Source organism: Populus alba, chromosome 6, assembly GCF_005239225.2.
Source record: "Populus alba chromosome 6, ASM523922v2, whole genome shotgun sequence".
Lineage (NCBI taxonomy): Eukaryota > Viridiplantae > Streptophyta > Magnoliopsida > Malpighiales > Salicaceae > Populus > Populus alba.
The window spans coordinates 10,484,250-10,628,428 of NC_133289.1; the positions used below are offsets into that span (position 1 = coordinate 10,484,250).

The window sequence follows — 144,179 nt, forward strand, 5'->3', positions numbered from 1 at the left end:
TTTATTTTTTTTATTTACTTTAAATTATTATTTTATATTTTTAAATTATTTTATGTACTATATTTTTGATGATTTGTCACGAATGCCGTCGTTTCTAGACAAATTGCTTTGTCCCCCAAGTCGGCTCAAACCATAAAACTCATTTCTCTCTCCCTTCGCCCACCAGTGTTGACCTCATTCTAAAAGTCCCATCATCATCCATCATTCATCAAAATACCATCATCACCGTCCATAAATATACATAACCCATCCTCTTATTTCGCGTACGTTCCACGTACCCCTTTTCTCCTCTATATATATATGTTTGCCTCACATCTTCAAAAACAATTCCAATAACCAACAACGAGTAGCAAGTGAAAAAGATAAAAAAACCTTGATGGGTGCCGAGGTTAGTTAAAACCCACTAGCTCACTCACTCTCCGTTCTTCAATTTTAATATATTCCTTTGCTTAATTTGGCTTAATTTGTTGTTTCCAGCAGAAAGAGGGTGCGAAAGCTGAAGCCGAGAAGAAGCCCGCTGCTGATGCTGGTGAAAAGAAAGATGAGGCCAAAGTTATTTCCGTTTACAAGCTGGGCATGTATTGTGAAGGCTGTGCCAAGGAAATTAGACACGCCGTTAAACATTTAGAAGGTGATTTTTATTTATTTATAGCAACTAACATTTAGCAATCTAAGAATTAATGTATCTGAGTTTGATTTTCCGGTTGCTAAGACGATGTTTTTGTGGGTTTATTCAGGCGTGGAAGGTTTGAAGACAGATTGTGCCGGCAACAAACTAACGGTGACGGGGAAAGTGGACCCAGCAAAAATCAAAGCCACGCTTGAAGAGAAGACCAAGAGGAAAGTCGAGATTCTCTCTCCCCAACCTAAGAAAGACGATGGTGCCGCTGCTGGTGGCGGCGATAAAAAGGCCGATGAGAAACCGGAGGGGAAGAAGGAAGAAGCGAAAAAAACCACCTCCAGAGGTAAATAAAAGAAAATAAATTACTGCTACTAAGATTTAATCGTGAATATAGACGTTGATTATCCTCTTGTTTTCTATTGTTATTATTTTTTAACTAATTTTTAATAACTCCTGGTGGTTGCAGAGTACCGTCGTTTTGAAAATCAGGCTACACTGTGAAAACTGTGAAGGTTGCATTTCAAAAGTAGAGAAAATCATCTCCAAAATCGAAGGTAATTAGTTAATTATACATTTGATTATTAGATCAAACTAACATATTAAATCTAAATATTCAAAGTCGGTGGCAAAATAGTAAACAATAGATGGCTGACGTGGCTAATTAAAAACAGGTGTGGGCAGCGTGACTGTGGACGCGGCGAAGTATCTGGTCACTGTGAAGGGAACAATGGACGTGAAGGACTTGGCACCGTACCTCAAAGAGGAACTAAGGATAGCGGTGGAGGTGGTTCCTCCGAAAAAAGAGGAAGAGAACCCAGCAAAAATCAAAGCCAGGCTTAAAGAGAAGACCAAGAGGAAAGTCGAGAGTCTCTCTCCCCAACCTAAGAAAGACGATGGTGCCTCTGCTGGTGGCGGCGATAAAAAGGCCGATGAGAAGAAAGACAAAGCAGGCGGCGGAGTCTGCGCGGTCATGATTGCCATCCTTGTATTATTAATTGCAAATGCTGTGGTGAATTTCCGCCTTCCTTGGTGGTAGTGTGTCTGCCTGTCTGGAAAAAAAGGAGGTAGCTTGAAGAATAAAAATTTAATAAAATTTTTCAAAAACGTTTTTAAAATATAAAAACAAACGGGTTTCAAGTGTTTAAAAGAGTGATAAAAATTGTTTTTCAGTTTTTTACTTAAAAATACATTAAAAAAACATGCAGATAAAATTCTGCATCCGTACCTGGATACAAAATCATAAGAAAATAAATAAATGAACCTAAAGGTTTTTGTCAAGGACAATCAAATTGGGATAAAGAAACGCATAAAAAGGGATACGCGCTATTCAAATGCAAAAACAGCAGGACTCTGCTGCATCAGAAATTTCAAGTACCCTTTCTGTATTACTAACCTTGCCAAAGAGGGAGTAAGCTCAGGCCTTAGTGCAACACGACGATTTCCACGATCTTCAAAACAATATAACTGCACAAAGAAGTGAAAACGTAGTGGAGTTGCATTACTCATTGTCAATAAGAAAAACAGTTAGATGTGCACTTTTTAATTAGTGTTTATGGTGGTCAATTAATTTATTCTGATACATTGGTCGAGTTTTAATCATCATTTAAAAACATTTCATTGTCTAATGGGCACACATAACACCGTTTATATTTTGTAATGTATTTTTTATCCAATTTGCAACGAAACGTGGATCCAAGGCCTCGTAATATACTAAAACCCCTCGAGAACAATGAAATGCCAAGGCATTTTACATTATAGTCCTCAAAAGATTACGGAGAGTAACATTTATAAACAGTGCCCCTAAGTCCTCTTCTGGAAAGATTTAAAGAAGAGAAATGATTGAAAAGGTCCGATCCAAGATGTAAAATACCAAGATGAAACACTCCCGCATTCCATTGTTGCCGCTTTCCGATGGCTGCTGCAGTTAATGTTGTTGGGCCTTTAAATATGGAGCTTGTTGCCTCTTTCCTGTGGCTACTGCATTTATTGTTGTTGGGCCTTTAAATATGGGGCTTTCGCTCCTTTCTCTTTCACACGTAGCTTATTGCAGGTGGTCTCTACCATCTTCAATAAATGGCTGAAAGTTGCTATGAAAACTCATGAAGCTTCACGATCAGAAATGAACTGGTCCAATAGGAGAAAAACTGATGCATCACATTGAAAAATAGCTCATTTAACTGTATAAAGGCATCAATATACAAAACCAATACAAATTTAATTTGTAAAGTGCAATCAATGTCTGCTATGAGTTAAAATTATGACAATATATCAGCCATGATGACTAACAATACAGTGAAAGGGGATAAATCGCACCACACAATATGAAACCTCAAGCAATCGACCTTTATGCATATAAATCCAAGCAAAAAGAAAATAAGGTAACCAACCTTGTCTATGATAACGCAGACCTTGGCAAACAAATTTTCTGATAAGGAATAGGACCTTAATATTTCCTGCAAAACCTGCAATGAAGAAGAAAACACTCAAAATATTAACAATGGTGCTACAAATTGCATGCAGATAATGATATTGGAAGTCAAAGAATGACATTCATATACCTGTTATGCACGATAAACAATCACATTGAAGCATCATGATAAACTTATTCCTTTCAAGATATGCACAATGTAATGATTAATTATATACTTCCCGCGGTGCTGGAATCAATGCAGCATACAATGACTTTCTGTCTAAAGTAACAACAAAAGGACAAACTGTCATTGTCATTAAGCAATATCATTAGTTGCTTATTATGTCTCTAGATATTTTCTCATTTAGTATCAAGGATTAACAGACTCTGAATTTGTCTAATTCACGGATTAATAACACCATTAAACACACTGATGTATGTGTCCTTGCATGCAGTTGAATGAATCAATCATAACTTCCAGAACAATTCATAAAGCAGCCAGCAAAAAAAAATCAATTAATGAAAGAAATGCGCAGAATTATTGGATTAAAAGCACTCGATAAGAATAATTCCTAAAGCAGAAAGTGAAGATCTCAACTGATGAACACTTGCAGAATTAAAAGCACTCAATAAGTGCAATTCATAAAGCACAAAATTACTGTGTAATTTGTTAATCACAAAAGAACTCCAGTGGTAGTCCATGTTCACCCAAAAAAAGTTATAATAACTACCTTTCGACTATTAACCTTGAATCCCACATCTGATGCTGAGATTCCAATTTGCTTAAAACACGTAACAATGGAGGAAGTGAGCTCTGCTTCAGCCTGCACGATACACAGATAAAAATAGAACAATTGAGCACAAAATTAACTTGCCTTGAAGACTAACTGAAAACAACTGTTTGAAGTAAACCTTATCACTAAAGATAGAGCAGGCTATAAAGCTTATACCTCGTGTCATCCATCTTTTGAAAGCTTTATAAAAGCTGTGTCTCAACTATAATAAATGAGGATGTTTCAAAACCATGTGTCTATGTGCTTAAACATGTATACATTTGTTTGAGATAGAGAGGGGGAGGAAAGGATTCAGAATTACAAAAACTCTAAATTCTGGAAACATTTTTTGGATGTCAAGCTAATTCAGAAGCACTTACTGTGACTTCAGGGACGCCAATGATATCCATATTCCATTGATAGTGCTCACGACGCCACCCCCTAGTCATTCTCTCATATCGCCAGCACTGTCCAATGGCAAACCATTTCAACGGGAGGGATAGCGATTTTCTGGACCAAAAAAAACATGGAGATCAAATCTGCATCCGTACCTGGATACAAAATCATAAGAAAATAAATAAATGAACCTAAAGGTTTTTGTCAAGGACAATCAAATTGGGATAAAGAAACGCATAAAAAGGGATACGCGCTATTCAAATGCAAAAACAGCAGGACTCTGCTGCATCAGAAATTTCAAGTACCCTTTCTGTATTACTAGCCTTGCCAAAGAGGGAGTCAGCTCAGGCCTTAGAGCAACACAACGATTTCCACGATCTTCAAAACAATATAACTGCACAAAGAAAGTGAAAAAAAAGTGATGGGATTTAAAAATAAAACCGTAGGTGGAGTTGCATTACTCATTGTCAAATAAGAAAGAACAATCCCACACCAGAAAATAAACATATCGCACCACAAAAAAATGTATGGCATATTCCTGTTGAGAGACCTGTGAGTTTTAATTTTGGCACAAAGAGAAACTCTAGAAGACCCACAGTTAAGTACTCAAAAAGAAAAAGGCAATGTAGTGCAAGAATGATAGGATTGAAATCTGTACATATTCATCATCAATGATCTTCTTTTTTGGCCAGTCCACTGTATTGCATTAGATACCCACATTTCCAAATTAAGTTAATGCCTAACCATGAAAACATTTATTGATTGCATTTGACAAGGAATCCATAAATTTAATAAAAGTTAATAAGTTGACAGCATTATCATCACACCAAGTACTACAATTTAAAATACCAGAACCTGCCACTTAATTAAGCACTTGATAGCTTCTTTAAGTTAAGTTGCAGTATATTAAACAATGCAGTTGTTAAAACACACACACACACACACCTGGTCTCTGATTTCCTCTCCAGCTTTCCTTATAAACAGTGCCTCCGATTCTAACACCGGATAATCAACCTCCTCGAGCCCAAACAGTCGCGACACCTAAAAACCAACAAAAGCATGTTAAATTAGTAGGTATTACATGGAGATAGATATGTTTTATTTATAATATAGACAGAGGTCTGACCTCTCTGAAATTGTGAAAGAGCCAGCTGCGGAGGCGCATTTCTTCTGGAGGGAAATCTGTGGTACCTTTAGGAGGATTGACATCAATTTTCTGCACTGAATTTTCGAGTACCGGCGGACCAGCCAGCGAGGCCGACCTTTCTCCTTCGCCGCCACTGCCATTTTCCGATGGGGAAAGTGCAGTTGCTACAGAAGAGAGAGTTCCAGGGTTAAACGGAATCAATTGGTTGGAGAGAGGAAATTTTGGGGCTGGAATAGAGAAGTAACTGAGAGAAAAGAAGTTAGGTTTTAGGTAATGGTTCAGGCTCGGGTGGAATATATGAAGAGAAGATGGAAATGGAGGCATTGCGAAAACAAGGGAAGGGAAGGGAACGCTTTGCTTGGCCACTCTACTCTGCTTGTTTTACTATGCTGGAGCCTGGAGGGGGAGAAGATAGTGTTTTTCTTTTTCTTTTTCTTTTTAAATGGGCCGGTCCTTAAAGGAATAGGCTAACTAACTTAGAATAGTTGATGGGCTGGGAGTTATCGAGATTGTCATGGACTGGCTGCATCCTGAGGATTAGACCTACAATCCTCCATCACATATGCTCATGGGCCCATTTGGTATTTTCTTCTTCTTTTCTATTCAAATTTTTTGAAAACGGCTATATATATAATATAAACAGAAAATAGTGGCAGAACAAAAGGTTCTATGAACATGAAGAAAATTATAAAAAACCTAGTATGACCGGAGAAAGTTTAGAATACAGACAATTATTTCGAGCTACATTGGGGATCAAATAATTATTTTTAATGTATAAAAAATATTTTAGTATTGTTGAGTTTTTTTTATAGTAAAAAAAAAAATTAAATTATATAAGAATTAATTTAATACGACTCGTTTTGGCTAGTTAAAAGACAATACTTCTCGAAGGGTCTATCATGCTAGGGTATGAGTACACATCATCATTAACGTTGTTTGTGAAAACATTAGTCATGTGTGATTACCCAAACTCCGCTATAATAATGTTATTATCTCATATTAAGCTCAAAAACACATCTATCTTTGTAGGTGTCTTTTAACATAGTAAAACTCACCATATAATTCCAATAGAGCATATATAATGTCTATGTATTTTCATTATTGTTTGTTACCCTGCTTGGCATGAATGAAGGCTAAAAAATGCCAATATTATACAAGTCATGTAAATACATTAACTGACAAAATTATTTTCAATGCAAATTATTAATTACTGTGATTTGTTATAATTAATTATTATTATATTAGCTCGTGCTCCACAACATATCAATAATGATTTTGTTAAAATATTAAAAAGATATAGAAAATATAGAAAATATATTAAATGTCCTAATGTAGTTGTAATTTCAGGTGGAATACTACTGGATCTTGAAATCAGTAGGGCCCGCCTCTAAAAGAAAAAAAAAATCCAATCAATCTAATCTGAAATAAAAAAAAAATCACTATATAATTTTTACACAGTATAAAAAAAATCCATCCATTTATTTTCTCATCGCCGTATGAACATGAATATTGGAGCAGGACTTTCGAATATGTCCAAGAGGGGAGCAAGAGATGCAACGCAGAAGTAAAAAAAAAAAAAAAAAACCTCTCGAGAAACTTGATGGAAGGTTCTTGAAAGTTTGTCAAGTTTAAAGACAGAAACAGTAGCAGCCTCTGGGAATTCTCTCATGGTTTGTGGTCGGCATTGTTAGGTCCTCACAAAGGTGGTAGCTGTTATTGGCTCGTGGGCCCCCCAGTGGTTACACGACAGTTCCTGGAGAAAAAATCCGGAAAATGCGATGGAAATCTGGTCACATGCAGCATCGTACTGGTTGGTGATGATTTAGATGGTGCGTAGAAGAGGGGGGGAGTGGGAGGAAAGAAAGTGGAAAAAATGAAATTCCAATACATTTAATGACTTTTTTGTTTCTCGGAAAGTAGTTTCCGGGAAATCATTTTCCAAACTTTCCTGTGTTTGTTTGTCATTAGAAAAGTTGGTCAACGGAAAACAATTTCCGGTCAGCGGAAAACACTTTCTAGTCAACAGAAAACACTTTCCGGTCAATTTTAGTAAAAAAAAAATTGACTTGGTTTTCAGGAAAGTGTTTTCCTTTTAGCAGTGTTTGTTTTCCGGAAAGTGGTTTCCGGGAAAGCAGTTTCCAAACTTTCTTGTGTTTGTTTGCCAGTAGGAAAGTTGGTCAATGGAAAACACTTTCCAGTAAAAGGAAAATTTGGCTTGATTTTCAGGAAAGTGTTTTCCTGAAAATTTTGAGGGGAAAACACTTTCCGGAAGTTGTGAAAAATTTAGAAATGTCATTATTTGCTGATTATATCAAATTTGATCCTCAAACTTTTGATTACTATATATATTTTGTTTTGAATATTTATTTTTTCAATTTCATCTCTTAAAATTTTATTTTTATATTAACTTTGGTCCTTATTTTTATAATTGCTATTTGCTTTTTTCTTATCATTTTTTTATTGAAATTTTTTATTTATCAAATTTGATCCTCATTCTTTTGACTGTTACTTATTTTATTTGAAATAATTTATGAAATGTTGATTATTATTATTTTAATTTCTTCATTTTTCATTTTTTTTTAATTTTTTACATTTGATCCCTATTATTTTGATTATTATTTGTTTTATTTGAGATAATTTATTAAATTATATATTTTTTTCAATTTCATTATCATTCAACTTTTTAATTTGTAAGATTTGTTCCTCATTATTTTAATAAACTTGAGAAAAATAAAATATTAATAAGTTATTTTCCAGCTCATTTTCCATGACATAACCAAACACTGGAAAGTGTTTTCCAGTTTATTTTCCATAACACTACCAAACATCGGAAAATACTTTCCCGGAATTCACTTTCCAGGAATTCACTTTTCCCGGAATTCACTTTCCAAAAGGAATTCACTTTCCTGCAAACAAACGGAGGAGCCAAATCTCAACTCTTCATCTTCTCGCCGTATAAACAATAAATAAAATATTATTGATGCATGGGGTATATAGGGTTTTGGGCTTTTCACTTTTGAGGTTTTATAAAAAAAATATGTTAATTAATAGTTTTTTTTTGAATAATTTTATTTTAATCATGTTTATATTTTATATCAAGTGATGAATAATAATTTTTTTAAAATGAAAATACTTTTCCTTGTTCCTCATTTTCTTTCCTCCCTTTTGTGTTCATCAAACATGATTTAAGATTCCAATCTTGACAAGATTTCAAGAAAATATATTTTTCTTGCAGACATGCAAAATCCGTTCAAGACTTGAACTTTATTAAAAAGATATAATTTCCAGCATAAAAGTATTCTAACTCCAAACTCATCATACTGTTTATTGGAACAATTTAATAATTTTTTCACGTTTTCTTTCAAGAACTTACATGTTATCAAGTGTAATAAATTTTTTTCATATGACCTATTTGTTATTATAAAATTTATGGAGAAAAAATAAGTTTTTTTCATATTAATTACACAACGAAACGGCTAAAATATATTTAGAAGGAAAAAAAAAAAAAACATAACATCAAGGGGCATTTTAGTATTTTCATAATACCTTTTCATTATTATAATATAAAAATAATAAATAATTAAAATACTTATTGAAACGATGAAAATACTTTTATAGGAAGAAAAAAAACTTGGAGACAAAGGGCTTCTCGGTCTTTTCACAATGAATTTTTTTTTGTTAATTATAAACCTAGCTCAATGACACTTTGGTATATGACTAAATAGAAAGAAAGACAAAAAGGACGGGCATGTTTGGAAGCGCCCCAAGCTTTCGAGCAACACGTGCGACGCCTTTTGATGTTTAAAAATACCCTTCTTTTCTTTCTCAACCCCTAAAACTTATAACTTTGCCCTTGTGGTTATTGATATTTCAACTTCAGTTTTTATTTTTTTATCTCAGCTCTTTTGTAAAAGTTTTATATGTTTTCAATTTCATCATTTCAGTCCTAATTTATTAAATATTATATTTTTCAATTTTTTCTTTATTCTTTGGATTTGTTTTTCCTTGAATCTTTTGTAAATGTTCTATTAGTTTTTAATTTCATCATTCAATTCAAATTGATGATACTATGTTTTTCATTTTGGTCCTTATTGTTTTGATTTCTATTTTTTTTTTCTTGGCTCTCTGTAAAAGTTATAATTATTTTCAATTTCACCCTTCAATCAAAATTTTTTTATATTTTTTAATGTTAATTTTGACCCTCATTCTTTTATTTTTTATCCTTTTACTAAATTGATTTTTCTTTTCAATTTCACCATTTAATCAAATATAAATTTTTTTTTTTATTTTAATTTTAATCCTCTTTTTTTTAAGTGTTATTTTTAAAATCTTTTTATATAATTGAAATTCTTTTTTCAATTTTACCCTTTAATAATTTATTAATTGAGAATTGAACTTCATGATTTGTCTAGATTAGATGTCTTAGGTCTAGTGACGTGAGTCACGAGTTTTAAAAAGTTAATATGACTTTTTTTATATATAAAAGGGCTTTATAATCTACTTTATTTTTTTATACCGTTATTCCAATAATATGAACTAGGCTGCGAGTTTGGTGAGATATCTTGGGCTGACTAGGACCTGATTAGTTTGGTTATAGGTTTGTCATGATTGGTTTTTTATGTAATTGTTTTACCCCATTTCGGCATCTGAACATCATTTTTTATATTAAAAAAAATAGCATGACCTTGCAACGAAACACTAGCATCTAGGCTAGTTTATCCTATTTTGTCTTATCTTACAAAAACAATAGCATGACCTTGGGGTGAAACACAACCATCAAGGCTGGTTTATCTTTTTTTTTTTTTTTTATCATGTATCATGTCGTAACCGGTTTATATCTCATGTTTGAAACAAAAAAATAAGAGTGCACGGCTAGTAAGCAGAGAAACAAGGATAAAAAAAGGTGTAAGAGTTCGAATCTCTTTCTATAACAATTGTGATATAAATTGATAGAAGGATAATGAGATAGAAAGATAAGAAAATGTGGAGATGAGTAATCAAAATAGGTGAAAAGATAAGTGAGAATGACATGTAAATAGACCAGGCAATCAAGAAAAAAAAAAGATACTAGAGAAATTCAATAAGAGAAAAGCTAGATAAAATTCACTAAGATACCAAAGACAAAAAAACAAAAGACAAAAAATATTTTTTTGTATAATTTGCTTGATATGATTTATATTGAACTAAAGGGTTGTATGATCTTTAAATGAGGTTCTATTCTTTGAAAGTATAAAAACAATTGTCGTCCTTTTAAAAGTTATATATGCATATTGCTTTCTAAATTGCAAGTTTAGCTGGTGAGTTGATGGGTGTTTTTGACAAATATTATTTTTGTTTGCTTTTTTAACATATAGTAAATCATTATCCTATTAGTGGAGTCTCTTTCAAGGTGGCAATATTTTTTTTTTTTTTAAAAAAAAATATACCATATGAATTATGTTTTTGCATCTCTTTGTATTTTTTTTTTCCGTATTAACATGTGCAAATTTTTTTTTATAATTTTTCATGCATTAAGATGTTACTCCATCATTGCAAGTAAACATAGGTTAGTTCGATGTAACATCACCAAAGTCCTTTGAGTGTGAGCGAGGATCTTTAGGCTTATTTTAGATTCAATAAAATATAATGGATTTGAAGTCTAATTTATAATTTTTTCGGGTCTGATGCTTGTATTTTAAAAATAAAAATTGACTTTTATTGTCAAACTCGTATCTCATATCACTGTCTTAGGATTAACAATCTCTATACACATTTACTATTTTAGGTAAACTTGACAAGCACTACAAATATTTTTATAATGAAAAAACAAACATAATGTAGCGTATCTTATATAAAATATATATAACTATCTTTCATCTCATTTATTTATAACTCTAAAGGCTAATTAAGATTTATAACTACTATAAAATTAGGTAACGATTATTATTTTCAATTTCATCCTATAAATTCTAAAATGATTATAATTATCGAGATGTCTTTCACGACATATCCAATAGACTTTTATACAAAACGAATCTAAGAATGTATTTACCCCCCCCCTCTCTCTCTCTATATATATATATATAAAAATTTCAGGTGGCGGGTATTGTGAAAGAACCTCAAAATCACTAAGTATATGTTTGGTATTGCAGTGTAAAGTACTTTTTAATTGAAAATAAATTAAAATAAATATATTTTTTATTTTTGATATCAACACATCAAATCTATACAAAAATATTTAAAAAACATAAATTTAATATTTTTCATGTTAAAATCAATTGAAAAAGTAGAATGTTATAAATAAAAAACAAGCGTTTTCTATGAGCTTGTTTGAAATTAGTTAATAATAATGATTTAATGTGTTTTTTCATTTAAAACATGATCTGGACTGCATTTCCAAATATTCTTTTGTATTATCACATGCACCTTTCATACAAACGTGTGTATACAATTTCCAAAGACTGATAAGTGCATTGTATGCATGCATGATGTTTGGAATTTGTTAGTCAGCCCACGATATTTCTTGGAAATTTCTTCCCTCGACATGTAAATTGAGATCTGGGCATGAGATCCTCGTTCCTTCTTTATTTTTCCTCATAATCCATGAGATACTCATTCTTGTTTTTTATTTGATAGCATAAAGTATTAAATATGCATGGTCCAATTGAAATGTCATTTTTGTATAAATAAGAAGGTATTTTTATTTCAAAAAAAAAAATATATATATATATATATATATATATATATATTGTAAATATTTTTAACCTAACATATTAAAATAATAAAAAAATTAAATCAATAAAAAAATACAATTTCAATTAAGTTTCGACTTCTAAAGCTTTATTTCTGCGTTTAAAAAATATTTTTAAAAAAATTTAATTTTTTAAATTAATATTTTTTTTAAATTATTTTAACATATTAATATCAAAATTATTTTAAAAACAATAACAAGTAAAATAATTTATAAATAAGAGTCCGAGGAAGGCATCGCACGAGGATTGATGTTGACTCATGTACAGTGGCCAACGATATTTCTTGCAATGGAATCAGAGGTCTAAAACCATGGGAGGCCATTTCGATTTACCCTTAGCAAAGTCAAATGCAGTGCCCTTGAAGATTTGACAGTGGCTCGATAAAGGGTTTGAAATTGAAAGCCACTTTGGATAAGAAAGAGTTTCTGCCTTTCTTTCGTCGATGTAATAATAATTTTGGCATTCTTTTGTCCTTAAACAATTATTGTTGCCTCAAGGCGCGCTGCCACCTTGCAAGCCTTGCGGCATGGCCTCGAAGATGCTGATATGTCTAGGGCCAAAATCAAAAGCTCCACGCCTTTTCCAAGCTTTGCTTGTATTTTAACAAATCAGTTGGATCTCGTGCCCCTTAAAATTAGAGCTGATCACTTAGATTAAGAGACGTGTAGTCTTGTGATAGCATTATTTTTAAGAGTATTTTTTTATTAAAATAATATAAAAATTATTTTTTACGTTAATATATCATAACAATTTAAAAATATAAAAAATTAAATTAATGAAAATATATTAATTTTTTTTAAAAATATTTTTAAAACGTAAAAACAAACAAACTTTTTAAAATGTATTTGGAGCAATAATAAATGTTTTTTTTCAGAATATTTTTTATTTAAAAATATATTAAAATAATATATTTTTTTATTTTTTAAAATTTATTTTTAATATCATCACATTAAAATTCCGGTTTAATCACCGGCTGAACTCGACATGAGCATGAAGAAAAGATAATTGGGAGAGGGTCAAGTTTTGAACAGGCAGTAACATGACATTTGTACCAAATCCAACTTATTTCAAGAAAAAAAAAATTAAAAGTTTTACGATATCAAATTATTTACCTGTTACTAGGTTTTTTAATCATATAATTATTATTTAAACCAAGGAAGAATTTCAAGACTTGTACATCAGTATTTGTATTTGACTGTTATTAAGAAGCTGTTTGGCACTGCGGTTCAAATAACTTTTTGCAAAAATTCAATTTTTTTTTTTTTGCTAAAATTGAGTTCGGTTTGTACTTTCTGGATCATTTTGATGTGCTGATATTAAAAATGATTTTTAAAAAATAAAAAAATATTATTGGCATGCTTTTCAACACGAAAAGCTCTTTGAAAATCAACCGCTACCACACTCCCAAACACCCTCCAATCCACTAAAATTACACAGACAGCTCAGGTCATTAATTCAAATTCCACAACAAGGTGACTTGGTATTCACAGCGTCAAGAAAAATTTAAAGACGTATTTATATTTGGAGTATGATTTTAGTTGTTTTTTAAAAATATTTTTTATTTAGTAATAAATTAAAATTTATTTTTTAAAAATTATTTTTGTTATCAGCACATCAAAATAATATAAAATATTAAAAAATATTGATTTGAAAAAAAAATAAAAAAAATTAAATTCTTTTAAAAATATTTTGAAAATGCAAAAAGAAAAGAAAAAAATTGATTGTGCCAACCACTGCAAACGCACAACTTTTCTGGCACTGTAACAACCAGCAATTCCCATTTTCCTCTCACACAACTTACCAACACCACCACCACCTGTCCGACGATAATCGAGTCGTTTTAAATGACCCGTCATGGTCAAGTAAAAAGCCAGATGATTCGTCACGAATGCCGTCGTTTCTAGACAATTGTTTTGTCCACCAAGTCGGCACAAACCATAAAACTCATTTCTCTCTCTCCTCGCCCACCAGTGCGGACCTCATTCTAAAAGTCCCATCATCATCCATCATTCATCAAAATACCATCATCACCATCCATAAATATACATAACCCATCCTCTTGTTTCGCATCCGTTCACCAACCTACCCCTTTTCTCCGCTCTATATATTCGCCGTGTTTGCCTCCAATTTACATCTTCAAAAACAATTCCAATAACCAACAACGAGTTGCCAGTGAAAAAGAGAAAAAAACCTTGATGGGTGCCGAGGTTAGTTAAAACCCACTAGCTCACTCACTCTCCGTTCTTCAATTTTAATATATTCCTTTGCTTAATTTGGCTTAATTTGTTGTTTCGAGCAGAAAGAGGGTGCGAAAGCTGAAGCCGAGAAGAAGCCCGCTGCTGATGCTGGTGAAAAGAAAGATGAGGCCAAAGTTATTTCCGTTTACAAGCTGGACATGCATTGTGAAGGCTGTGCCAAGAAAATTAGACACGCCGTTAAATATTTAGAAGGTGATTTTTATTTATTTATAGCAACTAACATTTAGGAATCTAAGAATTCATTTATCTGAGTTTGATTTTCCGGTTGCTAAGACGATGTTTTTGTGGGTTTATTCAGGCGTGGAAGGTTTGAAGACAGATTGTGCCGGCAACAAACTAACGGTGACGGGGAAAGTGGACCCAGCAAAAATCAAAGCCAGGCTTGAAGAGAAGACCAAGAGGAAAGTCGAGATTATCTCTCCCCAACCTAAGAAGGACGATGGTGCCGCTGCTGGTGGCGGCGATAAAAAGGCCGATGAGAAACCCGAAAAGAAACCGGAGGGTAAGAAGGAAGAAGCGAAAAAACCACCTCCAGAGGTAAATAAATAAGTAAATTACTGCTACTAAGATTTAATCGTGAATATAGAAGTTGATTATCCTTTTGTTTTCTATTGTTATTATTTTTTAACTAATTTTTAATAACTCTTGGTGGTTGCAGAGTACCGTCGTTTTGAAAATCAGGCTACACTGTGAAGGTTGCATTTCAAAAATAAAGAAAATCATCTCCAAAATCAAAGGTAATTAGTTAATTATACGTTTGATTATTAGATCTAACTAACATATTAAATCTGAATATTAAAAGTCGGTGGCAAAATAGTAAAGAATAGATGGCTGACGTGGCTAATTAAAAACAGGTGTGGGCAGCGTTACTGTGGACGCGGCGAAGGATCTGGTCACGGTGAAGGGAACAATGGACGTGAAGGACTTGGCACCGTACCTAAAAGAGAAACTAAGGAGAGCAGTGGAGGTGGTTCCTCCGAAAAAGGAGGAAGAGAAGAAAGACAAAGCGGCCCCCGCTGATGGTGGCGGCGAGAAGAAGGAGAAAGGGGGGGAAGCGAAAGGTGAAGATAAGAAGAAAGAAGGGGATGGAGGGAAGAAGGAGGAGGCTGCTGGTGCTAAGGTGGAGGTGAGCAAGATGGAGTATTCTGGATATCCAGCTCCAGCACCTACTTACTGGTTTGATGGGGTGTTCGGTCAAAATCATGTGGTGGAAAGTTACAATAATCATTATGATCATCAGTACAACTCCAACCAACAAGGTTACTATGCGATGAATCAACCAGGGATGGGAGGAAATCAACCAGGGATGGGAGGAAATTACGGTTATCTGCTGGACCATCACGATCCCCATGCACCTCAGATATTCAGTGACGAGAATCCCAATGCATGTTCTATCATGTGATTGGTTGATCGGTCAGGGGGGGGTGGATGCAACATATGCCATAAGAGAAGTACGAAAATGTACATGAGCTTTAGGAAGGGAAAAGTAAATACAAGAAATACTTATAGAGGATTAGTAGAGTTAATTTTGGAATTATCCATGTGGTTGGCTTAGCTTAGGAGAAACTAATTAGAGATGATGAACAGGAGGCCGGCTGGACCTGTAAAGCCGGTTAAGTTGCTAGTTTTTTTGTCTTTTTATTTGTTATTTCCTTTATCCATCCAATCGATGTAAGCATTTGTTATTGCAACCCCTAAATAAATAATAAATATTATGTGCAATAATCATTTTGGCTTTTTTTCCTTCTTGCAAAGACTCGTTACTCTTTGGGAGGCCCGAGTCTCAATTTTTTTTTCTCGATATTTTTTTTACTTTTTTAAATGATAAAATTAGTTTAATTCTGGTTTGTTACTACAAATATATATTTTTTAAAATTAACCTCAACAAAAGACGATATGCAGCCTTCCTGAGGTTAACGTCATGCAGTAAATACGCCTTCGTTTCTGCGATAGCACGAACAAAATTCGAAAAGTACAGTGCTTAGCTGGTGTAGTATGGTCACCTGAGATGGCAGTCCAAACGGGAATTGTTCTCTTAAAGGGAAGAGCTGTTGGGGTGTCAATTTCTTATATCTAGGTCAGGTAACGAGAATTTTATTTCATTTTTAAGTAAGAAAATTGAAGGATGACCCATGGTACCTTTCAGGTCGAGCCAAAAAAAAAACCAAAACATGTGCGTCCTTTTTTGGTTTTTTTTTTACACAATTTTTTTTTTCTAACGGGTAAAAATAAAATCTCTACCGCAATTCTCTTTCTAAGTCCTAATTTTTTTAATTAATAATTAAAGTTGATTGAGTAAAAGTAAGTCCTAATATCTCTCCTATATTAGTACATAGCATCTTGAGAAGTTCTGCCACTTTATTGCAAAATGCAAAACTTAATTTTGTTCCGTACTGTTTGATAATAAAATTTTATTCTTGTGTAAATATTTTAAAACCTTTCTAAAAATAAATGATTGAAAACAATTAAAATTCCTTTCTTCTCACCCTCTAAATTATTTTGTTTTAAAATCTGTATCTTTAATGAGATAGTATATAAAAAACAAGCATATCAATTTAATTAATTAAATTCAAATCAAGTAACTAATACAACATTAACAAAGTAATTAGTGACATATCTTTTATTAGAGGCAAGGAGCCGGTCATATTTACGGTACAATTAAAATTATATTATTTTTTATTGAATAAACATGTTTTAAGTAGGAATTGTTGTTTTAAAAAAACACAAAGATTCCAATTAATAAAGGAAAAGGCAATCATAGTAAGGAAAAATAAATTTCCTAACGAATTCCTTAACTAAAGGATCCCTTTTCTCTTATATATATAAAAAAATTAAACCGTGAAAAAATCAAATTTGCTAAATATTGAAAGCATGAATTGAACCCACGCCTTGTCAAAATTTAAAGTCAGCTCTAACCACTCAGCACAATAATAATAATAAAAAAACAGTTGTTATAAAAAATAAAAAAAGCATAACCAAAAGAATTGTTTTTAAAATAAAACATAAGATAATTTAAAAAATATATAGTTTTTATCTTTGGTCTCTTATGGTTTTTTATTTTTTTTATACTTAACAAATTCTAAAAAATTGGACATTAATTAGGACATATAAGGATATAATTAGAAAAAAAAAATTAAGGATAAAAATATTGCTACAATAAATATCCTAGATGTTTTGGTATATGTTACTAGATATGGGACCACTCCGTGTTGTGGATGGAAAAAACAATGTCTAGGCACTAAAAGCATGTTTTAAATTAAAAATAAAATAAAATTTACTCGAGTTATAATCGTGACTACACTTAATAAGTTGGTTTTATTTTAATTAACTGATAAAAAAAAAGTTGATAATAATAATTTATACATAAAATAAAATTTTAAAAAAACCACGATAACTTGGAAAAAAAAAAAAAATTGGGCATTACCTTTGCTATCCTTTTTATCCCTTTTTGTGCCAACTAGATTGTTTTTTATTAAATTCACTTGCCCTCTAGTTTTTACATGGTTCATTTATACTATTATAAATTTTTATTTGAATCTTAATAATTTTATTTTGAATTATCATGTATTTGATATAAAAATAATAATACTATGAATAAATTATTCATGAGAATATGATTCAAATCGTTTTTCTATTCTTAAAATTTTTAAATAGATTTTCAACATGATTTATTACATTTATGAATTTTTTTTGCTTTCAACCGCACATAAAATAAAGACATACTAATTTAATATTTTATTTATTTTGCTTTGATAGTAATAAAATATTTTTTTTAAATGATAAATCATTTAAAAATATTGTGTTTCCTAAGATGAACAATAGATATGTTAATATTTAAAAATTTTGATATTTTTTAAATAACTATATTTGAAGTTTAATACAAATTCTAAGTAATTCTCTAAGTCTTTGCTTTAAAAATATTGGTCCCTACGTGTAGCGAAAGTGCAAATTAACTAATATATGACCACATTGCATATAGTTAATGAGCTTCATGCATAATCTTCAACTGCTCAATTATTTCACGCAAGTTGACGTTTAAGTCATCCAATAGGCGAGAAGTTTAGCATATGCCTTTTCCACCGCGATAAAGGCTACACCACCAAGAGAATTAAGCCACCCGCTTGCATAGTTATTTGTTTTTTAATGTCTTCAACTTCAATTTATGTACCAAACTACATTATCCTGAGAGAGAGAGATTATGTGGATCTCGTTTTCAAAGTTTTTGGCAGCCTATATTTATAGTTGTATAACATTCTTATACAACCTTTGTAGGGGGTGATTTAGAGTGATATAATGATTGTTTTTTAGAATATTTTTTATTAAAAATATATTAAAATAATATATTTTTTATTTTTTAAAATTATCTTTCAAATCAATATTGCTAAACGATAAAAAAAAAAAAATGAAAAAAGAGGCAATATACAATAGTAATGGTGGCGATTACAACACAAAAGCATGACTATAATTATAAATAGCTAAAAGGGATCAGGGTTTTACCATGGACTGCACAATGTAGTCCACAGTAAAACACTATCTCTTTTGCTTAATGTTTTTTTTTTTAGCTGTTTTCTTATGCCTTCTGAGAATTTTATTTTTTTTGCTTCTTTCTTTGTTTTTTTTCTTTTAACAAAATTTTTTTGTTTAATTTAATTTATTAATGTTGATTTTTTTATTTAGTTATCGAACTTTCATTACACGTTTTCCGAATTTAACGGGTTAACCTATATTTTTTTTCTTTTTAATTATTTTTTTTTTTGCTTTTTATTCTTTTCAATTAACTTTTTTTGTTTAGTTTAGTTTGTTAATGTTAAATTTCTTTCTATTTAGTTATTAGACTTTCAAGACACATATCCCGAGTTTCACGGGTTCACCTGTTTCACGGGTTAACCTAGTTTCACAGGTGAACCCAGTTAATTGTGGGTTGACCCGTCAATTTTTTTATTTATTTTTATTTTCATAATTTTTTTGTTTAATTTAGTTTGTTAATGTTAAATTTTATTTAGTTATCAGACTTTCATGACACAGATCCTAGATTTAACGGGTTAATATGATTTGACGAGTTAACTCGGATTTTTTTTTTTTAATTAATTTTTTCATTTAGTTCAGTTTGTTAATGTTCATTTTTTTTTTTTAGTTAACAGACATTTATGACACGGATCCAGGGTTTAACGGGTTAACTTGGTTTGAGGAGTTAACCTGTAATTTTTTTTTTGCCTTTTTTTTCTTTTAAATTAATTTTTTTCGTTTAATTTAAATTGTTGATGTTAAATTTTTTTTCTATTTAGTTATCAAACTTTCATGACATGGATTCCGAGTTTGACATGTTAACCTGATTTGACGAGTTAGCCCAGTTAATTCTAGGTTAACCCATTAATTTGTTTTTTTTTTCTTTTTAATTATCAAACTTTCACGATGTGAATTCAAGGTATGATGGGTTAACCTGATTTGAAGGGTTAACCCAATTAATTCATTTTTTTTTCCTTTTCTTCATTAGTGTTTTTTCTTCATGTTGGTTTTTTTCTTTTTAATTAATCTATTTAATTATCACACTTTTATGACACGACTTTACAGTCAGATCCACGTCCAATACTATTGGGTCTGGTATTGCAGTCCAGACACTTTTATGTTAAGAGTTAACCCAAGTTTAATGTTATTATTAATATTATAAATATTACTCTTGGGTTAGGCGTTGCAACCAAACCTAAGACTTTTGGGTATAACTTTGCAAAAAAACCTAACACTTTTAGATCTTGATTATTTTTTAAATGCAAAAAATAATTGATCCGCGGCATCGCGCGGGGCATGTAACTAGTATTTTCTATATAGCGTACATTCTATAATATGTCCTCTCAAGTTGAGGGTGAAGAATTGATATGAAACTTGAATCGAAAAGCAGTAAACAAAATAATAGAAAGCGACTTAATAAGAACATCGACAAATTGATTGTAAGAAGAAATAATAAAAAAATAAATAAATTTAAAATTTATTGAAATGTAGTTTCAAAGAACCTTTTAATTTTATCTATGCTGGTAAATATTTTTGCTATTGTATATGTAAGTGGAATCTGTTATGCATATATTTTTTTTCCACCTACATATTAATCGAGGTTTAATTCTCTTTTGGTATAATTTTAAGAGTGCATATCCCATATCACTTGATTTCAAGGATTGAATTAAGAAGTTAAGAAAAGAAATACGCTTTGCCCTCTAAAATTGCTTTATTATTTTTTAGAATATCTGTTCAAGGGTCTCTATATGATGATGGAAAGAAGTAAGATTTGATTTCAAGGAAAACGTTTTCAGCTAGCGTACTCCCTCCTCTTTTCAGAGACTATATATTAAAAAACAAATCGTCCCTCGTGTCACAAGCGTGCAAGTCTCCGATTCTTTGCGTCTCTTCACACGGTGCACGTATCTAGCTATAGGTATAACTGAGTCCAAGAGATTAACCATTGACTCTGCATTACTATATTGTTTGATAGACACACTCGTGCAAGTTCGAGGCCGAAAGCAACCGAGGCATAAAAAAAAGGAGAGATTTTAGGGCATTTATTCATAAGAAAATGAAATCATGTTTAGAGTTTGCTCCGGAGAGCTTTAACTTTTTTTAAAATTATTTTTTAATTGTTTTAACGGCGTTAATATTAAAAATAAAAAAATATTATTTTATTACATTATAAAAAACAACTTCTTAACTATAGAAGATAATTCATGACTTCACGGGTTTTCTTTTTTATCTATTTGACAGGAACATATACGATTGACAGATTACAGTCACTAATTAAATAATTGCAGGGGGGAATTTCCTAGTGGCTATAAATACGTATGTCTTCCACCTTTTTTAATGATTATAGTTGAAAGGAGACAATGAATTAGCCAATCGTTGAGACGATAAGAAAGGCACCCCCTTTTCTTCAACAAAAAGCTGGATGTGATTGGAGAGGGGGCCAGGGGGGGCTTTCACAAAATGGCTTCATCGGCACTCAAATAAATTATATAATTCAATTTAATCGAATAAAAAAAATACAATTGATAGAGTAAAGTACGTATAAAAATCACCAAAGGCTAAGATACCTTCTGGGAGAGCTCACTGCTAATTAAAATGACATCATTAGTTGAAAACAAAATCAATAGTCGCCCTCAAGAAACTCCTGGAGCCTAAAACCATATATTATGACAAAATATCTTATTCAATAAGGCTATATTACGTTTTAAGGATAAGAGTAATTAAATAATAATAAAATAGTTTAATGATACATACAGGGTGACAAATGAAGCCAACGACAGTTAAATAATTAATGAACAACAAGTAACCCATCTTAATTTACAAATTGAAGTTATTATGAAATTATTTTTTCTCATTGTATTTTTTCCCTGATTTTTAGCTTCTTTAGTAATAGTCTGTATTTTCAGGAAGCCCGCGTCTGGAAAAAATTATTTTCGGCTCTCACAATATCGTCTGATATAGATGATACTTCCACAGTGCAAATGCACCAGTCGTGTAAATTAAATGTGACATGGTTTTCTTCGCCGTCGATGGCAATATTGCATGCGCTGTAATAATAATAAATCAAGCCCCGACCACCTCCAGGTACGTTTTGAAACCAAGACTGAGCTCTGTTACATTTGGATTCCACGTCAGGGCTTTGGTCAGTGGTCACGAGTGGGAGGGACACTTGGAAAGTATCTAGAAGGCCAACAGACGCGGGCTTCTTGTCGCATTGCAAAATGAGGTCACACTTCGGTCCAAATATTACACGAATACTACGCTGCTACAGCACTGGGAAGGAAAATGCGGCCATCGGAAAAGATAATTAATGTCACCGGCTATCATTTTCTTAATAACCTTGTTAGGCTAATAAAAAATAGATTAAAAGCCTCCATATTCATCACACACACACTTCTCTTACTTGCGGGGCCAACGGGGGTGAGGTGAAAGCTCTCCAACCGTGAGCCACCACTAATTTGATCATTGATCTTTTATTGACAATCTCTACCATGGGCTCCGTAGTGCATCTTGAATACTATTAATATAACATAATTCATTATAAAACAACAGAGCCACCACTAGCCTTGGATCATATATATAAAAGAGGGCGAACCGAAGCCATGAGCATATATTATATTATACTCTAAAATCATGTGGGAAAAAAACTGTTTTGACACTGTGGGCTCGCTAGATTTAGCTTCACGGCTGTTCGTCTCTGATCCTCAGGGATAGTGCTTTGGTCTTGGCCTATATATATATATATATAAAACAAGGGGCAAGGGGAAACCGCCACATGAATAGATCAGGGGAGTATTCGAGAAACCTCGAACAAATCATGGTGCCATAAATTAAGGTTTAATTTGTAATAGTAACTTGCTGGTCATGGAAGCAACTATCAGTGCAGGTAAACCAGTGTATGTTCTATTGCACCGACGGAAAATAATTACAATACCCTTGTGTGACAAGTAACTTAATTTGCGTCTGCTCATAATTAATCAATTAATTAAATAATATAATCTCACACCGACCTCTCGGTAACAATATTAAATGTTGTAGTTACGCTACCATTCTTCTAAGCTAAATTACCGAGGTGATGCCAAATGGGATGAACAGCAAACGACCAACTTACCAGCAGAGTTTCAGAATGCAACATTAATCTGAACCAGCAAACGACCAGACAATGAATAACCAGTTCATCTGCAGAGAGTAGTTATAAATCAAGAACACGGCAAAAAAAATCAGAAAACATTGCTTTGATCCACACAGATAGCCTGGTTAGGGTTAGAGAGAAGATTGTATCCAAATATTTCTTGAACAAGATATATGATGGCATGCTTCCCGAACAACAGCAAGAAAAACCCCACCAATCTATAAACTTAGCCCAGATTCATGCTTCAATGTTTTTTTACAATGAATGAGGAGGAGGTGCATGATCATATTGCACACATTGCATCATCATCAACTTCAATAATGCCTTTTTCTACTCAACACGCCTTTTATTAAATATAGCCACCCAACAAAATACTTCAACTCGAAGGGACCGGTCCTTTCCATGCAGCACTAAAAGAAATGCATGCATTTTTAGCCGGATCTTCAAATTAAAGAAATGCATGTATGGATCATGTTTTAACTAGAATTGACCAGGTTGATCTAGTGATGAATCAACCTATTAAATCAATTAGGTTTGTATAAAATCATGTCTTTTTCTATTTAAATTAAAGCATGGCTTGCATTAAACTCTAAATCAAGAATTTTTTAAGTGAATCAACCAAGCTAGATTATACCACATTTAATAACTATAATTTATATCACATAAATATTTGATGCGATGTGAGTTGAGATCACCATTACTCTTTTTGCTTTTTAATTTTCGGTTCATAACAAGAAAAAAAGGACAGCACTCTATGGGAAAATCAAGGTTAATATATATTTTTTAAAAAATCTCAATTTAGTCTTAAACCTATATATATTATCAATTAAACCCTAAATGTTTCATAGAAATTCACAATCATGTCTTCTTGTAAATGTTTCTTATTGTATTAGAGAAGAAAGTTTGCACTTCATACTAAAATCTTATTGATTATTAGTTTTTTTTTTATCTTTTTTTAATTTACATTTTAGTAAATAAAATATGTGCCATGAGCTTAAATAAATAAAAGAAATTGACAAAACCAAAATTTAGAAATTTAAAAAAATTTGAGACTTAATTAATAAAATTTAGAGGTTCCGGGGTACAATTGATAAGCAATAAATATATGGGCAAGAAACTAAAGTAAGGTTTTTCTCATTCTTTATTATCGGATATTGATCTCCCTGTTCTCTTATAACTAATTAAATTAATATATCCTTATTGATTACTACTTCCTCGAAATTTCATTTACTCTCGTAGAGTAATTAACTAACCACCGATCACAATCTAATCTATTTTCAATATATATATACACATTGAAAATTTTACCTACATGCGTGTGTTCAATTATATAATCATACGTTTTAAATTCCTATATGGAATCAAAGTGCCCATGCATGGTATTCTTGGATGAGTCAAGGGAGACAGAGCTCCCACGATTCCCGAAAGTATAAATGTCATGGCATCTAGTGCCCATACCATATGTTGTATTTGTTGGGTTCTCAAATGCCATGCATGCGGTAAAAATAAAAAAAATAAAATTATTTAAAAAAGTTTAATATCTTTTTAGATAGATCTATATATAATTGTTTATAAATTTATTATTTGAAAATCTAATCTTCTTCAGCTTTGAATATTTATTTAAAAGATATATTGTCACAAACCACAAGTCGTTCATTTATCCGATCTTTAACAGTAATTCACAAGAACTACCAATAAAAAATCTCTTAAATCCTTATTTAGAAGAGAGGGATGGATATGTCTAAAGTGTTAGCTCTCTATTTTGTGACTTACATAGTGTTTATGTTTGACAGATAATCACAAAAATAAAATGCATAACTTGCTATTTATAGAAAAATATCAGGTGTATCGTTTAACAATGTGTCATGATCCCCTGAATATTAAAAAAGTCATTAGTGATTTGACTTAACCTTTAAAGCATGTAGTAAGTCTGACATGTTAAATCATTTTTGTTTTCTATATAATAATCATTGATTGTTCAAATAAGATTTGAAATTTTTTTTCAAATCTCATTCCATATTGGCCAAGAATCTCCCAATTAATACTATTTGAGAATTGATAGAATATTTTTTCTAATTTACTTAGGATGATAAATCATCTCTTGATCACTTAAATACTTTCATATTATATCAAATGTCTGCCTTCTCATTACCTCAATTAAGATAATATATAACAAAATCAAAGTATAATATTTTTTTATATAAGATAATTTAGTGATTTTAAATCCAAGAACCACTTAGAAAATCGTCGCGCGAGCTTTTGTATAGACATATGTAATCTCTCCATATGAAATTTTCATGCGTGTTAATTCAATGTACTTGTTTTATGATAAACACCTATATATTAGTTTTTATATCCCTTATATCTCAGCTTATAAGAACAATTGTTTCTTTTCATATATATATAAAAAAAAAAAAAACAGAATATGTACTATTCTTTACTACTCTAATAAATGTTTAGTATTTAAGAGAGCATCAACCAAGAATATCTTAGAACCAATACTTTGATACAATAGAAATCTCATAATTATAACAACTTTATAAGTTTTTTTTGCAAAATATTTTTGTCTCAAGGATTTTAACTTTACTTTAGATTCATAAAATCAAATATTAGATATTAATCTAATATTACATGAATTAATATTGAAAATAAATTAAATTTTTATCAATAATAAAATATAATATAACTTATAACGAATCAATTTTGCTACTAAGACTGGTATCTCATCTTTGTCAAGTGAGGCAAAGCACGTGTTTGACGTGCATAAGCATGCCCGGGGGGATTCAAGGCGGAAACGAGGCAGGATTACTGATACGGTCCAACTCAGCCGCTAACAAAGTAGATAGCCACCTCGGGGATCTGTATGTTGTTACTTCTCGCCTTTTAATTAGTAGGAATGGCTTCTTAGGAGTAGAAGATAATATAATTTAATGGAGAATTGGATTGGTCAGCACCGTTTATTCATCATGAAAACAAAAAAGCCAAATTGCAAGAGGAAGGTGAGTCATGAATAAGGTCTCGATTTCTGACTCAGCCATGACTATGACTCTCATCATCAACTCTCGTCTTTTGTCAAACATGTAGGCCTCTTCTTCTAGGTTCAGCTAGATGATACATGTGACCCATGGCATGGATGCTAATGGTGGGTCATGTCATGCATGGACCATGGATGGATGGATGGATGGATGCCCATGGATACAGCTGAAATATTGGGTTTGAAAAGGGTTTGGTATTGGAATATACTTTGCCTTCTGATAGCCCACCAGACAGAAATGAAAAGTACCCTTCCACCTCTGTGTTTATGGGACCCACTCCACGTCATCCACACATGGCGCCGTGTTGGAGTTTGAATTTGCACGCTACTTCTTTAGACCCACTCTCTTCAATTACGTCAATGCCATCCATGTCCTCTATCCTCTTGACAAAAACAATTTTCCCTAGAAAAAATTTATTCCTATGTTTTAAATAAAATATATTTTAAAAATTAATTATTACTACATTTTTAAACATCTTTCCACGATGAAGCGAGAAAAACGCCACCTCTGGTTTTAACTTTTCAACTTCACAAGAAACAAGGATTTCTTTAAATTCTCTGAATTATTGTCCACTTTTGACAATTCAATTATGGTAATAGTGTCGATCAACAAATATTTCAAAGTTTCGTGGCTGTCACTTTCAATCTATCGTGTGCTTTTAGAAGGAATTCTTTGCCCGTTTTCTTCACATGAGTACACGTTTTTAAAAACGACAATAGGATGTGAAATATGTTTGTACAAATAAGTGTGTGGTGCATCCTTGATTTTGTTATTTACCAGGAAAAAAAGGTGATACGACAAATGTATTAAATATTAATTTTAAAAGTGTGTTTGTATCTGTGGTTAAAACTTATTTTTTTATTTTTTAAAAATTAATTTTTTTAATTTTTTAAAATATTTTAATGTAATAATATCAAAAAAAATATTTAAAAAAACTTATTTGATATATTTTTAAATAAAAATTATTTTAAAAACAATACGGTACTATCTTATATTTGAAAGTTCAATATTCAAATTTGATAAGGGCATTGTTAAACAAAAAAATAGAACATCATTATCCTAGAATTTATGTGAGAATCCACGGTGAATTTAGTTGATTTTATTCTTCTTCTTTGAAAAATTAATATTCCCAGACTTTGGCAATGCAATGTGCTAGCTGTATGATTTTTTTAACATGAGTATTCAGATTAATTTAAATGTATTTTAATTAATTTTATAAGTTTTAAAATTAATAATTATATAAATTTTTAGTAACTTTAAAATTTATAAAACTTCAACTAATCATTAAATATAAAAATTTTCATAAATATGAATAACAAAAAACATAATACTACACCCATCGTGGCTGTATTTTGGCTCATATATATCACCATTAATTAACAAAAATATAACAATTATTATTTTTTAAATTTATTTATAAGTTCTCCTATTAAACTATTGTTATTAACAACATCCTTTAAATATTTTAAAAGAGTCCTCACCTGGGTTGTGTGAATGGACCGTTAGATTTAATATGTTGCCTTAATATTTTTTTTTTAAATATTGTTTTGAAGATTTTTTTTAAAATAAATTATATTTCTTCTGGTCATTAATATTACATTTAGACTTATAAAATTAATTAATTTAAATCGAGTTAGCTCATGCATGCTTTAATTAAAAACTTAAGTTAACAAATTAAATATTTCAAAATTAATTTATTTCTTCAAATTAATAATATTATCAAAAAAAAATCATGTTACTAATTTTTTTTGTATTTAAAAAGTTAATCTGATCTGCCCCTGGAATGCATGGCAATTAACTAGTTGATTTTAATTGACGTAAAGAAATGGATTAAAAAGTCCAAGACTGACCTGTTCTTAGTAGCGGCCATGCCTGATGTATGGTTTCAACCTGGTCTTATGTTCAACATCTGTTTTACAAAAACACAATTAAACTTTAGCTTTGAAAGTTGAAATATTGACTGTAGAAGAGGAAATATATTTTGATTTTGTTTTGACTTTTACTAACGTTGGATAAGATTTGCATTTGATTACTTTTAATTTAGATGCTTTTCCTTCAAAGATACATTTTCAAAGTTTCGATACTTTTTCAAGCTTTTCCTCCAAAGACATGCATTTTCAAAGTTTCAAGTTGTTCTTTGATCGGTTAGGTGGAGAAAAATTAAAAAATTAATTTTATTATGGTGTTTTTAAACATGTTTTTAATTTAAAATATATCAGAATAATTTTTTTATTTTTAATATTAATATATAAAAATCATTAAAAATAATAAAAAATATTAATTTAATATTTTTTTATCACATCCAAAAACAGTTCATAAATATTAAGTAAATACCAAGTTGATCTAGCGGTTAAGACACTATTATATTTTTACATGGATAAAAATGCAAGTTTGATTTCCAGAAAACATACGTATTAAAAGAAATAATCACGAACCTCGAACAGGATTAGTTTCACCATTTAAAAAGATGTTAGGATAAAAGAAAAAAAAAAAATTAAGCACATGTGACAATGATAGGTGGCCGTCTAAATTCAAAATGGGCCTTGATACACACAGGCCCATATCATTACACCGTCTATACCCTGCTCCAAAGTTCCGAAATGAGCTTAGTATCTTCATATAATACTTGGCAGCCTCTCTTTAGCGGAGTAGCATAGTGCATCGGAAAATAGCTCCCCCCCCCAGGCCCCAGTTCACTGGTAAGGCCCATAACCAAAACCCATTGAAGCCCATTTTCTATTACAACATCACGCCCGACTACTGTTCCGGTTCTTACCTAGATTTGATTGGGATGCAGGTAAAATCCAACTTTATTTATATGGGCCACTCGCATGGACGAATGAGGGTTCACCTTATCTAACTCAATAACTATTTGATACATGCTCCGTAACGAATTATATATATTTTTTATATAAAACAATTAAAAATGTAGATTAAAAAACTTATGTATTATTTAATTAAATAAATTGAGAATTATATATGTTATAAATGAGAAAAATGTCATAAATTATAACAAAAAACAAAACTGAAAAAAATTAAAAGTTGCATATAGATCGAGATATTTAATCTTATAACATAAGTTATTTGGTTAGTTATGTTTAATGATTTTATTTGTTAAAATTTTTATTGTTATTTAATTAAGTGATAATAAAAAAAGACACATGAAATCGATTGAATAAAATCAAATGAAAAGAATATTATAAAAGGTTATATGTATTATAAATATTATTCATGAATAAATATTTTTTATTTTTTAAATAAATTTTATCTATATATAACATAGAAAAAATTAAAGATGAATTAGAATAATCTCTTCAAAACATTAAATATATACAAAATAAATTTTAAAAGTAATTTTTGTTTTAAAAAAGGCTAGATAAACAATAAAAAAAATAGAGAGAAAAAGTATTAATTTGAATATAATTAAAAAATCTTATCTAAAAACAAATGAGGCCAAGCGTTGTGAACCTTGCAAGTCATGCCTACATGCATGACCCCTTATCTTTCTATGATTTTTTGATGGGGTGGATAATATCTCACCTACCTAATTTTATTTTCAAAATAAAAGTAAGTGATTTGTCATTTGTTTTTCTTTAGATTCTAGCCACTATGATGGTAAAAAAAATAATCAAGATTGATGCTTTTTTTATCTAAAAATCTATTTTTAACCCATTTATTTTTTAATCCAAAAACACTTATAAAATATCATAAATACTTTGATAAATTTGTAAATAATCTCAAACAACCTAAAAAATTTACCTAGAAATCCAAAACCAACTTAAAACCAAAAATATTATGGAGCTCATACCTGTCATCTCAGAAAAAGAGAAGGTAAAGGAACACCTAGGATAAACTCTCCTCGTCAAATGAAAATCATTAATACCAAAATTGATTTTTTTTCATGGTTAAAATTGGAGTTGACTATGTTTTTTTTTTTTTTTTTTTAATCATTGGAATCCAACTACTTTCTCTCTTCTTTCTCGTACCATAAACTACAAAATAATAAGTAGAGTAAGTTTTTGGAGAAAATATATAATTTTTTAAAAATTCTAGGGACCAAAAGTTTACAATATAAAAAAGGAAGAGGACTACAATGAACTTTTTGATAAAATTTTTAAATGATCACCTGTTTTCTCTATCTTTTTCACCCTGGGCTTACTTCTTTTAATCTTGTCATTGGTCAAGAAATTTGAAGCAACTGGTCTTTAATTTTGCCCTAAAAAATACATTGATAAAAAAAGAATTTTGAGAACAGAAAAAAAAAAAATTACTACAGTAAGTTCATAGTAAAACACAATGATTTTCTTGTAGCATTTAGATTTTCTTATAATATATATTTTTTTATATCCTGATTTTCATGTTAGATTTTATTTTATAGTTTAAATATTTTTAAGATTTTTCAGGGATTTTTTTTTATTATTCTTGGATGAGAAGATTTTGATTTTTTTTAAGATGTGATTTTAATAATTATTTTCTTAAAACTATATAAAGTTAGGCGTCCAATCAGTTTTTCTAAATTGAGAAATTAGGTATTTGTTAAACCTAATGTGGTAAGATAAATTTATTCAAAAACCTGCCAATCAAGTCCCGAGTTGAGATTGAAATCAAATAAATAAGGTATGAATTTGCTCAAAACCGACTGATCTAATCACTGACTCAATCAAAACTCAATCTAGGAAAGAAATCACTTTTGTCAATCTAATTTTAAAAAATCCTATTAGGTAAATTGATGGTCTATGTTTTGAACATTTGAATGGTTGCATTTTGGATTGGGTTTAACAAGGACATAAATTTTTTTATTCAACTTTATTCTTTAATATTTGATTCGTTAGAAATTAAATTTCATGGTTTTTTTACATGGAATGTTTCCAATCTGATAACATATATTATAAGTTTAAAAAATTAACACAAGTTGACATTAATTTTTTAGATTTATTTTTTTATTTCATTATTCAACTTTTTTTTTTTTATAAAAAAAGCTTTGTGATTTCTTTTTTTTTTCTACGAGTTATCTTAATCTCATGACTTGGGCTGTGAGGTTGGGGAGTTAACCCGTGTTGGCTTCTTTTTATAGGGTATTTTTTAAAAACAATTAATATTTTTTCGATTATATCTTTCAAAATTTGGTTATTTTCTGGAATTAACATCATTTGTCCTGTTTTGACTTTTATTGAGCTATTCTATTAGGATAATCAAAGTCACGGAGTTTAGTCGTCTTACCTGGTTTTGATTGCCTTTTTAGGTCCTTTTTGTTTGTTGGTTTTTTTTTTTTATCGATTTCATCCATCTATAATTGATTTATTTGGAATTAAGTTTTGTTATGTTTTTTTTCCATTTGTTTTGCATTGGGTTATCATTCTCTTATTATTCCGGCTATAAGTTTATCATGATAACTCAGATTGAATGAATACAATTTTATTTTTTTTGACCCAATCTCATCATTTCATATTTAATTGGTTATGAATCTAGCTATATTATTTTTATTCTTTTGAATTTTTTTTTTCAAGATTATCACAATTATTTTTCTTATTTGATCTATTTATTATTGTTATTATTTTTTTTATCTTTTAATTAAAATAAAATCAAATTACTTTACCCGGTTGACAAATTTGCACCTGTAGAGCCTAAAAATCTTTTTTTTTTACACAAAAAATCAATTCAGCCATGGGGCATGTATTTAGTCCTTATCTAAAAAGTGAAATTAAGTTTTTTAGGGGGTAACTATAGAAATAGCCTTCACAGAAAATAAAAGGAACTATTTCGGGGCCCATAACACTAACAATGGTGTAAGCCCAAAACTTAAACCCAGTAGCCTCCTCTTCTCCACTCTCTAGACTGCAGCCACTGCTGCACACAAAAACAAAAATGAAGAAGCACACCATTTTGCAGAAGCCTTTCACCCATCTCGAAATGCACCACTAAAACCCTTGGTTGAATGGAGGACTCATGTCCAGCGTCATGAGAAAATCATCGTCCATTATTCCATCATCATCATCATCATCAGGTGAGTCCTCATCTCCAATCTTTCACCATCTCAAAAAACCCATCTCTTCCTCTTCCTCTCCTTCTTCTTCAATCGCTTCTCTTCCAGTAGAACCTGAACCACCTGATGATCTCTCCTCGCATCACCTTCTCTCCATCCTCTCCCATCCTAAATGGCAAAAACACCCTTCTTTCCAGAAGCTAATCCCAAATCTGTCCCCTTTCCATGTTTCCTCCCTCTTCAACAACCACCCTGATCTCAACCCCAATATTGCCCTCCAATTCTTCAACTCCTTACCCCTTATAAAACCCGGCTTTAAACACACTGTCAAATCCCATTCTTTTCTTTTAAAAATTTTGATTCCCAATAATTTATTTGGTGTTGGTGAGAAAATCCGCATTTCCATGATTAAAGCTTGCGTTTCTGTCGATGATATTCGCTTTCTGTTAGATTTTTTGAGGCAAATGAATAGAGATGACAACGATATTAAGTTTAAGTTGAGTGTTAGAAGCTATAATGAGTTGTTAATGATGTTGGCGAGGTTTTTGATGATTGATGAAATGAAGAGGGTTTATACTGAAATGTTGAATGATATGATCTTGCCCAATATTTATACATTGAATACGATGGTTAATGCGTATTCCAAGATGGGTAATATAGTAGAGGCTAATTTGTACGTGAGTAAGATTTTCCAGGCGGGTCTGAGCCCAGATAGTTTTACTTATACTTCGTTGATACTGGGGTATTGTAGGAATAATGATGTAAACAGTGCATATAAGGTTTTTAATATGATGCCCAATAAGGGCTGCCGAAGAAATGAGGTTTCATATACCACTATTATTCATGGCCTTTGCGAGGCTGGAAGGATTGATGAGGGTATTAGTTTGTTTAAGAAGATGAGGGAGGATGATTGCTATCCCACTGTACGTACGTATACAGTGATTATTCATGCATTATTTGGAAATGATAGGAATTTAGAAGGGATGGATTTGTTTAATGAAATGAGGGAGAGAAGTTGTGAGCCTAATGTTCATACTTATACTGTGATGGTTGATGCTATGTGTAAAGAAAGAAAGCTTGATGAGAGCAGAAGAATGCTAAATGAGATGATGGAGAAAGGGTTGGTTCCTAGTGTGGTTACCTATAATGCATTGATTAGAGGGTACTGCGAGGAGGGGAGGATAGAGGCTGCACTGGAAATCTTGGGTTTGATGGAATCAAATAATTGTAGGCCAAATGAACGTACATACAATGAGCTGATATGTGGGTTTAGTAAAAGGAAACATGTCCACAAGGCAATGACGTTGCTCAGTAAGATGCATGAGAGTAAGCTAACACCGAGCCTGGTTACATATAATTCATTAATTCATGTGCAGTGTAAAGCAGGTCATTTTGATAGTGCTTATAAATTGCTAGATTTGTTAAAGGAAAATGGTTTGGTTCCTGACCAGTGGACTTATGGTGTTTTTATAGACACCCTTTGTAAATCAAAAAGGATGGAAGAAGCTTGTGATTTATTCAATTCACTCAAGGAGAAAGGCATAAAGGCAAATGAGGTCATGTACACTGCATTGATTGATGGACATTGCAAAGCTGGGAAAATAGATGAAGCCATTTCTTTGCTAGAGAGAATGCGCAGTGAGGACTGCTTGCCAAACTCATCCACCTATAATTCTCTGATATATGGGGTTTGCAAAGAGGGAAAAGTCCAAGAAGGACTGTCAATGGTTGAAAATATGTCAAAGATGGGAGTGAAACCCACAGTTGCTACTTATACCATTGTGATTGAAGAAATGTTGAAAGAAGGTGATTTTGATCATGCTAATAGGGTTTTCAACCAAATGGTTTCCTTTGGACATAAGCCTGATGTATATACTTACACTGCATTTATTCACACATACTGTACCTCAGGGAACTTAAAAGAGGCAGAGGGCATGATGGCCAGGATGATTGAAGCAGGAGTTATGCCTGACTCATTGACTTATACATTGTTAATCAGCGCATATGAACGTTTGGGATTGACATATGATGCATTCAATGTTCTCAAGCGCATGTTGGATGCTGGTTGTGATCCTTCCCACCGTACGTATTCTTTTTTAATCAGGCATCTGTCGAAGATAAAACTGATGAATGAAAACAGCCATGTGGAACAACTTGATCTGGTCCAAAATGTCACCTTTTTTAATGCTGCTGATGTGTGGAAGATAATGCAATTTGAAACGGCTCTAGAGCTTTTTGAGAAAATGATGGAGCATGGTTGTACTCCTGGTGTCAATACTTATGCCAAGCTCATCATAGGAGTTTGCAAAGTGGGGCGCTGGGGAGTGGCCAACAGTTTATTCAACCATATGATTGAAAGAGGATTGGTTCCTAATGAAGATATTTATAATGCTCTTCTCAGTTGTTGTTGTGAATTGAGAATGCTTTCATCTGCTGCAAGACTAGTGGAGGCCATGACGGAACATCGTCATTTACCACTTTTAGAGTCTTGCAAGCTGCTTCTATGCGGCCTATATGATGAAGGGGAAAATGAGAAGGCGGAAGCAGTTTTTGTCAATTTGCTTCTCTGTGGGTATAATTATGATGAAGTAGCTTGGAAGATTCTCATTGATGGCCTGCTCAAGAGTGGTCTTGCTGATAGATGTTCTGAACTACTGTCTGTCATGGAAAAAAGGGGTTGCCAAATTGATCCCCTAACATATACGAAGCTAATTGAGGGACTTGATGGGAGTCATGGGACATAAAACTCTGAAATTGCTTCTTGGCTAATAGTTCTTCTCTGGGAAGAAGTCCCTTTCCATTTTGAACATAGAGAATAATGCAAATAGATGCACACCAGATTCGTTTGCCATGCAATCTTCAAATAGTGGACTGAGGGATTAAGGCTTGAATCGACGAATCTGCAGCAGCCTGTCAATGAAGGAACTGTTGTTTCATGAGAAACACTAACTATTAGATGCAGCAGCTGCACTATGTAAAGAGAGCAAATCTTAGTGACAATAACGAGGCAAGTGACTATTAATCTTCTCTGGTTCTATCTTGACATTTCTTTATGCGGTAATCTTTATTTTGCTGTATTCTAGTTATTTTGTTGTAAATAATTATTCTCAAGCTTTTTTTTTAGGAAAAACAGTTACTTTATAACAAGGTTAACAGGTGCACCATGGCAGTGGTTCATATCTTGCTCAATCTATTGTTAGATTTCTTCTGACCTTTCTGATGCTTCTGTTAGGTTTCGCACTCAAAGCAAATTGGGGAAAGAAACATCCACAATTTGTCGTGTACTCCTGCATGCTCGTATCAGATCTCTCATACGCATACAAAACCTTCATCACAGGTCAAGCTTGTTCAATTAGCATATTGTATATCCCTCTCTTCAATTGCATGTATATTAAGGAATTCGTTTGGGTTGAAACAGCACCAATGCTTTTTGCCTGTTCCCTTTAAAATGAGAAAAAGAAATCAAAACCAAAGTTTTAACTTTCGTTTTCACTTTCACATCGTACCTCTGTTTAGGCAATGATAATTTTTCTTTGTCTGTTCAGGAAAAATTCATTCCAAGTACAGATAGAACAAGAGTTGATTGTCTCTTCCCATTGGCCTCATGTTAAATAAAAAAGGCCGAGCATTTAAGCCTTAAATGTTGCTGCCCTGAATGTCTCAAGAAATAACACCCAGCCCAGAAACTGGTTCCTGGAGCATAGGTAAGTTTAGAAGTTCGGCGATGGATATTTATTATTGTCAAATTGGTGCACTTTTTTTTTCTTCATTTTGTAATACTTGAAAACTTTTTGCCATGCATGTAGCTTTTTGGCAGCAAGAACTACATAGTATCACAAAGAAATGTAAAATAGGCGGGGAACTACTGTAGCTAAGAACATGAATTGCCACAATGTTTTTTTGGGTCCTTGAGCATTTTTTATACTGATCATTGATTTTTTTAAAAAACTTTTATATTTCAACATTGTATTAACTAGAATCCATATTAATAATTTGTTTTGATTTGCTTGTAATGAGAATTTTGTGATTTTAAAAAAAGCTCTTGACTTTAAGTTTATGCTTTATTTTAGAAAATAAAATTTAATTTTATTGCTTATAAAATATTGAAACTGCGAGGATCAAATTTGACATTAGAGCAAAAATGATGACTTTTATTCTTTTTTTTTTTAATGAGGCATCTTTAAATAATTTGGCCTCCAATGTTTTTTTGTTTTTCAATTTTGAGCTTTGTTTATTGAGGTTTGGGTCCTATACTTCATTTATTTTGCTTTTCATTTCTTGGGTTTTGCGAGTAAAGAGATGCTAGAAAATGAAGGAGAGAGCCATTGGTTGGACATATTCCAGAAACAAAAAGCCGAAATTGATGCCAATATATATTTTTTTTTTGATGAGAGAAGTGCAATTGATATGTTTTTTTAGCTTTTATATCAGTGAAAAAAATAGATCGGGATTGAGAATTTTTTTTTTGGTATGATTGTGTTTTGAACCAATTTAAAGGTTTTTTAAGTTGAGAAATTGATTTATTGAGATTTTAAAAGTGCATGGTTATGAAATTTGGCTTGGCTTGACAAGTTAACTTAGGAATTGAGTAGGCTTTGATCGAGTTTCAAATAGGCAAAATCCAAGCGACCCACTAATCAACTTGAAACCCGGGTGGCGTAGTGAAACTTGACTTTTTTCTTTTATGACATTTTTTAATAATTTTAAAAAAAATAAAATTAATTTATGAATATTTAGCTTCACATAATTGTTTTTTAGTCTAAACTCACTTATATTGCTTCTTAACTTTTTGATATGAGATAGCTATGTATAATCTATATTTACATGAATTGTTTTTTAACTTTTTAATATGAGATAACTATATTGCACTTCACATTTCTTTTTTATATCTTGCATTCACATGAATTGTATCTTAATTTTTCAATATAAGATAATTATACTATAACTTATGCTTTATATTTTTTAATAGTATATATTCATATGCATTGTTTTATAATTTTTCGATGTGAAATAATATATATAGGTCCATCCATATGAATTGTTTATTAAATTTTTGAAATGAGATAAGTATATTACACTTCATATTTCTTTTTTTATAGTTTATTTTCATAAATTGTATCTTAACTTTTTAATATGAGATAACTATATTACACTTTATGCTTTACATTTTTTTTTATAGCTTATATTTACATATATTATTTCAAAACATTTTCATACGGGATATTAAAACCCCAGACATATATTTTTATAATTTTTCCTAATTGACCCGGACTTGGTCCCTTGATCAGGTCAATTTTCGAGTTAAGTTTAATAACAATGTAAGAGTGTTTATTAGATGTTTTTAGATGAAAATAGTTTGAATAATGTTTTTTTTTGTATAAAAAAATCTAGTTTGGTTTTTTAAGTTTTTTAGTGGCCAAAATCTAGACAAGTAAATGATGCAATTTTTCTTTTAAAAAATAAAAAGGTGGATAATATTTTTATGCCTTTAAGCATAAAAAAATTGTAAAAAAAGTTAGGTGCATGAGCTTGGTCTTGCTAGTCCATGAGCCTTGAGCTTGTTTTTGGTTGTGCTAGAAGTGAGAGCTCATTTTTCTTTGATCTAGGTGACTGGAGCCTATTTTCTGTTAGGCCAGGAGCATAAGCTCCTTTCTCTTTGGCCATACACCTGGTCCTTTTCCATATATTTTTATTCTTAATTTTTTTTTTGTATGTTTTGATTGAAATGCATTTTTGTAAAAAAAATATTTAACATGATATTTAAATTATTACTTAGTTTTATCTTGATTGTTAAATAATATTATAGGTTTTAATAGGAATATTAACAATTTCCTTTTCAATTATTATGAACCTAATATGTAAAAAAAAAAAAAGGCTCACGGGTATTCAATGAAAATAATGTTTAATTACTATTATAGTTTTATTTTTTAAAGAAATACATCTTTTCCTTTATGTCTCAAATCATCATAGTTTTTTTCAATTTTGTTTTCCTGGTTGTTGTTATTATTTATTTAATGAACTCTATAATGCTAATAAAAAAATAATTTTTGTAAAAAAAAATACATGGATTAGAAGAGATAATTTCAAGGAAAAAAATAATTCTCTCTAGATAATTTTATTTTTTATATATAATTGTTTAATTAAATCAAAATAAATTCTAGAAAACACGATTGTGGTAAATGAATCATATAAATAATGGGTTGTGATGGTCAAGAGACCACTGCTCTGTAAGAAATTATCACTTGCTCTGTTGGTGATATCGAGGAAAACACGCACCAAATTGGATAGGCCTAAGTCCATGCAGTGGATGATGGCCTTGTCATGTTTCCCTCCTCTTGTGTGCTACAGAATCAATGAATTAACTCCAGCATATTATTTTCCAACTGGATTCTCTGGAAGTTCTTGAACACTTCTCCATGCCCCTCTCTTTTTCTTTTTCTTTTTTCTTTAAATTTCTATTTCTGACGTCAAAGGGATGAGAGTCAGGTTTCTTTCAGCTTCTGGATTCGATTCATCTGCCAGATAATGATGCACTATGCCATATCTTGTCTTGTCATGAAGGATGGAGTGGGCGAAGGATAACTAGGGCATGTCGGGGGAAAACGATGTAAATAAGAATGTAAGGTAACTTATAAAAAAAAAAAAAAAAAAAATCATGAAGCTTGATTTTATTAAAAAAAAAAAATTCAATGGTAAGGGATTAAATTGAAAAGGAAAATCAGTGAAAAAAATCTACCTTAAAAAAAAAAACTAATATCAACTCAAGTTAACTTTTCAAACCCATGATTCAAGTCTTGAGACCAGGACCAAACCATCAGAAGAAACATTAGAGTTCAATTCCCAAGTAACCCGTTGGTGAATGATTAAATTGAAAAAAAATTAGTTTTACTAAAAAACCAAAAACTATTAATAAAAAAAATAAGAATTTGAAATAAAATAAATTTGATGGGAAAACTTAACATTTTGGATTGAAGGAAGATATTAAAAAACAGATTCAATTTTAAAATAGACCTTAAACAAAAAAAATAACAAACAAAAAAATAAAGACCAAGTTTTTTTCTTTTTAAAGAAAGGACAACTGGGCAAAATTAAAAAATATTTCACCAAAAGAGTTGAAAGAAAAATTATTAATAAAAAAGATAAGGATCAATTTGAAATAATAATAAAATAAGAGGTCAACTTTTAATTTTAGATAGCTTACAGAAAATCTCAAGGAAAGATGAAAATGAGGGAAAGAAGAAAAAAAGTGCTGCTGATGACAAACCAATGTGTTTTTTGTTACAAGCATCAATTTATACAAAAAAAACATATCGAGACTCTTCCAATGTCACCACAAAATACAATGTTTAGCCACCGAAAGAAGACACACACACCAACATAACATTATAGCTTTCTTTACCTACTTGCACATGTATTGCACGCCCCCACTAATCTGTACTTGCCTGTTAGCGTTAGTCTCTCATATTTAATTTAATGTAAAATCTGATCCCTCATGCTTTAACTACTTTGAATCAACAAAAGTTAGTTTTATTATGACAAACTGAGCATGAAACAATTGCCTAAACTTTTTATCGATATTCTGAGATCCATATATCTAAAAAATCAAAATAAATCATGAAGTTAATTCTCAAAAATACTAAATTTGGAAGGGGCAAATTGAAAAAAATAATTAGAAACTGAAAAAAAATGATTTGCATTTTTCCCTTGCTAGTGCAACCACATCCCTAATATGAGAAAATTAAAGGGCATAATATTTTCCTAAGATTAAAGTCAGTCCCTAAACCTTTAATTGCTTTAAGCCAATCAAATCAAATTTTATTTAGCCAAATCAAGTATCAACCTAGCAACAAAATATTTTCTTGATACCTCAACATCCTTATTCATAAGCAGAAAAAACAATTCGCCAAGTAAAAATCCACATTATCATATTATTGTAATTTTAAAGGATCAAATAAATAAAATTAAAGGACTAAAACATAAAATACCATAGGACCAAAAAAAGAACAAAATCATTGTAAAATCATTGTGAGTACATGTAACACACTATGATCTCTCTTTTGGTGTACAGTAATTTCAAGAGAAGATTTAGGCTTTTTATAATGTAATGTTTTTTCGGGTGTATTCGGGAAAGTCAAGAATTGATTTGGTTAGAAATGAGATAATTTCTTCACTTTTATCCAATTATATTGTTGGGAAATTAGAACCAAATTTGATTCTGGTGAATTTATAATTTTTATAATCCACGTCAAATAACATAACTATTATATCCTCAAAATGATGAATATTTATGGTTGAAAGATATAATTTTAAAATCCAATCCGAAACAAGGTTCCAATCATAATTTTTATAACTGTAATTTTTATTTAAATATTAAAATACATTATTTTGATTATTATTTTTAAACATAAACACAATTTTTATTGGGTTTTATTTAAGTCAATTTAGTCACAGATTAACTCAGGTTATTTTCCGAGTCAACTTTTTTTGTTTTACATATATTTATTTTGGTATAGAGATATATTCAAAATTAAATTATAAATTAGTTTCTTTAATTTTAACGACTTGATTTTTTTTTAAAACTAATTATTTAATTTTTCTATATTTTCTTTTTAATTTATTTTTTAATAATAAAAAGAAAATATAAATGTAAATCGTGGAAAGATTACAAGAAAAAAAGATATTTTCTGAATAAAATAATATGAAAGTAAACGTTACTTATTTTGGTACAATTCAAATAATTAATTAATTGATTTTCAAAGTTAAAAGGATTAATTTATAATTTATTCATACGATCTTGAATATGAGGATTTTGAAAGGGGGCATGGAAAAGCTCCTGGTAAAGAAAAAAAAGCGGGTAACGTAAAGTTCCTCCATTATTGTGGCTGCGGGCTTCTTTCCTTGTATTATGCAAACAAATAAAGGTGAAAAAAAATTTATTTTATTTTATTTATTTTATATTATAGTAGTGGTTGTTTTTTTTAAAATATATTAAAATAATATATATATATATATATTTATTTATTTTTATAATTTATTTTTGATATCAACACATCAAAACAATTTGAAAACAAAACAAAACAAATTAATTTGAAGTAAAAAAATATTATTTTTTTTAAAATACTTTTAAAATATAAAAATAAACATATCTTATTATATTTATCTTTTCTAAATCAATCTCTGAGATAAATATGTCGATAACTATGCTTATCAGTATAATCAAACTTTATTATCCGTGAATGATGAAACGAAAATGTGATTACATAATAACGTATCAAAGGTTTTTCAAAGTTTTTTATTTGAAATATATTAAAATAATTTTTTTTTAATATCACCATATTAAAATAATAAAAAATATAAAAAATATAAAATAATACTATTTTTTAAATATTTTTTAAACATAAAAATAATCATGCTATTAGTCACGGTGTGACTTGATTAATAGGATAAGAATGAGGAAAAAGAGATAAGAAGATCTTGAATAATTCCAAATTGCTCATTTTCGAGCAATCTTTTCCTGTTGGTTTTTCTTCTCTTCCTTTCCTTATTTTCTCATTTGTAATCGAGAAGCTGATAGTGAAATGAGTTGACAGATTGACATCATGTTATTTTCCCCTTCTCATATTTTAAATAAATTGTAGGGAAACTTATAGTATGTCAATGATGTATAAAGTCTTAAATCAATATTAAATTAATTGTAAATCAGTTTTTATATTTTTATTATATATTAAAATAAAATAATAATAATTCAATATAATAAATTCTATAACCTAGATTATGGGTTTAATGGGCTGATTATGATTAATTAATTTTTTTTATTTAACTTTTTTCTTTAAACTTGTCCCGTTGATAAGTTCATGTTAGAAAAATTTTAATATAATTTAATTTAAAATTTAAATTAAATAAAATTTCAGATAAAAAGTTTTTAAATTTAAACTGTTTAACCAAGTGTAATGATAATGATGAAATGTTTTTTTTTTCTTTCAATTTAGATATTTTTCTAAGTTACAATATGTTTTTGGTCCAAGCCAAAAAAAGAAAAACACGTAGCTGTTCTCAATATGGCCATGTGGTACTCTTAATAAAAACTTTTAAAATTAGATAAACAGTGTTCAATGGCTGAAATAGAGATCCTCAGCGTAGCACGAAAAATTAAGCAAGTTTCAAACTAAAACAGTTATCTCTAGACTATTTGAGAATTTAAACTTTGAGTAGACTTAAATGAATCTCACAGTTTTAAAACCTATTTTAAACAAAAAAAAAAAAATGAATTAGCAAAATTTAACAAAATATAAAAACCTACTCTTACTCTTAATTCTTACTCTTAAAATTTAACAAAATATAAAAAAATAAACTAATAATGAACTATAAGAAATTTGAGTTTATTTTTTGTGCTCTTATATATATATATATATATATATATTTCAATTTCAACTTTTAATATTTGATTTTTTTTTATTATTTTTATCATTTAATATTGATTTGAGTTCATTATAAATCAATTTATATATTTTTATTATATAATAAAATAAAAAAAATTAATTTAATTCAATAGAGTTCATAATTTAAATTGTGGGTTTAGTGAGTTGATCAATATTAATTTAAATTATTATTTTTATTTTTTTTCTTTAAATTTATCTAGTTGACAAATTCAAGCTGGAAAAATTTTCAAGTTTGAGCCATTATATTGAATTTTTTACGGTGTAGATAATGCCCTATAATTGTAATGCCACTTCCTACACCATACTTCTAAGAAACACAGTCAACCGAAGAGCCACAATGGGCGTACAAATACAGATAAAAATACAAGCAAGAACGTCCAAGTCAACCGAAGAGCCAATGCCATGCACCACCACCACTCCTATGACGATTCCCAGGCGGCAGACAACTGCTGATCAGATGAGGCCACAAAGACCAACCAGATTCTTTCTTCTTTTTGAGCAGTGTTCAGGATGTGGTAGCGATTTATCAAATCATGCCACAAACACAGTCCCGAATAGGGTCTTCAATAATATCTGACCGCAACTTTTCCATAAAAAATGGACGACCAAGAACAACAACAAATACAAAAACTATTACAATGTTAGAACGTTTCCTAGATTCCCCATTCCCCATTCTCATAGCAATTGTTCTCTTCATTCTTTACTTTCGCTATGCTCTCGTTCTCTTCTTTCTTATCCTTCTCGTTGCTTTCGGTTCCCATCTCATTCTCATTCTCTTCGATCCCGTTTCTCGTCCATGACTATGGCTATTACTAATCATCCCTCACCTCCTCAATCACCCTCTACCAAAACGGTAATGAAAGATGATAAGAAAGAAGTGGGCTTTTTTGTGAGTTAGCTGATGGGATTTGATTCTTATTCATTTTCCAGTAGAATTGACTAGCTCAATGCATAAATTAGAGGTTTTCTAGTGATGGGTTGAGAATGAATAGTATGAGTTGAACGGAATAAAAATGCTACCTTCTTTGTGAATCCAATAATGGGTTTTGATTGTTAACTATGAGTGAATAATGGTTTTCTCTAAATTGACTGTTTGAATGTGGAAATTTGAGGTTTTTGAGTGATGGGTTTTCTGGATGTGCAGGTGAGGGTAATGATTAAAGGGAGGGTGCAGGGAGTGTTTTTTAGGAACTGGACAGTGGAGAATGCAACCCGGTTGGGGTTAAAAGGTTGGGTGAAGAACAGAAGGGATGGCTCTGTGGAGGCTCTATTCTCTGGTGATTCTGATAATGTACAGGAAATGGAGCAGAGGTGCCGCCGTGGCCCACCTGATGCTATGGTTACTGGCTTCCAGGTTTTCCCTTCCACTGATGACCCCGGAACTGGATTTCAGCGCAAAGCAACAGTTTGACGGGTCTTAGCGAAAATTGCCAATAGAAGATTTCTGCTTCAGTTTGTATAGTTCCTGCTCAACATAAATTACAGTTTTATATCCTGTTTAGAAATTCACACGATGCAGTTCTGAATAATCAATTGTCTTGCTGAATACACAATGAAATTTCAAGTTTATGATATATCAGTCTTTTAATATTCTGTTTCCATTGGATGCTCCTCCGCCTCTTCTTCTTTTCTTTAATAAACATTTCATAAACCGTCAGAGGTGGTGGGGAAACGATATGCTTGGTATATCACAGCAGGGGCGGAGCTGAAACGACATAACAGGGAGGGCCAAAACTCAAAATATAATTTATTATTAGAAATTTTATCGCCTCCCCCTAGTTCCGCCCCTGTATCACAGCACTTCAAACCTGAACCAGTTGTATTCTTAACAAAATCAGTTGCCAATGGAAATCATGTTCTTGCTAGTAGATATACTTGTTTGCTGTTCGACTGTTTCATTGGTCACACTAAACCAGTTGAAACTATAAGGCTTTGATTGGTCTGTAGATTTTATGTCTTGGAGAGGGTCCTACTAAGACCAATGAGCTCAACTGGCAATAAGGTCCCTCTCCTCTCAAGAGTCTCGAGTTCGAGCCTCTCCCTTGTAAAAAAAAAAAAAAAAAACTATAACGTAGTTGATATTAGATCCCAGAGGGGACACAAAAGTTTTCAACTCGATTTAATGGATACCTATGTAAATAGCACAATTGAGCACTACAATATAATGACTCCACTTCTTAGCATAACCAATATCATGGCAAACAGATGAAGACTATTATATGCACACATAATTACCTTAAGGCTGGCATTTTCCCAAACGTCGTTTCCAAGAAATTTTAATTTATTTTTTTAATTTTTTTAAATCGTTTTAATATATTAATATTAAAAATAACTTTTAAAAATAAAAAAAATTATTTTAATATATTTTTTAATAAAAAATACTTTAAAAAATAACCACTACTATATTTTTAAACACCCTTTAAAATCTACTCTAGAAATAATTATGGTTTACAAGTCGAATTCATTCACCATTCATTCATGATTAATTTCCATATGTTACCCAAGCTCTTTTTTTCTTACCTCCTGTTTTAATGTATATCTACATTTTCCTGTTACGCTGTTGTGTTTTAAACTGCTGAATGCATTAGCTGGAATCATTAACTAGGACAGCTGAATGTTAAGATTTTGTATTTCAAATATGTAAACTTTTTCTGATTTTCGAGGGGTTTATCACCTCTCTTTTGGTTGGATCAATCCCACTATCTTATGCCTGCCGACCAGGGATAAGCCTAGGTGGTTAGCTAACCGATAACTAGACAACAGATGTTGCTCAAGAGATGCTATGATATTTGTTAATGATGATTCCTTTTGCATAACTGTTCAAGATTTGTATCGTAGCCTTGGAGTTGTTTGGAGTACAAAGGATAGGTGTAAACTGGATATGTTTCTGTTTCCTTGTTTCTAGCCATTGCATTGCTCTCATTATCTTGTCGAGGCAAGATATACTGTAGATTTGGTTCCTCTATATAATGCGAGTACAAGCCAAGTGCAGTATACTAGCAGAGCTGCAGAGAATCAAATTATACATCTTAATGAACTCCGCTAAAAATACCAATGTATATCATATATGTTTGGTTCTTCGCACTGAGAGCATTTGGTTCAAAATATCAACTCCTGGATCTTTCAAGGGAAACATTGGCATTTGATACTTTTCAACTCATTGCATATCCAGCTATTCTGATGAGCACATCATTTTGGTTTTTACCAATATTATAAACTCCTGGAACTTTACTTCCTTTTGTTTTGAAAACCACAGCTTTATACTTCAGTTCCTCCCATATCCCATGCCATTGGGCTTCAGCTGATATCATTAGGGTAATTCTGGCGAGTATATATGCTTGCATACCATTTGTTCTGTCCACATGCATAAGTTTCAACTCAGAAAGCCCGGTTTTCATGTCTTTGTTTGGTGTCACCTTTCATTTCATATTTGAACCTATTTCAGGGCTCCATTTTACTCTCTTATCACTGGTTTTGGCATGATTGTTTCTATACGGACAGTGCACAAGTATGCTCATCACTTCATGATCTTGGACCTTCACGTGTAGGAAAAACATTTCTGGTTATTCATGCGAAGTGAGTTATGTTTCCATTTTCAAGTGAGTTGAAGGTGTCACGGTTGTGATCTTTGGTGAATATCATAACCTGAAACTTATTATGTGCTGCCCAACTGTGTAAAAACATTCAAATGAGTGTGTAAATAAATAAAAAGAGGAAAATGTATCCTGAGCATTTCTCAACATGTCTTAGTAATTGGCCTGTGAGATCTCTATCATCTGTGTCCAAATCTCTCTTGGTTGATTGCATGCGAGAAAATGTTTTGACGCATGTGAACCTTCATCGTCAAAAATGGTTAGCACAGAAGGGGGTCGGTTGATGTTTAAGCTTGCTAATAAGAAATTCACATCATGCCACCAGTTCTGTTGGTCCTCTCTCATCTATGATGATTTGGGTCCATCATTAGAGGTGCCAGAGGATGTCGAGGAGGTAGATTTTGTGGGTGAATTGGGATGCGGATCAAGAACTAAAAGAATTAAGCAGGAAAGAAAAAGTTTGTAGAGAAAGAAATTTAAGGATTATCCAGTAAAGAAATAAACTTTTAGAGAAAAAAAATTAAGAATTAAAAGAAAATAAAAAACTCAAAAAAGAAGAATGGAGATTGAAAAAGTCTTCAATTATGTAATTTTTATTCAATTCATCAAAAACTTCTTAACATTTTAAAAAATAGGATATAATACTAAAATCTTAACTAGAATGAGCAATTGAACTTATATATAACCCACTAAATAAAATATCCTACAACAATTAAATTAAACTCATCAAATAAAATCTAATTAATAAATCTAAACTAAAAATTCAAAAAAATTAAACATTATAATGGTGATATGGCGTCTCGATTAATTTTCTTTTGCTTCTTTCACTTTTCTTTTTTTTATGTTTATTTTTTCTAACTGTTCCTTTTTTTTGTTTTGTTTTTTTCTGAATTTTTTATTTTTTTAATAATTCAATATAATATAAAATATAAATTTAACTAAAGAAAGTAAAAACATAAAAATAAAAGCAAAAGCTACAGTGAATTAATATTATAACAATAACTAAAAAGGGTTAGTGTCTATCTCATTGTTTAGTTAAACACAAATTACCGTGGATTGAAGCAGTGTAATAACAAAATTGTTCTTAGCAAAAAAACATGCAGTTGGGGGTAGGATTGTCTTTTTCATGATATACATTTGCATTGAAAGAATGATTGGAGATAAAATAGTTCGTTCAAGTTTTTTGGGCTACAATATAGATATTGATTTTCCTTTCAGGGAACAAAGTTTTGACCTTTGGGTTGGGGGTTTATTTTATTTTTTTAAAAAAAAAAAACAGTGAAGATATAATCATGTTCCTGAGAGGGGAAAGATGCATGTGTTGAGGGGTTACACCGTCTTTTTCTTTTATTGAAACAATTCAAATACAAAATTACCACTGGGTTTCAATAAAAACAAGGTTTCATGTAAGTGTGTTTTCGTCGTTTCCATATGGTTACCAGACCCAAGTACCTTGGATTTGACATGGTTTCAAGATCCATGTCACTTGGATCTGACATGCTTATCAGACCCATTCTTTGAGGTTTATGTTAAGCAACCCTTTCATCTCGTAGCCCAACCTAAAAGATTCTAAGTAAATCTCTTACCTTTTTTCTTTTACTTTTAAATTTAAAAAAAGGTAAATTTCTTGCCCAGAGCAAAGAATGAGGTGAAGGAAGTTTCATGATATGATTTTTTTCCCCTTATTCTTTTTGGCTCCATAATAAAGACATTAATTTTTTTTGGATAAAAATTATAAATACCATGGATAATTTTATATCAAAATTATTTTTATATCAATCTTACCATTATGATGTGCATGTGAGATTTTTCATCGTCTTGGCTGACTCACAACAAAAAGGCTAACATGGTTGCTAGATCCAGAGCACTTGAGTTGGCATGGTTGCCAGACCTAGTCACGGGTCTGATGGTTACTGACCTAGGTGTGTGGGTCTAGCATGAATACCAGGTTCATATATATGCCTAGTTTTAGAATTATTACAAGGATCAAGCGCGCAAATTTGATGCATTAATGTGAGTCTAATATAATTACCAAACTCAAGCTACCTAGGCTTAGGCTTGATGGTTACCCGAGTTTACAAATAATATGGATATGATAGTTCTAACTACTATTATATATAATAACTATTTATATTATTTATTAATCAGCTTGCAGCAACACGTGGGCCGTTTGTCTATTTACAAATTAATATAGATTTGCAATCCCATATGGAGCTGCCGTGATTGACTTCTACGAGGGACTCCTGTGACTGGAGCATGACGTTGATCCAACGTCTGATTTGGCTGGTCTGGCTGCCCAGGCTCGTTGGACTACTGAGTTGGAGTTGCCGTGGTCTGAAGTTGGTAGTCGAGTTTGAGACTTTGTCTTCCGTGTGGTTGATGACAGTGGTTGGCTGGTCGGGGCAGAGGCTGTGGTGGCGTGGGCTGGTGCTTGGGGCATCTGTGGTGTTCGGATTGGGTAGTAGACTGATCTGCTGTGACTGATGGGTGAGTAGTGGTGGCTGGTGGATGTGGACTGGGCTAGGAATTTGTTTGGGGAAAATGTATTTAAGGGCATGTTTGGCTTGGAAAGATGCTCTTACTATATATTATTTTGGCTTTCCATTTCGAGGAAGACGCTCTTACCAGCACACACTGTTTGCCGACACATGATGAAGTTTTGTCGAAGTTCCTACATTATTTCAAACCATGACATGCTACCCACTTTTCCTGTTCGCATGTCAATTATATGGACAGGAGAAAAGTGCGAAACTGATTAAGCAAGAAGAGCTTCCAGGTTGTTTCACTAACAGCTTTGTGCTTCAGGAATCTGGAACAATATTTACAGTGCTTGATGCTTATCAAATGCTGAAGCTGCAGATGATGGAAAATGTATCAAAATCAATGGCTCTAATGTAATGGATATAATCAATGGCTCTAATGCAATGGATATAATGTAAGGGAAAAAAAAACATTTTGATTAGCATGCGTGTGATTTGCCATATCCGTACCCTGCTAGCTCATTTTGTTGCGGGAGTCGTAGCAATGCAGTACAATCTTGAAGGTACTGCTCTCAGCAAACAAAACTTTAAAATTTAATTTGATACTTTTCAAAGTCGATTGCATATCCAGCTAATGAGGTACTTCCTTTTGTTTTGAAAACCACGTCCCATGCCATTGGGCTTCAGCTCATTAGGGTAATTCTGGCTATGCTTGCATACCATTTGTTCTGTCCACATGCACAAGTTTCAACTCAGAAAGCCAATGTCTTTGTTGGTGTCACACATATTTTAATCACTGGTTTGAGCATGATTGTTTCTATTCTGGACCTTCAGGTGGGAAAAACATTTCTGGTTATTCATGCAGCGAATTATGTTTCCATTTTCAAGTGAGTTGAAGGTGTCACGGTTGTTATCCATGGTGCATAACCTGAAACTTATTATGCGCTGCCCAACTGTGTAAAAACTCAGAGGAAAATGTATCCTGAGCATTTCTCAACATGTCTTAGTAATTGGCCGGTGAGATCTCTATCGTCTGTGTCCAAATCTCTCCTGGCTGATTGCATTGTTTTGACGCATGTGAACCTTCATCGTCTTAGCACAATTGTCACATCATATCTCCTAAAATGCAAATTTGAATAGCTTTAGTTAATACACACTGCCAAACACGCTCCGGATCAAGAACTAAAAGAATTAAGCAAGCTTTTAGAGAGAATTAAAAGAAAATAAAAAAAACTCAAGAAAATTTTGAAAAGTCTCAATTTTGCAATTTTTATTCAATTCATCAAAAATTTCTTAACATTTAAAAAAGTAGAAATAAACACTAAAATTCTAACTAGAATAAGCAATTGAGCTTATAGCCCACTAAATAAAATACCCAGTAACCATTAAATTAAATTAAACTCAACAAATAAAATCTAATTAATAAACTTTAACTGGAAGTTCAAATAAATTAAACCAAAACATAAGCTAAAACCCAATTTTTCAATGATCTGTACCACCTTCAATCGTCTATTATCCTACGAAAGCAAATAATGTCCCAGGTTCAATGTCCCTACTAATTTTTCCAGGGTTGGAAGAACTCGACCTTATGGAGTATATGTCAAGGTAGCTCCAATAACGCTCCTAAAGATAAGGATCAAGCTACTGTAATGTCTATATAATAATCGAAATATAGTCTTGCATTACAATATAAGCTTGGTTAATAATGAAAGCACGTATGAGTTTGATCTCTTTCCTAAAATCATCATTCATACCTTTGCAAAATCTAAGCAAAGTCATGACTTTATTTTTGTTTATGGAACATCTCATTCTGTAATCATTAAATTGTGTTATAAATTCATGGACAAATTTGTTCCATTGTCTAAGATTATTCCATTGATCTAAAAGCTTTTCTCTATAAGATCAAGGTAGGCGATTCTCCTGTAGTTTTTGTTTCATTTTAGTCCAATTAGTTATGGGAGGTGTACCTCTCCTCTCTAAACAATTCTCAACATCTCTAAAAAACATTTAGGCTTAACCAACGAGCATCATCTTAACAAATCTAACTCTCCTATTATCAAACAAATTGTGTCACTGAAAGAACTAATCCATGTCATAAATCCACATATAAAATATTCAAGGGTCATGACTTGCTTATCAAAGTTACCATGTTTTGAGTAACCTAAATGATAGTCATATTAGTGGCGCTTAGGGTGAATTTTTCTACAATGGTTATTCTTATGATATTTATTGGTCTTTCGATGTCTTATTTGAGAACTATCTTGGGGTTCAATTCTTCTAAACATGTTGGTCACCTGGGTTGACAATTCCCTGAAATGGCCCTAAGAGTATCACTAAGAGTCAAGTTGACGATAATTGTAAACTTAAACTCGGACATTAGATGATTATGACACAAATGCATGCAACACTAACTTTGAAATGAAATTGAGATCACAAATGGTTCTTGCAAGTGACATTATAATACAAAAATAAGGCTAATTTTTTTTTTAATGTAGAGATTAATCAAGAGTAAAAAATAGTAAGAAAACTTTAAGCATGCAATGTTAAACCCTTAAGTATAAATAATTAATCAAATACAATGTCACATGCAAAACTCACAATTATCAAAGATGACAAAATGCAAGATATCAATAATGAAAATGGTTAATAAACAAAAATCAATACATAAAAAGGCATGATTTGTTTTTAAAAAATTTACGCATAAAAAATAATATTAACGACAACTTTAAATGACAAGTGTAAAAAAAAAAACTCAACAAATCAAAAAATAAAATAATTTATTGACTAAATTACTTATTGGGAAGATGTTGGAAGTTGCTAGTTTTGACATGGTGTTGTGTTGTGATGTGGTAGTTCGTTGGTGACATGACACTTCATCGATGACATGGCAGTGTGCTATTGACATGTCTCTGACATGACATTGTACTGGTGACATGGCGTCCTAATTAATTTTCTTTTGCTGCTTTCACTTTTTTTTTATGTTTATTTTTTTATTGTTCTTTTTTTTGTTTTGTTTTTTTTTTTAATTTTTATTTTTTTAATAATTCAATATAATATAAAATATAAATTGAACTAAAGAAAGTAAAAGCATAAAAATAAAAGCAAAAGCTACAGTGAATCAATATTATAATAATAACTAAAAGGGGTTAGTGTCCCTCTCATTCTTTAGTTAGACACAAATTATTGTAGATTGAAGCAGTATAATAATGAAATTGTCCTTAGCAAAAAACCATGCAGTTGGAGGTAGGATTGTTTTTTCATGAGATACATTTGCATTGAAAGAATGATTGGAGACAAAAGAGTTCTTTCAAGTTTTTTGGGCTATAATATAGATATTGATTTGTTATTCAGGGAACAAAATTTTGACCTTTAGGTTGGGGGCTTTTTTTATCTTTTTTTTTTTTAAAAAAAAAACAGTGAAGATACAACTATGCTCCTGAGGGGGGAAATATGCATGTGTTGAGGGATTTCACCGTCTTTTCCTTTTATTGAAACAGTTCAAATACAAAATTACCCTTGGATTTCAATAAAAACAAGGCTTCATGTAAGGGTGTTCTTGTCGTTTCTATATGGTTGCTAGACCCAAGTGCTTTGGATTTAGCATGGTTTCCAGATCCATGTCACTTGGGTGTGACATGCTTGCCAGACCCATTCTTTGAGGTTTATCTTAGGCAACCCATTCATCTCGTAGCCCCACCTAAACGATTCTAAGTAAATCTCTTGCCTATTTTCCTTTACTTTTGAACTAAAAAAAAGGTAAATTTCTTGCCAGAGCAAACAATGGGATGAAGGAAGTTTCAGGACATGATTTTTTTCCCTTATTCTTTTTGGCTCCACAATATAGACATTGATTTTTTTAGAATAAATATTATATATAACACTGATAATTTTATATCAAAATTATTTTTATATCAATCTTACCATTAAGTTGTGCATTTGAGATTTTTCATCGCCTTGCTAGACCCAAGGCGCCTGAGATGGCATGGTTGCCAGACCTAGTCGCAGGTCTGGCGTGATTCTCGATCCAGGTGCACGGGTTTAGCATGGATAACAGACTCATATGCCTAGTTCTAAAATGGTTAGAAGGCTCAGACGCGCGGGTTTAATATAGTAATATGAGTCTAATATGGTTACTAAATTCAAGATACCTAGACATAGAGTTGATGGTTACCCAAGTCTAGAATAATGTACTTCTAACTACTATTATAATAACTATTTATATTATTTAGTAATCAGCTTGCAGCAACATGTGGGTTGTTTGTCTAGTTACAAATAAAGAAATATGTGTTTGGTATTGCGGTAGCTGTTATGGTCGTGGTTTGAAAAAAGTTGTTTTATAAAAAGTACTTTTAGTTGAGGTTGGTTTGAAAAAATAGGTGTTTGGTTAAAACTGTGGTTGAAATTGAGGTTGAATAAAAAGTAGTTTAATATGTTTGGTTAAGAGTACTTTTTAAATTGAGGTTATAAAATAATTTTAAAAATATATATTAATACTGATGGTTTTTAATTTAAATGTTATGGATTTAACTATTGCTATTACTTCATAAAATAAATAATACTTTATATAAAATTAGATAAAATATTATCAGAAATAAAATTGATTTGATATTACAGTGCAAGTGAATTTAATTCACTCTACACTAGTTTTTTAAGAAAAAAAATATTGTTTACATGACAATGTGAGTAAATTTAATTCACTCTAAACTAGTTTTTTTTTTTTTTTTTTTTTAAAAATATATACAAAAAATAAACACACTTAAAAAAAAAAAACTAGCATGTGAACAGTGCAAATAAATTGCATTGTTGGCGTGCACAGTGCAAGTGAATTACATTGTGCACATAAATTAAATTTCAAAAAGCAGCCATGAACTGCTTCTCAAAATTCACGTGCAGAACGTGAATTTATATGGACTCCACCAATATTTATTTGTATTTTTAATATAACCAAATGGATTGTTTGTTGTGGTTGGTTAAAACGCAGAAGCAACCACGCAAACAAACAAACGGGCTCATTTGAATTATAGATTTGCAATCCAATGTGGAGCTGCCGCGATTGACTTCTATGAGAGACTCATGTGACTGGAGCATGACGTTGATCCAACGTCTGATTTGGCTGGTCTGGCTGCCAAGGCTCGTTGGACTACTGAGTTGGAGTTGCCGTGGTCTGAAGTTGGTAGTCGAGCTTGAGACTTTTGTCTTCCGTGTGGTTGGCTGGTCGGGGCAGAGGCTGTGGTGGCGTGGGCTGGTGCTTGGGGAAGCTGTGGTGTTGGGATTGGGTAGTGGACCGATCTGCTGTGACTGATGGGTGAGTAGTGGTGGCTGGTGGATGTGGACTGGGCTGGAATTTGTTTGGGGAAAATATATTTAAAGGCATGTTTGGCTGAGTGTATTTTTTTTTCCAGATCTGCTGCTGCCATCCCGGGAAAGAATCTTACCAGCACACAATGTTTGCCGACACATGATAAAGTTTTGTCGAAGTTCCTACATTATTTCAAACCATGACATACTAGTATACTACCCACTTTTCCTGTTCGCATGTCAACTATATGGACAGGAGAAAAGCACGGAACTGATTAAGCAAGAAGAGCTTCCAGGTTGTTTCACTAACAGCTTTGTGCTTCAGGAATCTGGAACAATATTTACAGTACTTGATGCTTATCAAATGCTGAAGCTGCAGATGATGGAAAATGTATCAAAATCAATGGCTCTAATGTAATGGATATAATGTAAGGGCAAAAAAAAAAAAAACATTTTGATTAGCATGCTTGTGATTTGCCATATCCGTACCATGCTAGCTCATTTTGTTGCGGGAGTCGTAGCAATGCAGTACAATCTTGAAGGTACGTCCTCTCAGCAAACAGAGACGTTTAAAATAATGCGCATTTTGAATGTTGTAATGGGTACCTAACGTATCTTGCCAGCTCAGAAACAAGATTCTAAAAACATTAAATCAAATTCATGAGGGGCACTTGTTCAGTGTAAAAGCATTTCTCAAGAACTGGAAAATCGTACCTGCATTTTCTAGTTCATCTTCCAAAATTGTTTATTTTCTCCTAAAATATAGCTTTAGTTTTAATTATTTTACCTCTTAACAAGCTTTCCTAGAAGAGACACCGTCGAAACCAAGGATGAAGAAGGAGGTATTATCAGTAAAAGGAAGGTAAAAGCAGATCCTTGCACAGAATACCGGTTCTTACAGGCATTCTACCTGCAAGAGATCGAAATATAGGGCAAGCCTGTCAAGACGAGTGATTTTATCCTTTTGTATAGTGAAGGAGTGGCAAGTCTCGTCAATACTACACCTTGGATGTTAAATATCGAGGAAGCATCTAGATGTTGACATAAAGCAACCTAGACCGAACCCAGCATCAGCATGCTTCCATCACCCCCACCCTGAATACGACATATCCTCAGTAATCAAACGACAACCCAGATTGTCTTCTTTTTCAATCATTAGTGACTCGTCAAGTCTCATCAATTAAAATTATTTGTGATTATCCGAATTTTTTTGTTTGAAAAATGACATGGTAAGAATAAATTTTCAAAAGAATACCACCGTTAGATAAAGTTTTAGAGAAATAACATGATTTTAATACAAATCATGATTCATAATCATGATTTTAATATAAATCGTGATTTAGAATCACAAGTTTAATAAAAACCATGATATTGATTAGTGGTTACATAATACAATTGCTTTGCAAAATCATGTTTTTGAAAACAACCGCTATTTAGAATCATGTTTTTAATACAAATTGTGATTCATAATCATAATTTTAATATAAAATACGATTTAGAATCATAAGTTTAATAAAAATCACGATCTTGAATAGCATTTGTATAATACAATTGCGATTTTGAATCGCGGTTATGATGGGTATACAATCCCTTCTTTGTTCTCAATGGTCGCCGCTCCTTTAGAAGAAAAACCTTAAAACCCAGAACAAAACTAACCTCCAATCGCCCAAAACAACCTGTAATCCTTCACCAAAACACTAGAATCATCTTTTCTTTGTCCCAACTAGTCTTTTAACTATTTGTTTTTTTGTTGCAAATCATTGTCCCAAACTTATATTGATAACCTCCCCACTGCTACAACCGGTGGAATCGCCACCTAGACATAAAAAAATTAAGGTAAAACAACTACATTGTCTCTTACTTTTATGGGTTTTATTATTGAATTGATAAATTTTAAGTTTTGATTTATGACTATTTGTGTTGTCTTTGATAATTAGGTATTTTGTTTATCTTGAGATAATGTTAGGTTTAGAGTGTTGCAATTATGTATTTTTAATATAATTGATGTTATTTATGGAATCAATTAGGTTTGAATTAGAGAAATTAGGGTTTAAATTAATTATTAGGTTACTTGCCAAATTTAATAATATTTTTTGAATTGAGATAAATTTTGTTTTAATGGATGAAAGTAGATAGACATTTAATCAACTAGTATTATTAATAAAGTTATGGTCAAAATCTTAGCAACTAGAGTCTGCATTGAATTTTGGTAAAAACATCATAATTGAGGATTTTGTTCAATTAAGATCATTTAGTTTTTAATTGATGCAATTAGATATATTTTCATTTATATTATTAAAGTTAAGTAATATCAATTAGGGTTTGCATTGAATTATGATATAATTGTTTTTTGATGAAATGTGTATTATTATTTTACATAATATGTCATCAAACTTCTTTATGTTGTATCATTATGGTTGATGTTAGTAAATGATGAAAAATAATTGTATTATTGATGTTTTAATAGGTTGTTTAGAATTCTTTTTTAGAAGATGATATACATTAGTTACTCCTGTTATATGCATATTGGCCATAGATTTATGGACAACAATTGTCCCTCTCAAATTTTTTAGCTTGTTGAGATGCATTGCCCGAATCGTGTAATGCAACAATTTAGATTTAAGCAACACATCTTGTCTAATATAGATACAAGCAATCAATTGCATTTTATTAGTTGTTTAGGTAGACACGCTGGTTATAATTGAATGATTCACAATCTTTAGCATATATTGACATGGAATGCATAATTTTTATTTTATTTTTAGAGAGGTGCATCCTTAATTTTCAATGAGGAATACATGAACTGGTACTTGAGTATAACATGTCAAACTATTGGACAAAACCCTGTGCATGTGTCTTTATGCAAGGAGATGTAGCATGAGCCATATGCATGTTAGATTCAAAATGTTATAACTATTTGTTACTTTTTATAGGCTTAGACAAAACCATTGCATTTTTTATGAATTAATAATTTTTATTTGCTTAATATTAAGTTGGAAAGTTTTTACGTGATTGTCAATGTGCTACAATTGATCTTCATGATCTTGATGATAATAGACTTGCTCATTATTATATATGCATTCTTTTGGTTCGAGACATATCGTACTATATTTGACATGTTAAGAGAGATAATAAGCCTAAATGATGTTGTCTATAAGGATATAACCACATAGACAAGTGGAAGTCGTGTTATTCATGAAAGTCTAATATAAGAAGACATACTAAACATAAGAAAGTTTTCAAGGAAAGCTTGAAGTTCATACAAATTTAAATCTATAAGCATGCAAAAACATAACTAATGGCAAACATGCTTTCAACACAAAAATAATAATAGAAAACAAGTATGCATACTAAGCATATATTCAAATTTACAATTAATATAAAATAAAAAAACCTAGCATGTATATTAATAATAGAATAACAATGCTTAAACTAAAACAATAAGTGTATACTGGCTTGTTGAAACACTTTAAAGTAATAAATCTTTTGCTATTGTCAATGATGAATCATTTATCCTTAAAGTTTTATTACTCTTCACTTGTGCAAATTAGGATGTTTACAATATATTTCTCAAGATTCCAACACCACCACTTTAGTTTAGATGCACTTCTAAACAATGTCTCTGAATAAAAAATTCTGTAACTCAAATATTTCTCAATAAAATGAACCTAAGCTCTAGATTTTAAAGAAAAATCAAGGCATAAAAGGGAGAATAAGAAACACTATAAATGAGGTGAGGAATAGTGTTTAATATCTGAAAAATTCAAGATGAAAACTCTTCATTCATTGTCATTTTTATAGGGAATTTTGAAAGTTAAAAGGTTGTAGAATTAATAAGAATTAATTCCCATCATTATCAACATTTAATTAGTCACCATAAATCAAGAATTAAATATAGAAAAACCAATGGATCTTTAAGTAGAAAAATCAAGAATTTTTAGATTAATTTCTCATTCATCTATTATTTATTTAATTAAAACAAAATTTCCAACAAAATATTATTGTATCAGTGAATTTTATATAGTCATTAATGCAATCTACACACACCCTATTATAATAATACCAAATAAGACACATTTCTATGCATTGGACTACTTTCAACATATTAAATACATCATGCTAGGTGACACTATAGAAACTATCCTAACTAAAGTTATTCTCAAAGTAAATGCTTATGAACTAATTTATATCGACCCCCTGTAATTGAACACGAAGCTGACAAAGGAATATCACAAAGCCTCAAAAATTCTATTTCACATATATAAGATCGATTGAACGTAACGTAATGTAATAATCTAATATTCAATTTAGTCAGCTTCTCATCCATTCATCAATTGCTAGATATATGAAAGCATAAATTAAAAAAAAAAAAAAGCCAAATGGCATGGGGATTTCACTGTAGCTCTAGAGACATATTATTGTGGATTGCAATAATGAAATTACCCTTTTGCCCTTTAATTGCTTAAACTTAAGCCTTTGATTTAGGGGTATTTAGGTTTTTTCATCTGCTTAGTGGTCATAGAAGATTGTTAGGTGTATGCGTCTTTTCTTATTTTTTAACACAACAAAACTACTTTTTTACCTCTAAAGTCAATAAAATTTAGAACTGTTGATAAATGGTTTTCTTGGCTTTTCACAATATTTGTAACAATAAAAAACTTCTTTGCTCCCAAGATAAAAAAAAAAAAAAAAAAGGATAGACTGCTTGATAAGAGTATTTCTATTTTTTCCAATTTTTATGTATAATAAAATAACATTTTTAGTCTCAGAAAAGACAAAAAATAAGCTTTGTTTTTTGGTGTATTTTGGTATTTTACATGGATATTTTGTGTAATTAAAAGGATCATGAGGGTGTTTTAGTATTTTTTACAATTTATTTTTTATTTTTTAATCAAAAAGTTGTTAGTGCGTGTTCCACATGCTCCAGTAAATGGGTGGCACCCGTGTTTTAAGATCCCACATTGGCGGGTGAGGGGTGTGTTGCTGGCCTTATAAGTGGTGCTGGTTGCCAAATTGTCATACGCGTTTTGGGACGTCAGGCTCAGAAGTGAGCTCGCGTCACCAGAAACAAAACCGTAAGGGCAGTAAGGCCCAAAGCGGACAATATATGGCTAGTTGGGCCGGGTCGTTACATTTGGTATCAGAGCCGACCTCACTAGCTGTCCGGTTGTGCCGACGGGGTCGTCGGACTCCTTAAGAGGGGTGGATTGTAAGATCCCACATCGGCGAGTGAGGGGTGTATTGCTGCCTTATAAGTGGTGCTGGTTGCCAACTTGTCATACGTGTTTTGGGACGTCAGGCTCAGAAGTGGGCTCGCGTCACCAAGAACAAAACCGTGAGGGTGGTAAGGCCCAAAGCGGACAATATATGGCAAATTGGGCCGGGCCATTACACGTGTTATTAAGGAGGTGCATATGACACTTCCCGGTAGCCAAATCTAGTCAATCGCCATCTAACTAGATGCACAGTTGTGCCCTCTTCAACATGGTATGGTCTATATAGACAAATAATAGTTTGATTGCCATCAATGATTGATTATTTATATTTTTTTTTCTTTTCTCTGTCCTCTCAATTAAAGTATACAATTGTCATCTTTGTTTGTCAAATCAGAAATGTTTATCATACCAAAGTAAATGGAGTCTGGCATGATTGCTAGATCCAAGTACCTTGGGTTTATAATGATTGCGAGACCCAAGGCACTTAGGTCTGGTATGATTGTTTATATGTGCAGCCTTACATTGTTTTGTTTTAATTATTGCTTTATAAATTTTATGTATGTGTCAGTTTCTAGTACAAAATTGTATGTTTTTTTATATTATTAATTTATTTTGATAGAAGAGTTTATTAAACATGAGCAGGTAAATTACATGTGTTGTGATGTTAGATATCTTGATCTTTATTTTTTTTTTCTTGGTTTTTTCAATTTTATTTTTGTTTGTTATTGATGCTTTTTTTTTTCATTACTTTACACAATGGTTATTGGGTTGTTTAATTAAATGCATACAAAAGTTTTTTGATTTACACGTAGGAGTTTTTGTGATATATGTGTGTGTGTGTGTGTGTGTGTGTGTGTGTGAAGAATCTGGTGGAGGAAACTATTTGGCCAATGCTTGCCCAAGAAAGTTTAAAGGTTTTAGGTGCTTTTAGGTTGCTTTCTCTTGAGAGAAAAAAATTACCTTCTAAGATAAGTGTTTGAGGTATGTACCATACTCATTTTATATATTGGGTTCGAATACATAAATAAATACATAAAATATTTTTATAGACATTTAACTAAGTTGTTCAAGTTCTTACAGTAACAAGGAGTTGATAAATATTTGTTACTCTTTACTTGCTAACAATTGTTGTGACTTTACTTCTCACTTAAAATTTGAGCTTTTATACTCTTTTTGTTTATCATGTCGCCTTTTTTTCCTTTACATTTTACAATTTAATTTTTATATGAAATTTCAAACAATTTAAGCAAGTTTTTTACATGCTACTTATTTGTTGCTTGAAAGCCAAATATATATATTTTAATGCTACATACCAACTCTTGATTGCTTGCTTAGAAAGTTCTTTTTTTCTTTTCATTATCACACAATTAAAAGCAGGGCGTGGACAATCTATCTAATTAGTTATAATCAGTGTGCTCTCACGAAAACACAAAAGTATATTATCTACTTCTAGCTTACAAGGTCATGTCTGTATGGATTTGAGATTAAACCTGTTTGTTAAATTTTTTTTTTTTTTTAATTTCTTTTCTATGGGGAGCTCTACGGCTCTACCTACTCTAAAACACCATGAAAAAAAGACGCGATACTAGGAAAACTACAGTATAAACCGTGTTTCAAGACCCCACTAGTTACAGAGAGCTTGGGAACAATCAAATGTTGCATTAATTTAAATGTTGTAGGTTTGAGTACATATGGTCCCGTTCTGTCCTCCAGAAAATTCAGCTAAGCTTCCAATGCCCTTGCCCTAGACCACCTAGCTAGCATATATTTCCTCCTAGGTAGCCTAGATTCTCCATATTCCAGAAAATTGAGAGAACATAAAATATCGGTTCTACGCCAAGTCTCCACCACTCTTTGAGAAATCCATAACCATGAAAAACATGGAAGAAAGCCTTAAAAGAGCAATGATGCTGAAGCTTTTCATAAGAAAGCTGAAGCGGGTTCTCTTACTCTCAGCTTCTAGAGGAGCGCCCAATGTGCGTGAAACCGGGTTTGATGAGGTGATGGAAGCTGCAAAAATAGTTCCAGCTGTTGATGTAAAGAAGGGACATTTTGCAGTAACTGCGATCAAGGGTGAAGAACCAAAAAGGTTTGTTGTGAATTTGGATTGCCTCTCAAATCCAGATTTCTTGAGCTTACTGGAGCAGGCTAAAGAGGAATATGGATTTCAACAGGAGGGAGTTCTTGCAGTCCCTTGTCGACCAGAAGAATTGCAGATGATTCTAGAAAAAAGAAGAAGGAGAAGGGCAAGCACCGAATGGTAGATTATATTTTGCTTGTAATGCTACCACCAAATTAATTTGCTCTTGAGGAAGAAATATATGGCTTTAATAATTTTCAGTTTAAGATTCTCCAACGCAGTTGTTCTTGCTTTCTTAGAGTAGAGAGACAGCACTGTTGATTCTTTTAACTGTACATTCGTTTATATGTTATAATGTTTGTTCTCCTTGATCTGCCTTCTACGTAAACATATAAACCCATATGAATCATGATGTACAAAAGAAATCAACTTACAAATCTGTTCATAAAATATGAATTTTAAGATTTCTTTAGTCTTGAAACAATTTATTATTTATCCTTTAGTGTTTACAATGTGATTGCCACATACTATTTCTCGGATCTACAAAATCTCTCTTATTCTAGATATCACAAATAATAATAAACAATAAACCAAATTTATAAATGGTAACTTTCTCATAACAATTATAAGAAGGAACATAAGATTTCACAAAAGAAAAATAAAAGAATAGAGTTGTTCTACATATTAAAAACTTTTTGGAATTTTTTATTTATATAGACAATTATGTAATTAATCTAATATTTTTTATTTAAAACTAAAATTTTATTTTATTTAAAAAGATATTTTTTTTCTAATGAAAGCTATTAGATTTATTCGGTTAAGTAGACATGTGAAAAAGAGAATTAAAATTAAATGGTAAGGGGTAAAATTGAAAAATAAAATAATTCAAAATAAATAAAGAGCAAAAAAAAAAAATGAAACTACAGTTGAAATAAAAACAAATAAGAAGACTTTTTATTTTTGATAGGCTAGCGTGAATCCCAAGAAAAAAGAGAGAAAAGAGAGGGAAGGATAAAAAATTGCATTCACTATAAGATTTAATGGTTTTACCAACAATAAATTATGTCGGTGTTTACACTAATATTCTGTCGATAATTATTTTATCGATGGATTTACGAATGGAAATTGTTCATAAAAAAAAACCTTGTCAATAATTTCTGATATGTCAGTAAGTCTGTCATTAATTAAAAAAAAATTACCAATGACTTTACAGATGGACAATATATGCCAAAAAAATTTACCCACTTCATCTTGTTGGTAATTCCATTGGTGAGTTGCAGTGACATTTACAGTAATTCTTCCAACTCTTTGGCATATACTGATGGAATAATTTCGTCGGTGATTTAACAGTTGTAGTTGTATTTGCAGTAATTATTTTTCCAAAAAATAAGTTTGTCGATAATTATTTTTCCAACTATTTGGAATATATCGACAAAATAAGTTTGTCGGTAACCCCGTCAATAATAATTTAAAAATATATTTTTAAAAAAAATCTATTGAACATAAACAGAAAATAATTTTAAAAAATAAATTTGTATAAAATTCAAGTATTTAAAGATCAATTATCTTAATATAAAAATCAAATATTTATTATAAATTTATACATTGAAATACAATGAAATTAGAACAAAGACGTTCGTTGGAGGAGGAGGAGGTTGGTCACTCTTGCACTCCTTGATCTAACAAGGTTGTCAACTCTAGAGATTGAGTGCTTGGGATTGATTGGAAGCACCTAACAGTTGAAACATTACAGGTTGTTTGCAAGTTCTCTGTTGTAGTGTTAGAGAGTCTGTACGCCCAATTTCTATCGAGTCCATCTAACGATCATGCCTCCAATCATAAATTTGAATTGAAATCCAAGTGGGTCAAAGAATTCTCCTCGTATCTCTCATTCAATTAGTTGTTATATATCTCTTGAAAATAAAAAATAAAAAAAAATAATCAAATTCAAGAAAATAATAACTAAGGAAAAAAATGGTTGAAAACCAACGTACCACAAAGTGTTGAGCTTGGATGTTGACGAATTGTTGCATTCTTTTTTGGCAATCATCACTCCACACGTGCATTTCCATAAAAAACTCTATTAGGCTTGGCTCACATCTAAGAGTTGTAGCTTATAAGATAAAAATGTTGTGAGTTAAATATATTTATAAATAACAACAAATTTAAAAAATAGATTTGATTAAAATAAATCTTACCATCTGCTTCGCATGCAAAATGAATAGAACAGAGTCGTCGGTGTACATGGTAATGAAAACGTGAATTTGTTGGCTTTGTTACCCCGCATCAAACTATGACTATCGTATGAAATGCTCAAACGTCACATGATGAATGTATTCCACCCATATATTCTTTAGGATATATGGCGGCTTGAAATCTTTTCGAACTACCACGTCATTTCAGCCTAGTAGAGCGCTTTCTTTAGCATATTTTTTAGATTTATTTTGCACCTTGTATTAAAAATCATGCAGCCTATATGGTACAAACATATTATCAATCAGTAAATGAAAAATGAAATTTTAATATTTGGAACTAAAAAAAATTATTCTAATTTCAATGTTACCTAGTTGCAGCGTGATTCTCTCGAACTCTACTCGCAACATTATCATTTGCTTTATCCCACTCATATTTAGCCTTGCAATAAAAATTTATTAAAAAAATTAATAATTTCAATAAAGTAAACAAATTAACATAATAAATAATAAAATTTTTAAGTTAATACTAACCTTAAATCTTGTAAGTCATGTATCGACTTGCGGTTTCTATTCAGAATGTTTAGAAACTTAACTCTATTGAAATAATGAAATTTTCATCAATAATTTAAATGCCGATGTTATTATTTGAACAAACCTCAATGTTTATGAATCTAGAAACAGATAAATTTAATGAAATATTATTTGTTCATAAATTCTTAAAAAAAACCAACTCAAAGCAAAACAAACTTACAAATTGATATATTTTGGTGTAAAAATATAAAAAGCATGTAGGAAAACATTTAATAATTTATAATGTTTTAAATAAAAAAAACTATAGAATTAAATTTTCAATCAGTTCAATATTAAAAAAAATCGATAAATATAATTTTTTTAAAAAAGAAGAAGACAATCTTAGGAAAAAGAAAAAAAACATGTAAAACCAAAAACAAATGTGTCGAAAAACACAATAAAGAAAAAAAGAAGAACAAAACACAAAAAAATAAATAAAAAAAAAAACATGTAAAAAAACTACAATACTTTCCGGCACGTTTTAGAATATTAGTTAATTAGTTATAATGTTAGCATGCATTAAGGGTATCACTCAAAAGCTTTTAGGGATTCGTGTGTGTGTGTATAGTTATGGATTATAAACAGTAGAGTATTACTCATTATTATTTATTGATAGTGATAAAAGTTATTTTTATTTAAAAATATATTAAAATAATATTTTTTATTTTTAAAATTTTAATTTTAATATTAATATATCAAAATAATCTAAAAATATTAAAAAATTAATTTAAATTTTAAATTTTTTTTTAAAAAAATATAATGGATCTTAATACTTAAACTTGGCTTAGATTCATATATTTAGAATTTAGCTATTTAAATTTAATCAATTAATATTTTCAATTTAGAAGGGCAGGCCTTGCTTTCTCGTTAAACCCAGAAGGCCATTTAATTTGAAACCTAGGCGAGTAATAAGCCAACCATACTCGAGCGGCTGTGCAGCAAAGCAGAGAAGTTGTTCTCTGATCTGATTGGCTAAACCAAAATAGCAATGGAGAGAGTGGTATTCTATAAATAAACCCAAACCATACTCGCATCCTTTAACCTCTCGAAGCATCATCTCTCTCTCTCTCTCTCGATCCCAAACTTCCTTTCAACCTGTTTTTCAATCCTCCAATTTCCCTCCAAAATTTATGGAAAATTCCCTTACTTTCTCTACAATTACCCTAAACCCACTAAAACCCTAATCTTCTTTCTTTCTTTCTTTTAGATACTTCCTCTAGGGTATATCAAATTAATCAACTACCTACTCACAATTACTCTTGCTTTATTTTCCTATTTTTCTTTGTCAATTGTCTAATTTATTTGTGGGTTTTCTTTTCTCTCTTGCCTATTGAAGAATTATCATTCCTTTGTTCAAATCGTTGCTTGGTTTTTAGATTAGGGTTTTTTTTTTTTCCTTTCTGCTTGTTTTCCTGAGAAAACTAGGGCAGAAAGAAAGAAAACAAGATTCTCTTTTCTTATGATTCTTCCACGTCGTATAATCTATGGTTATCTTCAAGAATCACTGGTGAAATGGTGGTTGATTTGAAAAAGCCTTGATTTTTATTGACATGAGGGTTCAAATATGAGCAATGGAGGTGAAGACAATACACCGGGAAGACCCAAATCCGATGACTTTGGTCGTGCTGTTTCAAGAATGGCAGTGGCTCAGATATGTGAGAGTGTGGGCTTTCATGGGTTTAAGGAATCTGCTTTGGATTCTCTCAATGATATCACAATCCGATACCTCTGTGACCTAGGCAAGATCGCAAGCTTCTATGCCAATTTATCAGGTAGAACCCAATGTAATTTCTTTGATATAGTTAGAAGTTTTGAAGATATAGTAGGAGCTTCACAAGGGTTTTTAGGTGCGTCCATTTCTGGTAATTGTCTTGTTAATTCTGGTACGATTAAAGAAATTATTGACTTTGTTGGTTCTAATGATGAGATTCCGTTTGCGCAACCGGTGCCAAGGTTTCCTGTTACTAGGGTTAGAAAGTTAATTCCTAGTTTTGAAAGTATGAGTGAAGCGCCACCTGGGAAGCATATTCCGGCATGGTTGCCTGCTTTGCCTGATCCTCACACGTATTTGCATACACCCATGTGGAATGAGAGGGCTGTGGATCCCCGTGCAGAAAAGATTGAGCAAGCTAGGCAGAGGAGAAAGGCAGAAAGGGCTTTGTTGAGTTTGCAGCAGAGGTTGTTGAGTAATGGCTCAGCAGGGGCTTCATCTTTGGGGGTCAGTAATAATGTGAAAGAATTGGGAGTAGTTGAGAGTAATCAATTTCTTGCCACTCCGTTGGAGTCTGGGAAGAAGGATGTCTCTCCAGTTGTGTTGCCAGATAAGCTAAAAAACCATGTTTCTGTGATGGAGGCATTTGCACCTGTCATTGAAGCAGCAAAAGAAGGCGGGATTTGTGATGATGTAGATGTTGAGAGGAAGAGTCTTCCTGAAAAGAGGCTTGCTGTGGCGTTTAAGTTTAAGACTGGGAAGAAGTTGTTAGGAGAGTCTTTGGATCTGAGTCTTTTGAAGAAGGGTGAGGGGAGAACGGGGTTTTGGTTAGGGCGCGATGATGAGAGGGATGACAAGAAGAGGAGAGCAGAGTATATACTTAGGCAGTCAATGGAAAACCCACAAGAGCTTACACAGTTGTAAACTATTTTCTTGTCTGACTGGCTCATTCAGAAGTTGCTTTTAGTAGGGGCTATTGGTTCTCCAATTATTTCAGGGGCATATTTATTGTTCCTGCGTGGATTTTATGAGATTCTGTTGTGAGTGTCCCATGCGATCCTACTAACAATTTTTGAGGTATGTGAATGCTTATGTTTATGTTACTTTAGCTTTAGTCTCAACTGATTCTTTGACGGTGAAGTTTGTGCTTCTTTGTTCCGTCATTAGATGTTGTATCATCACATTGAATTTTATTGTGGGATGGACCAAGTGTGCTCTTTGATTCTGGCTCTTATCGTCAATATTCTGTTTTTGTACATGCAACAAAATATTCTGTTTAGGGTACAATGCATTTCCACATAAGCTCGTTAATGCCATTACAAAATTTTCTTGTACTGGACATTTTATTCTTAAGTTTTTATGAAGGGAAGATATTGGGTTTATGATGAAGGTCTTATCACCACCATTGTGTGCGTGTAAAGAAAGTTTCTAATAGAAACAATTTTAGAAGGACCATTGTAACTCAAGAAGGAATAAACATAATAAATATTGCTCAAAAGTTGGTGACGTGAAAATTTAGAAGTCTTGTAAGATTGAATTTAAGTGGATGATGTTGTGTTAGATGAGGCTGTAATAAGTGCAGACTTATGCTATATATCATGGGTGAATTTCCATTCATTTCCGTTCTACATAGCAAACCCAATTTCAAAAGTTAACTACATATAGTTTGCTAGCAAGAAAATTGGTCTTCAACATGAATTTTTGCCCCTGCCCACAGTATTGTTTTTATGCATGTATATTAATTTTTGGCTTTTATTGTATTCTGGAGGAGCATGTTGATTACTACTAGTTATATGCCATTTTGCCAAGATGTCATAGAAAGCAATATCTTTTTTTATCGTTCACCCCTGCATGGTTTCTGTATCACCCACCAGTATAATTTTGCACCTGACCTGATAACACATGAAAACCAGATGTTGATACTGTTGCATTCCTGAATTGCTCAACCTTTCTTTGTATCTAAAGGGCTTCAATAACAGACAAGAACAAACCAGAGATTAAGAGTTCGGTAAAATATTAATGCAAAAAGCTTGTAGCGCAGGGATAATGATAAAAGGAATTGGAAATGTGTAGCAGATTCAATAAAGCAGTTTCCATACCTAATTCAAGTCACTGACTTTAGGCCTTGATGTTCTTAGTACATACAGTTTGGAACCTAGGAGATGTAGAAGGTAAACTCTCTGCTTTCACACTGTGTGAAGAAGTTTGACTTATGTCATCTTTCATGTCCTCCATTTATCAAATTAGATGCAGCAGGAGAGGAATTTGGATAGAATCACATGGCGACATGGTCATCCCCTGCTTTTATCCACAGTTAGACAACCCAGCTGGGAAATAAAAGCTGATTAGTGCTGCCAAGTGCTATGTCACATTATTTGTGCTATGAGATGTCTGGATTGAAGGGACATCCCATCAATCCAGACCATGCTTGTCAGTCTAATGTTGTGCTGCGGAGAACAATTTGTTTGATTTAGTGTCAAATAACTCAGGGATGGTAAGTTTATTGCTATTCACAACAATGCGTGCATCTGGGCCAAATTATATTCTTTTTGTTATAGAATTAAGAAGTAATTGCTTGTGTGTATGTTGAAACAGTTATACTCTTCCATTCTGTTCTATTCGGATTGCAGAGTGTCCTCTGATCAGTAATGTCCTTATAAGCAATGAAGTAGTTATTTATTTGAATTCAATTCGCTGTAGATTTGGTCCATTTTGGATGTTGATTCTTTTCAGGCCAGCTGCTTTATAATAACATTCAGGAAGTCGATTTATTTACGGTGAAAATAAGTAAGAGAAACCTCAAGTGCGCAAGCAATGTTGATAAATTGTAGCTTATGCTTTTACATATAGCATTGGTTATTTGACTTCAATGCCAGCATCAAGTTGCTAAAGTTGAAAAACTACCAGTTCTCGCGACGAAGGACGAAGATATCAGAATCAAGAAACAATAATTTATATGAATAAAAATTCGTCCATGAGAGTTGAGAAAGCCATTAATGTTTTCGAGCAGGACATCTCAATTCCTCCAGTTAATCAAACCAAAGAGGACCCTTCGACGAGTGCTTTTGAGAACAGAGGGGGCAGGTAAAGCAAAACGTGCAAAATGAATCTTCTTTCTCGCATATTGAATACATTCCTTCTCTTCCCTCCAATCCAAACAATCCGGTTGCGGTGAGAAGAGAGTATTGTCCTATCCTGGTAGGAGAGGATAAAGTTACCCACTAAAACGGTATCCCCATGAAATCTTTTTGATTTCTCTGCGTATCATCCTGGTGAAATTTCCTGAGTGCGTGGATTGATCATAAAAAAAATAGAAGCAGTCAAGACAAGGTTACCCCTTCGTCATAATTCATCATTCAGGTTCCACAAGCATGCCCTGCCTGGATTCAAATAGAAAACTCTAATGCAACTGGTGAAAACAACACATCAACTGAATTCTAGTTAAATGACTGTGATGAGAAATATAAGACCATTACAAATCCAAAGAAAAAATCATAATTATATAATCCCAATAACTTGACAGTAGCATTATTGAGTTGACGAAGTTCTCTCAGAGTGTTAATTTGATTGAGAAACATTGGTCTTCTTAAAAATGTCGGACGTGAACCTTCCATTTCTTCAATGACCTTAATGCTTTAATTTCATGTCGATTTCTGGAACAAATACTTTTCCACGATGGTTGAAGATCATGAAATCCAGGTTGTCTGGCAAAGAAACCATCCTGCATTGAAGAATATATGAATAATGTCAATGGCCAATTATTTTGAAAAAATAACATTACAAGCAGTCACATTAGGTGTAATTAACATCTCTAATGCACGAGAATCAAGTAACAAATTTGACAGAGTATTTGGCCATGTTCAGCCTATTCCTAGTCTAGGCTAGACATATGTGGAGTTGATTGCCATTGTAAGTAGTAGCCAACAAAAAAGAATTGTGCAAGTAGTCAGATTTTTACGAGGCAATAAGGAGCTGACTTGGGTCTTAATTGTTCTCTGTATTTCATGAATCACTGTTCAATGTGTTCATCTTATACTTTGCTAATTAAGCTAGCAACAACTGAAAACAATCTTCAAGCAATAATTGCAATCTAAACACAATCAACTACAATGCAACACAATAACAAAGCATGCGTCCAAGCAGAGAACACAAGCAATTAAAATAAAACCATCTAAGATGGAAACCTATGGGGACACTAATCAATGAGAACAAGATTGCTATTTCCATAAGGAATTTCCAAATAACACAATAAACCCAATTGACAAGATATCCACCAATGGCTCCATGACTAACAGAGTTTTGGAACACACCCAAGTGTGTACAACCATGAAAACAACCGCTGTGCCTTGATCTAGAACTACCCAAACCCAAGAATGAGGACATCTCTTTTTTATGGCTTGAGGGAAAACACAAGCCAAATACAAGGCTGACATGTTCTGGTCCTTAAACTGACTTCGTGTCTCTATGCTCTATATTTTTTTAAGGGTTAACGTTGTCATCTATCACTTGCAACACCAAGCCTACATCTAAGTTAATCCAGCCCAATAACACAAGTAGTAAGCCAAGAGGCCATTGCCACTGTCAAGGCTTCATAAAAATCAAAAGCCCTCTTGCATATCAAGCAAATTTTAGTTTGATTTAGTCCCTTGTAGTTTGAAATCTTCACTCAAACAAGCTTAACATTTACATGTACATGATTATGCTCCCCAAGGCACACCGTAGAGTAAACATATAAATGACGATGATGAAATGGTAAGCTACAGTACCATGTAAAATTCCTAAGATATTTAATCATCAATCAGAATGTATTCATGCTATATGAAGGTACAACAACCCAATTAAAGGATCCTTAAGGATTTCAATTTGTTCCTTAACTATCAAGTTATGATCTATAAGATACAGCGACCCTGTCCAGAAGACCATATCATGTGGCATGAATTAACAGGAATTGCACTTGAGACAATTGTTACTGGACAGCGATGGCAAATTTAAACAACAATTTGAGGTTCAGAAGATGAAAAGTCAGAAGAGATAAAACAATTCCATGGTTTTCTTCCACTCCATGTAGGAAAATTCAGGACCATCTCATGACTTAAAAAAGGATATTTTCCTTATATCTGCCAGAAACCATGCAACAGGTAGCTAAATTATATCTAAGTTTGCCATTTTCAATATAAAGTGAAAATAACAACACTACATCATTTGTTTCAAAGAACAGCATCCTGTATGGGTTTTTCAAAATGGAATGAGAATAGCATTGTATGGCACCCAAAGGAAAGAAACCTCCGGAAATAAGTGTAACAACTAGCAAGAGTATGCAAGCAAACATGCTCTTGATGAACCAAATCACTTAAAGTTCTGTAGTGTGGGTTCATTGCTTAATAAGCATGTTAATCCAGATACCATGCATCAACCAACTCAAGGAAGCTAGAAATAGTTCAAACTCATTTCAACCAGAAAGAAGACTTTCAATAGGAGTTTACAACAGAAGGACAACACCCATCTCTATGGAAACCAATTTCAGTGGCTGTTTATTTTCAATCTAAAACATAAAAATAACAGACTCCTTCATGGGAACTGATTACCTCAATAAATGACGCTCAAATACAAGCAAACCAGTCTTTTTTACTACTACTACTACTACTCTCAATTTCTTAAAGAGTAATCTGACTGCTTGACACTGAATTACCCACATCGACACTTTTAAAAACAAAAATATTTTCAAAATCATTGCTTCTTTTCTTTCTTTTTTCAACTAGAAAGAAATCCAAATAGACAAAAATAAGAGCGAAAAATTAAAAAAGAAAAAAGAAGAGAGAGAAACAGTAACCTATTCTCATCAGAATGTGGATGAATAGAGAGGAAGTTGCCAGGCACAGTTAATGCTGCCCACATACACAAAACCAGCCCCACAATCAATTCCACCACCACCTGCATAAACACCCAACCCAACCAAAACAGCATAAATATATGTGTACATATAAAAGGAAAAGATGAGTATAGAGATTGGTATGATACACTGAAAGGAGGTCCAGAAAACTCATCCTCTGTAATCTTCAGCAAACCCCGATCTGCACCATCATCATCCATCACGATTAAACAGGATTATAATTGAAAAAAAAAAAAAAAAAGCAAAAACGATTCAAGAGAGAGAGGATGGTGGACAAACATTGACTGGTAGAATAAGCGGCATGAGAGAGAATCAAGACTCCAGCCAATCCCATCACAAATCCTACAGAAAAACCCATTTTTATTAACTATCTAATCTATCTGATCGGCACTGTAAAGTATACTAAGCTACGCTGAGCTAAGCTATTCCGAGGGCGAGAGGTTCCCTTCAGATTTGTGTTTTTCTGTTTTTTTTTTTTTTTTTTGGTTGTTTTATAAAGCAAACGACACGACGTTGTTTTCTGTCACACGTTACCTAAAAAGCACCGTTTTTCGAAAATATCCACCCTGCCTCTCCCCGAGTATACGCATCGTATTACACTATTACTATTTAGTTTACTACTCCAAATTCTAATACAATTGCAATTTCGATTACAATTACGGTCCGATTGTTTGTTTGCATAGTGATTTTTTTTATTTAATAATATTATGAAAAATAGATTGAAAAATATTTTTTAGTATTTGACTATATCATAAAAAATAAGTTGAAAATAAATTTTTAATATTTTTTTTCAAGTTTATTAAAATAATAAGAAAAAAGTCTTACAAATTGAAAAAAAATCTAATTTCATAAATTATCTCAAATTAATAAATAATAATTAAAATAATATAGATCGAATCTAATAATAAAAAAGTTAAAAGATGATGAAATAAAAAAAATTATAATTTTATAAATTATTTCAAATAAAATAAATAACAATAAAAAAAATGAGGTCAAATCTAATAGATAAAAAATTTCAATTAAAAAAATAATAAGAGAAAAACAAATAACAATCATAAAAATAAAAGCCAAAGTTGATGTAGAAATCAAATTCTAAGGGATGAAATTGAAGAAAAAAAGATTCGAAACAAAATATATAGCAAATAACATGACATTTTTAAATTTTTCACAACTCCTGTAAAGTATTTTCCTGTCCAAAATAAAAAGAAAACACTTTTCTGGAAACCAAGTCAAATTTTCCTTTAACTGAAAAGTGTTTTCTATTGACTAATTTTTCTAATAACAAATAAAAGCATGAAAGATTGGAAAGTGGTGTCCAGGAAACCACTTTCCGTAAAACAAACGGGGCCTACATAACACATTTTTATTGTTGCTTTTATCTTAAATCACCATGCATAGGCTTTTTTATATCCATTTTTCAAACTTTTTATTTTAGTTTTTTCATACTAATACTTAATGTTTGTATCAATTTATACATTATAAGAAATTTCAAATTTTTACGCATTCAATCCTTATTGTTTGAGAATTTTATGTTTAGATCATAAACTTTATTTCATTTGTATTTTGGTCCCTGTCAAGGGTAAGAGAGGAAGTTACCACAAAAAAAAAGAGGAGAGAGAAAATATTTGATCGATCACCTTGCAACAACAAAAAAGATCAATCTTTATATCAATGAGTTTGTCTTAAAAAATGGAGTTTCATGAAGGTAGTTTTGAACTTTCATCTTGTTGGAAAAAGTAGATCAAAGCTTTGGAAAGTTTTTTAAATCAGTCTAATTTTTTTTGGACTAATCTTACAGTATTTTGGGGTTAAAAATAGGTTTAATTGGAATTGGCAACAATAATTTTTAGGTGTTTTCAAGTAAAAGTAAGTTAAAGTAGAGTTTTTAGGTCTTAGAACCCAAAAAACTAACATTTCAACCTTCGAATGTGGCCGAGATTTGAACTAGATGATGACCCATTTCCTATTTTATTTTGTATTTTAAAAAGAGTATTGCACGGGTTTGACATTATAAGCCCAAGCATACACGGGCCTTTTTTTTTTTACTAAGCACTTAAGCCAATCCTCTTAGCCCTAGCGACTATCTTTTTTATATCACCCTTTTGCATTGAATACATGAACAAGAATACATGTACAAGAACACACACATTCAATGATTATTACAATTATTTTCTTGAATATTATTTACTGCAAATACTTGTTTTTGAACAAAAATACATGCGTACATAAACTACGCTCCTCCTCTGAACATTTGACTACTTTGCATCTGGATTTTCTTCAACCTTACTTGTTAGTTAAGTGCTATAAAATCAATCTTCCTATTATGGACGATGATATTTTTTAGTTGGATCAGCCAATGAACTTTTTTCTCTACTGTTATTATAGGTGAGTTGTTGTTCTTGCTACTTGACTAGTTGTACCAACTTGTTATAGGTCTCATATCATTTAAAGAGGACAACACACTCATGCAGAAAAAGAAACAAGATATATATATATATATATATATATATATATATATATATATATATATATATATATATATATATTGGGATGACAATCTTTATTTTAGTTGCAGTAATAAAGCCAAAAAGGAGAAAGAAAAAACATAATTATCAAACCTAGTTCAACCCGGAAGGTTGACTTGGAACTTGGGCAACCCAGGCCTTGGCCAGGTTTGAAGTAGATAAAACCGGGCCTGTAATTGGCTCAATGAAACCCGGATGACCCATCAAGTCAACCTGAAAATCAGGTGACCTTGCATAACTTGGGTGAAACCTTTTATTATTATTATTATTATTATTATTATTATTATTATTATTATGCTTACATATTTTTAATATTCCAAGAAAAATAATTTATGAAATCTAGCCTAACATTTTTTTTTTGTAGCATGTTTATGAACTTTTCAATGTGGAACAAATGTATATTTATGGGTTGTGTCATGTGTTCTCAAAGTACATGAGCATTTAATAGAACAAAAAAATTATTATTGAAGACAAAATATACAAAAAGCATAGACATTACCTCATGTATAGGGGGGACAATCAGAGATTTTTCTCTTGGTTAACCTAACTTCATGCACGTGAGCATACTATCCCTTTTCTTATTGGTTATTGGCCTATGAAAAAATTCACTATATAAACACTAGAAGAATGTTTTATTTTTTTAATGTGGGATCGGAACCCCATTAATATATATACTATATATTCATAAGAAAAAAAAATGTTTTTTCAATATAGAATAAGAAACCTTTTTTGGTTTAAAAACTTCAACTTAAAATAAAAAAAATAGTATATTTTTAATATGGGATTAAAAAAAAAACATTTTTAAACAATCTTTTAAACTTCATTATTTACAACATATATAACCTACATCCACATGGAATATTTTTTTAACTTTTTCACGTGGGATATTAAAACCTCAAATATTTTTTTAATTATCATGGGTTGACCCGGGTCAACTCATGTGACCGAGACTTGTCCTTTTGGTTGGGTCAACTCATGTTCTAGGTTTTAGTGTAGAAACATTGGAAGCTTGAGTGAAGCCAATTTCAATCTTTGATTATTAACTCTTTCACTATTGGATCGAGCTGATATTTTAACACCAAGTTCTAGAAATAACTCTTCATTTTTTATTTTTTTATGGTTGGATTAAATATTAAAGGTTTCCAAGTTGGTTGTTTTGTCATAAAATAGAGCTATTAGTTTTGTGAGGATTTCTCTCAACTCTCTTTTTAATCTTATTGTATTCTAAGAATATGTTGTTTTGATGATTTATATGTTATAACCCTTAGTTTTAGCTAAGGAAGAACACGTTGTGATCTCATCATTTTGTAGATAGTGGAAGTTTTTAGGTGGATTATGGTACCATGGTTTTTCTCGCATCGAGTTTTTCACGTAAAATTTTTGGTGTTGATTTATGTGATTGATTGCTTAATTTTGTTGAATGTTTGATCATATTTTAATCGCATAAAGAGGGAAAAGAATATGGACTTATAGATTATGAATTTAGTATATTGATGTATTTTCCCAATAGAGTGGTTTTAGTGCATTGGTTATGTGGATTGATTTTCTTGTATAGGTAAAAAGAAAATTTAAGGGTTATGGAATCCAAAAAAAAAAATTGTTAGAAGTATAGATGTAATCTTTTATGAAGATAAACCATTGAATACTTTGAATATAAAGAGAAAATAAAATCTAATAATTTTATTCCTGATAATTCAAATTTAAGACCTACTACATAAGTTTCCTTTTATGTCTTTTAATAATTAGGGTGATATGTAAAATGATGATAATGATGGTTTGTTTTTTAAGTTATTAATTTGATGATCATATGTCAACTAATGATGATGATGATGATGATGTTATTCCTAAACGTATTATTTAAGAAACTCTAGATGAGGCAAAGTTAAGGAGCTCCATTAGACCCACCAAGCTTCCTACCAAATATTCTCTTTATGAGTATCTGTTAGTTACTAATACGAGAGAGCTAGAATGTTTTAATAAAGTTATGTCACATGAGAAAAAAAAATTAAACGACTAAAATCTATCTAAGAAGAGATGAAATCCTTGTATATGGATCATACTTTCGAGTTAGTGAAGCTTCTTAAAGGAAAGAAAACACTCAAGAACAAATGGGTGTATAGGTTAGAAATGATGATAATAGGGGAGAGCTAAAATGTTTTGATAAAGCTATGTCGTATGAGAAAAACAATAAGTAATTGAAATCCATCCAAGAAAAGATAAAATCCTTGCATGCAGGTTATGCTTTCGAGTTAGTGAAGCTTCCGAAAGGAAAGAAAGCACTCAAGAACAAATGAGTGTTTAGGTTAGAAATTAAAGATCTTTTTACTTGTTGTCATGATGTCTTCAATTTGAATTGTACTTGGTTTAACTGTTAGTTTGAATTTTAAAGTTGAATAACTTGATGTGAAAACTATTTTCCTCCATGATGACTTAGATGAGGAGATTTATATAAAGCATTCTAAAGGGTTTGAAGTGAAAGGTAAAAAAATAGCTTGTTTACAAATTAAAAAAGAGTTTGTATGGGCTAAAACAAGCTTCAAGACAATGGCATAAAAAGTTTGATTCTTTCATGATGGAGCATTGTTATGGTAAGGCCACTTCTGATTATTATATGTTTATAAAAAGGTTTTCAAATGATAACTTTAATATTCTCTTGTTATATGTGGATATGTTGGTTCTTAGCTGTGAAACTAAAAATATCAAGAGTTTTGAGGGAAAGTTTTAGCATAAAAATTACTCGTGATATGAAGAATATAAAACTTTGGCTATCTTAGGTAGGGCGTATTTAAGGTGTTAATACTTTTCCTTTACACATCCAGTTCATGTATCCGATCTTTGAGACCAGTTAGGGTTTTTAGTAACCAAAAACTATGTGGTGACTCTAATTTTATTTTTCCACTGATAAAAGACAAGAATTCCTTGTCTTTCTATATTTTCCAGATAAAGACACGACACCTGAAAGGGGATGATCGCCACGACATCACACACGTGTGACAATGTAAATCATCTTGTTTGTTTTTAAGTTAAGTTATATTTTTATTAGTTGTCTAAGTTGTCTTTAAATTTGTCAAGTGGATCAAATTATATCAAATCAATCTCCATATAATAATAATATCTAAATATTTTTTTTACATAAAAAAAATTAATTAATGCACCGTAACATAGAAAATAATGTAGTGTGATTGCTATAAGACTACACTCTGATGTTCATCATTGTGGGAATGTGTCCGTGTGATGTTCATGACTTTTGATTAAAAGTGGTAGGTAGCGGAATATTTATTTTGGGGATGGCTAGAAGAAGAAAGGATTTGAATTTTCTTGGTGTAGAAATTTATACAAAGGTTATTTGGTCTTCTCGACTCATTTTCTCTTTTTTTTTTACCTATCTTTTTTTTCCCCTGTCTTTCCTCTTAGATTCAATTTCTTACTTCTGTTCTTACCTTTTTCTTTTAAAAAACGAATATCTTGTAAGATGCTGGATGGATTTGTTGCTTAGTTTTCTGATTGAACTTTCAAAAGATTTCTCTACATTTTGAAGATGACTGATTGGAAATCACATGGAGACTTGCCACATTGTTCTTGTTCATTGCTATTAACTTTCTATTGCTAGGTACCCGAAACTTTATTAGCTCATGTGGAGAAAAGCTTATGTTCAAATATTGCTAATTTTGAGGAAATAAAATTGTGCAGTACAACTTTGAGGGGTGTAGTTCAACTGGTTAGGTTTTAAATTTGCTTCCTAGAGATCATCAGTTCGAGTCTCACAAACCTCAGGGCCTCTGGAGGCTTATATGGTCGTTAATTTTAAGGTCCGTGAGATTAGTTGAGATGCACGCAAGCTGGGCGGATATCCATGATAATAAAAAATATATATAAAAATTATGAAGGTACTACATCTACATTTCAATCGGTCCATAGTTCTAGCTACCCAGGAGAGTTGGTCCTTGTTTTGATACAGGTGAAGGATACAATATTCTATCTACTATCAATATGTGAGATTCATTTCTTTTTGTGCATTTTGTCATTACCTCATCTCGTTCCACTCCTTTGAGGCATGAATTTAGATATTTAGATGAACTTTTAAACCATTTAGGTGATGTATTCTAACTTGTTGTATAAAGAAATTTAAAACTTCTATATGAATGGAATCGTTGCTTGACCTCCTTATTTCACAACAATATTACTAATGATCACTGTGTTGGTTTTCTGAAACATATACATGCATTAAAAATGATACATTTATTAATTTTTTAGGAGTATTGAGGAACTCATTAAACATATTTAGAGTAGTTTAGTGTTTATGCAAAGATTACCTAAAAATCATATGTTATTTTTTACTTTGAATAATTTCTTTAAAATTGGGTTGTCATAAATCACAAGTCGTCCAAGTATCTGATTTTATAACGTAATTCAAACGAACTATAAGTGATAAATTTCCTAAACTCTTTTAGGAGAGAGTAATTGTTATACTTTAGAGTACTAACTCTTTTTTCTTTGTGTTTTTAGATGTTTTTATAGTATACTCATCCCACATTAGAAAATAAAAGGCTTAATATTTTATTTATAAAAAAAATCTGAAAAATTATATATATATATATATATATATATAAAAATACTAATGTTCATGACTTGCAGCCAACACTAATAATATTTCATGCACCCCCTTAGATATTTATGTAGTGCACTCTACTTGCATTAAAAAATAAAATAAAAATAATATTCTATTTATAAAAAATTCTTGATGCATGCAACCAACACTAATATTCATGCCCCCGTTGCAGCCTTGCCCCGCCGCAAGCAAGAAACAATTGATGGATTTCTCGTGGCTGAGGGGCTAATATCATCTTTCTAGAAGTTTGTTTACACCATAATATGAATAACTAGATATTTGACCGTACTTTACTACGAGTTAAATATATTTTTTTTCAATAAAAAATTTATACATAGACTTTTTTAATATATTTTTGTATTTAAAAATATTCTAAATAAAAAATAAAAATTTATATATACATGTAATTAAATAAATCAATAACTATATATGTTAATAAGTGAAAAAAACCATAAACAATGACTAAAAATAAAAACTAAAAAAATTAAGAGATAAATATAGATCAAGATATTTAATTTTATAAGACGTGATATTTATATGGCTGTGTTTTCTAGATTTATTAATAAAAATAATTTTTTACTCAATCAAACAATAATAAAAATAAACACAAATATTGAATTGATTGAATATAATAATAATAAAAAAATATAGGACTGTACATATTATAAATATTATTTAAAAATAATTTTTTATTTATTTTAAAAATAAAATTCATCTATACAAAAGATTAAAAAAATATAGATTAATTAAAAAACCTACTAAAAAAAATTAAATTGTTTTTTTTTTAAATTATCATTTCAAATATGCTTTCTAAATAACATAAAAAAGAGAATAAATATTAATCTAAATAAAAATAAAATTAATTTTAAGAAATAAAAATTAAAACATGATATTTTTTTTATATAAAAAAAAGTGAAATACGCCGTCCACACAGTATTCACACCCCCACATTTTTTTTAGAGTCGGGACGGCATTAGCTTCCTCGTTGACCTGCAACTCGGCGTTCAAAGGGAGGCTGGCCCTTAAAGCAAAAGGGCTTCGGAAGCTGTTAATAATTGCTGCGCATGTGAAAAATAGGAAAAGCAAGAGCGGCATCTTCTTTTCCCTTTGCTGTTTATCTTTTAGTCATATAGAAGCTCGAACATGAAACAAAGAATCAGTTCCTTTCACCTGATGACCTGTGTAACTTGTTCAATACCAGCTGTAGTAATGTCAAAAAACACAACCACTGCACTAATAATAAAAATTAATAATATATAATTTTTTTTAATTAATATAGATATTTGAGTTAGCTTGCGCATATTTTATATAATTTCATGAATTTTAAAATTTATAATCATGTAAATTTTTAATAATTTTGAAATTTACAAGACTTGAATGAATAATTTTTAAAAAATAAATTTAAGTAAAACTAGAAGTAACAATCAATAATATTTCTTGATGCACCAATTATGGGTGGCCAAGCAAAATGCCATAAAAACCTGAATGAATGTTCCCTTTGAACAACATCGTTTTGCAAACATGAAAGTGGTTCGTGCGCCTTCCCTGAAAGGACGATGCTTTTTAACCTTTTTCTTCTAGGAATGTGACAAGGATAGCCTTTTCATATTTCAGGACAGAAAATATTCAAATTAAAGACGTAAATCCCGGTCACATACAGTTTTTTTAAACATTAGAAACAAGGACAGGTGTCCTTGACTATGAATTCCTTGCTACACTCTATGTGTAATAATTATATAATGTATATTTAATTTTATCAAATAATAATTTTTTAATAAATACTAGGTGATCATAGATCTGGTTTAAGAAATTGAGTGCTACGTATAGAATTAATCCATGCCACGTAAAAAATAAGGTGGCAGGGTAATCTTAGGTCAACTTTTTTTAAAAGATAAAAATACTAATATTAATTTTGAGGTCAAGTTGACAGTTTTGTTTTTTAAATTTTCCTTGCCTATAGCTGAAGACCAAAATCTTCTGCTTAGAATTTTTTATATATATATATATATATATATATATATATCATAAAAATTATCTATTTGCTAAAAAAACTTTATCTTTAAAATATTTTTATTTTTTATTATTTTCTTTTCTCCAAAGTAACAAAGAAAAAAAGAAAGAAAAGAAAAGAAAAAAAGACAAAAAATCCCTTCTCTTCTCTTTCTTGCAGCCTTCTCTGCGTTTCGATTTCTTTGTCCAAGAATTTCTATGAGCTCGGGCTTTCCGTTCTAGAGTTTGTTCTACTCTCTCTCATGTATTGCAAAATTAACTTCAGCTCCTCAGTTTCATTACGTTGATTCTGATATTTTAAGGTCAAAATTGATCACTATTGTTCAAAACCCTAGTTTTGTTTCGATGCTTGAAATTGGGGAAAAGCATAAAGGTGGAAAATTTCGTTAATTTTATGAGGTTTCTTATGTGGGTTTTTAGTGATTGATAGATTTAACTTCTTTGATTAGTCGGGTTCAGTGTTGTTAGCTTGAAATCTGGTAATTTGGATCTAAAAAAACTGGTGAAGTTGAGATTTGAATTTCTAATGTGTTTTATTTTCCTGCATTTTCAATGGGTTATCTGTTATTGGAGTTCATAAGCTTAAATACTCGCTTTAGTTTGCTTAATTTGATCGATTATTAGTTTTGTTTAAGCGAAATTATTGTTCTATAACCGGAGGGGGTGGAATTTCTAGTCCATTTGGGTGTGCTTGTAAAATTCTGAACTTGGGAAATAGCCTAATGCTACCAATTTTAACGGAATGGCAGCTTATTTTAACATTGATTATGTGGGGAATCCAAGTTCTTATTCGTGGGTTCGATGAAAACAAGTCCCATGTTCTGTTTATGGAAAACATAAGATTAAAAAAGATTGTGTGGTTGTCTTTCCCTACATTTTATATGCGGAGTTTAATGCTGAGTTATTGTTCAATTTCACAAATAGGGTTACAGCATTCATTGAGTTCAAAGGGAGAGCAAAAAAAACTTTGAAGTGCATGAGTGTTTCTTCTTCTTTTTGAGGCCCTTAATATAGAGATGGAGCCACAAGTCTCCTTGGACTCTGAGCGACATCTTCATCGAAACAGTTCAATTCAGGTCGGAGATCCTGGTGTAACATCATCTACTCCAGATCGTGTTGAGCCACGGCAGCCAGGTATGTTATGTGCTTTTAATATATATATTTTTTGTTTTTGTTAATTTAGGTGCTGCAGGAACATACCACGATTTGGGAGTGGTAGTTTTATCTGTAATTGTTAATATTATGCTTAACACAGAGAAAAGACCAACACGGCAATGGGCTGCTTGGACACATCAAGAAGAGGAAAGTTTCTTCAATGCACTACGACAAGTTGGCAAGGCATGTTATTGCTGGAATGTGCTTCGGATTTAAAAAATTTCAGTTCTGTTTTACTCCTTAAGTAACCATCTTGAGCTTTCATTGCAGAACTTTGAGAAAATTACTCGCCATGTTCAAAGTAAAAACAAGGATCAGGTAAATTGCAACAAGATTTAGATCCAGCTGTTTCGTCTAGTTTTGTTGATGTATTCATCATATTCATTACCACCTATTTATTTTTATTTCCAGGTCAGGCATTATTACTATCGTCTTGTGAGGCGTATGAACAAATTGCTGGGCCCAGGATTGTGCCTAGATGCAAAAAACTCAAAAGATACAAACGCTGCAATGCTTCGATGGTAATATTTCTTATATACTGTTCGAATTGTTTTTCTTTTTCTTAATATGTATTATAAATTAGGGAAGTGATAAATGAAAAAATAGTCAGAAAAAGGAAGCTTGTGATACTATCAACAAATACGTGTCATTATTTTTCTGGTTCTGCATTGGAGCTGATGTAAAGCATTCTGAATCTCTGATACATTAAGTGAATGGTTTTTCTACTTTCTTAATTTCCCATCTTTGTTCAGTGCATCTGGCTTAAAAATCCTTGGGGAATTTGATATAGTGTATAGACCATAATGCCATCATGGATCAAGGATTTGTATCATATCTTGGTAATGATGAGGATTTGGTGTTATGGCTTGTCAAAATTGATATTTTTCTCTTGGACTGCTTCAACTGACAGTCTTGGATTGTTTTGCTTTCCTGGTTCAAATTTTGATTTTTTTATACAGGTGGTCATTATTGGCAAAGTATAGTTGCAAAGCTTCAAAGCTCCATCTAAAACCGCGAAGGTTTAAGATATTTGTAGAAGCACTGGTTAGTGAATTTTGTCTATATTTGCAAAAGTTTATGCTTTCTTTTTCACAAACTTGATTGATCTACTGGATATGTTCAACTGATTGGTATATGTTTTCCTTGAAGGAAAACCAACTCTTGAAAGATCGAAGGAAGAATGTAAGGAAAAGGTCTTCACAAGGGGAAAATGGCTCTCCAACAATTACTAGCATTATCACAAATCAGAATAGAGCATCTGGGCATGATACTCGAACTGTTAAACTTGTTCTTGTTGATAGTCAAAACATACAAAAATTAGGTGGTGGAAAGGGATCATTGAAGCGCAATGTTAATTTGGGGGTTATCCGTAACAACAATAAAGGAGACTCAACTGCAATGAAACCTGCAAGGCAAAGGCGGAAACCAGGTGATTATTTGTTGGAGGTTATCCTCAGTTTTGAAGATGTTATATTAGGATTTTACATCAATTCTATACTTTACTTTCCCCCATTTACCATACATACTTTTTATGTCATTCATGAATTTGCTTTAATGTTATTCTAGGCATGATCCTTGAGGTATCTGTACAAAAAGAACAACTTGTAATTCTCATTTTTTAACTTTAAATGGGATATGCATTTGGGGTTTGTTCGAAACAATCAGTGCCCCATAAAAGGCAGTGACTTTCTGCAAAATTGCTGAAGAATAGGACTGCCCCTAAATCCTTGCTTTCAAAACCCAACTCAAGTGGGTATATGACTGAGTAACGGCCATGCTATTGTAACCATTATTCCTAGCTAAAAGCTATGTTTCTCTGGTTTCTTGATTTTATTATTACCCTGATTTTTCAAATGATGGATGAATATTGTTTCACTTCATTTGGTTTGAAATCATGAATATTTGTGCTGGTCACATTGTTAATTGATTCTCATTGGGTCTAGCCTCATCAGCTGCATACAAAAAATGGGAAAAGGCTGCAATTGCTGGGGTTTCTTTGGTTGCTGATGCTGCCGAGCATTTGGAACGGACAGCCCCTGATAAAGAGTTTGAACATGACCAAGGTATGGCTGGTGGGGCTGATCCTCACCAATTCCTAATCCAAAAATCTGAAAGAACCACCATTTGAAGCGCCATAAGTGATTCTTCTTTCATTTCCAGGGCAAAAGGGTCTTGATTCTGTTGAAAACGTTCTGCCCCATTTGCCTGCTTCCTTGCTTCATTATGTTGAAAGCAGTGCACACAATAATATGAAGCTTAAGCTCCAGTTGTTCCCAATTGATGATGGTACTCGTAGAGCCTTAGAAATGGTGAGCACAAAGAGAAACAACGTTGATGATTTTGATGTAGAAGTTTTAGTTATCGAGCAGTATTCCAAAAATGTGATTGTATTTTCATTTGGGTGCAGGATAAGCATAATCCACACCTGGAACTCACTCTTAGTACTCGGAAAAAGATATCCTCAGTACTGGAACATCTAAATCGGAAATGGGGCAATTCTACTGTTGCATCTGGAGAGCTAATGCTTTTCCCTTACGTAGTTAATAGAGAAAACCTGGTGGGTTATCAGAGATGGACACAGGACTCACTTGTCAGTGCAGCCGATGTATACCTTTCAATTGGCAGCCCTCCAGTGTTTCGCTTGAGGTTTCTTCTATTTCTCTTTCTACTTAAATGCAAATCTTTTGTTAGATCGTACTTTAACTGACATCTGCATTTCAACAAAGGTATGGCTGGTTTTCCAACGCCAACTTTGCTTCTATGACATTGCGAGCACCTTCAACGTATAGTTGCCTTACAGATGGAGGAAATGAGAAAGGGAAGGCTATGGATTCTGTATCCACAACTGAGCCATCAACTGGTGATCAGTTTCTTGAGGATCCCAGTAGGGATTGCCCGACTTCCATGAACAGTAATCATTCTTCTTCTGCAGGAGTGAGCAATGAGACAAATGATTTTATTGCCACAGGACCCATAAATAATCTTGTCAAGTCCTTTGATCCTGCAGCAAACATATCCTGGCATAGAACGGAGACTGATGATAGGACTAGCACGCAACAATTGGAAGATGTGGTAATTGCAACTTCTCGTGATTTTAATCCAATTGAATGCTGTCTCAGTTCATGCAACTTCATACCACTTTTTTATTCTGCTATATATACTTGCCGATGCAGCATTCGTGTCTCATTCATAAATTGAGGTTTGGTCATTTAGTTTTTAATACAATCTGTCCGTTGTTTCATGTATCTATCACCTATTATTGACTTTTGGAATACTTCAGCCATAACAAATGTCCATACACTATTCCATTTGTGACGTGTACTTTGATTTGTATATATGTAGGATGGCTTTCGATTGAGCAATGTAAATGTGCTTTCTGCTGGGGAGTGGGCTGATAGCCTTACTGATGTTAGCATTGGAGATCTACTATCAGAGTTGCCTCATGAAGCAGATTTTAACTGCGTTGAACCACCTATTGTTCAAAGCAATCAATGCCTTCAGCAGATCCCATTCAGCTGTGATTCATTTGATGCGGCAATTGCTGCACATATCTCAAGGCATCAAAGCAAAATGGGATTTGTTTCCTCAGTGACATCCCATGCATCTTCAATCTGGGATGGTGAAGAAACATGTGATGCCTTTGCTTTTCAAAGGAATCATTCTCTCCGCAAGGAAGTTACTACATCTGCTGTTGCTTCTCCACAGGTTGGCAAACAGATGGACAGGACAAGCTCAATCGCATCCGGTGCCTTTCTTGAGGTATCCTTAACACTTGTATCATTTCAATCGATTCCATTGTCTGGTGGAAGCAAGGGTTGATTAAAGGTAATATATTATACTTCTATTGCAGGAGTTACCTGATTTTGTGGGTCCTATGGATTATCCTACTGGTGAAGACCGAATGTGTCTGTCTGATTCGCAAGTCGTGAACAACCAAGCAAAGAATTTCAATGGGCTAACAGATATCTATTGGGTATGTTTTTTGTTCTTCATTCTTTCTTTTCCCTGTTGTTTTATGCTCTATATCCCCTTTAAGTTGACCGGGTTAGCATTCTGGCACCAGAAGAAGGTAAAGAAATTTGTTAGCCCCCGGGAAAATGTAGTTAGATTTTTATAGCTGACATGATTCATGCTATCCACTCTGCAGCCTGACTCGTTAGGGCTATTAGATCTGGATATACCATCCTCCAAATACCATGCTGAAGATTTGATTTTAAGTGACAGCCTTGGTGGTTTGAACCATCTGATAGCCAGCAGCTTGGATGCATTTCAAAATTGCTCATTTTTTGGGCTGAACAAGAAAGATTCGACTTCAACAGTTGAAGCTCGAGAAACAACCTCATTTTCAGATTTTAAAATCGGCAGCGGGATTTGAATTTCACCATAGAGGATGTCAAGAGATGCTGCCCTTAGAAAACATGAACTTTGCTAGATTATAACAATTAATTGTTTATGCTCGGCTGACATTGGGAGGAGTGTGTCGAGGACCGGTGCAAGCTAAGAAAATTCTGGTTATTCGCCGATCAGCCATTCCCCTGCATCTGTACAAAAATAGGCATGGAATACTTGTTCCTTCTCTCTTTCTTGACTTGTTTTCTTACTATTCCTGTAAAGCGTTTTCCAGAACTGTTGTAAGTGAACAACCTCGGTACATCAAATAACCTCTTTTTATCTCATCACTTCACATTGCTCATGTATTCTTTTCTCTTTCGGTTTTCTTGGATGTTAAGGTCTGATGTAATTCTTTCTTCAGATTGCCGTATGGTGATTTTTTTTTCAATAAAAAATGAATATACTTTCCGACATGTTTTTTTATGTAAAATTTTTTTAATTACAAATTAAAATATTTATACATATATCTAATTAAATAAATCAATATTTGATTAATAAATAATTACAATTAAGATATTTGATTATGCAATACGGCTTATAAGTTTAGTTATATCTAATAACTTTGTTTTTTAAAATAATTTTTTTGTTCAATCAAATGATTGTCTGTGCCAATATAAAAAAGTTGTTAGGGAAAACAAATTAAATTATTATGCCTAATTATCAAATTATTTAATATTAAATAATGAAACTAAAAAAAATAATTAAAAAAACAATAGAAAAAAAAAAGATATGAATCAATCTAGATTACCTCGCTAACTATGTGATCATGGGTACATGATTATGATAGACTCGTAAAGAAGAAAGTAAAGAAAAAAAAACATATAAATCAATTTTAAAAGAAAATTTATATTAAAAAAAATTAATTTTTTTTTTTAAAAGAAGAAAGGTATAGAAAGAACTGATTGACCATAAATTTTCTTAGATTGTTAACTCTTTCACCGGTTGTTAATGACGTGGTGGCAACCGACCAGATTATATTTATTAAAAAACCAAGGTGTCCCTAGCCCTCATCAGAATAACAAAACAAATCCAAGATTAAAAGAAAAAAACTCCTTTATTGAAGCTTTATTATTTTTTTTTTAATCTTTGAGGGTAGTTAAATAATTTTAACTATATATAAAAAATTAAAAATTCAATAAAGCCCCCACAACCTATTATTACAAAAACATTTGTTATGAAATACCAAAATGCCCATGACTATTATTGAATAATACTCAACTTTTTAGGGGTAATTTATATATTTTACTTTGTATATCAAATCAAAAAGATGAAAATACCTTTTAACACTGCCTTTAAAAATCCTAGTTTCAATGGTAATGAAGTCGTTTTACTATGCATACACATACATAAAAAGACTTATATATCCTTTATAAATGCAGTAATGACAAATAGATCTTGTGAAATGATAAAAAATACCAACATGTCATTTTGCTAGTAACTCGGGTAATAAGATTATGATAACATCATAAAAAGTAAATAAAAACAATTATGAAGATCAATTCCCAATCAATTTGGTGTTAAAAAAAAATTACAAAAAAAATAATTTAAGAGAATACAACTAACATGCAAAACTCGTGAATTGAAAAAATCCACTATTATCAAATTCTTTTTATCAAATGAAATCCATTGACATAAAGAACAATAAGTTAGCTAAACTAAACACTCTTTCTCCTCGATAGTTTTTAATGACTCTCTTTCCTTTCTCTAATTTAATAACTGAAATGTTTAAAAATAAATTTTTGAAGAAAAATTAAAATTACAAAAACTATAAATTTTGATTGTTGATGAGTTTTTGTTTTCTTTTACACTTTGGTTATTTATTGTTGATTTTTTTTCTTTCATTAATAAATTTTGACAAATTGATCATGAAAGTAGGCATAGAAGACTGAAAAAAAAAAGAGATTTCATGATGAAAATAAAAAATAATTGGCTATTGTGGGATGTTATAAAATCAATTTTAATATATTTTATAATGTAATTATAATTATAATTATAATTGTAATTTCAACTTTCGGCTGAGTACACGGATAATAGAACATTCTAGATTATCAATACCCTCTCATTCTACGCTTGCACATACCTCCTTATTTATTGGCCCCACTCTTCATATAGCTGCAATTGTTTTATATTTAATGATATGAAGACTTTTTGTTTCTAAACAATGAAGTTTTAAATTTTAAATTAAATTGTCATTGAAAACTTTGTGCAATTAGAAACAAATAGATTATAAAAATAAAAATAAAATACATATATCTTCACTTATATTAATCTCTTAATTTTTTTAGTTATTATTAATGATTTTTTTAAAATTTATTTATATAAATAATTATTAATTTATTTTATTAGATATTTATATAAAAATTTTTATTTATATTTTAAGTTTTTTTTATGTGAAAATAAATATCAAAATAGCCTAAGTACTCCTTGTTTTTTTTTTTTTTTTTTTTTTTTTTTTACAATCAACAACAGCGGATTGCAAGTCAAATAGCAGGATAGTATTGTTGTGCGTGATTGAACTACCACGTGAGACAAAAGGAGTAGTTGTATCGCCCTAGCAAATACTACAAGTCTCTCTTTCTCTCTCTCCGAACTATAAAAATAAAACTTAAATTTAAAATCATAAATCTCACAAACATAAAAAATTTATATAATTATTAATTTTAAAATTTGTATTATGGAATTATTTGAGGAATGTACAAACTAACCTAAACACTTATATTAATTAAAAAAAAATTTAAATCTAAAATTAAATATATATTTCAATTTTTTTTGTCAGAAAAACGAAAAAGCCAATTTAATAAATGAATAAAACATGTTCAATTTTTGATATACAGTAAGGCAGTGCTATTTTTTCTTTTACCTCAGCTATTTTTTTTCCTGTTTATTTATCGTATTTCCTAACAATTTTTATTTTTTTATTCAATTATAAATTCACAATATTCAAATATCCGTCCAAAGTCCGAATTAAAAAGGAATAAAAGAAATTAGATTTCGGTGGAGCGAATCGAAACTTTTCTTTCCAAACAAGAAACGAAGACTCTCTATAAATACCAAACACCCATCTCTTTAGATCCCAGAATTAATTTTCGAAAAAAGAGATATCTGAGTTCGTTCTGTTTAGTCTCTCAACAAAAACTCCGGACCATGTCTAACCAAGCTGAATCCTCCGACTCGTAAGTACATCATTGCTTTGACAGATCTGCTTTCTCTCTCTTTCTCTTCCTCTATCTTTCGATTTCGATTTTAACGTTTAAACCTTTAATTTTCGGGGAATTGTTTTGTGTTTGCAGTAAGGGAACAAAGAGGGATTTTAGTACTGCGATTCTGGAGAGAAAGAAGGCTCCGAATCGGCTTGTTGTTGATGAGGCTGTAAACGATGATAACTCTGTCGTTTCGCTTCATCCCGAGACCATGGAGAAGCTCCAGCTCTTTCGGGGTGACACCATCTTAATCAAGGTTTGATTTTCCGATCTAAGATTATTGTTTTAGTTTTTTTTTTCGTTGGGGCTGGGTACTTTGTTAATTATGTTCGTGATCTATTTGAAATTTGGGGTTATTTGAGATTGAAATTTGTGTTTCATGCTTATATTTGTATACGAGCATGTGATGTTTTATGCTGGGTTTTTAGAATCTGTGAGCTGGGTGTTTCTTTTACTTCGGTTATATCGATGTGTTGTTGGGGTTGTTTTAGATGAAGTCGTGTTTTAGTGTATTGGGGGTTTAATAGATTTTTAATGAGCAAATACCTGTGAAAATTCTTTATTCTTGGTCTGTTTTATTACTAAAAATTCAAGAAGTTTGAACGGAGGCTGTATATGTATGTCGAAATTAATTTCTTGTTTTTTGCATGTATAAAGATTTCAAATTTAGTTTATCAGATGTATCAGGAGTACACCTACTACTCTTCACCATGAGCGATGTTTGGAAATATGATTCTTCTTGGGTTTCTCTCTGTGCTTGTGTTTGTTATGCAATAATACTCAATAATGCTATTTTGCTTGGATTGTTTTGACAGATTGTGCTAATGGTGTTCTTTGTGACCTTGTTGCTTGTGGTGTTTAGGGAAAGAAAAGGAAAGATACTATTTGTATTGCCCTCGCTGATGACTCATGCGATGAACCAAAGATCAGGATGAACAAGGTTGTGAGGTCGAACCTGAGGGTTAGGCTTGGAGATGTGGTGTCTGTGCACCAGTGTCCTGATGTCAAGTATGGAAAACGTGTGCACATCCTGCCCATAGATGACACAATTGAAGGGGTTACTGGAAATCTCTTTGATGCCTACTTGAAGCGTGAGCTTATTCTAAACCTATTATTCTAATCCAATATCAGAAGTTAACCTGTCATAGTACTAATACTACAGTTAGTCCGTAGTGATGATTTTTACATAAAGACTTATAAGTTCTTCATTTTGAATTAGATAGGGAAAGTGTCATGTTTACAAAACAAATTCTCACCCTATTAATTTTGAGTTGGTCCCGGACGTTGCTACCTTCCTTCCTTCTTAGGTTTTAATTGCTATGCAAAATCTGTACACTATACTTAAAAGAAACTATCTCATTGACTTGTCTCTGCTTTATTTTTGGAATTCGCCTATCCCATTGGTGCTAAGAATCCTCTTTTGTGTTCCTGTGTCAACATACCTTTATTGTCAACATACCTTTATTATTTCTATTTTGCATTTGTGAGATGATAGCTATAACTCATGAAAGAAGTTGGGGGTTGCCTTGTTCTGCCAATTTATTTATGAAAAATGTGCTGCTATCTTAGCAATAGTGTGAAGCAGTACTGCTTAATATATGCGTGTGGACATCTAGTAGTTAATGATTTATGCAGCTGGCTCTTACTGGTCAATTGTGAGACATGATTGTTAACGTGGAACTTCTTAGATTTTTTTGAAGCACAGCAATATCGTTGTCGATTTTCTTATGATTACTCTATCCTTGTAACATAATTTTTTATGCAAGAAAAGAACCCTTGTTGGTTTTTTGGTGGAAACTCTAAACATGGTTCTTGCAATTCCCTGTCTTTTGTTTTATAGTTATGATATCCTACATTTGATTTCTTGTTAATTTCTTTTTGTGCGCACAATGCAGCTTATTTCCTGGAGGCATATCGCCCAGTGAGGAAGGGTGATCTCTTCCTTGTAAGAGGGGGAATGAGGAGTGTGGAGTTCAAAGTTATTGAAACTGATCCACCGGAGTACTGTGTGGTTGCTCCAGACACTGAGATCTTCTGTGAGGGAGAGCCTGTGAGAAGGGAGGATGAGAATAGATTAGATGAAGTTGGTTATGATGATGTTGGTGGTGTTAGAAAACAAATGGCTCAGATTCGGGAGTTAGTGGAGCTTCCATTGAGACACCCACAACTATTCAAATCAATTGGTGTGAAACCACCGAAAGGTATTCTGCTGTATGGACCTCCTGGTTCTGGGAAGACTCTTATTGCCCGAGCAGTTGCTAATGAAACTGGTGCTTTCTTCTTCTGTATTAATGGACCTGAAATCATGTCAAAATTGGCTGGAGAGAGTGAGAGCAATCTCAGAAAAGCATTCGAGGAAGCAGAGAAGAATGCACCTTCGATTATATTTATCGACGAAATTGATTCGATTGCTCCAAAGCGAGAGAAGACAAACGGAGAGGTTGAGAGGAGGATTGTATCCCAGCTCTTGACACTCATGGATGGACTAAAATCCCGGGCACATGTTATTGTCATGGGGGCTACAAATCGACCCAATAGCATTGACCCTGCTCTGAGGAGGTTTGGAAGATTTGATAGGGAAATCGATATCGGTGTTCCAGATGAAGTTGGGCGCCTTGAGGTTCTTCGTATTCATACTAAGAACATGAGGCTTGCTGAAGATGTAAGTAACAAACACAGTAACTGAATTTCACACATTTCTTTTCTGTTTTGCTGCTCCTTTTATTTAATTTAAATTCTTTGTTTGTATGCAGGTTGATTTGGAAAGAATTGCCAAGGATACCCATGGTTATGTTGGTGCTGATTTAGCAGCCCTTTGCACTGAGGCTGCACTTCAATGCATCAGAGAAAAGATGGATGTGATTGATTTGGAAGATGAGACAATAGATGCTGAGATACTCAACTCCATGGCAGTGACTGACGAACACTTCAAGACTGCTCTTGGAACAAGCAACCCATCTGCTTTGCGTGAAACAGTAAGTCTTGACCCTTAGTTGTTTGTTGTGGGCGTCTTTTGTTTTTATGACTCTGACTAACAATTTATGATCAGGTTGTTGAAGTTCCTAATGTTAGTTGGGAAGATATTGGTGGTCTCGAGACTGTTAAGAGAGAGCTGCAGGAGGTAATTGCTGTTTTTCTAAAGTGTTTTATTTGTATTTGTAAATGTTATCTGTTTTCTATTTGAATCTTAATGTAACCATTGCACTGTCTTATTTAGACTGTTCAATATCCAGTGGAGCACCCAGAGAAATTTGAGAAGTTTGGAATGTCACCATCAAAGGGAGTTCTGTTCTACGGTCCTCCTGGATGTGGGAAAACCCTTCTGGCTAAAGCTATTGCCAATGAATGCCAGGCAAACTTCATCAGTGTCAAGGGTCCTGAATTGCTTACAATGTGGTTTGGTGAGAGTGAAGCCAATGTACGAGAAATTTTTGACAAAGCTCGCCAATCTGCTCCTTGTGTCTTGTTCTTTGATGAACTTGACTCAATTGCAACTCAGGTTCATTCACTTCTCTAGAGTGTGTATGAATTTTTCCCTTTTCTAGATCAAGGTGCTCATATGGCGAGTTACAACTATTCAGTGATTCTAGTCGTTAGAGATGTCAATCATTATGGATGTGTTGTTTCATTAGGGATGTGTGTATGATTCAAGGTTAATCCAACAAGTCAGATGTATATTTTTTCGCTTCTTGCTTACGCTGTGCCATGTCACGCTTGCAGAGAGGAAGCAGTGTGGGAGATGCGGGGGGTGCTGCTGATAGAGTTTTGAACCAGCTTCTGACAGAGATGGATGGCATGTCTGCAAAGAAAACTGTTTTCATAATTGGGGCAACTAACAGACCTGACATCATAGACCCTGCCCTATTGCGTCCAGGGCGTCTTGATCAGTTGATCTATATCCCTCTTCCCGATGAGGAGTCTCGATTTCAAATTTACAAATCTTGCTTGAGGAAATCACCAGTCTCTAAAGATGTTGACCTCAGAGCACTTGCCAAGTATACACAGGGTTTCAGTGGTGCTGATATTACAGAAATATGCCAGCGTGCCTGCAAATATGCCATAAGAGAGAACATTGAGAAAGTATGCTTCAGATTTGTTTACTACTACTACTACTATTCTCTTATCATGTTTTAGCTACCTGTCCTGTTACACTGAGATATTTTTGGGATCTGTATCTTGTAGGATATCGAGAGGGAGAGGAGGCGAAGCGAGAACCCTGAGGCTATGGAGGAAGATGTTGAGGATGAGGTGGCAGAGATCACGGCATCACATTTTGAGGAATCCATGAAATATGCCCGTCGGAGTGTCAGTGATGCTGACATCCGCAAGTATCAGGCGTTTGCTCAAACACTGCAACAGTCAAGAGGGTTTGGATCTGAATTCAGGTTTGCTGAAGCTAGCGCCGGGGCAACTGGATCCGATCCGTTTGCAGCTTCTGCTGGCGGGGCTGATGAAGATGACCTATATAGCTAAGTTATCTTAAAATTGTATGTCTTGTAGATTTGGGCCCTAATATGTGTATTAGGTTAAATCGATGTATGTTTACTTAAAGTTCGTTCGGATTTTTTTATTGGGTCCAAGTTGGCCTTGTGCCTCGGTCAATTGAAGATTTCTTTTCGGCCCTTTCAAGTAAAATGAACTTTTTATCTTGTTTTGTAAGATTATAATTGGCAAGCATCTGAAATTAAATTTACATCTCAATGGCAAATTAATTTTCCAATTTATCTTAAAGATTATCGTGCTATTTACAGCTCGGAAGTTTATGAACATTGAACCATGTTATCTACTCGTAAGCTCCTAAGTTATGCGATTTGTCTTTAGAAGTAATGTCTATTGTGTACTAAACTTCAAATTTTCAATTTTCTGATCAAAATATTTCTCTACTTTTTAAATACTAAATTATGTAAAATAATGTTTAGGGCAGGTCCTCACCAATTCGCAACCCAATAATTTGAAAGAGTAACCATTTGAAATATGCCACCAGTGACTGTTCTTTCATTTCCAGGGCCGAAGGGTCTTGATCCCGTTGAAAATGTTCCTCCATTTGCCAGCTTCTTCGCTTCACAATTTACCGCCCAAACTTTTCTTCTGTAACATTTATGTTTGTTGGGTTTATCTAGTACAAATAAATAAAGAAAATATCCATGTATGTAGTTTATATTAAAGTTTGAAGTTGTTACATCCTTCGTTCTTTGCACTTTAATTATAGAGGAGAGAAAAAAAAAAATGAGTTTTGGGTTACTATAAGATTTTTGATGAATGTGACACCTTGTAAAATATTATTTTCTCATAATGAATTTCTTTAATTGTTTGTTTGTGAAGTAGACTTAAGTTGCTGAACCACATAAATTTCGTGTGTGCTTTTGTTTGATTGATTGCGCTTGTTCTTTTATATTTCTCTACTTGCTAAATGGTTTGAGATTTAGAGCTATTTCCGCTAAAGTGTTACATTGCTAATTATATACGAGATTCCTATTATATTTTTATGGTCTGCTTAGTTGTAGATGACAAATATTTATAGACATCACATTACATGAAATACTATCAAATTATTTTTTGTTTGTAAAAAACAAATGAGGATAATGTTTGTCAATAATTACCTTGATGTCTCAATTAAGCCAACTCATATTGTATAGTTTAGAGTGTTTTTCTATCATGAGCTTATGTCTCAACTAAGCCAACTTTTTTACTGCCTTAGTCGACACCACATTCTTATAATTATCACTGTCAATGATCAAATTACATATCTTGTCTTTGATGGTACAAGGTGAATGGAAAATATTGGTGCATAGCCATTCGAATCAACCGTAAGAGCAAGTAAGGTCTTTTGGATTACTAAAGTAACACCGCCATTACCTTGCAAAACCTCTTTACTACCACTTGAATCATCATAAGCTGGATCACTTACCTTCTCATTAGTTTTTTCCACTACTATATATTTACTTGGACGACTTTAACTTATGACACTTAAAAATTTTATGCCTCATTCACTACATCCGAAACATCAATATTTAAAAACAAATCCATAACAAGAACCCTAACTTGTGGTTTGTTCAGTTATTGATTTAAGTTGAATAAATAATTTTTATTAGGTAAGTGTGTGCCCCTCTATTATCCTAGTTGGATTAAAATTCGCTTTTGTTAGTTACCATAAAAACCTCTTGTTTCTTCATAATTAAAGCCCTCTGATAGGCTTTTAAAATTGTCCACAAAGATTGTAAGCATTGCATGTCCTGGATAGATTGCTATAATCCACATAGGTACTTGGAAATCCATTGCTCTTCCATTCTTGATAAATCATTTCTAGCCATTAGTTTGTAGAAATTATCAGTGTACTCATTAATTCCACCTTATCTCAATATATAGAGTTGCTAGTACAAAGTCTAAGTATACTTCAACATAAATTTTTTTTCATCTTCTTTCCAACTTTTTTAATCACTTTATCTACCTTGTCCTTCCCGAGACCTCTTCAATTGCTCTTACCAAGCAAAAGCTCACCCCTTCAATTGCTTCTACCAAGCAGAAGCTCGCCCCTTCAATGTGATGATGATTAGCTTCACCCTCATTTGCTCTAGAAATTCCATGTACTTGAAAACCCTCTCTACATGAAAACCCTCTCTACTTCATTCAATTAATCAATAAAATCCTCTTCTTACAAGGTTTTTATAAACTTAATGAGCTTTATCCAAAACCCTAAATCTCCATGATATTTATCCCGATTAAGAGGATATTCCTTCTACTCTTACATATGAAACATTTTTTTAAAGATGACCATAGATCCATGATCACACTTATCATGATCCTTAAGGTTCCTCATTGTCGCAATTTGAAGGGTTAATTATGTAATGTTTCTTTGTATACCTTTTATCACTGGTTTTTAAACATTTATCTTTTAAGGAATAAGCTCTTCCTCCCCTCATACATGAATAAATTTTGTTATGCTATCTCTTCTAACCATGATTATTTAACAATGTATAACAATTAACCATCACAACTCGTTGAGTTTTGATATCAATTGACATATATAGAAACCACACAAGAAAGACAATAAGAACAAGCAACACATAGTTTTGCTAAATAAAACCACCACACAAAAACTTTAATTCAAAATTTTATTACTAGATATTTTATCTTCAAGTACTATTTCTCTTTAAGAGTTTTGCAAATTTTTAAGAATAAATCATCCGATTAGAACCTTCTTTGTGTGTGGTTTCCAGTTGATTAATAAAAAGAGTTTATGCTATACTTATTTCTAATACTATTAGTGGATCCTCTAACCTTGACAATTGCCTTTATTTTTGATTAATACTCACATCAATATCACATCTCAAAAGTTCTCTTCAACTCCTTTTCATTTGTTGTTTATAATTTTATATAGTTCACCTTCCTGTGGTTCGACTCTAGTCTTGCCGGGTTATTTATTACTTCGACACTCCCGCACCTAGGATAAGACATCAATATTTTGATCGTGTCAACATACAAAAATTTTAGGCACATCTCAATTTTTTGATATCCAAGGCCAAGAGGTTTCATCATGGGTTTTACAACATAAAAGTTCTCTTTCAGCCTATTTTCTTAAGATAAAATGTTTTTTTTTCCCATTTGATTATGTTATCATAACCGCCTCACTCATACCATTATTAGACTTGATGTTAAACACATGTGCAATGTTTTTTGTATATTTGATTATGTTATCAAACAATAATGTTTTTTTTTTCATAAAAAGAAAATATCAAGAAAAAAAAAAACATATCTTTAAGTAAAATGTTTTTTTTTTCTATTTGATTATGCTATCATAACCAACATCACTCATACCATAATCAGATTTGATGTTAAACCCTCATGCAATGATTGTCATAATTTCCCATAATGGTTTATCAAAAATTTTAGAAGTTTTAAAAAACTTATTTGCATCTATATTTGGTTCTTGATTTACACATGAAACTTCACTTGACTAACAATGATTAATTATCATTGCATCCATTACCATACTCTTATGATGATTATTTTTGCCATCTACAACTTCATGTTTGTTGCTAAAACTAGATGTTGAGCCAACATTTCTTTCTAACATGGTCTTATAAGAAATAAAAAGTTTTTCGTGTGCAAAAATTAACACAAGTCTTTCTCAATGAACCATTTTCTTAGGAGATGCATCATCATAATATCTGATTGGTGGAACTTTTTGTTTTTACACTTCAAACATGGAGATCTAATTGTGCCCCCACTAATATTATTTGGATTTAAAAGAGAAAGATTAATAAAACCCTAAACTCCTTTACAATAACCTTCCCTATACAACCTTTGATAAGAATCTTGTTACATTAAAAAAAGATAATCCAATACTTAGGAAACCTATATAGAATAATGATGAAAATATTTCATAATTATGTAACAATCAATTCAAAATTCAATTTCGGTAATTAAAAGTGAATTCACAATATAATAACCAATTATTTTTGTTGCAAAAAAAAATGTAATGATATGTAAAAATGTTAACTAAATAAATCCAATTAACAACAATTAATCGGTACCAACTAATTATCCATCATTTAATTCAATTCAAACTTATTCAATCTAAATTAATGCTATTTAATTCTTATCAATTCCACAAAAAATCAATTTCCCTAAAATTTTCAACATAAAAATAAAATTGATAAAATGTGATTGTCACCCATTAAATAACCTGTCATTTCTTTCATTATAACACACTTAAGTTACATAATCAAATTCAAAATCAATTTCATCAAATTACAAACAAACTTAAATTTTCCCAAATTACAAACAAACCTTAACATATAAATCAAACTTTAATTCTATATGAAAAGGTTGTAAAACACTGAAATAGACTAGCAAACTACACTAAAAAAATATTAATGCATTATCTTTAAAACATAACTTGGTAGGTTTGCTTACTTGGTGTAGGGAATATTTAGAAAAAAAAAATAGTACCAACACAATAATGCTGACACTATAGAGTGTTGATTGGCTGAATTTGTGATGATTAGGCCTAGATTTGGAGGAAAATACGTGGGAGGGGCTACTATTTTGATTTACAGTTAAAAGGAAAAAGAAAGAAGGAGAAGAAGAAGGGGAGAATGAGGTTGATATTGATTATAACATTTTTTAATTTGTTGATGGAATTTATGATGAAATTTTACGATGAAAAATACAGTGGTCAATTCGTAGACAAATAATGACATTTCATTTTAATGATAAACTATTTCATAATTTTTAATAATTTTTATTTTATTGGTGATTCCTTTGGTAATGACCGAAAAAACATATTTCATCGTTAATTATGTTGTAAATTTCCAACTAAAATATTTTGTTGTTATTATAATCGAAAGTTACCAATGGAAAATATTCCATTGCTATTTGATATTTTTCTAGTAGTGATTCCTTTACACATAGTGGCTTGTGGCCTTTAAAGCAAAAAAAAAAAAAAAAAAACAAATATCATTAAGGTAGAATGGAAGTCCATTAATAAACTAAAGATATCATGGTTTTTTAATTTTTGAAATCCGCAATCTATCACTTCCAAACTCGAGTTTGTTTTTGTTTTATAGCATGATTAATAAATTTTTTTTCATAAAGTAACAAAGTGAAGAAAATTTTTAGGGATATAACATAGTTTCACAAATCCTTGATGGCAACTACAACACGCAAGTCACAATTTTCATCCGCAACTCATATTTCACATATGCCATTAGCAACTCATACTTTGTAGATGGAATTTACAACATATGAGTCACAGATAACATCTATGACTTCATTCGAATTTTATACCCAAATACCTTTTTCCTTATTCTTTTCTTCTCTCTCTCCCCCCCTCTCACCATCGTTATCAACCTTCCTCTCTCTTCCCCACCATGAAACACACCCACAACAACATGAGATCACCTATCTCTCTCTCTCTCTCTCTCTCTCTCTCTACCTTGAATCATTCGTTTCTCAGCCAAAACAACCATCACCGGTCACCATCACCACCCATATTTTACATTTTAAAGTATATTGAACACTTTTCCTTTATCAATTTGATGTAATTTATGCTAATGTGTGTTAATTTAATTTTATAGAATGCTAAGGTTTCGAATTAGGGATTATAGTAATTAGACGTGATTTGAGTTGATAATTATTTTTATTTTTTTGTAAAATAATCAAGGATTTTGGGTTGTTGTTGATTGTGAATTAACAAAATTATTTTGAAAGAGTTGGTGTTGATTTAGATATGAAATTATTTTAAATTATGGATTATACTGAATTACATATAAATAAAAAATATTAACTATGAAATACATGAATTTGATTGATAATTTTGTTATGGTAGCGGGATTTAATGAATATAGGTGCTCAACGATTAATTTGATGAATTTCGGTTTTAGCCAATTATATTATCATTATGGTTTTGTTGATAAATCATGAACTTTGATTAACCCTAAGATAGTAATAAACTAGACAACAAATGTTATTTTTTTGTATTTGTTTTGAATTATGTAAACTTCAATTATTGTTTTTAATTTAACTAATTGAATGTTCAATTGTATTGCAAAAGCTAATAATTTTTTATACAAGACATCGAGGGAGACATGGTTTGGACTAGAGGTGGTTCAACTGCCTCTAGAAGTGTCGACAGGCAGGACCACCTTATTGTTAAGGCAGGTCCTAATGATAGGTCAGTTTTATATATGCATGATTAACATCATTCTGATGATATTTGGAGCGGAGATGTGAGATCAATATTCTAATTAAGCATTAAAAATTATTAAAATCTTAAAAAATTTAATTGTTTAAATAATTAAATTGCTTAATTTTCAGGGCGGTAATCCTGTAAGACCTTAACAACATACCTTGATGGAGTTGCTTGAGTGTGTCCATCCATTTATTATCGATGTTGGTTTTTATAAGATTAGCAAACTACATTGCAAATATCTTGACCAGACATTGATTGCATCATTGGTTGAGTGAATGAGGCGTGAAACACACACCTTCTGTCTAGATGTTGGTGAGATGACACCTACACTCTAGGATGTCACCATGTTGACTGGTCTTTCGATAGATGGAACTCCTGTGACAAGCCGTGGAGGGTCAATTGACATAGATACTTTATGTGACTGCCTATTACGGGTGCATCTAGCCAGTGCTTATATGAGTGACTAAATCAAATTGACATGGTTGTATATAAATTTTAAGACCCCCTAGCAGATGCAAAAGAGGACAAGTTGATTATATATGCTTGGACATACATATTATATATGTTTGGAGGTCTTATTTTCAGAAGTACTATTGACAATGTAGTACCCTTGTTTTTTCTTACTTAACTTAAAGATTTCTATGCAATTTCTAATTATAACTAGGGGGCCATGCTTGCATATCTATACTTGCAACTATGTAAAGCATTTTTAAAAATGATAAGACAAATTGTTGAGTGTTTATTATTTCTTTAGGTATATTTATTTTAAATTATTTGATTATTAGAATTAATGATATTTTAAACACTAGCTTATAATTGTCAATGTTGATTAATATGGCTCTGGTCATGAGAGCGTATTCATATCGAGCATCCAGAGAGTTGGGATAATAATATGTTTGATACTATCATTTAGAGGCCACTATCCATTGATTCTAGGTAATAATAAAATAAAATTGATTCTAGTAAGCATGTCATTTATATAAATTGAATGTAAAAAAAATATATTAACTTTGTGACTTGTCATGCTAAATGGCGTGGGGCTAGATATTTTATGGTAAATCTCACTTCTGTCCACAAGTTTTACCGGGATGAGTTGGATACATAATAGCCATATTAGATATGAGTTACAAATGTATTGAATTTTTTGTTATTTGAACATAAATTATTTATTTTTGGTTTGTTATCTAATATAATTTTTCCATATGTTTTGATAGGTTATATGTATTCCATATACAGAGGACTTGACAATTTCAGCTTCGTCTATATGCTACGAGGGATCTGACCTTTAATTAACATAGGTCTCATTGCACTGCTTCGACATTGTTGAGATGCATTGTCTAGATTGGGTAATGTGATAATTTGGATTATCTCAACATATACTAGATCATATTGATATCGATGATGAGCTACACAATATTAGTTGCTAAGGTAAGCACGGGGGGAATTGATTGGCGATTCATGCATTTTACCTATATCTCTATAATGCTACAAGAGATTATGTTTTTAAAGAGTGACATTCGACGGTTGATGTAGATACCTGCATGAGATGATATTTGTCCATTATGCGTCATTTCATTACTTGGTCACATTTCTTGAGTTGTCCATATAATCCGATGCATGATGCACCGTGATATCTGAGACAAAATTGATTGGTATGCAATATTGTTTTACACACAACATTTATTAAATATTGAATTAATTTTATTATGGATAATGACTACTAATTAATTTTTAATGTATGTATATAGATTCATTACTTGATACAGGAGGCTTAGAAAACAACAATGACTATCCGTGAAGGTGTCAACGAGATGGGATGTATTATGGCCAACACTATGCTTAACTTATATCGTGATGGACTTTAAAAGGTTGGGGAGGCTAAACGTCTTGAAATGACATTAGCAGAAGATGAGATTTCTTATTGTGGAAGTGTTGGGGATGCTGGTCCACGAGCATCCTAAGCCCATCATCGAACGTTGTAGGTTTGTTTATAAGCGTCCCAAGTCCATCCACAAGTTGAGATGATGTTGATTCTCACACCTACATGGATATTACAAACCCGTCTTCGAGTTGGACGAGTTGAAGTGATGCTTCAGACCCGTTCACGAGTGCTCCAGGCCCTTGTACGAGCTGAGATGATTATTAGATATAGTTACATGTTATTATATGTTATGAGAATTATGAATATATGTATAGTTAGTTTAATTTTAATCAAATGTTATGTTATGTTAATTGTCGTCTAATTTTGTTATTAATGATTGAAGATGTTATGTGATGTTTATATAAATTATGTTTTGATATTGAAAAATTTTTGTTATTTTTTTTGCTAAGAGTTAAATGACAGAAAAGATTGTCCTAGCTCCTAGGGTGAGTCTATTAAAGGAGTCGCAAATCCTACACGTGACTTAAGTGTCATATTTAGTATATGTGACACTCAAGTCATATATATAATCAGTGATATGTTAATTGCAAAAGTTATATGCGACTCAAATATTATAGATGCTATATATGATTTGATGCGCTAGATTCTTAAATATATTTTTTTCTTATGTTATTTTGAAAAAAATAACTTTTTAATTGTGCTAAGAAAAAAAAAAAAACTCTCCTCCAAATTTATTAGCTTGAAATATGAGGAGGTTTTAGTGGGTCAGCCAAAAGGGAATCAATTTTTGTTATTTTTTTTGCTAGGAGTTAAATGACAGAAAAGATTGTCCTAGCTCCTAGGGTGAGTCTATTAAAGGAGTCGCAAATCCCACACGTGACTTAAGTGTCATATTTAGTATATGTGACACTCAAGTCATATATATAATCATTGATACGTAAATTGCAAAAGTTATATGCGACTCAAATATTATAGATGCTATATATGATTTGATGCGCTAGATTCTTAAATATATTTTTTTGCTTATGTTATTTTGAAAAAAATTACTTTTTAATTGTGCTAAGAAAAAAAAAAACTCTCCTGCAAATTTATTAACTTGAAATATGAGGAGGTTTTAGTGGGTCAGCCAAAAGGGAATCCTATAAGTGATGGTGATATACGTCCAGTCAATGAAATAAGTGGTAAGAAATTGCTGTGTCATCTAGGATCAGAGAGTGCAATTATTCAAAAGCTCCTGTCTCATAACATTCATAGGGATTGCTGCTGATTTTATCTTTTCTTTTGAGGAATCTGCTGACATTTTCCTTTCGGAGTATAAAAAATAATACTCCCAACTGTGCTTCCAGAATGCTTCAATTCTATTTTTTCTGTCAAGGATGCGTTCCTAAATAAACTCGTTTGTCTTTGCAGATTTTTTCTCTCAATAATTTGCAAACGCTATTAGATTCCATTTGTAATTATAATGGATGGTTACTATTGTTTTGATCTGAGTTTTTTACTTTGGTTTCGCACCAACTCTATATAGAAATGAGATTTTAATTTTAATTTCCCCCCAGTGTTAGATTCTGATATTATTTTTCTCCATTGCTGGATCTTTATTTTATTTGTCTTTTAATTAGACGGGAAAGATAGATTTGAGAATTCCTCTTCGCACACACACAAAAAGAAAAAAAAAAGTGGAACTTGGAATATTAACAATTGATGAAGCCTGCTGGCCTTTTCATATATTCATTACCAACAAGGTGAGCCTGAGAAACCATGGTTGAAGAATTTAAGGGAACTTGACAAAACTGCAAGCGCTGTTTTCCATTCGTGTGAGATCTATGCCAACTAGCAGTCTTTACACTGACAACTTTTTCTTTTCTTTCTGTTGACTGGACATCTCTTTCTTTACAATATTCACATCTCACGTGGGAAGTTTGAAACCGAAAGCTGCTGCTCATAAACTTGGCCGTACATTTTACAGCATTGTAACTTGTAAAAACTGGTAGATGCATGAAGATACTCCTCCCGTTTTAATTTGCTAAATTGAATTTGGCCCATGGATCCTCTCATACTTTTTTACACGGTACTGCAGTGTTCAGGTAGGGTTTTGGTTTTCGGATCGGGTAGGTCCAAATCCAACGGTCTGAATTTGATGTTGGCCAAGTTCTAGGAATGCTGGAGATAAGGAGTCATGTCCCAAAATATCAAAGCAAGGCATGATGAAACGAAGGGTTAGAAGGTTTGAATGCCACCAAAGACATGTTTTTGGTAATGATGGTCGGGGGGAGGCTAATTTTGTTTTCTTGACTAGACTAAACTACCTCGCAGGAGACAACACCACATGAAAAACTAGAGATTAATGTGTACTCCTTTGCTAATATTATTGTCCTTGCACTTTTAGGGTTCATGCCCGGCGCCACTGGCCATTGTAATCTCCCCACCATTCCCAGCACCGTGACCCCCGAGCGAACCCCTCTCATCAACGGCGTTTTAGATCATTTCAACTTGCCTGTTCGGATACCCTACATTTGTGACCAGTACTACTGACATGTTCCATGTTCATGTCCTGTTCTCCTCTATCTATCCTTGTGGAATTCACGGGATATTTGAAAACATGGTTTGATGCCTCGAAGGTTTTTTACCTGGTAATTTGCGAATGGTAAAAACATGTAATGATGGGGCCTTAGAGAAACAAAACAAACACGGCCTTGTTTTTCTGAAACAGGGAGAGACAATCAAACCACAACGGCAACTACAAAAAAATACATCAAATCAGTATCACGTGCCAAATAATAATGTAAGGGGCAAATCATGTCATATCATACCATACACGTAGATATCAATCATGTCTACCTTATACCCCACGTACCACATTACTCCTTTTTCTCCCATTATAATATCTAGCTAGGTTTACCTATTTGGGTCCAACTACTCTATAAGGTCACGTGGCTCAGCCAGCAATGACATGATCTGTGGAAAGCAATGCACTGAGATTGCTTCAAGGACTTCAACTCACTTGTTTTTTCAATTTTTTGTTACGAAAGTGCAAGTGGATTTTTATTTATTTAATTCAATTATTAAAAGATGTATTAAAGATGACGGGAATCATGGGAAAAAAATATATTAAAAAAGGGTGAGTTTGAATTTGATTGGTTTTTGTTTTATGATCAAGGTCTACCTGTTTGATTTTGCGTTTGAAAATATTTTTAAAAAAATTTAATTTTTTTTTATTTTTTTCTTACTTCAAATTAATATTTTTTTAGTTTTTTAGATATTTTGATGCATTGATTTAAAAAATAATTTTTTAAAAAATAAAAAAATATATTATTTTAATATATTTATAAATAAAAAAAAACAAGCATAACTATAATCTTAAACATGTTTGTGGAAAAAAAATGGTTTTCAAAAACAATGCATGAAAGAAAAGGTTGAGTGATAATTTTTGTAAGGGATTTATAATGGTATTGTGTTTTTTTTCTCTTTTCCTTCTTTTTAATCATAAAACATTAAATTATAGCTTTTTTTTAAAAAAAAAAAAACAATTAAAGATGGGGTCCACCGCCAGCTTTTCACAACCAAACCCTTTGAAAAATTAAGAATGGACCAAATGGGGGTCCAAACACACACTCGCATTCTCATCTGAATGATCAATCATTTATTTATTTGATGTAAGCTGCACAAAAGCTGTATTTGATTGTTTTTAAGGGTTTTCCATCAAAATTGCAAGATCTAGATCGATGTGGAGTCCTTGAATGACTCCAAGCTTAATCTAGGTTATATTTAAAACTATACTGATCAAAACATTGCTCCAATTCAATTAAAATAATGTAGTGTTGTGAGTGTAATAATTTCTGTTTTTAAATGTGTTTTAAAAATATATTTTACTTTTTATAATATTTTTTATAGTTAAAATAATATAGTGTTTGTGAGTGTAATGACTTTTGTTTTTTTAGTGTGTTTTAAAAATACATTTTACTTTTTATAATATATTTTTTATATAGTTTTGATGCGCTAATATAAAAAATAGTAAAATTATTTTGATATATTTTTAATTAAAAATAAATTTTAAAAATACTTTGCACTATAATATTTAACATACACTTGATTGACTAGAATAATTAGACAATAATTGCATGAAAATCAAACTTTACAACACTTAAGAAAAAAAATAAATCGTTTTTGTGATTTATGAGTTAAGTGTTTGAGAGTATAATAATTTTTTTTTTTATTATTATTATGTTTAAGAGTGTGAAGTTTATACTTTTGGACGTGTTTAAAAAATATATTTCACTTGAAAAAATAATAAATTAATATTTTAATGATGTTAATATGCTAATATCAAAAATATAAAAAAATATTTAAATAAAATATATTCTTAAAAAAGTACTTTATACTCTTGTACCAAACAAATATAAAATCGCACTTTAAAATGTCTTGCCACCATATGCATTACTATTGTCAATTGGATATATATATATATATATATATATGAAATAAAATAATTGATTTCGTTGATAGAGGCACAATCAAGTTGCTTTCTTGAGATGAAAACCATCTTTCACATAAAATATTTTTATGCAATGAATCAAGAGAGCGTTGCACGAGGTACAGCAAACTTAGTCAACAAGCTTGTACTCCCTGCAAGACTTAAAACTCTAGAAAAAATAGTACAACTTTTGCCCAAATGAAACAACAAAATGAAATTGTATGATATGACTATAGTTTATTGGAAGAAAAAAAATACACAAAGGAGCTGAAAACCACTTTTCATTGGAGGAGGAAAATTTTACAACTAATAAAAGATAGATTTTTTATATTTTGTTGTACACACACATATAAATGTAGGAAATTACAAGTATTTATGTTCTAAACCATTAAGGATTTAATGACCATTTTAAAAGCTAATCTCTAATTTATTATTATTATTATTATTATTATTATTATTATTATTTTTGTAACTGCATGCGATTAAATGACATATGAAGTTGAGTAATTGTATGAGAAAACATTATATTTTCTTATAAACAACTCAATAAATTTTATTTTAAAAAATATATATTATAACAATGCCCCCATTTATTAATAGAAAAATAATAGCCATATATTTCGGACAAGGAAACAAATATTTATTGCATAATAAGGGTGCTAATTAATAGCTTGAACCATTAGGGTTTCAATAACAATATTACTTTTAAGCTAATAATGAGCTGTCTTGAACTAAAGCTTTTTTTTTTTTAATTGAAGATGAATATATAACACGCAACATATTTAGGTACTCTGCAATGAGGTCATCTACGCACATTATGACGTTGTGCTTGATTTAACGTTTTTGTTTTTTTAAAATATTTTTGAAAAAAATTAATTTTTTTTATTTTTTTATTTGTTTCAAATTAATATTTTTTTTAGTGATTTTAGATCATTTTTATGCATTGATATAAAAAATAATTTTTAAAAAATAAAATAAAAATATTATTTTAATATATCTCTGAGTGAAAAACACTTTAAAAAACAACTTTAATTACATTTCCAAACAGATTTAATGAACAATTTAAAGAACTTGTCCAATTCTAAAAAAAAACAGCCCCACTTCCTTGTTTAGATAGTGTGTCTATAAAACATCCAATCCAAAAAGACTATATAACACATTAAAAGTTTCATTAAAGAAACTTAACCTTATTTCAACTTAGGATACATGCACTTGCACTATACATATGGATAAAAATAAATTAGTGCATTTTAATCAATTGCTCTTATAATTTGTTTTTTTTTTTTAAACAAGATGTTGAGATCTCTAATCAATTAGATAGGGTGTCCTCATAGGTAATTTTCATATATATTAAATTTAGGACTTATCCCCTTTAATGATATCTAGATACTATCCAAAGTTTTTGTAAAAGGATCAACAATATATATATATATATATATATAATCAACATTTATAATACAATTTCTTATATATGATCTCACAATACTATCTTTTCTTCTAATAGATCTGGATTTACCATTGTACTATTATTACGCAGAAACAATTTTATCATAATAAATCAAAACATGTGGATATTGGTTTTTTTCATATAAAAATTTTATATAAAGGATCACATAACCAACACGCTTCATCACTGATTATAGCTAGAGCTATCAGCTCTACCTCCATTATAGATTTAGCAATAATTAATTATTCTATTCAATTTCTAATATATTACTCCTCCACCTAAAATAAAAATACAGCTAGTGGTATATGAAGAATCACCTGGTAAAGTGTTTCAATTAGCATCACATCACTATACCTTTCAAGTACAATAAAATACTTTTGATATAATATATTATAGTGCATTGTTACTTTCATATATCTCATTAAATGAGTTATAACATTACCAATAATGAAGAACATTTGGTTTGCTAGTAAACCTTACTAGAACCCCAATAATAAAGGCAATATCAAGTTTTTGTATAATCAATAGCAATACATATGACTTCCAATAATACTAGCATATATATTTTTTTATTTATAGAAAACATCATTATCATTTTTTATAGGAAGCAAATGCATATTACAACCAAAAGGAACACCTATAGATTTGCAATCTAAACAAATTATATATTTTAAAGATATTTTCAATATAATCAGATTGATTAATAAAAAAACATCATTAGAAGTTCTAGTAATTCTCATAAGAAAAATTATATTTGCTTCACCCAAATTTTTCATATCAAAATTACTTTGAAGCAACAATTGAGTACTAATAATAATACTCTTGTTAGAACTAAAAGTTAAAAAATCATTTACATATAAGCATATATAATCACATGAATATTATTGAAAAAACTATAACATATGCATTTGTCACATTGATTAGTTTTGAAACCATTATCAAGTAAACATGCATCAAATTTTCATGTTATTGCTTAGGTCCTTCTTTTAAACCATATAAAGTTTTTTTTTTTTCTTTTTTGTAATTTACATACCTTATTTTTATTATCTTGTATCACAAACTCTACAGGTTGATCCATGTATATTTTTATTTATAAATCTCCATTTAGAAATATTGTCTTAATTAACATCTATTTGGTTTATAAACAAATTATATACATCAGAAATAACAACAAACAAATGTTACCACAGTCACATGAGAGAATGTATCAAAGAAATCAATATCTTTTTTTTTTTCTTTAGCAACTATGACTGGGTTGCAATTCTTATGGCAACAATGATGGTGTTCCTGAGATGTTTGATTCGAGTACAAAAATGGAAGTCGTTGGAGATCTGGACTTTTTTCTTTTCATGATGGAAGAGGCTTCTTTTCATCAGCCAAGCATATTGTCATTCATTTCCTTCGATCCAATGGCCGAAAATATGATTTGAGTTTTTCTAAATCCAAATTCTCTAGGGGATTGTTGAGCTTGGATGCCCAGATTCGGACGATAAGAAAAGGATGAGGGTGCTAACTAGGTCTTTTATTTTATTTTTATTTTTAATATGATGATAAAATTGTAATATTTAATATAAGGGTATTGTTTTATTAAATATAATATAATTATAATCTTGTAAATAACTAGACAATTTTTATTAATTTTTTTAAGAGAATGTTTCAAAATATAAGCAATAATTTTTTCAAAATTTTACAACAAATACAATTTCAACTAAATTATAGAATGCTATGAGTAATTTGTTTTTTACTCCATTTTAGTCTTAATAGTTTTATTGAGATATCCTATGCCAACACCCAGGGGTAAAAGAAAACTAGAGAAGTGTAAAACTATGCTTCTGCTTCGAATTATTCCTTTTATAAGTAAAACAATGTATAAGTATTTATAAATTCTTTGATATTGTCATTAAATCTGAAAAGATATTTGTTTTGATTTTTTTTTCATCAAGATAAATTTTTCTATCAATTTTTCTATTGTTTATGTTAACCAACATAATATTTTCAAATGAAATCATTGTTTCTATTAAAAAATATATATTTTATGATTGTTAAAGTAAGGTAACAAACCATTTTTAAATAGTATGTCCATATTTTATATGATTAAAAGCTACAAAAATCATAAATGTTATAAATTCATGTTTAAAATCAATTTAAAAATTTTAACAATAAAAATCAATTTAAATTAAATTTTCATGAACAATTTATTTTTAGTATTATTATTTTTAGTTTAGATACATAATAATTGAAGAAGATAATGCGTTATCAAATCTCAAATAAAAATTTATTATAATATTTAAAAACCATATAAAAACTAAAAAGTAAGTGAATGTAATAAAAAAAATCTTTGAAGTGTGAAAAAACAAAGAAAAAAGAGTTAATAAAAAGACATCAAAGAGCCATGCCCACGTGCGCATAGCAGGCCAACAGGGCAGGCTAGCATGCCATGTCTGGCCCCCATTTTTTTTTTTTGAAAAAAAACATGATTGATGACAGGTCGTTTGCTATAATTCTAAAAAAATTTTGTGCCCGCTAGAACTGACGACCTTGGACCGGTCCTACGTGTTAACCAACTCAGTGTTTGCATTCCCCAGTATTTGAAACTGCAATCTCTTATTGGTCTTGCACGTTGACCAACTCAGCTATAACATGAAATTGTAAGAAGAAGATTTTAAAATAATATATTAAGGTGTTTCAATATTTATATAAACAGTAAAACATTATTAAAAAAAACCCGGTTTTTTTTAGTTGTTTAGAGTATTTAGGTAATATCTTTGTAAGTCCAATTTAAAGTCAAACTTCAACAACCAACTAGCTACCATGAATAGAAGAACTTCGACATCTATTATTCCTATTATCGGTGCAGTGTCTTGCAGCAAGAATCTTTTTGATAATTTAGGCGTCAAGGTAGCTAAAAATTCACCGACAAAGCTCATAAATCAGATGGCACATGAGGAGGTTCAATTATAAAATTGAAACGTAGAAATTGAGATTGAAACTGGATTCCATTTTTGTTTTCCTTGTGCGCAATCTGAGGAATATAGCTTAACTGGTCATGTTTTAAGTTTGTCTTCTAGAGATCACCAGTTCAAGTCCCACAAAATCTCAGGACTACTGGAGACTTCCATAATCATTAACTTCAAGGCCTGTGAGATTAGTCGAGGTGCGTGCAAGCTGACCCATACACTCACGTTAATAAATAAAAAAAACTTGATCAACTCTAAAAAGTATAGTTTAACTAGTCAGGCCCTGAGTTTATTCCTCAGAGATCACCAGTTCGAGTGTCACAAATTTATGGTCATTGGAGACTTTACATGATTGTTAATTTCAGAGTTTCAGGGATTATCGAAGTGCACGTATGCTGACCCAGACACCCACAGTTTTTTTTTTAAAAAAACTTGGCCTTGGAAACACAATGTGTCACCTCATTTTTTCTTATTTGCATCTTTTTTTACTGGGTTCTTCAAACTTTGTTTTGTTTGTGTGTATCCTTTTTATTGGGTTCTTTTGCTTTTCATTTAACCATTATAGTTTGATTTTACAAAATTAACTCTCAATAAATCATAAAATGATATTTAAAATCATAAACACACTAGATATATAAGATATAGAAATAATAAAAAATAATGAAAGTACAACTCAGGAGAAAGACATAATTCATTATGGGTTGCAATAGTTACCCACAATATTGTTTTTTTCTTTTTAATTTTTTTTGTCACTTTGATTTTTTTTATTTTCAATTTAATCCTTTCACATTGAGTTGACTTAAGATTAAGTTTGATAATCTTATTTGAACAACTAAATATATCTTAATAATTATAATTATCAAAATTATAATTACTTAATATATGTTATATAATTTATTGATATATTTATCATCTTATCAAGTAGTTTTAATTTCTTATCAAGTAGATTTATTATTGGATCTTATAAGCTTTAAGTTATAAGGGGCGTACACTAGTAACTTGCTTAAATTTATCATCGATTCTTTATATAAACCAAATATAATAATAATAATAATAATAAATTACTTAAACTCTTTAATTTTAACCAAATACAGATATTTAATTCTTAATAATTATATTCCTAACAGTCACATTCTAGATCAAAAACATAAAAAACCCTCCTGTCTCGTTTCAAATTGGCTACACGAAAACTGAATTTGGCCAATACATGGGCGTCACGTGTGAGATCATAGAAGACCAAATGAAGCACGATATGGAGGGTAAAATGACCCGATTTAGGTCAAAAGATAGATGGGATGGGGCCCGATTGAGAGACATAAAAGTGGAGGGCCGCCTGGCGATACAGGGAGGGCCGCACGAGGGGGCACTGGGCGTCAGACTGTAGGTGTAAGGGGTTGTGCTCCTCTCTCAGTCCCCATCCCTCACGTTCCTTCTCATAAGGATTCTCGCTGTCGGCTGCTGACACTTCCATGTATCTTCCCGCTTTTCATATGCTAATGCTACCCTCTCTGTTGCTACAGCTTCACCCATTCCATCTCTCTCTTTCAATGGAGTTTTTATTTTTTGTTTCTTGTTTTTGTTTGTTTTAACAGGCAGTTCTCTAAGATTCAAATCTCAGTTTTCCTTTTTAAAACGTTAAGATTATTCTCATATATACCAACTTATGGCTCGACAAACTCAGAAACAATCCTCCATGACAATGCCGAGCCATGTCAAGTCTTGAACCACAAGGTCAATATCTAGAGATTATGTTATTTCCATGGGCTACACGTAGGTTGCTAGCGTTTTCCATCACATTATCGTCGTGTGATTTTACTCTACGAATCATGGCTGAAGATCGATGAGCTCTGAATTCATGTACTCTCCAGAACATTTAGCTTGTACCATCGAAAATAGGCGTGTGAAATTAATCTTCACTGGGAAAAAAACTATCCAGGGATCTCTCTTTCTATATATGCAGGGGACAGGAAGAAAAAAACTGACGATTGCTTTTTTTACCATATATAAACCTTCATTCTTCTTGAAGATTGATAATATCTGTTTCCATGCCTTAGAATTTTAATTACAGTGTGAAAAAGCTACAAAACTTGGCTGATCATTTATATTTGCCTTTAAAGCCAAATTGACTTGGTGGCTAGAATAGTCAAGTATAGCTCTCCGAGAGTGAATGACAGCTATATATTTTATTTTATTTTAATTTCTGTAGAGGGCACTTGAAAAGTATCGATGTCCACTATATATGGCATGCAGAAGGGACAGCTAAATATCAACCAGGTAAAATCTTTAAATTTACTGCTAATTTGGTCACGTATATTTGATTTTTTTTATTAAGATTGTTTTATTAAATGATGTGGAATTGCATTATTGATGATTTATTAGTTAATAGAATCTACAGTTACAATTACTTCCCTAAATATTATAAGTTTAATATTCAATAATTTGAAAACCTTTCAATATTAAAAATGCCATATCACCTAGTAATTTTTTTTTTTAAATGTAAGTACCCCAAGCATTTTCCTTCGCCTAATTGCTAAAAAAAATAAAATGAAAAAACTAAAAGCTACAAGTCTCTATATTAATTATGCTTGCTAATTATGTGACAATTAAGTACTTTTCATTGTTTGATGTCTTTCTATATCGGAGCCTATATCACACATCCATATCATAAAAACTTTTTGATAATTTGACTTGGAAAAATAAATCTATAAACAAAATTATTTGGTGATATAGGCCTATACAAATAAAAAAAATCATTTTATAACTAAAAAATATTTATTAATGTCATATCAACATGTATAGTAGAATCAAGCACCTTTTAATAATAACCTTCAGGGGTGTAGCTTAATTGATCAGGCTTTAGATTTGTTTCCTAGAGGTTCACTAATTCAAGTCCTCATAAATCTCAGGGCCACTGAAGATTTACATGGTCATTAAATTTATGGCTTATGGGATTAGTCGAGGTACACACAAGCTTACTAGAACACCCACATTAATAATAAAAAAAAAAAAAAAATTAATACAAGTAAGTTATTTGAATAATTGAACTAGTCTAGTTATCATAAAAGTTAATTGAATGAAATTCAAAAGACACAAAGTTAAAAAAAAAATTTGTTTTGAAATATTGTGGAATTCAATAATTCTTAAAGCTATTATGAAAATAACTTACAAGCTTAACCAACCTAGCTAGTTAAAACCAAATCATGTTAAAATTTTGGAATCTACACAAGAAAAGAATATGAAAATAACAAAAAATAAATAAACAAATAAAAATTTCATACAACAACTTCTAAACCTATAAAACATCTTGACAAAATTTCAATCAAATCTAATGATTACATTTAAAGCTATACCTATTTTTGATCAATGTGTTTGATTTTTTTTATTTTTGTAGAAAAAACACCAAAATTTGTTTCCTACGGATATCAAAATAGAGTGTTTTGATCCATCTATAAATTTTATTATTTATCAAATTTATTGATTTATTTAATTATATATATATAGCGGCTAAAAATATTAATCATTCAAGCAGAGTGTCCTGTCCTTGGTGGGATACATTTAAATCAATAGTTTTCATGTCAAATCATCAAAAAGTGCACTTTACGGGTTGCATGTGATTTCTGAGCCACTTAACTAATCACTTCTTGACTCGGACTGTGATCCACTGTTTTCAGGCATAACAAATGGAAGCTCTACTCTAACGTACAAAATTATCACTTCAAACTCTTGTCGATTAGCTCCCAATTATTGCATCTCCTCATGACAATAGGCGATGTGCTTGGTTTTCAACGTTCTTTTCTTGCCCTTTGATCCTGCACCTATAATATGTAGCTGTTTATAATTTCAAATATTTATTTAATTCTTATTATTCACGTCTCTTTTTTTTTTAATATCTTAAAAATATTTTTAAAATATAAAAACAAACAATCACTCAGCATTATAAGCTTGAATCCAGTTTTTCTGTTTTGGAATGCAAACAATATATAGGAACTGAAATCCAAATTATTAATTTAATAATAGTGTCAAGATATGATGCATGAACAGCATTCCCGCTCGACCCCCACCGTTGATGTTTTGTTGCCTGTAGAGAAACATTAATGCAAAACATTGTGGGTTTTCAGGACACAACACTACAAAAAAAAACAAACCTTCAAAGGGGAGGATCGAAGATTGATGCTTGGTCTTGTCTAACAGATGTTCCCTTAAAATAAGGCCTATATGTATTATCGTAAATTGTCTGAATTAGAATCCCGTAGAGTTTAGAGGGTGGAGGGCATAATAATTATTAATTAGTGTAAACTGAATGTTTCTGATTATAGTACTTCAATTGCACTATAAAAAAAAATAAGCAAAAAAAGAAAACGGGATAAAGGTTGTTATTTGTTTGTTTTTACGTTTTAAAAATATTTTAAAAAAAATTTAAAATTTTTTATTTTTTTCTTCAAATTAATATTTTTTTTGTGATTTTAGATAATTTTAATGCGCTGGTATTAGAAATAATTTTTAAAATATATAAACTAAATTATTTTGATGCATTTTTGAATGAAAAGTACTTTAAAAAACAATAACAACCATAATATTCCCAATTCACACTTTCATGCTCCATCCTGTTGCAAGATTTTAGGTTGAAGTCTCTTCTTTATAATTTTTTTTTAAAAAAATCTCCTTTGTATTAACAGTTAGCAAGCAAGAAAATTAAAAGCAAAAAAGAGGTGAAAATCAAATCTGGGAAAACCTGACGAGTCCGATGTCTATTTCCATCGGAGACTTGTGAGGAAAGTGAAAAGGAAGAAGAAGAAGAAGCTATTTTTCTTGACTCCATAAACAAGAGCGTGGTTATTACACTCTTCTACTGTATATTGTGTTCTGATCCACCTTCAGAGCAATAAAACTGGAACAGAGACTAATCGAAGAGCAAGAGGTTATACTATAAATTAACAGGCTAACCGTGGGAACCATTTAGTGAAGTAGACTGATAATCTGACACGAGCCAGTTTCCAGAAAAACTCCATAGAAAGTTAATAACGATAGATGGAGCATGCATTTTCAGAGAAGAAAAGGAAAGAAAAAAGAAACATATATGGAGTAATTTAAGATTTAACTCAACAGATGGATAGATCCAGAATTCATAACAGGCAGCCGAGTTTATGAACACTGCAAAATAATGATAGCAACATATATATAAAATCAAGTAGTTCTATTAATTACACTCTTATAGCTAGATAGATACATAAAATTCAAGATCCTTGAGACAACACTTCAAGGCTCGCCGCGCTCGCGCTCATGCCAGCAAATAAGCATGGCTATGCAACGCCTGACGATATAGAATTTGCCCCTCTGCTTCTTCACCAAATGGCTGCACTTCTGGCCAAACGACCTGCAAGGTTCACAACCATGCAGCTGGGTCTCGCTCTTTTCCTTGCCGGCCATGAACTATAATGCAAGTTAGCCACCTGAGCTAGGAGGGTGACTATACTACAAGAAGAAGGAAATGAAATATAAAGGGCAGAGATGGGAGGTTGTTGTATTTATAGATAGAAGGGAAGGGAGGGTTTGGGGGAGGTGATATGGTTATATGCGATCTGTTTTGGGCTTCTCTGTTTCAGGTGTGGACTCTAGCCATTGTAAATTGGAAGGTAACCCACTGGCTGTCAGGAAGGAAGGTGCAGCAATTGATCAGGCACGGTATGGACCAATGCTCCTGCCATTTCACCTGAAAATATTAAGTTCGCCTAGGTCCCATTGCGTCTTGTTAAAAGTACTTTTACCATCGTGTATAATGCAGTATATTTCAAAATTCATATTAAAAAAAAATAACTTCTTGTAAACATAAACATATATAGAGTTTTATATCCTATATTTGAAAAATAAAACTTTTATTTAGTGTGTGTATATAATGAACTTTAATATGAAATAATAACCAACAAAGAAAAGATAGTGGCTCGCACGTATAAGGTTGAGCCGAGCAAGAGGAAAACCTTTGGTTGCCCCTCCTGTGTACGAAGCAACGCCTGTACTTTCTGAACCTTTTGTCTCCAGTAATAATTTGTTTTTGACCCTTAAACTGAAATTATAATTTTTTAAACATTTAAAATTAATTTTCTAACGGTCATAAAATACTAACAATTTAAAAAAAGAAAAAAAAGTTTAACAACTAAAACTCTTTAATTCCCTAATAGCTATTTTATTTTTTGAACTGTTGTAATAACTCTTTAATTCTCTAATTTATTTTCTGCATAACTATTACATGTTTGTTACATGTTAGCAGCCTATATATACCATGCACTCTTATAATAATGGTGTACTGAAAAAACCATAGTATTTTCCTGTGTTTGCAAAGCTTGCTAGTATTCTCTTTCGATTTTGACCTGGTTGTTTCTATAACCCTCGTTTTAGAGGACAAACTTGTTAGTTCATAGAAGATACCCTTGTGTTAAGGTAATATCTTTAAGGACAATGTCTGTACACGCCTCAAGGTTTTTTTTTTTTTTTTTTCTGTTCTTCATTTTATTTTATCACAACACTTAGAGCATTATCTAACAGTTTAAATTTTTGAATTGAGACAATTACATGGTATCAGAGTCTTATTAATCAAGTAGTCATAATTTTGAATCTTACCATTTTTATTGTATTTGATAAAATTAATAGCACAAGATGCCTGTATAAATTTTAAACTTATAAGGCTTTCATTTGAGGGGGTGTGTTGGAGAATAATATAAAATTATTATTGGAACTTTATCTAACAGCTTAACCTTTTAGGTAAGACAAAGTATCAAAACCTTAATGACCAAACAGTCGTGAGTTCGAATCTCACTACACTCATTCTCTCTTCTATTTAAAATCTAATTAATAACACAGGGTAGTATAAGCATGTGCAAGTTTTAAACCCAAAAGGCTTTCACTTGAGAGGGTGTGTTAGATAATAAATTGTATCTTAGAACCTCACTTAACAATTTAAACTCTTGGATTAAGATTTTTTTTTTTTTTACAAGAAAAATTGATTTCCATGATTTTATTGGGGTATACCCAATCGGTGTCGAGTAGGTTTTTTTCCATGATTAAAAAGCTTTAATAATTTTTTTTAAAATACAATGAGTAAATAATTGATAAAATGAGAATGCTTCTAAGAAGGCTTTTTTTTTTTTGGGTGTATGTTTATATATTACCTTACACGTCTAATAAACTTGGATTCTGCGATTGTGTTTCACTAAAGCACCTCACTTAAAAATAAAATAAAATAAAATAAAAACAAATTGGTTAGGGATTTTTTTCTTTTTGATTTGGTGCTTCTTTCTCTCTTTTATTTCATTATTATTTTTTACAAATTAGTCCATTGACTTTACCCCCTTTTTTATTTAATTCTTTTTTGGATCTAATTATATGAGATTAATTTTTTAATTTATTTAGAAATTAACTATTATACTAAGAAAAATTGAGTTTTCACCACCTACTTCACTATTTATATGAATAGTAAAGAAGATCCCCCTCTTCCTTTTTATTTTTATTTTTAATTTTATCTTCTTTCAATTGAATGTGTTTTTGGCTTTTTTCTTTCAATTTAATTCTTATTGATTTTGAATTGATTAAATAATTTGTTTTAGCTTCATTTATATGAGGTTATCATAATATTAAACAAATGTCCTAATATTTTTTATCTATTTTTAATTTTTTAAGCGTTTATTTTTGTTATCATATCATTAAATAAAAAAATAATTTTAAACCCAATATAATCCATGATCTCGGTTGCGGGTTTGACGAGTTAAGCTGTGAAGCTCAGGTCAATTTAATTTATTGTCATCTCAATATTAAAAAAATTATCATCTTGAATTTTTTTTATAAAGCCAATTTATATTTTTACAGGTCATTCAGTTTGTCTTTGTACACTCAAAGTCAATTGCATCATATAAGGGCAACTTCCATGTAGATTAATTTTAAATCCGAGCTAGATAAAGGGTCAGGTTGACAGGTTTCAAGGTTGAACCACTAAGTCGGGTTTAATAACAATGCCAAATAGTTTCTTTGTTTTCAAATTCCATCTGTCAATTTTTCTTTCTCTTAATTGAATCTTTTTTAGCCTTTTTGTTTAGCAATTTCTTCCTTTAGTATTTTGTTAATTTTGAATTAGTTTTCATAATAATGTTTTCTATAAGGTTATTATAGTCTCAAATATACCAATATTTGGTTGGCATATAATTTTACAAGCATATATTTTTATTATTATATCATTAAATAAAAAAAATTTCAAATTTCAACATGAACTATTACAATTAATAAAAAACTTCCATGACACCTAGGTTCAAAGTTTTCTTTTAAAAAAAAATCTAGCACAATTATTATAATATTTTGATGAACCAGCACACTTCAGAAATTCTAGCAACCAACCTAATAAATTTTTTAAAGAGTTGTTCTATCTGAAGTGGTGCAATAGCTTATGTTTTGCTACCCCTAGTAGTGTAACCGACCAAAAGAATATAGATTGCGTTACAACTCTGTTTTTTATACTTGTTTATTCTATAAAATCGAGATAAAATGCAAACTTATATTTGAAGAAAATACAACTCAGTAAATTCATTAAAAATATAACATCATCTAATCACATCTAACTTTATCTTATAATTTAACTGCATCTAATCATTTCTATGGATAGAAATTTGTTTCTAAGTGCTTGTTAATGGCCCTACATCATGGAAATCACATATTTGTCCTTATCTAATATTGTGTGCTCCTCGGTCTTTCAACTGAATGGTGGCACAGGTGCATAGAGCCTCTTTGGTTATGCATGAATTGCAGTAGCAACGCTTTAACCCCCACCCCCCTCCGGTATAAAGAAATGCCATGTATTATATATTTCAAAAAAAAAATCAGTTTATAATACATACACAAGACATTTATTTTTGTGGATAAGGCTCGTAATGCACAGGTAGACACCTCAAAATTCATTTCCATGGCTATTTGATAAACCAGTGCCTGATATGCATGTAGATATCAACTGCAATGGTTGGATATTGCTCTTAGGGGATATCTTGGATTATAGTAGCGGTTGTTTTTTAAAGTAATTTTTTGCTCATAAATATATTAAAATAATATTTTTTTATTTTTTAAAATTATTTTTTATATCAGCACATTAAAACAATCCAATAATATTTTTAACAAATTAATTTTTAAACAAAATTGATTTTTTTTCAAAATTTGGTCACCCATGTTTGGAACGCAATGCCAAACAAGGGCTTTATCAATTTGCACCCTCCTCGCATCCCATGGATTGAAAAAAATTATATACATTCTCAATTACTAATATCATGCAATTGATTATTGGTATCAACATCAAGTAATATATGTTGATGTAATCCAAACTACCTTATAACATTATCAAGACAACATAACTCGACTATCATAAAATAATGTATTGAAACCGTTGATCTCTATATGTCCCTACCCTCACTGCAAAATGGAGGAGCTACTTATACTGCATCCTCTCAGTATGTAACTATTTAAAACATAGAATGTACCTTAACAATTTGATTTAAAAAATAATATTACGGAAACAAATAAAATGCATATTCGTAATTCACATCTAATGAGGCTTGTCGCACGTGTGCGGCGGTGCGGCGATCGTCCACCCTCAAGGAAAAATAATCGGAATATGTATTCCTGGCAAATAAGGAGAGACAAGGAATTCTTGTCTCTATATGTGAAAATATGGACTGGGAGTCGCCACCTAGTATTCTGGTTACTAGGAACCTTAACTGGTCTTTAGAGATCGGGTACGGAGACTGGTTGCGTAAAGGGAAGGTATTAGCACCCCAACTACGCCCTACCTAAGATAAGCTGCATTGTTTTGTCTGATAAAATCTAAAGTCTTGTTGTGGTTTGTAATTGTTCGGAATACGCATTACATGTAATGTCATACCCCAGGTTCGATTGTCCGGAAAAAAAAGAATTAATATCCAGAATATGCATTACATATAATGTCATACCTCGAATACTAAGAGACAAACAAAATAAATTTTTTTGTTGTTTTTGAAATTTTGGCCAATATTCTCTTGACTTTAATAAACTGGTTATTAAAGCCAAAATGGATGCTAAAACATTGTTTTTTTGGTGTATGAAAAATACAATATGATTTTTTAGCTTTGAGACACTTGGCCGTATGCACAAAAACATTTTTTCTCCTTTTTTTTAATTTTTTTGTATTTTTGGAAGTTTTTGATGAAAAACCGGGTAGTTTAATACCAGATTTGTATTTTTACGACATAAAAATACTACCCAATATTAATAAAAATAACATAAATCAACAGTGGGAACATCATAAATATTTTTTTTTAAAACAATAATATTTTTTTCTATTTTTTTACAATAGGCCGGATCAGGCCCAATTGCATGGGTTGGGCCAAACCTGGCCCATTTACATGGGCTGGCTGACGTCCCAGCCCAGGCCCAAATGGGCTGGTTACTGTGCACATAGTAATCGGGTTACTGTGTGCACAGTAACCAGTGAATTAATTAGTAACCGGGTAATTAATTCATGGCTTGCAGAACGTGCAGAGTGCACGTTCTGCATGCAAGAAGATGAACAGTAAAACAAGATAAGGGGTTGAGGGCTGACCTGTGGTGGCTGTCGTTGATGGCGGAGCTGCTGGTGGCGACAGGAAGCGGCGCTGACAGTGGGGTGGCCGGCGGTGGCTCTGCGTTTTCCTTCTCTCTCTCCTCTGTTTTCTTCTCTGCTTCTTCATTTCTCTTCTCTGCCTTCTCTCCTCTCTTCTCCCTCTTCTCCCTCTCTTTGCTCTCCCTTCTCTTCTCTTCCCCGTCTCTTGGTCTTCTCTCTTTTTTTTTTTTTTCTCGGCCACCCTCCTGTATTTATAGGAAAACAGGGGAGGCCGACGTGGTGGGGCGGCCAACAGTGGCCGCCCCTCCACTATCCTTTAAAAGCATGCAAGTGGCTGAATTGTGGGCGTCTTATTGCGCCAAAGCCGGGAAAGAAATTAGGCGAAAAGTGGGGAAGAAAATCTTCTTCTTCCCCTGCCTCGCGCGTCCAGGGGAAGCAGAAGACCCACAGTGCTGTCAAAACGGCACTGTTTCGGGTTTTTTTTTTTTGGTATTTATTATTTTTATGTGGGGACCAAAAATGGGTTACAACAGTTGCCCCCTCTTTACAATGCTTACGGAGCAAAACTTTGTGCATAGTAAGTGTTGTAAAGATAAAATAACATTGGTCTTCCGAAACTGGTCGTCTCAAAATTTGATTGACCTAAAACTTCAACCGGACCCAAAGTCCTGTATGTGGTTGGGCTAAACTGAGATTCCTTTCGCCTATCCCCCTTTAACCAGAACCTAAAATATTATGTGTGTGTGGTTAGGATAGACTGAGATTCCTTTCATCAATCCCCTCTAACCAGAACCAAAATCCTGTGTGGTTGGGATAGACTGAGATTTCTTTCGGCAATCCCCTCTAACCAGAACCAAAATCCTGTGTGTGGTTGGGATAGACTGAGATTCCTTTCGGCAATCCCCTCTAGCCAGAACCAAAATCCTCTGTGGTTGGGATAGACTGAGATTCCTTTCGGCAATCCCCTCTAGCCAGAACCAAAAAAACCTATGTGTGGTTGGGATAGACTGAGATTCCTTTCGGCAATCCCCTTTAGCCAGAACCAAAATCTTGTGTGGTTGGGATAGACTGAGATTCCTTTCGGCAATCCCCTCTAGCCAGAACCAAAATCTTGTGTGGTTGGGATAGACTGAGATTCCTTTCGGCAATCCCCTCTAACCAGAACCAAAATCCTCTGTGTGGTTGGGATAGACTGAGATTCCTTTCGGCAATCCCCTCTAACCAGAACCAAAAACCTGTGTGTGGGATTGACTGAGATTCCTTTCGGCAATCCCCTCTAGCCAGAACCAAAAAACCTATGTGTGGTTGGGATAGACTGAGATTCCATTCGGCAATCCCCTCTAACCAGAACCAAAAACCTCTGTGTGGTTGGGATAGACTGAGATTCCTTTCGGCAATCCCCTCTAACCAGAACCAAAAACCTGTGTGTGGTTGGGATAGACTGAGATTCCATTCGGCAATCCCCTCTAACCAGAACCAAAAACCTTTGTGTGGTTGGGATAGACTGAGATTCCTTTCGGCAATCCCCTCTAACCAGAACCAAAAACCTGTGTGTTCAAACCCTTTGTTTTTGAAGAAAGATGGTATATTTTCACGGGCAAGCTGCCCAACACATACTTAAGGTGGTCTATTTTCAGGGGCGACCAGCCCACACACTTACACTGACATTGGTCTATTTTCATGGGCGACCTGCCCAAACATAAAAGTAAAGAGTGGTCTCATTGTAATGGGTGACCTACCCAGATGAAAAAAATATGAAGAATTGGATGGTGAGGGCTTAAAGGCACACTCGAAAAGAGGTAGGGTTAGAAAAACGCACTACCAAAGGAGTTGAGGGCTCAAAGGCGCACTCAAAGGGAGGTAGGGTTAGAAAACGCACTACCCAAGGGATGAGGGCTCAAAGGCGCACTCAAAAGGAGGTGAGGGCTCAAAGGCGCACTCAAACGGAGGTAGGGTTAGAAAACGCACTACCAAAGGGATGAGGGCTCAAAGGCGTACTCAAAATGGAGGTGAGGGCTCAGAGGCGCACTCAAAAGGAGGTGAGGGCTCAAAGGCGCACTCAAAATGGAGGTAGGGTTAGAAAACGCACTACCCAAGGGATGAGGGCTCAAAGGCGCACTCAAAATGGAAGTTGAGGGCTCAAAGGCGCACTCAAAAGGAAGTGAAGGCTCAAAGGCGCATTCAAACAAGTGGTAAGGTTAAAAAATGCACTACCTAAAAGTTGATACACTGATTGTCAATGTTGAAAAGCAAATGCATTATGATTGATATGCATGTATACTTACCTGAGAAATATAGGCCCCCATTTCTTCATGGTGTCTTTGTTTTCTCTCAAAAGTTGTAGTGTTGGTAGTAAACTTCGATGGCTTTTCCACTTTTGCTTACTCAGGTTACATCTTGTGATCTTGACCTTTGAGAATGGTTTGATGTCATCATACATCTTTGTCCTTCACCCTTTATCTTAAGGGTTATCAATTTTGCCCGACATTTTCCTTAGAACAGGAATCATGGAGTCAGCCCTACCATGTGTTTTTGATTGCCCCTCAGCTTGATCATGCCCCCCAAGTGTTCAACTTGGGTTTAGTTTGGGGTGAGGATATGTGAAAGTAAGTTTGGGTTTTTTGTACAATGAATGTTTTCATGCAAAATTTTTGGAACTTCCAAGTTATTCCAATCACAAAAATGATTTTGATATTGGTTCAAAATAAACTTGTTCTAAAAAATCAAGCGATTCTTATAGACAGGTTTCTTGAAGTGATAAAAGCTTTTTGCTTTTGGTTAAAAGATGAAGTGACATCTGGTTGGTCACAAAAGGTTTAAATGTCAATTTGAGGGTTATTGAGAACCGAAATGAGTCAAAGCATTTATTTTATTTGCATGAATAATGATTTGACTTGCACATGAAAGCACTACCTACCAATCTAGATTGCTTGCCTTTGATCAGAAAGGGCTTTATCAGGTATGTAATGTAGGCTTTGGCTATTGATTACGAAGAAAATGGATATGTTGCAGGCTTAAAAGGTGTTTAAGGGATTTCAAGACTAGGGATCACTTGTGCTTGTTTCCTGACCTTTTGTCTTTTGGATTTTTTTTTTCAAAAATGATTTGTCCTGCCCCCCAGTGTCGGGTTTGGGCTTTTCTCTTTGTTTTCTCCATTTTTGTTTGGTTGAGCACAATCATATCAGTTGTTTGTATGAGAAGCTCAAATCTTTTCGATCCTTTAGATCTTCTTCTTTTCTTTTCTTAACCAATCACTGCTTCATTTAGATGATAATGAAAGATTAAAAATGACATGATCAAATCCAGCACCCATCTTCGCTGCTTTGTCTGGATGGGTAAAAACTCTATTATTTTGCCCCCTAGTGTGGGGTGTGATCCTAGTCAAGGTTATTTCCAAAAAACATTACTAGGCTCAAAATGGGACTGCAATGGATATTTTTTAGCCTTGTGAAAGGATTATCAAAGATGGCCTTTCCTCATCTCAAACTCATGCATTGAGGATCGATAGGTCTTGCTTTCATGCGCGTATGCCAAATGATTTATTCAGTCAAATAAAACTCGGCTTTTGAGTCACCTCATAGTGTTGTTTATCTTTGTTGTCTTTTTTTCTTTCAAGTTTTCTAGGTATATGTGTACCTATTTAAGGAATCACTTGAATTTTCAAAATGCATTTGTTTTTGGACAAATATCAACACGATTTTTGTTTTTTTGTACTCACTTTGGAGGTCTCAAAAAAATATCCTTGAAAACATATGAGATTAATGTATGGGTTTGGAAGAAAGGAACACCAAAGGGTTCTTCATGTTGTAGTTTTGTGAGCAAAGTTGCGCTCAAAATGTTATTTACATGTAATAACAACAAAGAAGAATGTGATGTGAACACAGGAAAACACATGATCTTATTTCACAAGAGAAGCTCATGAACAGAGAGAGTCTTGTTCAAAAGCATTAACAAAAGGCAATAACAAGGCAGGCTTCATTCCTCTATTTTGGCGAATCTGTTCATAGGCTACCTCCTCTCAAAAGCTCTGCGTAGAGGACTCAAAGACAATGCAGAACAACACCACGGTCAAAATTTGAGTTCTACAAAATTCAAGCTATCATGTTAGACCATTGATGCTTTCCAATGCCCCAAACATTCCATCCTAATATGCTTCAAGCATGATTAGGCAGCGGGTTTGTATTCATATTGGGGGCATCTTCCAATTCTATCCACCCAGCCTTGATTAATTGCAGAAGCTTTCTCTTGAAGGCGTTGCAGGTATAGATGCTATGCCCAGTAATACCGGCATGGTATTCACAATTGAGTTCTGGCTTGTACCAATTAGGATAAGGTGGTTGCAGAGGTCTCAGAGGTTCTGGAGCTATTTGTCCGATGCTCAATAGCTTTTGATACATCTCATTCAGGGGTAACGGTAGTGGAGGTAGTTGTTCTTGAACCCTTTGGAAATTTCCAATTTGGCTTTTGGCTTGAAAGTTTTGGGGTTCAGGTTTTTTGATGTTGGTAATTTGGGATGAAGTATGGTAATTTCGGGATGTATTTGTTTTACCCATGTAGCCATCTTCAACATGGTGAACCTCTTTTCTTTCGACGCCTCTTTTCTCGGTTGGTGCAACAATTCTACCACTCTTAACACCTTGCTCTATGCGTTCACACACTATCACAGCATCAGTGAATTGTTGGGCTGAACTACCCATCATATGTTCGTAATATGGTGCTTTGAGTGTGTTGGCAAATAAAGAGACCATCTCTTTGTCCAAAAGTGGGGGATGTACTTGAGCAGCTAATTCTCGCCATCTTTGAGCATATTCCCTTATGCTTTCTTTATCCTTTTTCTCTATATTGGACAAACTGGTTCTGTCGGGCGCAATGTCCATGTTGTACTTGTATTGCTTGACGAAAGCATCCACAAGATTTTTCCAGTTGCGAATTTTTGTGTTATCCAATCTCATGTACCAACTCAAAGTTGCCCCACTTAAACTGTCTTGGAAAAAGTGAATTAGTAGTTTTTCATCATGTACTACCTCAGCCATTTTATTGCAGTAGGACCTGAGATGGGTCATGGGGCATTGTGTTCCACTGTATTTGATGAATTCAGGAACACGAAATTTCTTTGGGACAACCACATTTGGGACCAAACACATCTCTGCTGCCTGGACCGGGTCATATAAGTCTATCCCTTCAATGGCTTTGAGTCTGGCTTCCAACGCCTCTATCTTAGCTTGATCAATGCTATCAGATGACTTAGCCTTGTGGGACTCATTAGCAGATGCCTTCATGACTGTTGGGGATGGTGTAGGTGTCGTTGACTGCACAAATGTTGGATTTTGCTGAGGTTCTTGACCATGTTCGCTCATTCTTTCCTCAGGTTGAACTGTAGTAGGAGTCGGAGCAAAGGTGATCGGTCGATTAGAAGGACCTTCATCAGAGGTATTTCTTAATGTTTTCTTAAGTAAGCTAGTGAGGTGAGCCACACTTATTTTCAGAGACTCCAACTCGTCGTGCAAATAGGCCTCACGTTGAGCACGCTCTTCATCTTCCATGTTTCTTGCTCGAAGTCGGGTGTTGTAGACTTTTTGGGGACCTATATTTCAATCTGGCATGTATGCATGTTAAATGTATGAACATGTAATTTATATGATGCACTTGCCCTTCAAGGGGTGACATGGTTTTTTTTTATTATTATTTTTGTATGACATGTTCTGTAAAGAAAGATAGCGCATACAAACTAAAGACAGGGTCTATTCATGAATAGGTTTTCTACTTGGTCTCAAAAGGGTCTCATATCTGCCCAGTGACGTATGCCCACCATTACCAAGCAGGCTCTCAGATATGAGTTGGGTGTTTCACGCATCTGAACCCGACCAATAGTCAAGGGCAGATCGTTAATTCCCCACTTAACTTAGAAGCTTGTGTGTGCTTAAAAATACAAAGCATGTGATGCATGAGGCAGTTCTATACAATGCATGAACAAATATGTACAAAAATTAAAGCGCGTGAGAAATAAATAAAGGAAATGCATATTTAAACAATAAACATGAAAACCACAACAAAAAAACACAATAATTAGACAAAAACAAAGCTTAGTCCACAAGATCCCCAGTGGAGTCGCCATTCTGTCGCACGTGTGCGGCGGCGCGGCGATCGTCCACCCTCAAGGAAAAATAATCGGAATATGTATTCCTGGCAAATAAGGAGAGACAAGGAATTCTTGTCTCTATATGTGAAAATATGGACTGGGAGTCGCCACCTAGTATTCTGGTTACTAGGAACCTTAACTGGTCTTTAGAGATCGGGTACGGAGACTGGTTGCGTAAAGGGAAGGTATTAGCACCCCAACTACGCCCTACCTAAGATAAGCTGCATTGTTTTGTCTGATAAAATCTAAAGTCTTGTTGTGGTTTGTAATTGTTCGGAATACGCATTACATGTAATGTCATACCCCAGGTTCGATTGTCCGGAAAAAAAAAAGAATTAATATCCAGAATATGCATTACATATAATGTCATACCTCGAATACTAAGAGACAAACAAAATAAATTTTTTTGTTGTTTTTTAAATTTTGGCCAATATTCTCTTGACTTTAATAAACTGGTTATTAAAGCCAAAATGCATGCTAAAACATTGTTTTTTTGGTGTATGAAAAATACAATATGATTTTTTAGCTTTGAGACACTTGGTCGTATGCACAAAAACATTTTTTCTCCTTTTTTTTTAATTTTTTTTGTATTTTTGGAAGTTTTTGATGAAAAACCGGGTAGTTTAATACCAGATTTGTATTTTTACGACATAAAAATACTACCCAATATTAATAAAAATAACATAAATCAACAGTGGGAACATCATAAATATTTTTTTAAAACAATAATATTTTTTTTCTATTTTTTTACAATGGGCCGGATCAGGCCCAATTGCATGGGTTGGGCCAAACCTGGCCCATTTACATGGGCTGGCTGACGTCCCAGCCCAGGCCCAAATGGGCTGGTTACTGTGCACACAGTAACCGGGTAATTAATTCATGGCTTGCAGAACGTGCAGAGTGCACGTTCTGCATGCAAGAAGATGAACAGTAAAACAAGATAAGGAAGCGGTGGCGACAGGAAGCGGCGCTGACAGTGGGGTGGCCGGCGGTGGCTCTGCGTTTTCCTTCTCTCTCTCCTCTGTTTTCTTCTCTGCTTCTTCCTTTCTCTTCTCTGCCTTCTCTCCTCTCTTCTCCCTCTTCTCCCTCTCTTTGCTCTCCCTTCTCTTCTCTTCCCCGTCTCTTGGTCTTCTCTCTTTTCTTTTCTTTTTTCTCGGCCACCCTCCTGTATTTATAGGAAAACAGGGGAGGCCGACGTGGTGGGGCGGCCAACAGTGGCCGCCCCTCCACTATCCTTTAAAAGCATGCAAGTGGCTGAATTGTGGGCGTCTTATTGCGCCAAAGCCGGGAAAGAAATTAGGCGAAAAGTGGGGAAGAAAATCTTCTTCTTCCCCTGCCTCGCGCGTCCAGGGGAAGCAGAAGACCCACAGTGCTGTCAAAACGGCACTGTTTCGGGTTTTTTTTTTGGTATTTATTATTTTTATGTGGGGACCAAAAATGGGTTACAACAAGGCTAATGCAGTGCATATCTTGCTCGTTGTGGTAGAATGATTAACTTGGGTTGGATTTTGATGAAATCTCCTAGACTTATACAAATCTAAAATAATTATCTTGTAACATTAGTGAACAACCCTTAATTTGTTTCGAGCCAACCATGTAATAATGACATAATTAACGATATAGATAGCCAAGCATTGCACATCCCTACCTACATCTCATAATCAGCTCAAAATCTTCCAATAACAGTTGAAATATGACTAGCACTATATTGTTAGCCAGACCATAAATAACATGTTGCCAAACATATGTATGATGTACACTCTAGCATATTTGTGCAACATTTTACCTGTGGGGTTATTTAGAGGTATGTATATTTGTGCAACATTTTACCTGTGGGGTTATTTAGAGGTATGTGTAAGAAATTCTCTTGTAGCAACTTAAACTTAATGTAATCTTTCTTAATAGCTTCATTATGAGGTATATATCCTAATAAATTCCAACAAATTTCATCCTTATCATATAATCTCATATCGATAACACGAGCATTATCTATCAACAACTCAAGTAATAAAGCAATATCTTTTTTAATTTATTATAGGCTCATATACCAAGGTAAATTTTTATAGAAAGAATCCATGTGAGTGCCATGATGGGGTTCACCTATCTTGAAAGGCGAAAATGTTTTTCACAACTCGTGTATTGTGATGAAAAATATTGTCAATTAAAATTGCTGAATATCTAAAATAATTCTAAAAAAAATTTTAGTCAACTCTTGGTACTTAAATCCAGTCTACTGGTAAATCCAATATTTATATCAGAATATTTACCATTAATTTTTAGGAATTAAAATTTTTAGAGTTATTGAAATATTGGTCAAATTCTTAAGGAATTTTACAAACTTATTATGTGTCAAAGCATACTTGTATGAACCATGAACTTGCACTAAAAGACATCAAATTAATCAACATGCTTTCAAAATATCTAACCCACAAACAAAAACAACTTATTGTTTTATTACAAAACAGATTCAAATACCAATAAAAATATCTCAAATACATCATCAACATGTTATTGTGCTAAAATAACATAATCAAATAAGCATCAAAAACTAAGAATCATGCCTTAAGTGTAAGCCTCTCTAATACATTATTGACCAAAACTAAAAACAAACTATCATAATGAAAGCTTGAACAATCTAAAACATGCTTAAAAGAAGACCAAAAACAGAAGAAAAAAAAACCATTTTCCAAAAAACATTGGATTATTGCAGCACCAAAATCAAACCAAAAAAGGCAAGATAAGCTTAAACAACATCAAAAGAGGTTTAAACATTAAGAAAGAATGAATAGGAAAGCTACATGGACTTCACCCTTGAACTTTACATGGTTATACCTTCTTCAAGATTTCTAGCTATGGACTGTTGTTTTGGTTCTCTTTTTTTTTTTCCTTCTTTTCTTTTCGCTATCTTTTTTTCTTTCAAAGCTTGTTAGACCCTTTATGTTAGGCTCTTGAACCTCCACATCAGGATCTTTTTAAAGTGTGTTTCTCTATATTTTTTCTCTTTTTTTTTCATTTCTCAAGGGATATTTATAGGATTTTTCTTAGGTTCTTGATGGATTCAAACATAAATTGGTCATAGCCTAGCCTTTTGATCAAAATGGAAGAATTATGGACAAATGTTAACAGTTGAAACCTCTATCCTTTAATGGTTTTAGGATGATGGTATTGTAACAAATTTGTCTAAGTGGTTTTCTTTTGCTTGGAGATAAAGGCATGCATCTCTCACCTCCTGATTTTGAATGAAAGATTTATGACTCTTGATAAGACCATTTAGAAATTTTTAAGTGTGAACACACGAAAAAATTAAGTGGTTTTGTATAAATAAGTATCTTAGTCAAGGCTGATTGAGTTGACTAATTTTGAGACTTCAAAGCAATTCCGATGTAAACGTCATCGAAGACCACTTAAGCTTGGTAGAGGAGAAGCATGGCTTTTGATTGAATCCATTCTTGCTGCATTTAGAGGTCTTTAGCTCTACATTCATTCGTTTTAAGGTGACAACTCAAACAACCAAGAATCTAAAAATTCAATAATAGCTGATCAGGGATAAGATGTTATTAAGTTCATTGAAAAAAAAATAGGATGTAAATGTTTGATAAGAGTAGCTAATCTTTGTATAGGGGGTATTTCTCAGATGAATGGTGGTGATTACAGCCCTAAAGATGGTCAGTGACACCACGTTCATTCGCTTGAAGGTGCTTACTCGATCAGTCAAAACTGCCAAGAAGAAGCTAAATAGTAGTCGAACAACATGTCATCTAGGTTAAACCCTAGAAATTAGAGCTTTTAATTTGGGATATGACAAATTTCATTTTGGTCTTTGTTCTTCCAATTGCTTTTAATTGCACCCGTAATTTCCTCTTAAACTTTTAATTTCATGCAATTTTACTCATGTCAAACTCAATCATCAGCCCTAAAGTTTAGCGTCATTTTTGTTTTAGCCCTTGGTTTGTGATTTGTGCACTTAAACCCTTTATTGATCGTCAAACTTTTAATTTTTTGTAATTTGGCCCTTGATTTGGTCAATTTCAGCCCCTATAATCACGCATCTTTTTTTTCAATTTGGTCCTTGGTTTTAAGTTTTTTCAATCAAATCCCTAATTGTCCATCAAGCTTCAATATTCTTACGATTAATTCCCTGATTCATCCAATTAAACCTCCCAAAAAACCAATTAAGGCCCCAGACTTTAATTTATTCCAATTAACACCTAAATTGACTCCGAAAAATAATTTTCCATGCAATCAAGTCCTCAATAAGATTAATTAAACCTTCCAAAATTCTTATTAAATCCTTACCTATCCAAATTTGCATTTCTTTACCCCAAATAAAAATATTTTCACCAATAGAACCCTTTCTTAATCAGAATTGGATTGTCAAGTTTCCTAATTTTATACATTTTATACATTTTAGTCTTCCAACTTTTCCACTTGTCATTTTGGTCATTCATCATCAACTTGGACAATCTTCTAGGCTTTCTTCATGTATATCCTCTTGTATTTTGAATTTTCTTTTTCTATTTTTTTTCTTTTCTTGATTTTTTATGAGTTCAAAAGTGGTTAACAATACTATCATTTTGAATTTCCTTGCATTATTAGGAAAAGAATCATCACCAGATAAAAAGTTCACAAGTCAAAAAACAATAAATAACAAAATTCATATTGCATTTGCTAACCTATATTATAAAACCTTATTGAACTTTGATTAACCTAATATAGAATAATAAATCTAAAAACTTCGGATTGTATTCACTAATGAGCCGGGGTGGTAGGGAATGGAAGCACTAAAAGTTCATTTCAACCCCTGTAACAATCCTCTATGGTATTGTATGTTAGTGTAAAATTTTGTTTTTTTTGTTTTTTTTTTTAATTACTTCTAGATTAATCCGTCGAAATAAGTGTTAAAAGATGAGTGCTCTTAGTTCCTACCTCATGGTACCCATGGAAGCACAAGCACCCATTATAACGAGAAATCATTCACTACTTCCAAAGTACTAGGAAGCAATTACTGACTACTATGGACAGAAAGATACGGGTGATTTAAAGAACAAAGATTATACTTTTCTGTACAGAAACATTAGCACATTGAAGCATAAACTTGACCTGTGCCAATAAAAATGCATGATCTCCACCTAACAAAAACTGGAAGTCTAAGCTTGAGGCACTGAAAAACCATTCCAGGCCGACATGACATCCATTTAAATGGTTTGCCTTAATAACTTTCATCTAAGTAAATCTGCATAAGCATCGAGGCCATGGCTGCCAACACACTGCTTAAGCTTGTACAGTGCACGGCTCTCCAATTGCCGTACCCTCTCTTTAGACAACCCAAACACATTGCCAATCTCAGAAAGTGATTTCTGTTTTCCATCCTCAATGCCAAACCTTAACCTAATTATCCGTCTCTCTTTTAAGCTGAGAATATTTAGGAGCCCACGAATATGTTTTCTCATCAGTTGCTTTGACACACTCATATCTGGTATCTCGATTTCTGTGTCAGCAGTTATCTCCTGCAATATAAAGAGGAAATGCATGATTTCTACAAATTCTCAATCAATTTTGAGAAAACTTGTTTTGATAAAGGACCCATGCCAAGTAAGCATTTGACAGAGGAAACCATTTGCCAAATTTGAAATCATCTTTTGTAAACAAAATGTTCCAGTGCTGATTTTTTTTGTTTCTTTTGAGGGAAGCCGTATTGATCTTTGAATTACTCGCATAGCTATTTATAGAGCAGCTCATAATAGTATTGTATGCTACAGGCACAGGAAACTTACAGAGTAGTTAAGGCCTTGATGGGGATTTCAAAGAGCACAATAAATAGCATGTTAAGTGTTCTAAATACTTATATTAAGTATCTTTCCCTCTGGAATTTTCTATTTGAAGCTCAAGAATGTTGATATTAAATGAAACACGAGAGAACAAAGAAACATTTACTTGAAAAGTAGTATTTTGGTCAGACCACACAGTTTGTTGCATCGAAAGTGGTGTTCTTGTAAAACATAGCAACTTTTCCAATTTGTCAATAGCTATTCCAACACGTCTTGCTATTTCTTCTGCGGTTGGTTGATGATTTCCTTCCTGAATATATGACCTCTTTGCTTCCATCACCTTTCCTAAGAGGCCATAGACATTCTCCTACAAAGAAAATGTTATTAGTTCTCAGGCGAGCATTAAAGCTCATCATGCTTTTAAATACATTTTGAAGTTATAAATCATCAGGAATTCAGACAGTAAAAGTCCAGCCATTGTTAGAATATCAGTGAGAAAACGTCATACTTTACATGCCAAGAAAATAACGAGAATTTATTTAGACAAAAAAGGTAAAATTGATTCTTATCCTCGACAACAATTATTTTATTGCTGAAATTATTGACATTTGTGAACTCACCAGAGATGGTGAGAGATAAAGGAAAATGGAGAAAAACATGGACAAGTAATTCTTGTTGAAACAGAAATTATGAGAGAAAATTGTCATTACCGGTAAACGAATTGTCCTAGAATGTTGAAATATAGCCTTTGTAATAGTTTGTCTTATCCACCAGTAAGCATAAGTGGCAAATCGGCAACCAGCTTGCGGTTTGAATTTCTCAATGCTCTTCATAAGACCAACAGTTCCCTCCTATAGCAGTTTTAGGAAAGAAACAGAAAGAAGCTTAGTTTGAGAATCACAATTCATGCTCATTCAGTCTTGAGTTCAAAAAACAAGCTAACTCAGACATGTTTCTCCAGCTATTCCCTTTTTTTAGTTCCACAAAGAAATGGTATGATCAACAAGGAATATAATGATACCACCAGGATGAGTGTAAAGGCATGCACAACACCCCAGCTATTTAGAAAAAGTTTAGGAGAATTATTTGCTTTGTATCATATTCCAGCACGCACATGAATGGATGATCTAGTATAAAAATTTCTAGCGTATCTACCATGTGCGTCAAACAATTTTTGGGGCAAAAGGTTCTTTAATATTTCCATCAGACCAAACAAGTAATATTTGCATATTCCCTCCCCTCACTCAGAATAGTATTCAACAAAAATGCAAGAACCACATTTTAATTATCCCATCCAGAAACAGAAACCAAGATTTACGTGTTTTATCTACACATTGATACAGATAAAAAATAAAAAATAAAAAAAGGCACCCCAGAAGGCAATACAAGTTTCAGCTAACCTGCAGTAAATCCTGAAGGCCAAGACCACGGTTTTGATAACGTTTAGCTATGTGAACCACCATCCGTAAGTTCGCATTAATCAGCTTCTCCCGGCTGCGGTTACCAGAGTGAAGTTGTAACTTCAAAACAGGACAACTAAGACCAACAGCTTGAGCCCATTCAACCAAGGTTGGTTCACGACCAAACTGAGATTCAAGCCTATTCTTCACCCCCTCCAAATTCATTAAATCCTGTTTCATTTTTCATTTTTCATTTTTCATTTTAAAGGGAAAAGGAAAAGGTTGTCCATAAATAAGCATCTTCTCTTTTTAAGAAGAACATTCAAGAAAAACTCCATTTCAAATTAGATATGATTGGGAAATACACCTGTATTTGAGCAATCAGTTCAAACTCCTCTTTAGCAGTCAAAAGTTGCTTTGTTTCAGGACCCCACAGGAACAATCTAAGGGGATCATTTGGATCAAATCCTTGGCTTGGCCTTTTCTGTACATCAGCACTTTTAGACTCATAGGTCTCAAAAATCATATCTTTGGTTTTCGGCGCCCTTCGATTTAGAGACTGCCTCACTAAATGTCTTCTTGACCTTACAATTTTCACCTCCTCAAGCGAAAAACTTGATGAACTGGAAAGCTTTTATGTATCAGTCCCGAAACAAAAGAGTTTGTAAGTTAGAATTAAATTAATGGGGAAACAAACCTAGTGGAAGCCAAATTATCAAGATCAGTGTTGTTATCAGCAAGAAAAGCCGCATGTTTTGAGGCTGACAAAGCTCTCTTCGCGAGGTTAATAACATCAGTGGGTTCCACATCAATTAGCTTGTCAGTACTACTTGTAACAGACTGCGTGGTCAAGGACATGGATGGATTTTGCCCTTTTTGTGAAGGTGGCAATCTTTAACAGAAAATAGAGCACCATGTAAGGATTCCATCCAGGACAATAAGTGACAGTCATAAGAAGTTGATGCAAGTGGCAGGAAATGAAGATTTATTCATCTTACAGATTCCAATAAGCAGGCCAATGATGCAACTGGTACTCAAAGTTTTCTACCAGCTGGTCTAACTCATCGGAGTCCTTCCCTTCATGCCCTGATGTCCCAATCTCTGTCTTCCTCCTATCCAATGTTGCCTTGAATGAAACGGAGGCAGACAAATAATTTACAATGCACAAATTAGGAGTTGATATGGACAAAGAGATTACATGAGACTATAAGCAAACATGGCGAGGTCTCTTTCTTTTAAAATTACACAAACAAGGACACTAACATTTGAAACTCCGCAAATTCTTCAAAGCAAGCAATTATACAGTCAGCTCATGCAACAAGGTAAAGAATCAACGTTAAAACACAAGTGCCTTACTATATGTGAATCTTTTCAATATTTTAGTCTGGTGCATTGTACAATGAAAAACTAACCTGAGAAGCTCTATCTTCCTTGAATATGTTCTGGAGAGGCCTAAACTCATCACGCTGCTCTTGTAAAAGAACTGAAGTAGGAAAATGTTGAGCTGTAGAAGTGGTTGGAATAGAAGAAACAGCAGGAGTTGCTTGTTCCCGAAGTATCAGAACTGCAAAATTAAGAGCGTAAACAAGAGGTAATATTCTCATAAACCCATTAACTAATTTCTAATACAACGAGGAAAACAAGAATAATTTCCTGTAGATATACAATAAAACCTCACTCAACATGCAAGTTAATTCAAAGGAAAACAACAATAGCCTAGGCAACAATCCCACTGATGTTGACTTTCACCCATGAGAGCCAATGACGGGCTTTTCTATGATCCTAAAGTAATAAACGTTTCATGAATATGTATAATATATAAGTTATTATAGAAAGGAAGGTCCCCTATCAGTTGCTTAACAAAATGTAGAAAATAAATAGAAATAAAAAAAATTTACAACATCATGAAAATTAATATTCTTTAGCAACCGAAGAAAGAGAACTAGATAACAGGAATAGACTTTAAGAAAGCTGCAAAGTTCCGGTAATTCAGAGGTTACCTGAAGAAGAGAGAGAATTCTTGAGGTGGGTTCTTGTAGGAAAAGATGGAGATGAAGAAAGCAAAGTCCTGCCAGCCTCCATTCGACTGAATCCTGACAACAACTTAAAATCATATACTCCACTGAACAAGATAGTAAGGAATGGTTTCTTGGATAAAGAAAGAAGCAGAGAAAGCCAGTGGTAGTGCTGCTTTGAGTGACTAATTTCTCACCTCAAAATGGGATCAGGTTGTTGTGCCGCTTGCACTTCCGCTGTCGTTTCGTTACAGAACTAGACAAAGCTATCACATGTTGTCGTTTAAGACAATGGTTTTGCCCCCGTTGTAGTGTTGAGGCCTGTTGTAAGCCCAATTTGATGTGTTTGGACTTTGATTTTCTTCTTCTTTATGGGCTGACACTCCAAGGAATTGTTTTTTCAAGGTTTTCGAAACCATCCTCGTCATTAAACCGGAGGGTTAGATGTCGGGTCGAGATTTACCCAGGGTTAAACCCGGGTCACCTTAATATTGACATTGGTTTGATTTATCAATTACAATTTACAAAAGCTGTAGACCCTTTATATATATATAAACTATTGTTATTATCAAAAAGCCAAACAATTAATTATTTGATTTTATTGCTATACCTTAAATTATAAATTACTTTATATCTTTCAATCTAATTTCTCTTTCTTCTTTATATTCAAATGAATTATAATAGTATAAATTAATTTAAGAAAATAATCATGACATAGAATTAATTGCATTTTCTTAATTTGTCTAAAAAGTCAATGAGACTAAAACTTTGGCATAATAGGAACATGAAATTAAATCCTCAATGTTTATAATTTTCTTAGCCCAACGCTGGAAAATTTATATTATATATATTGAATTACTGATTTCAATAGTTGTAAATCCTTTATATCAATATTTATATTTTTAAATTTTCGTTTTATTATTCCTAAACCATTTACAAAATATATAATTATAATGAGAACGTATGAAAACAAAATTATGGTGAAATTGATGCATTAAATCGTAACTTATTGACAGAAGCAAAGAGTAGATATTCTTTGCTCTAGTAACCTGAGATATTATATTGCTAAAAAGAAGTAGAAAAACTCTATCCTACGCCAAAAAAATGTAAAAAGAAGTTGTTCTCACTACAAATAATATAGTCTCCTTCAATTATTTAGCATCGTACGGACCAAGGTATAATAGCCTATAAACATAAAGAGCAATATTTGAGTCATGGCAGGGATAGAAAATTTTATGGATCAATCGGTAAAAGACAGTCATGGGTTGGATCGTTGGTGGTTTAATTATACAGTTCATCTAGTTATTGCTTGGTTTTGATCTATTAAAGGTTTCTAACATCTTCCATTCAACATGTATCATTAAAGACAAGGTATATAATCTAATTATTGACGGTAATAGTTGTGAGAATATCATATCAGTAAAAGTTGTGAAGAAACTACAACTTGAAATAAATAATCACTTTAAACCTTATAAGCTAACCTAGCTAAATAGAAATACTGAGATAATCATGAATAATAATGTTTTATGTTATTTTTCATAGAAAAAAAATATTATGATAATGTTTGGTATGATGTGGTATTGGTAGATGAATATCAGATATTGTTAGGTAAACCTTAATAATATGACATGGTTGTTGTGCATAATAGACAGGGTAACACCCTCAACATAAAAGATGGGCGTGTGGTGTTTACATCCTGGAAAAAAATGGTAGTTGTTGAATCTAATTCAAATATAAAAAAGAATTTATTATCCTTATTGCAATTCATGAAGTAGGTAGAGAATGAGTGATTATGCTTTAACATTTGATAGTAGTAGTATAGAGGAAAAGGTTGAAGACAACCCTACAAAAGTCCAGGAGTTCTAATAGAATTTACAAACATGATACTAAAATTTTTTTTCCAAATCAACATGATTATAAGTTCTAGCTTGCCAAACAAGCTAGCATATATGCTTAACCCTGAGGAATTTAAAGAATTGTAGCAGTAAGTTGTAAAGTTGTTAGAGAATATGTTTATTTAAACGAGTCTTTGCGCAATTCCAGCTCTCTTAGTTCTAAAGAAAGATGGTTCATGACGTATATGTGTGGATAGAAGATCCATCAACAGATCACCATGAAGTACATGCACCCCATATTATGATTTGATGATATGTTGCATCAACTAGCTAGTTCTAAGGTGTTTTCAAAAATTAACCTTTAAAACAAGTACCATCAAATTATGATCAAGAGAAGGGATGAGTGGGAAACAACTTTCAGGACACAAGATGGGTTGTTTAAGTGATTTGCGATATCATTTCGGATATCCAATGCTCTTAGAACTTTCATTAGATTTATACATATGGTGTGGAGACTATTCTATACAAGTTTATAGTAGACTACTTTAATGATATCCTCAATTACAATCCTTTCTCAAAGTCTCACATGGAATACTTGCAAGTTGTTTATAACACATTGAGATAGGAGTAGTTATATGTCAATCACAAGAAGTATAAGTTCCTCACTAACAATATCATATATATGGGTTTTGTTGTTTCTGTTAATGACATCCAGGCTGATCAATCCAAAGTGGTAGCAATTATGAAGTTGCCTACTCCAAAAAGTATTCATGTTGTATAGAGTTTTCATAAGTTAGCATCTTTTTAAAGGTGGTCCATCCATAATTTCAGCACTATAATTAAGCCTATTATTAAATGTTTAAAAGAACAAACCTTTTAGTCCATAAAAAAGGCAAAGGCTAGCTTTCAATTAGTAAAGTAGAAGATCATCAAGGCTCATCTGTTGGTACTCTTTAATTTTAACAAATTACTTGAGGTGAATTGTATTGCATTGGGTCTAAATATTGGAGGATTTTTAGCCAAAATAGAAGGCTCGTAGCATTTTTTAATAAGTTGTAAAGTTCAAAGAAGAATTACTCCATATATGATCTTAAAATCTATGTTATTATTTTAGCATTCAAAAATTGGTGGTATTACCTAGGAGAGAAGAAGTTCATACTTATTATAAAAGTTTTAAAGTATATTGGTAGGTAGTAGAAGTTGAGTCGTCGATATGCCTAGTAGGTGGCAGGATTAATGTTTAAAACTAATTTAAAATATATCACGGTCACAGGATTAATTTTTTACTAGGATAATAAATTGGGAGATGTTTTTCAAAATAACTTTTCAGTTGAAAAAAAAAAATCGGTGAAATCAAGGTCTGGCCCGCTACTATAAAGTGGGTCGCCGACGCCGTTTCTCTCCGTGTTACAGTTGCAGGGTCAATAGAGTCAGACCTCAGACACGCACTCACCTCTGCTTTTTTCTCTTCTTCTCTGTTTTGCACAAACCCTAACTTCAATCTCTCCTCAAATCACTCCACAAAAACCCCTCATCCTCGTGGCTTCTGAAATGGTTCTCTACAACCTCTCCTCCACCTCAAACAATCACCAGCAGCAGCAGCAAAACTCAAGCCTTAACAACCACAATCATGTGGTCCCCACAACTATCCCAGCAGCAAGTAGTGGGTCCGACTCTAAGCTGGCCCACCCTCGCAAATCCACTGCTTCTCAATCCAAAGACCGCCACACCAAAGTCAATGGCCGTGGCAGGAGGGTCCGGATGCCCGCTTTAACAGCGGCTCGTGTCTTCCAGCTCACCCGTGAACTCGGCCACCGCTCCGATGGCGAGACCATCGAATGGCTCCTTCGCAACGCTGAGGCATCCATCATCGCTGCCACCGGAACCGGAACTATCCCCTCCATCCCCATCTCCACCACTGTCGGGTCTGCCCCGATTTCCGCCTCTCCGCCCTCTGTTTCAGGCGAGGTCCACCCCGCCATCGATACGGGGCCCGATGTCTTCTCTCCGACGGAAGCTAGCTGTCGGCTTGACCTGGATTATAGGCACATGCCATTTACTGCTTTGTTGCTGAAGCCGCTGTCGGAGAACGTGGATTTGGAGGCGGAGGAGGGTCGGCAGGAGGAGGTAGTCGGGGAACAGAAGATGTAGGACTAACATTGCATCAAAACAAACACAAGATTCAGGGTTTTGGGTGGTGGAGCCTCTTTTTTTTTTTTTTAATTAATTAAACCACAAATCAGTCTCTTTTTCGGGTGAAAAAAAAAAAAAGGAAGAAGCAGCTGTCAATAAGCTAATATTCTAAAGTACTTCGATTAGTTTTGTACGAGACTGGAGTGAACCGTCGTTTGCTTGTTGGTTGTCGTTAAAAATACCAGCAGGAATAGGAATAGGAATTTGAACCCTGTATTATTATGGATTCTTACATAAATTTATTATTTAACCCTTACCACACAATATCATTTAGTTTTGTTTCAAGGTTAGTAAACCGTTGCTAAAAATTTCCTGCATATGCAAGAACTTAAATTTAATCCGTGGGTAAAATGGGTTGAGTAATTTGAATAAAATTAATGATAAATGAAATAAAAATATTATCAAATAAATATGAAGAAAAATCTCGGAAAAAATGACGGTTGAATATAGTATAAGAAAGTTTGCCGGGATAATATACTCAATTAGAAGAAATTAACTTATTCAAATAAAGAATACTGACATATTTATAAATATATAGAAATGTGGTTAGTATATATAATTTATTGGCTTACCAAGGAAGCTATTTTCTATGAGAATGGCCGACCAAGTATAATGAAAAGAGAGGAGAAGAAATTGATATTTTCTTGATTTTCCCTCACAAAATCTTACCAAAATAGAATAGAATATTAAAAAAAGAAAGGGCTATAATCATTAAAGAAAGGTCTTTACAAGGGTTTTATGAATTTAAGCTCGAAAAGGAAGGAGTTGGGTGGTAACAAGAAGTTAAGAAGAAAAAGAAATCAAATATTTCTTTGTTAGATTTTCTTTGTTTTAGCATTATTAAGAGGTGAAGAATTCTAATCTAAGCTTAATTTAAAGTTTTGTAATGAATTGGAGAAGAATTTGGTATTGATATACATTATGGAAAATTTGAATTTTAAAAGGGATTGTTTGAATTGGTTATTTGATGCTTAAAACATGTTAACATGCGTGGAAAAAGGATAGGTAAAGTGTTGATTAAGAAATATTGAAGAGAAAATATGCCTCCCTATATGCATGAAGTTTTGGTTAGGGTTTGAGATAAGGTTTTGAATTTTTTTAATTTAATTCTTATGAAATTTGGATAGAATTGTGTTAGGACGGGTACAAAATAATTGGATAATGGTTGGATTGTGGAGAATTTCAAGAATTTTGGTGTCCTCACCCTATATACTTGTTCAACTAAAGGGGTTGTGTAAGGAGCTTGAATTGGTTTATTAAATTGACATTTAATTCATGTTGAATTGTGTTAGTTAGATACTAAATAAATGAGTAATGTATTAATTGGGAAAAAAAAAGAGGAGAAAAACATGTGCATTTCTTAAGAAAGGAAGTTTGGTCAAATGCTAATTTAAAAGGGATAGGATTTTTATTTATTTAATTCATGGTCCAATATGTTTAAATATGCTAAAAGTAAGGGATACAATATGAATAAAGTGTTAATTGTGATGAATTTGAATGAAACCATACATCTTATTTTCCTTAATAGGTTCGGCCAAGACTCAAAAAAATTGGAGGAACTATGGAATTCAAATAGTAATGTGTGTGTTTGATCATTTAATGATGGGGTGATATGTGGAATTTTAAGAAACTTGAAAGAATTTCCTTATCTTCTTGGTGTAGATTCGACCATGGAAGAGGGAATAATAAATGGAATTAATTTAATTGATATTAAAATTATATTCTAAGTTGTTAAGTAGGATGTGTAATGTATAATTCATATGTTAATTTGCTCAGAATTAATAAATGAAAATGTGTTTTCTTGGATGGTAGTTTCAGCCAAAGTAGAATAAAGAAATAATGGATTGGTTTGACCAAATTGATGAGAAAAACCTTGTAGAAATGTGTTAATTGATGAGTTTATTTAGAGGTAATGGATTTTATTGGACGGAGAATTAATGCATCTTTTATAAGGAATGTTTGGCCAACTTTTATAAATGAAGAAAAAAAAGGATTTGAATTGTGCGAAGATAATTTATGTAATGATGCCTATATGAAATAAGATAGTATATTGAATTATATGTTAATGAAAAATATTTAAGCATGAAAAACCTTATTTTTACTTACCATTATTTGAGACTTGAACTTGGAATGAGAATTTGAATTGGATTTCCATAATAATTGACTTGTATATGACATGTTGGTACTGTTGGTATAAAAGAGCCTATAAGATCCATTCAACAGCAAGAGATTTCTGCTCGAGCATAGATATTAGGTAGGTGTTTTACACCTTTATCATTTATTATACTTAAATCTTTAATGTCATATAACTGCAATTTCTTTAAATGTGTTCTGTATTTGTATTAATTGTGACATGAGCATTGAAAAGATGATAAATTAACTAGTTTCCCTAAATGGAACTAGTGGCGTCGGTTTGTTTGATGATCGGATTTATACTTGACTAGTTATCATAAATGGGACTAGTGGAGCAGTTTGTCTGACAACCAAAATTTGTACTTTACTAGTCACCCTGATTAATTTGTGGCGTCGGTTTGTTCCTTGATCAAGATTTGTAATTGACTAGTTACCCTAAGTTGGGCAAGTGGCATCAGTATGTTTGATGACCAGGATTTTTATTTAATTAGTTACCCCGAGTAGAGCTAATGGTGTTAGTATGTCTAATGACCGAGAATTCAATTGACTGATTACCTTGGGTGGTACTAGTGGTATCAATGGGACTAATAATCAGGATTCCTGATTTGATAAAATTGTCTAGTAGAACTATAAAATTAGTTGAAAGGAAAATATATAATAGTGTTTGATTGTGGAAAATGTATTTTTTTTAATCAAATAAAATAAGTTATACGAATTCGGTGAATTAATCATATGGTTTTATTTATATTATGTGTTATATAAATTTTAGTACATCACAATCTCATATGGAGCAATAAATATTCTTAATATATCTTTTGTTTAGGAAATGATGATGTAATCTTGAATTGTTAACTTATTTTGTTATGTAATTTTTTGGGATTAGTTTGGCATGTAAATAATACTAGAATTAATTATTCATGTAATCTACTTAATAGTATTTACTCACTAGGCTTATAAAGTATTAAGAACTTCACTTTTACATAATAAATTTAAAAATGCATGAATTCACTTTATAATGTCTTTCTTTGAATTTATATATATAATTTGACATAATTATTTCTCATTGTGGATTGTTATATAAAACATGAAGCGGTTGAATGGTGGGATTAGATGTATTCTAATCTTGAATTATAATGAGAATGGATAAAGTCCAGGATGGTTGGACCTTATCGATATGTTGGAAAAGCATGGTTGTTGTATTGTCAATAATTTGAAACTAACATTTTTAAAGGAAACTTTACCGAATGTTCCTTATTTTCTCATATATCTATAACTATAAATACATTG

At 32.1% G+C, this 144,179-nt stretch overlaps 12 protein-coding genes across 21 annotated transcripts; 8 read left to right on the top strand and 4 right to left on the bottom strand.

Annotated features, from left to right (window-relative positions):
• The first annotated feature begins 257 nt into the window (after positions 1-257).
• LOC118048329 (heavy metal-associated isoprenylated plant protein 8-like) lies at positions 258-1,726 on the top strand. 2 transcript variants are annotated; one of them, XM_073409816.1, is made up of 5 exons: positions 258-388; positions 478-631; positions 738-965; positions 1,089-1,176; positions 1,294-1,726. In XM_073409816.1, the coding sequence occupies exons 1-4, from the start codon at positions 377-379 to the stop codon at positions 1,121-1,123; spliced, it is 429 nt and encodes a 142-aa protein (XP_073265917.1). In that variant the 5' UTR covers positions 258-376; the 3' UTR covers positions 1,124-1,176; positions 1,294-1,726. The 2 variants fall into 2 exon arrangements, with proteins under 2 accessions (XP_073265917.1, XP_073265918.1); XM_073409817.1 differs by having other exon boundaries at positions 260-388; positions 481-631.
• Positions 1,727-2,862: 1,136 nt separating this feature from the next.
• On the bottom strand, positions 2,863-5,758 carry LOC118048328 (histidine--tRNA ligase, chloroplastic/mitochondrial). The gene is made up of 6 exons (XM_035057946.2): positions 5,328-5,758; positions 5,147-5,242; positions 4,507-4,595; positions 4,186-4,315; positions 3,764-3,856; positions 2,863-3,084 (listed from the first exon to the last, which is right to left on the bottom strand). Exons 1-6 carry the CDS (start codon positions 5,670-5,672, stop codon positions 2,878-2,880), a joined length of 960 nt encoding a protein of 319 aa, XP_034913837.1. The 5' UTR covers positions 5,673-5,758; the 3' UTR covers positions 2,863-2,877.
• An 8,369-nt stretch (positions 5,759-14,127) lies between these two features.
• Positions 14,128-16,076, top strand: LOC118048327 (heavy metal-associated isoprenylated plant protein 3). Its single transcript, XM_035057944.2, has 5 exons — positions 14,128-14,286; positions 14,379-14,529; positions 14,636-14,874; positions 14,996-15,074; positions 15,192-16,076. Exons 1-5 carry the CDS (start codon positions 14,275-14,277, stop codon positions 15,737-15,739), a joined length of 1,029 nt encoding a protein of 342 aa, XP_034913835.1. The 5' UTR covers positions 14,128-14,274; the 3' UTR covers positions 15,740-16,076.
• A 15,755-nt stretch (positions 16,077-31,831) lies between these two features.
• On the top strand, positions 31,832-35,962 carry LOC118048326 (uncharacterized). Of its 3 annotated transcripts, none has more exons than XM_073410111.1 (4): positions 31,832-33,799; positions 33,905-35,000; positions 35,226-35,330; positions 35,539-35,962. In XM_073410111.1, the coding sequence occupies exons 1-2, from the start codon at positions 31,957-31,959 to the stop codon at positions 34,735-34,737; spliced, it is 2,676 nt and encodes an 891-aa protein (XP_073266212.1). In that variant the 5' UTR covers positions 31,832-31,956; the 3' UTR covers positions 34,738-35,000; positions 35,226-35,330; positions 35,539-35,962. The 3 variants fall into 3 exon arrangements, with proteins under 3 accessions (XP_073266212.1, XP_073266213.1, XP_034913834.1); XM_073410112.1 differs by having other exon boundaries at positions 31,832-33,319; positions 33,467-35,000; XM_035057943.2 differs by having other exon boundaries at positions 31,833-35,000.
• A 6,773-nt stretch (positions 35,963-42,735) lies between these two features.
• LOC118048324 (uncharacterized) lies at positions 42,736-44,006 on the top strand. Of its 2 annotated transcripts, none has more exons than XM_035057941.2 (2): positions 42,736-43,321; positions 43,577-44,006. In XM_035057941.2, the coding sequence occupies exons 1-2, from the start codon at positions 43,229-43,231 to the stop codon at positions 43,841-43,843; spliced, it is 360 nt and encodes a 119-aa protein (XP_034913832.1). In that variant the 5' UTR covers positions 42,736-43,228; the 3' UTR covers positions 43,844-44,006. The 2 variants fall into 2 exon arrangements, with proteins under 2 accessions (XP_034913832.1, XP_034913833.1); XM_035057942.2 differs by having other exon boundaries at positions 42,742-43,285.
• A 16,893-nt stretch (positions 44,007-60,899) lies between these two features.
• Positions 60,900-61,283, top strand: LOC118048323 (auxin-induced protein 6B). Its single transcript, XM_035057940.2, has one exon. It carries the CDS (start codon positions 60,900-60,902, stop codon positions 61,281-61,283), a length of 384 nt encoding a protein of 127 aa, XP_034913831.2.
• Positions 61,284-64,893: 3,610 nt separating this feature from the next.
• On the top strand, positions 64,894-68,265 carry LOC118048277 (transcription initiation factor TFIID subunit 8). The gene is made up of 2 exons (XM_035057885.2): positions 64,894-66,652; positions 67,823-68,265. The coding sequence occupies exon 1, from the start codon at positions 65,429-65,431 to the stop codon at positions 66,497-66,499; it is 1,071 nt and encodes a 356-aa protein (XP_034913776.1). The 5' UTR covers positions 64,894-65,428; the 3' UTR covers positions 66,500-66,652; positions 67,823-68,265.
• Positions 68,266-68,895: 630 nt separating this feature from the next.
• On the bottom strand, positions 68,896-71,956 carry LOC118048322 (membrane magnesium transporter). The gene is made up of 4 exons (XM_035057939.2): positions 71,745-71,956; positions 71,594-71,646; positions 71,406-71,506; positions 68,896-69,296 (listed from the first exon to the last, which is right to left on the bottom strand). The coding sequence occupies exons 1-4, from the start codon at positions 71,821-71,823 to the stop codon at positions 69,203-69,205; spliced, it is 327 nt and encodes a 108-aa protein (XP_034913830.1). The 5' UTR covers positions 71,824-71,956; the 3' UTR covers positions 68,896-69,202.
• Positions 71,957-80,661: 8,705 nt separating this feature from the next.
• Positions 80,662-86,443, top strand: LOC118048321 (TSL-kinase interacting protein 1). Of its 4 annotated transcripts, XM_035057938.2 has the most exons (15): positions 80,662-80,853; positions 81,534-81,743; positions 81,865-81,947; positions 82,035-82,082; positions 82,176-82,285; positions 82,724-82,808; positions 82,914-83,193; positions 83,708-83,827; positions 83,925-84,073; positions 84,172-84,410; positions 84,491-84,675; positions 84,772-84,836; positions 85,107-85,523; positions 85,615-85,737; positions 85,912-86,443. In XM_035057938.2, the coding sequence occupies exons 2-15, from the start codon at positions 81,626-81,628 to the stop codon at positions 86,137-86,139; spliced, it is 2,250 nt and encodes a 749-aa protein (XP_034913829.1). In that variant the 5' UTR covers positions 80,662-80,853; positions 81,534-81,625; the 3' UTR covers positions 86,140-86,443. The 4 variants fall into 4 exon arrangements, with proteins under 4 accessions (XP_034913829.1, XP_034913828.1, XP_034913827.1 ...); XM_035057937.2 differs by having other exon boundaries at positions 83,717-83,827; positions 84,491-84,836; XM_035057936.2 differs by having other exon boundaries at positions 80,663-80,853; positions 84,491-84,836.
• Positions 86,444-89,165: 2,722 nt separating this feature from the next.
• On the top strand, positions 89,166-94,049 carry LOC118048320 (cell division cycle protein 48 homolog). The gene is made up of 9 exons (XM_035057935.2): positions 89,166-89,329; positions 89,447-89,612; positions 90,219-90,447; positions 91,252-92,018; positions 92,110-92,331; positions 92,406-92,477; positions 92,574-92,855; positions 93,077-93,436; positions 93,539-94,049. Exons 1-9 carry the CDS (start codon positions 89,301-89,303, stop codon positions 93,827-93,829), a joined length of 2,418 nt encoding a protein of 805 aa, XP_034913826.1. The 5' UTR covers positions 89,166-89,300; the 3' UTR covers positions 93,830-94,049.
• A 21,820-nt stretch (positions 94,050-115,869) lies between these two features.
• On the bottom strand, positions 115,870-116,436 carry LOC118048319 (small polypeptide DEVIL 16). Its single transcript, XM_035057934.2, has one exon. The coding sequence runs from the start codon at positions 116,231-116,233 to the stop codon at positions 116,063-116,065; it is 171 nt and encodes a 56-aa protein (XP_034913825.1). The 5' UTR covers positions 116,234-116,436; the 3' UTR covers positions 115,870-116,062.
• A 16,139-nt stretch (positions 116,437-132,575) lies between these two features.
• LOC118048318 (RNA polymerase sigma factor sigF, chloroplastic) lies at positions 132,576-137,000 on the bottom strand. Of its 3 annotated transcripts, none has more exons than XM_035057931.2 (10): positions 136,929-137,000; positions 136,717-136,809; positions 136,129-136,280; positions 135,715-135,842; positions 135,414-135,608; positions 135,084-135,339; positions 134,717-134,947; positions 134,027-134,167; positions 133,483-133,683; positions 132,576-133,055 (listed from the first exon to the last, which is right to left on the bottom strand). In XM_035057931.2, the coding sequence occupies exons 2-10, from the start codon at positions 136,796-136,798 to the stop codon at positions 132,768-132,770; spliced, it is 1,674 nt and encodes a 557-aa protein (XP_034913822.1). In that variant the 5' UTR covers positions 136,799-136,809; positions 136,929-137,000; the 3' UTR covers positions 132,576-132,767. The 3 variants fall into 3 exon arrangements, with proteins under 3 accessions (XP_034913822.1, XP_034913823.1, XP_034913821.1); XM_035057932.2 differs by having other exon boundaries at positions 136,717-136,802; positions 136,929-136,989; XM_035057930.2 differs by lacking the exon at positions 136,929-137,000 and having other exon boundaries at positions 136,717-136,922.
• Between the last annotated feature and the right edge of the window lie 7,179 nt (positions 137,001-144,179).

What these genes read in the sequence shown, in the direction of transcription:
- LOC118048329 (XM_073409816.1), top strand. An exon ending in CGCCGTTAAACATTTAGAAG is followed by an intron (nt 632 to 737) that starts GTGATTTTTATT and finishes GGGTTTATTCAG; the next exon opens with GCGTGGAAGGTTTGAAGACA. An exon ending in GAAAAAAACCACCTCCAGAG is followed by an intron (nt 966 to 1,088) that starts GTAAATAAAAGA and finishes TGGTGGTTGCAG; the next exon opens with AGTACCGTCGTTTTGAAAAT.
- LOC118048328 (XM_035057946.2), bottom strand. Translation starts at nt 5,672, where the DNA reads ATGCCTCCATTTCCATCTTCTCTTCATATATTCCACCCGAGCCTGAAC. An exon ending in GAGAGGAAATCAGAGACCAG is followed by an intron (nt 4,596 to 5,146) that starts GTGTGTGTGTGT and finishes TTCTTTGTGCAG; the next exon opens with TTATATTGTTTTGAAGATCG. An exon ending in AGGCTAGTAATACAGAAAGG is followed by an intron (nt 4,316 to 4,506) that starts GTACTTGAAATT and finishes TTTTTGGTCCAG; the next exon opens with AAAATCGCTATCCCTCCCGT.
- LOC118048327 (XM_035057944.2), top strand. An exon ending in CGAAAAAACCACCTCCAGAG is followed by an intron (nt 14,875 to 14,995) that starts GTAAATAAATAA and finishes TGGTGGTTGCAG; the next exon opens with AGTACCGTCGTTTTGAAAAT. An exon ending in AATCATCTCCAAAATCAAAG is followed by an intron (nt 15,075 to 15,191) that starts GTAATTAGTTAA and finishes AATTAAAAACAG; the next exon opens with GTGTGGGCAGCGTTACTGTG.
- LOC118048326 (XM_035057943.2), top strand. Translation starts at nt 31,957, where the DNA reads ATGTCCAGCGTCATGAGAAAATCATCGTCCATTATTCCATCATCATCA.
- LOC118048324 (XM_035057941.2), top strand. Translation starts at nt 43,229, where the DNA reads ATGACTATGGCTATTACTAATCATCCCTCACCTCCTCAATCACCCTCT. An exon ending in AGAAAGAAGTGGGCTTTTTT is followed by an intron (nt 43,322 to 43,576) that starts GTGAGTTAGCTG and finishes CTGGATGTGCAG; the next exon opens with GTGAGGGTAATGATTAAAGG.
- LOC118048323 (XM_035057940.2), top strand. Translation starts at nt 60,900, where the DNA reads ATGGAAGAAAGCCTTAAAAGAGCAATGATGCTGAAGCTTTTCATAAGA.
- LOC118048277 (XM_035057885.2), top strand. Translation starts at nt 65,429, where the DNA reads ATGAGCAATGGAGGTGAAGACAATACACCGGGAAGACCCAAATCCGAT.
- LOC118048322 (XM_035057939.2), bottom strand. Translation starts at nt 71,823, where the DNA reads ATGGGTTTTTCTGTAGGATTTGTGATGGGATTGGCTGGAGTCTTGATT. An exon ending in CGCTTATTCTACCAGTCAAT is followed by an intron (nt 71,647 to 71,744) that starts GTTTGTCCACCA and finishes ATGATGGTGCAG; the next exon opens with ATCGGGGTTTGCTGAAGATT. An exon ending in CCACATTCTGATGAGAATAG is followed by an intron (nt 69,297 to 71,405) that starts GTTACTGTTTCT and finishes TCTTCAATGCAG; the next exon opens with GATGGTTTCTTTGCCAGACA.
- LOC118048321 (XM_035057936.2), top strand. Translation starts at nt 81,626, where the DNA reads ATGGAGCCACAAGTCTCCTTGGACTCTGAGCGACATCTTCATCGAAAC. An exon ending in AAGGCAAAGGCGGAAACCAG is followed by an intron (nt 83,194 to 83,707) that starts GTGATTATTTGT and finishes CATTGGGTCTAG; the next exon opens with CCTCATCAGCTGCATACAAA. An exon ending in CTCGTAGAGCCTTAGAAATG is followed by an intron (nt 84,074 to 84,171) that starts GTGAGCACAAAG and finishes ATTTGGGTGCAG; the next exon opens with GATAAGCATAATCCACACCT.
- LOC118048320 (XM_035057935.2), top strand. Translation starts at nt 89,301, where the DNA reads ATGTCTAACCAAGCTGAATCCTCCGACTC. An exon ending in ACATGAGGCTTGCTGAAGAT is followed by an intron (nt 92,019 to 92,109) that starts GTAAGTAACAAA and finishes GTTTGTATGCAG; the next exon opens with GTTGATTTGGAAAGAATTGC. An exon ending in TTAAGAGAGAGCTGCAGGAG is followed by an intron (nt 92,478 to 92,573) that starts GTAATTGCTGTT and finishes TGTCTTATTTAG; the next exon opens with ACTGTTCAATATCCAGTGGA.
- LOC118048319 (XM_035057934.2), bottom strand. Translation starts at nt 116,233, where the DNA reads ATGGCCGGCAAGGAAAAGAGCGAGACCCAGCTGCATGGTTGTGAACCT.
- LOC118048318 (XM_035057931.2), bottom strand. Translation starts at nt 136,798, where the DNA reads ATGGAGGCTGGCAGGACTTTGCTTTCTTCATCTCCATCTTTTCCTACA. An exon ending in CTAGGACAATTCGTTTACCG is followed by an intron (nt 133,684 to 134,026) that starts GTAATGACAATT and finishes TTTTCTTTGTAG; the next exon opens with GAGAATGTCTATGGCCTCTT. An exon ending in ACCAAAATACTACTTTTCAA is followed by an intron (nt 133,056 to 133,482) that starts GTAAATGTTTCT and finishes TTTATATTGCAG; the next exon opens with GAGATAACTGCTGACACAGA.